At 41.9% G+C, this 142780-nt stretch overlaps 7 protein-coding genes and 1 non-coding gene across 15 annotated transcripts; 4 read left to right on the top strand and 4 right to left on the bottom strand.

Annotated features, from left to right (window-relative positions):
• Positions 1-24361: 24361 nt before the first annotated feature.
• On the top strand, positions 24362-31871 carry LOC146607646 (elongation factor 2b-like). The gene is made up of 13 exons (XM_085347101.1): positions 24362-24441; positions 25610-25824; positions 26051-26232; positions 26614-26825; positions 26923-27101; positions 27383-27488; positions 27756-28008; positions 28152-28347; positions 28440-28806; positions 28932-29285; positions 29393-29575; positions 30129-30261; positions 31488-31871. Exons 1-13 carry the CDS (start codon positions 24439-24441, stop codon positions 31679-31681), a joined length of 2577 nt encoding a protein of 858 aa, XP_085203227.1. The 5' UTR covers positions 24362-24438; the 3' UTR covers positions 31682-31871.
• On the top strand, positions 27619-27686 carry LOC146607647 (small nucleolar RNA SNORD37). Its single transcript, XR_014905225.1, has one exon. It is a non-coding gene; the product is annotated as a small nucleolar RNA SNORD37 (small nucleolar RNA).
• A 2522-nt stretch (positions 31872-34393) lies between the features above and the next one.
• hmg20b (high mobility group 20B) lies at positions 34394-39182 on the top strand. 2 transcript variants are annotated; one of them, XM_085348024.1, is made up of 9 exons: positions 34394-34437; positions 34775-34930; positions 35662-35862; positions 35993-36113; positions 36196-36248; positions 36335-36401; positions 36537-36752; positions 36962-37094; positions 38717-39182. In XM_085348024.1, exons 2-9 carry the CDS (start codon positions 34850-34852, stop codon positions 38727-38729), a joined length of 885 nt encoding a protein of 294 aa, XP_085204150.1. In that variant the 5' UTR covers positions 34394-34437; positions 34775-34849; the 3' UTR covers positions 38730-39182. The 2 variants fall into 2 exon arrangements, with proteins under 2 accessions (XP_085204150.1, XP_085204151.1); XM_085348025.1 differs by lacking the exon at positions 38717-39182 and having other exon boundaries at positions 36962-37098.
• Positions 39183-42331: 3149 nt separating this feature from the next.
• unc13a (unc-13 homolog A (C. elegans)) lies at positions 42332-85567 on the top strand. 2 transcript variants are annotated; one of them, XM_085347090.1, is made up of 45 exons: positions 42332-42353; positions 48217-48246; positions 48339-48438; positions 49860-49977; positions 50210-50333; positions 50685-50755; positions 50861-50915; positions 51683-51712; positions 53291-53486; positions 54666-54785; positions 56198-57016; positions 57530-57623; positions 58524-58570; positions 58739-58817; positions 62224-62229; positions 62408-62482; positions 62582-62801; positions 63832-64059; positions 64574-64715; positions 65195-65364; positions 65496-65611; positions 67594-67757; positions 67884-68037; positions 68229-68297; positions 68608-68697; positions 69093-69227; positions 71242-71375; positions 71569-71654; positions 72504-72630; positions 72746-72842; positions 73550-73693; positions 73902-73979; positions 74113-74190; positions 74361-74449; positions 74534-74680; positions 75407-75530; positions 76668-76673; positions 78366-78395; positions 79436-79492; positions 79641-79721; positions 80208-80355; positions 81119-81175; positions 84539-84631; positions 85038-85197; positions 85279-85567. In XM_085347090.1, the coding sequence occupies exons 1-45, from the start codon at positions 42332-42334 to the stop codon at positions 85565-85567; spliced, it is 5499 nt and encodes a 1832-aa protein (XP_085203216.1). The 2 variants fall into 2 exon arrangements, with proteins under 2 accessions (XP_085203216.1, XP_085203215.1); XM_085347089.1 differs by lacking the exons at positions 62224-62229; positions 76668-76673.
• Positions 85568-89099: 3532 nt separating this feature from the next.
• On the bottom strand, positions 89100-102532 carry LOC146607643 (unconventional myosin-Va). The gene is made up of 35 exons (XM_085348616.1): positions 102506-102532; positions 101783-101893; positions 101481-101649; positions 99868-100012; positions 99602-99758; positions 99218-99361; positions 99022-99103; positions 98816-98923; positions 98614-98726; positions 98267-98535; positions 98095-98176; positions 97737-97877; positions 97462-97593; positions 97255-97338; positions 97052-97168; positions 96846-96943; positions 96672-96758; positions 96067-96387; positions 95074-95230; positions 94631-94870; positions 94295-94504; positions 94110-94203; positions 93871-94019; positions 93563-93769; positions 93345-93445; positions 93081-93195; positions 92106-92211; positions 91646-91768; positions 91169-91320; positions 90791-90880; positions 90557-90689; positions 90182-90479; positions 89519-89693; positions 89349-89429; positions 89100-89261 (listed from the first exon to the last, which is right to left on the bottom strand). The coding sequence occupies exons 1-35, from the start codon at positions 102530-102532 to the stop codon at positions 89100-89102; spliced, it is 4980 nt and encodes a 1659-aa protein (XP_085204742.1).
• A 288-nt stretch (positions 102533-102820) lies between these two features.
• On the bottom strand, positions 102821-112708 carry mbd3b (methyl-CpG binding domain protein 3b). 2 transcript variants are annotated; one of them, XM_085347140.1, is made up of 7 exons: positions 112654-112708; positions 108215-108374; positions 107063-107200; positions 106735-106825; positions 106379-106556; positions 105190-105342; positions 102821-103935 (listed from the first exon to the last, which is right to left on the bottom strand). In XM_085347140.1, the coding sequence occupies exons 1-6, from the start codon at positions 112665-112667 to the stop codon at positions 105195-105197; spliced, it is 729 nt and encodes a 242-aa protein (XP_085203266.1). In that variant the 5' UTR covers positions 112668-112708; the 3' UTR covers positions 102821-103935; positions 105190-105194. The 2 variants fall into 2 exon arrangements, with proteins under 2 accessions (XP_085203266.1, XP_085203265.1); XM_085347139.1 differs by lacking the exon at positions 112654-112708 and adding an exon at positions 109354-109653.
• A 327-nt stretch (positions 112709-113035) lies between these two features.
• LOC146607641 (cytochrome b-c1 complex subunit 10-like) lies at positions 113036-115864 on the bottom strand. The gene is made up of 3 exons (XM_085348044.1): positions 115722-115864; positions 113671-113802; positions 113036-113242 (listed from the first exon to the last, which is right to left on the bottom strand). Exons 1-2 carry the CDS (start codon positions 115862-115864, stop codon positions 113682-113684), a joined length of 264 nt encoding a protein of 87 aa, XP_085204170.1. The 3' UTR covers positions 113036-113242; positions 113671-113681.
• Positions 115865-117195: 1331 nt separating this feature from the next.
• On the bottom strand, positions 117196-141209 carry tcf3b (transcription factor 3b). 5 transcript variants are annotated; one of them, XM_085347266.1, is made up of 21 exons: positions 141181-141209; positions 137726-137822; positions 135795-135867; positions 131034-131107; positions 130338-130410; positions 129774-129814; positions 129442-129574; positions 128908-128954; positions 125016-125112; positions 124832-124932; positions 124479-124572; positions 124294-124352; positions 123647-123722; positions 123134-123195; positions 122776-122973; positions 121940-122051; positions 121647-121794; positions 121323-121379; positions 120023-120252; positions 119777-119928; positions 117196-119645 (listed from the first exon to the last, which is right to left on the bottom strand). In XM_085347266.1, the coding sequence occupies exons 2-20, from the start codon at positions 137798-137800 to the stop codon at positions 119783-119785; spliced, it is 1896 nt and encodes a 631-aa protein (XP_085203392.1). In that variant the 5' UTR covers positions 137801-137822; positions 141181-141209; the 3' UTR covers positions 117196-119645; positions 119777-119782. The 5 variants fall into 5 exon arrangements, with proteins under 5 accessions (XP_085203392.1, XP_085203391.1, XP_085203393.1 ...); XM_085347265.1 differs by lacking the exon at positions 141181-141209 and adding an exon at positions 140621-141157; XM_085347267.1 differs by lacking the exon at positions 141181-141209 and adding an exon at positions 140621-141157 and having other exon boundaries at positions 121940-122048.
• Positions 141210-142780: the final 1571 nt, after the last annotated feature.

The raw sequence follows: 142780 nt of genomic DNA, 5'->3' as shown, positions 1-142780 counted from the left end.
ACTTCTAAAGGTCTATAAGCACATGTTGGCTTATCTCTGCATGGCCACAGTGTGTCTTTTGAGGAAACAGGACAAGTGGAGGAAAAATTAATGATGAACAGCATCTCAAAGTCATCTCGTGAAACAGGAAAAAGAAAATCCAGCAAAGACCTGACACAGGACCTTAGAGATGCATGAACTTCCATCTATTATTCACCAAAGCCTTATCACAAGTGGTTTCACTGCAGGAGTGTCTGGAAGGAAATTATTTTTAAGGAAGGTTAATGATGCAAAAAGCCTGAGGTATAGCAAATTATGTAAGAAGTGGACTGAAAATCAGTGACAACAAACCTGATGCAGTGATGAATCCAAATGTGAACATTTTTGTTCAAATTGTCATGAATATGCACAGAAGAGGTCGGGAGAGAGGTACAGCAGTAATTGTCTACAGCCATCTGTCACACAAGGTAAAGGCTCTGTCATGGTTTGGGGATGCATAACAGCCAGTGCACTTGGGGATCTTATCAAAACTGATGAAATTATGAGCACATAAAAGCACTGCCCTCTATGCAATAATCTAGACAAAAGCATCTGACTGGTAACTGTTTCATTTTTCTGCATGGCAATGATCCCAAACACACTGTCCTTTGCAAAGAAAATACAGTCATGGATCGGCCTCCTCAGAGCTCGGACCTCAACATTACTGAAGCAGTGTGGGATCATCCTGACAGAGAACAGGACAAACGGCAGAAACACCCAAAGAAGAGTTTTGAAGTTCCTTTGAAGCCCGGAGAACTATTCCTGTAGATCCTCACAGAGATGACAGAGAGCTGCTCAGAGTTCAGACTGTGCTGAAGGTAAAGGTGTTCACACCAAACCTGGTGGAAGTGTCCAAGTCTCCTGACTTATTTTCCACTTTCCCACCAAAACATAAAGCAACGAGCGATGGCTTAAGGCTATCGCACAGTGCTTTAGGTTTGCCTTTACAACATGGTTAGCAAAGGATGAAACACTAAAAATGTGAAGGTTATTTTCAGTCCTTCCTGTTTGCCGTCATTATGTTTCAGTCATGTTGACATATTTTGTACTGGGATTTGTGAATTTTAATGTTCAATAAATTAAAAATGCTCAGAAACAGGCAGTGACTGAGACAGTAAAGGTAAAGGAAAAAAAAGAGCAACATGTTTTTACTGTTTTTAGCCCACAGCATATTAATTACTTAATATTGAGGGAAGCAGCGATGAGCAGAGAAGCAATTCAGCAGGGCAGAGTCGCCATGGAAACTTAATTTGGTCATGTTACTTTTTTAAATGAATAAAACAGTTTTGTCATATCAATTTTTACACTTGCACTTACTCGATGTGATAAAACATTTCAGAGAGCACAGGTAACAGGGAGAGCTGAGCTGATGCAAAGAGATGGTTACCAAGGAGAAGCCAAGCCATGCTCCATAATTTTAGATTAAATCTGAGTAGTTGTTGTTTTTTAAATACTTGATCCATCTCCACAGAATAATAATACATGAAAAAGGACAAAGAATGCATCACCACTATAACCAGGATCTTCATAGAGTAGTTTTATTATTTTAATCTTTGAAGGTTTTCTGTACACGAGTGATTCGGTCCATCTCTTTGCATGTCACGATTTATAAAAGAAATGTGGATAAAACGTCAGTTACTTAACCAAAGTCAAACCTTTATTATGATGAGCAAAAGTCCAAAAGGCAGCTGGAAACAAAGTCTATCCAAAATATGAAAGGAGTCATGGTACAGTTAGTACAATGTACAAGACAAACTGAGAGATCAGGTACATACAATCACTCTGAGGGCAAATGGAGAATGAGACACAGCTGCAGAACAAATGCACCTAAACCAACCTAAACTCGGGATAATAAAGCAAGGGAAATAAACTGAAACATAAGAGCCAAAGACCTACTAAAATAAAACAGGAAATAAGTAAACACATGGCATCAAACACAGAAACGCTGACTTGACACGCAGGACACAAGGCAGGAAAATAAACAAAATATTTGACCCTGAATTGGATAAGCAGAATAGAATGATGAATGAATGGATAAAAAAAATTACTTTTCATGACAAATAAAAATACAGTAGAGATAAAGATCATTACCTGTTTTCACAGCCGGGATTGCAAACTTATACCTGAATTTTCACAATGTTTTCCTTTTCTGAAGTACCACGCATGCAAATAAGTGTATATGTAATATTACTTTACAGAGCTTTAAAAGGTATTGATTCTGCAGCTGCAAGTATTTTTACTCGCACTGAACCATCTAGGTCACCATTAATAATCTAATGACATCATTAAAAGCTGCATGAAGCTGTCCTAAAGTTGCTTGTCTCATTTGTTCACAAGCATGCAATATTCAAAGGTGTACCGCATGCTCTGAATAGTAACATCTACATTTGCACAAGATCCCACAGACGCTAAGATTATCCACCACTTCTCTTAGCTGCTTGTACAATTCCTGGTCATGGGGGCTGGAACCCATCATCTGTCAGTGGGCGACAGGTCGACAGCATATCGCGGTTTAACACAGAGTGACAGATCATCATTCACACTCACATTCACTCCTACTATCACCAATTAACTTAAGACGCATGTCTGTGAGAGGAAGCCCAGAGAAAGAGGTACAGGGAGAACAGCCAGCCAGTGGATTCAAACCCAGAACCTTTTTTGCCTTGAGGCGACAGTGCTAAACGCTTCACTAATGTGCAAAATACTTCACTAAAGTGCCACCCACAGTGGCATATTTTATTTTATTTCATTTATAGAAGATAGGAGGTCAAAATAAGACTAGTTTAGCAACAATACATCAAGGAGTTGGTGAGATCTGACTGCAATTAGTATTTAGCAGCTTTTATTCTGATTTGAACCCTCATTGCTTAATGCAGTGGTTCCCAAACTTTTTTTGCTGGGCCCCCCTTTGTTTTTCAAGAAAAATGTTCGCGCGCCCCGCGTGCGCACGCACACGCACGCACACATCCTCCAACCACACACACACATATTTTGCTCCATTGCGGTTTATTTCACACCTCAAACATTTAGTAAACAATTAAGCAAATACAAGTAAACTGCAATAAATTACAGGTAGTAAGAAAATAAAGTACTAACTCTTTTACGCTACGTCCACACCTACACGGGTATATTTGAAAAAGGAGCTGTTTCGTCCACACGTAAACGGCGTTTCGAATCACCGAAAACTGAGATTTTTTTAAACTCCTTTTTTGCGTTTACGTGTGGATGAGGAATAGAGAGTTCGTCGTGCAACGTCAAAGGTATGTGCCTCTTTTCACGTCATGCTGTGCGTCACGTTATTGTTTACATGAGATGAATTAGAATAGCAGATAGAGACAAAATACTGTTAATCTGACTATCTGCAGGTTTTACACGCTTACATATACACACGCAGTTACTGTCCCTCTATTTACAAAGACAGAGGCATCATGATGTGATTATTTTACGTGTAGTTGTTTTTTCCTGTGTAATAATATTCAACATTGCTATCAATACATTTTTCAAAAAATGCCTCTCTGTGCAAAATGGGTTTAAAAACATGAACAACTGTGGGATACTGTTTGTCCGTGATTTGAATCGGGGAACAAATTGTGGCAGGATGAGCCTGATATTATTTGTATCCCGCTGTAACTTTACTGTATAAAGAGCTGACATCTCCAAAATGTCAGGAGTAGTTAGTGAGTAGAATGTGTATGGAAGCCCGTTTCCGCCACAAAAAAAAAAAAAAGGATCCATAACTCAAAATTTTGAGTTATTTTCTCGAAATTTCGACATATTAACTCAAAATTTTGAGAAAAGCAACTCGAAATTTCGAGTTAGCGCTGCCAATCAGTAATCTACGTGAATGACGTCATTTCCATGTTACCCGGAAGCTGAAGCCCTCAGCTACAAATGCTACAGCTAAGCTACCGGTATTACATCCAGTCGTGAATGCACAGATTGCTGAGTGTTTTCAGCCTGGCTTCACAAATGATGAAATCCCTGTGTTATTAGCTGAATCACATGGTGTTACTATCAGCAAACATACTTTAATTTGTTGGGATCCGTTTTTGAGTGCGCGGTCCTGCGCCATATGCTTCCGGGTAACAAGAAAGCGACCTCATTCACGTATATTTTTGATTGGCAGAGCTAACTCGAAATTTTGAGAAAAGTAACTCGAAATTTCGAGTTATATTTCTCGAAATTTCGAGATAATAACTCGAAATTTCGAGAAAATAACTCGAAATTTCGAGTTATGGATACTAGCTTTTTTTTTTTTTTTAGTGGCGGAAACGGGCTTCCATAAATGTGGGATACTGTTTGTCCGTGATTTAAACAGCCCAGCGCTGCTCCCGACAAAGGGAAAAGCAATTCTGCAGGGGAGACCTACCTTGGCACTTGTGCAGGTGAAACCAAAGGGCAGATATGCTTCACCATATTTTCTAGTCTTTGGCTTACAGTGAAATTGGTTTGGAAACATATTTAGCAATGCTTCATCTCCTGCTTTGCGTTTCTAACGCCCCGTGCTAGCAGTGTCCAAGCGTTTTCTTTTTTTTCCCCCCTTTTCATCCCCCGCCCCCCCTGCCATGGCTCTGCGCCCCCCCCAGGGGGCGGGCCCCACACTTTGGGAAGGTCTGGCTTAACATCTGGGACCGTTGGTTTCCTTGGTCAACAGAGAACACATGGATATCATGATGACAGATTTTCTGCCAAATTAGATTTTATGTTCCTTTCAAAAATGTTTTACAGGCCACAATTTTCTAATAATCATTAGAAATTAGCCATTACCAGATGAGGACTTAAGTTGTTGATTAGCCTTAAAAAGAAATGAAGGCTGAAGAAAGGTACTGAGCTGCATAACCTTTGGCCTAACTATTTTTTTCAGCCACTCAGATGAGCTTTGAGAGTCTTTGAGTTTCTACCTCGGTCTTCTCAAATAAAAATTATAAGTGAAATTCCTCCAGAGACTGAAAGCTGTGAAATAGACCAACCATATTACTGCAGTGAATCAAATTTCATTTCTTGCTATTCTCATGGGATTGAGTGCTATCTATCTAAAACATTATCTATGGATAGACAATATTTTCCTGCATTCTATGTCACAGGGCCACAGACCCTCATCCATATCACCATATCTTCCGTGCAATGGTGCAGGACAATAATCTTTTGAAATGTTTTATTCAGCCTCTGCTGCCTGCGGTAGTAAAATAACACGATCTGTCAACATCAAAACTAATAGAGGTGTAAATCCTTGCACCCAATCAAGGACAAATGTGAAACATTTAAATGAATACATGCCGTACACAGAAAGTACAGCCTTGTCCGTTTTCAGTCACTGTAAAAAGTAGATATTTTTAGAGTACAGTCGACTGTTATGTTGGTAAAGAAGCAGGACTTAGCTGCCTAACCTTTGCCCTAACAAGGATATATCACTCTGTGTTTATTCACATACAGATTTACAAGCCTTCTAACATAATGCTGTGTGGTGCAATGGATCACAGATTCTTCTCACTTATTGTTTTGTAAATGTTAACATTGACTTGAGAAATTGGACTTAATCTCTTTTATTGCATGAGCAGCATTCACTGAAAAGACAGAAAATAATTTCCAAATAGGATTCAAGGATGGAGAGCGTGGTGAGGTGAAAGTACCACAATCATAATTTCTGAACGAGCCCCAAGGTGACATCTGAGACAAGGACAAAAAAATAGCTTGCAGCTTCTCACCAAACATATTGTCATTCGGTGAGTGCGAGATCCATGTAGAATGTGCACAGAAAAGTCAGCAGGTGTTGTATGGCCAGATGTTGGGAGTATATATATATATTCTGACACCATTTTGAAAAAGTGCAGCACGCATCATTATGTACCCAGTACGCTGCTGTAGCTCGTTGGCCTATGATGTTTCATCTTTCTCTTTTGTTTTTTTGCCCTTTTGAAACCTTATTGCCACATTCATGCGTGTGACATGATTCATTTCCTTTTCATTTCTTATTCTTTACAATAAACAGAAATAACACTACCAACAAAATGACTATTGACCACAATATAGGACTTTATAATACAAACAAAACACCTGTGTTTTTATGCTCTTTATGTTTCTTCAAGGAAAATCCATGATCCATTGCTATCACGGTGGGTAATGTTTGCAGAGCGTGTCAACACTTATAGAAATATTGCTTCACTTTGACTGATCCACTAAATGATACTTTGCAAAATTGCATCCTGGTTACCTGATGTCTTTATACCATGCTGTCATAGAGAGGCTGACAGAGTCTATTGGCATTATTTTCATTGACCACGTTGCAGATCTCCTGTTCATGCTAAGGTGTAAAGAAGACTCTTCTGGCATCACAATAAGGTTGCAATGCAGACCTATACTGATGCATAGTCCGGGATAATAAATTTAGCTTGAAGGATGCAATATAATGCACTGTGATAATTTACATGGGTCATACAAACACAAGAGGAACACATAGTCCCATATAGTCCACAGATTTAATTTTAAAATGCACGTCTTATGTAATCTAGTGTACAGTTTGGTAATGCCATAGAATCCATGTAGACTGTTTCACAGTGCACGACAATATGACAGCTTGGTGCCTCTTACTGTATTTTTTTAAATATCAGCTTTTCTGCACCTTATAACCTTTTTGCATGAAACTTGCTGCAAATGAAAAACCTAAAATTTGCAAATAAACTTTACAGTTTCTCCAGAAATCCCTACCTCTGCTGTTTCCCACCCTTGCTTTTATCACACAATCGTTTTGAGATTTGGCTCAAAGACGTTTTTTGAACATTTTGCTGGGGCTGCATGCAGCTTTCAGCTCAGCTTCTTTATGCATTTATTCCCCATCCATGACTCCATATTTCTCCTGGTGTCTGAATTCAAAATCAAAACACATAATGTATTCTTTAAAAACAGGGATATTCTCATGACGAATGGGTACAAAGGGCTTTCTTTGCACTCTGTAAAGAAGTTTCCCCACCTCTCTTGAGACTCTCTGCCTTCAGCGTCAACCTTCCTTTGTTGTGCCATTCTGGATTAGCTGGCTTGTGAGCTTGCAGATTCGTTTGATGTGTTCAGTGAGTGCACATCACAACCGCCACTAAGGTTAAAAGTTCTACCTTTTTGAAGACCAATAAAAGGTGAAAAGCTCAAATATTTTTCTCGTCTGATTTCTTTTAGTAGTAGTATTTTCACCGGTGATATATGAAACTAAGAAGTAGTGTTTTGTTTTATATAGAGATCAAACTCTTTTGATGTGATTGTGTAACTTTCCCAGAAGAATCAGAGATTTTGTGAAGGAGTGAAATGTTTCATTTGTTGAAAAACTTTAACAAATCATACAACATTAAAATAAGCTTCAACCAGCTTTGGTTGAAGATTGCTTTCCTCAACCCACCAAAAGAATTTCCACAGAGAGAGGAATTTTAAAAAAAAATAACTCATGGAAAGTTGCAAAAAGATAGATATAGACTGTATTACTAAGATTTTCATTGACAAAAATCCACCCATCAGTTTCTTCAGCCTCTTTTCCAATTAGGCTAACGAGTTTGTCCCAGCTGACTTGTGTGGGAGGTGGAACATAACCCGCTGACACCGACAGCACAGCTGATTTATTTTTCTGCCAAAATAACACATTTTATATTTTCTCATTGTCACTGCAACGATAAAGTTTACTGTGTGGAGGAATTTGGAGTAGGTTAGGGAAAGATCATGCTGTTACGTGTATACAAAGATGCTGCATACTGAGACGTTGGATTATAAGGATCCTTCTGATTGTCTGCCAACCCATTCAGGGAGTATTCTGCCACTTCCTCTAGGTCACCTTGGATAGATTCGAGCCCCGGTGTGCCTCTGAATTTGATATGCAGTTGAGGAAAACGGATGAATGTGTAGCCATTATGATTATATGCTAAACCATCATTTATTCTGAAAGAAATTCCTTTATTAGGTTAAACCATCGAGTCCACAGGGGGTATGAAGCCAGTCTATGGAATCTAGAGATCTGCGATGACTGAATGACCAAAAACTGAATGTGAGCTGGTTCATAACATTGTCTGTGAACATATTGCAGGCGGTAAGCTGTAACTATGTGCCAGCAGCAGAATGTTTCGGTGTGAATTACCTAAAACATGGCAGATAATAACAGTGAATCAAGGCAAACAGACTGACTTTGCGGGGTGTAACATAGTGGTCACATTTAAACGTCTTCTGTATTTGTTGAGGATTTTTGTTGGTTTTGCTCAGGCATGTTTTGAGAATAGAAATCGATTAAAAATCCAAAGAAAAAACAGATGTATTGTTTGAGCCTTTGACTGTGGTCAGCACCTGATTTTATCAGTAAGATTTTGAAAAAGATATGATTCAAAAACCTGAGGACAACCTTGCACAGCAGTTACATCTTTGATGGCACATACCGTACGCTATGATCCTTTTCCAAATGAACGCATCTGTGACGAGCAGAAGCAGCATCTAACTTTTCCTAGATGAGTGCTAATTAGCAGACAAATTTACTCAGTTGCAATTATAGATAAAAGCTTTATCACTGTCATGTTTGAGCAATTTCCTTTTAGTGTAGATACATAGTGAATGACTGTGAGAGTGTCCATGGATGAACTTCCCTTTCACGGTAGGATTGCTGTCCATCCTGAACAGAACACGTGTCGTGTTGTCGCTTAGTATTTTATTTTCCCCCTTTAGCACCTGGAATAAGAAAATCAAAATTTCAGTGCAAACACTGGATATAGTGGATGTTATTTGCTAGTCAAAGAAATCCTTGTGAGTCTTATTCTCTTTTTTTCTCCAGCTTGTCATGCTTGTACTGATGCTGGCTGGTGAAAATTGGACCCTCTGGCTGTAATGATGCTTGAGACCTTTCGCTGTCTCATCAATGCAAGAGATGTTTGACCTTAAAATATGGTATGCACGTGTAAAACAGCAGTGCTGAAAGAAAAAAAATACCTGAACTCATAAGGAAAATAAAAAATTATTTTCTAGATCCATTCAACCATGCAGCTCATCGTAAAGTTACGACAAGGAGAGACATGACAGAAATATAGACATCCACGAGTGGGTGACTCATTATGAAGAGAAAGGAAATGATCAGATTTTTATGTCACTGATTGGTGAATGGAGGAGTGTAGTGATACCAATTTACAAAAGCAAGGCTGATATGCAGAGCTGTAATTACAGAGAGCTAACATTAATGAGCTATCATGAAGCTACGGGAACAGGTTTTTGAAGCTAGGTTAAAACGAGAGGTGATATAATAATAATAATAAACTTTATTTATAAAGCACACTTAAAAACCAAGGGTATGCCAAGGTGCTTAACAAGTAAAATAGAGTATAGGAGGAGGATAATAGAAATAGGACCAAAGCAAGTACTAAATATGCAAACAGATAACTGTCACTAATACATAGGAAAGCAACAGGTACAGAGCAAACAAGAATTTAAATGAGCATAGAAGTGCATGATATAAAATCATAAAAGAAATATTAACTAGAGGGAAAGGCAAGATTGAATAAGTGGGTTTTTAATCGTGATTTGAACAGTGCAATGGAGTCAGATGCGCGGAGGTCGAGAGGAAGGGTATTCCACAGTACCGGGGCAGCCAGAGCAAACGCACGGTCACCCCGGGACTTCAGTCGAGATCTGGGTTGGGTCAGAAGTAGTTGAGTGGCAGATCTGAGTGTTCTAGCAGGAGTATGTGGTTTGAGAAGTTCACTAAGATAACTTGGCGCTAATTTATTAATAGTTTTGAAAGTAAGGAGTAATATTTTAAATTGAATACGGTACTTTATGGGCAGCCAATGCAGGCTAGCTAGGACAGGGGTAATATGGCAAAATTTCCTGGTACCAGTCAAAAGGCGGGCTGCTGCATTTTGGACTGTTTGCAGTTTAAGAAGAAGAGAAGAGGGAAGACCATAGTACAAGGAGTTACAATAATCCAACCTGGAGGTCACAAAAGCGTGAATAAGCTTCTCCAGGTCCTCATGCGGAATATAATGCCTAGCCTTAGAGATAAGGCGCAGTTGGTGGAAGCTAGATCTCACTACAGCAGACACTTGCTTATCGAGTTTGAGCGAGCTATCCAGCAGTACACCCAAGTTACTGACATAGTCACAAGAAAAACTAGCAAAGGAACCCAGGGCAGCACAGAGTTGGGCACGAGGGATTTTACTGTTGAACACCACAATCTCAGTCTTCTTATCATTTAAAACGAGGGAATTACTCAGGAACCATTCTTTGACCTCCCGCATGCATTCTTGAAAGTAGTGCAGGGACACAGCAAGGTCGTCAGTAAGTTCAAAATAGATCTGTATGTCATCGGCATAACAGTGGAAGGCGATATGATGATCAGTGAGCAGCACTATGGCTTCTTTCTGAGACAGAGCACTACGAATGTGACGTTTGCCTTGAGAGTTAATGGGGAAGCACAGAGAAAGTCAGGACAAGCTTCACTGTGTCTTTGTGGATCAGAGAAAGCAAATGATTGGCTGCTGAGACAGGGACTGTTGTACTATGAGGAAGTCAGGAACGGCGGAGAAGTATTGGAGGGTGGTCCAGGAAATGTATGAGGGCGGTGACAGTGGTGTGGTACGAGTGACAGATGGGTGTAATGTGGGAGTGGGATTACATCAGGATCTTTTCTGAGCCTTTTTTCATTTGCATTGTTGACAGGTTGAGAGATGAGGTCAGGGAGGAGTCTTCTGGTATACAGAGTAGGTAGCAGGTGGAAGAGCGCCTGCTGACGTGGAGGTATGCACTGGGGACGAGAAGAATGAAAGCCAGGAGAGACATGTGCAACAGTAAAAAGTACACAGAGTGTCAGGATCTGGCTTTGTGGCAAGCAGAGGTTGGACCCAAATGCAGGACTCCAGAGACAAAACATGAACTTAAACAGCTTTACAGATGAGAACTAAAGCTCAAAGTACAAAAGAATAAACTCCTGCTTGTCACAGTGTGCCAAAGCAGACTGTATGAATTGTGAAGAGTGGACCCAAAATGCAAACACGAAGGAACATGGAACAAAACTTGATATTAACAAAAGGCTTATTTGATAAGCCTGATGAAAATAGTAAGTGAAGTTGGACCCTTTACACATGTACAAGACACTGACGTGGTGACAGCACTCCTTCATTAAACACTCTTTAACTGTGGTTTGTAATGGGACACAGACACTCCCGCTCCGCTGTCACGTCCGCTCCCTCCCTCCTCTTACTGTTACTGTGAACATATAAAGAGTCACAATCACAGTCACATCCCAGCACACCTGTTCACCCTGCCTCTGCGCCACCCCGGGAGCTTGCTGCGCCACCCCTCCTCTGCAGCCGGCCAGAGACCACAGATACACACTGGGGAGAAAGTAACTAGAACTAAACTGGGAAAACTAAATGCTAAACACAAAAGACAAAGAACAAAACCTTGAATGTGATTTTTTTTTTTTTTTAAACGAACAAGCGAAATCCTAGCGACCCAGAGGCATGGAAACATGACGAGGAACAACAGATGACCTGACGATGAATGAATGAAAACACACAGACTAAATACTTGCAGGAGGTGATCAGAGGAAGTGGAAACATGGGGAAACATCTGAGGCTAATATGACTTAACGAGACAAAGGAAGCACAGCCAACTACAGTTTTAGATTTTAGGTTGTGAAGTATAGGGTTGGATGGAGGCAGATGATTCACTGTGGTGACACCTAAAGAAGACAAAAATGTCCAACTTTGCCTAAATTTGTGTTTAGCAAAAATTATATTAAATATTTGAGATCAAGAATCTGATTTTCAGGCACATCCTGGATCGTTATATGCAGCATTATCCTAGTATTTTTATTTTTCCCTTCATTTGTTTACGCAGGACAGATTTCATATCCTTGACTACACCTTGTGATGGAAAGCAGGCTAACTCGAGCACAGGACTCCCTGAGACAATTTATTCACAGGAAACAATTGTGCAACAATTTCTTGCAGCAAGAATCTTTGTTTAGATGCAGATTCGGGTCCACAAATCATAAACCAATCGACAGAGTTCTGAAGCCGAACTGCACTAACACTGCTAGTTCAGCAATCAGGAGGTGAATGAAGTTTTTCCCTTAGCTTAAGAAGAGACAGAGGAAATCAGCAGATGAGCCACAGGTGTGATGGTCAATGTCGGGTGTACTGGCACGACACGGAGGCGTGGTTAATTCAAGCACAACCAAAACACACAGGAGAGTGAGAGAGCACAGAGCAGAGACAGACAGAAGAAGGGCTGGAGGACCACGACACGCCAAAATCGTTGCAACTGTGCACTTCTGATTACATGCCAGGAACAGTAATACGTTTATCCCTCTGGAAACAAACATCATTCTCTGTTTGCACAGCACTGCTCCTGTAGATGGCTTAGGCTTTTCCGTGCTAGATAACCAGCCCACGTTATGAAAAATTGGAAATTCAACATTATGAGAAAAAACCATTATGTCACACAATTGTGTTAGCATCTGCTGAAATTTGAAAAGTAAAATCACTGGCATGAAGTCATCCCAGTGATTTAGCATTTCAATCAGAATGCCTCAATCATTTGAATAAAGTCAAGTACAATGGAATTATACTGAATAGGTCTTTTACATCAAAGCCTTTGCTGTAAAAGCTCAGCTGCCAAAGACAGCAGACTGCATTCAACATGTAGGCTTTAAAATACAGTTTATTACATAATCATGATATTTTAGGGTTAGACGATACATTAGCCGTGTAGAAAGCTGCTGCACATTTTTATGTACTCAGTTATAAATCATATGGTTATAACATTCAGTCTGTTGCCGCGTTCACTGCACTTGATCTCAAAATTGTCATGGTCCTGGGTCATTTTGGCCCAGCGTTTTGTGTTTCCTTGAAGTTCATTTTTGTGCTTTGTGTTTATTCTGATTTTGTATTGGTTTAGGGTTGAACCTGTAGTTTGGTGTGTGTATTCAGCCCTACCTGTGTCTGTCCTTGGTGCTCTGTTCATGTCCCCGTGTTGTGTTGTAAATCAGTCTGTGTGTTCCTGCTTTACTTTGAAGGCTCATGTTCTGGATTTCCTATTCTATTTTGAAGGTCTGTGTCTGTTGTCATTGTGTTCAGCTTGTGTCCTCCGGTCCTCATGTGTATTAGGTTCAGCTGTTCTTCCCTCCTGTGTGTGATTACCTGATTACCTTGTGTGTGTGTATATTTAGTGGGTGTCGGTCTGTGTTCATTGTCGGCTCGTCTGCGTTCTATGGTGTTCCTGTCTCTGCGTCTCTCTGCCCCGCACCCCTTTTGTATGGTCTCAGGTTTGTCATTTAGTTCTCCCAGTTTAGGTTTCTTCAGTTGTTTTGTCATGCCTCACTGCCTGTTTCTGCCATTGTCACTTTGTAAATAAACATCACTCGTATCATCAGTCACTGCTGCATTTTGGGTCCTCCCTTTCCTCCACACCACACGGCTCACTCCGCCAGCCGTGACAAAAATAACTCTTGTTGTTTTTGATTTCCTTCAGCTTGCCTTGGTCTATTGAGACTAGTGTCAGTAAAGACGCTGGGATCCCAGCTACTTAAATGGATTTCTGCTTTGATGAATGTGTATGCTCGAGCAGAATGCTGAGTCTTTCAATCTCGGAGACCATGTCTCGATGTTTTAAACCCTGCAGTTTCAAATAGTCTGAAACTTCTCTGTAGTTGAGTCTACAGAGTAGTAGCACTGGATAGCTCTCAAAGTTTAGCGTTGTCACAACTAGACTTTTCATTCAAGGAAGAAAACAACAAAATTCTCCACCCTTTATAAACAGCAGTGATAAAAAAGGGTGCCAGATTAAACTTGCACCTTGACTAAACAGCAGTTTCTTTGGCAATTCAAAGACATCATTTGCTAATTGGACATAAGGAAAAGAGTGAGTGTGACGTGTAGTTATATAATCTGGAGTTTCTTAAGTACATTATTGAATGTTAGAGCATAAATTAAAGATTTCTATTCTGCTAAGAAATGCTAATAGGTAGACTGAAAGCATTACCAAGAAACCCATTTGTGGCAGTGCTTGCTCAAGAGGTGTAACTGACATTTTGCTAAAGGGAGTTTGCATGCACAGTATATGTGTCTAATGCCGCGTTTCAGTAAAGCCTCTTTGCTGGCATCGCTCTGAAAGAGAGAAAAAGTGTCCTGCCAGAATTAGATCATGAGTCACTTTTAAATCACAGTGCTTTTTTTCATGTAAGTGCCTTTTTAAGGCTGTTTGCATTCAGTCACTTAATGCCCACAAATGCAAAATGTGAGATGAGTTAAAATGCAAACTGTCAGCTATTGTTAACTACTGCCATTACTTTTGTAATCAGTGCCTGCTGCATGATATAATGTTGGTATATCCTCCCATCACTCTCCGCTGCCTACTCTTCTCTATTGTTTCTCTGTCATCTTTTCCCTCTGCTTCCCGCCCATTCTGTCTTCACTGATCCTGTCCTCTGCTTTTGTCCCAATCTCATTTCTCATTCCCCATTTCCCTGCCAAGTGTAGGTTTTGACAAACCTAACTGTGAACTAGTGGATTTTCTTCTAGTCCCAAAACAAAAAAGTTTGTCATTAAAACATTTGCCACCGGAAAGCAAATACAGCCATTTATATACATAAGGGAAAACTATAGAGATATTATATCAGACTCTAACTAACACACACCTTTCTATTGATTTCTCTGGTCTCTGGACACCCTTTAAACATCAGCACGTAAGCAAAATAATTAAACATCAGCATGTAAGCATTGTGATTAAATATCAGCATATTACCACTGTGATTAAACATCAGTCTATAAGCTCTGTGATTAAATACCAGCACATATGCATCGTAATTAGAAATGTTAAATTGTCCCAGACAAGAGTCAGACTCCAGTTTCCTAATCAAAAGTATGGCGTGCTGTTGTTGCTGAGACTCTACCTGCCTTCTAATGCAGACTGGTTAGAGTTTTTAAAAAATTGTCACCTCAAGGGGCTTTACACTACAAGGTAAAGACCCAACATTAATTCAGAGAAAACCCCAACAATCAGATGACCACCTGTGAGCAAGCACTTGGTGACGGTGGAGAGTAAAAACTCCTTTTTAGTAGGAAGAAACCTCAGAAGAGCCAGGCTCAGGGAGGGGTGGCAATCTGCTGTGACTGATCTGGGTTCAGGGGAGGAAGACAGGACAAAAGACATTGTTGTCTTACCAACTTAAACACATTAATAAATATGAACATCTGTTTAAAATGTCAACAGAGTGCATTGCTCAACACATGTTACATTCTTTATGCTACCTGGAGAAAGGTTTCACCGACAGAGAGTGATTTCAATCCATGTAAGTGAGTTGTGCAAAGTATCTGCTTGGAAATCTGGTAACACTAAACTGCAGTGCTCTAACAGCTGTTTCAGTCCTACAAGCACAACCTGAACATCCTGTTGACTCAAACTGCAGAACGAGTTGGCATCGGGGACAAAAATGCAACTTAAACAGTGACATGAAATGACTGAAGTGCTTTTTGAAGGGGACACATACACAGAGCGTTAAATACAAACTTCACAGCGGAGCGGGCATTGTAGTAGAGCGATTATCACAGCAGTGTTGTTCAAACAGCTCAAAACAGCCTCTGTTTACATTTTACTGACCAGGATCCTCTTGGGTGCCGTGCACGTAATGATTTTTTTTCTGCCCAGAGAGAAAGGACAACATCGGTTCTTTATTCAAGCAACTTAAAGAGACACAAATAAATCTGTCATTTTGGTTGTTTGTTTTGTTGGGTAGAGAAGGTTGACATGGTTTGGGCATGTGCAAAGGAGGGACAGTGGATATATTGAAGATGGAGCTGCCAAGCAGGAGGAAGAGGAAAAACCACAGAGAAGAGTCAAAGACATGTTGAAGGAGGACATGCGGGTATTGATATCAGCATGGGTTTTTTTTGTTGTTTGTTTTTTGGGGGGAGGGAAGGGGGGGTCAATATGTAGAATAGAATAGAATGGAATTAGAATAGAATTCAACTTTATTGTCTTTGCACATGTCACAAGTACAAGGCAACGAAATGCAGTTTGCATCCATCCAGAAGTGCTTTTGCCATAATATAGATATATTAATCAGAATCAGAATACTTTATTGATCCCTAAGGGAAAATATTTTTCATTACAGTGCTCCATTATAAACAAACATTAACAGAGACAGACAATACACTAAGAATTACAAAATATATATTAGCAATAATATAGATATATAGATATATTACAGAAATGGGTCTGTTATAGGTATGAGGGTACAAAATGTGGGTCTATTATGGATATGTTACAATGTACATGGTATAGGTATGTTATGAATATGCTATAACTATAAATATGGATGGATGTGTCCTCTCACCACTACTGTTCTCCCTCTACACTAATCACTGTACCTCCAAGAACTCGGCTGTTAAACACCTAAAGTTTGCAGATGACACCACCGTCATTGGCCTCATTCAGGAAGGTGACCTGCATACCGGCAGGAAGTTGAGCGGCTGGTACTCTGGTGCAGTTAGCACAATCTGGAGCTGAACACTCTTAAAACTGTAGAGATGACAGTGGACTTCAGGAGACATCCCTCAACTCTGCCTCCCCCTCGCCATATCAGACAGCCCTGTGTCGACTGTGAAGATCTTCAAGTTCCTGGGTACCACCATCTCCCATGACCTGAAGTGGGAGACCAACATCAACTCCATCCTCAAAAAGACCCAGCAGAGGATGTACTTCCTGAGACAACTGGGGAAGTACAGTCTTCCACAGGAGCTGCTGATCCAGTTCTACACTGCGGTCATTGAGTCTGTCCTGTGCTCCTCCATCACAGTCTGGTATGGTGCAGCCACTAAACAGGACAGGAGCAAAAACGAGCAAAAAGTTGTTGAGCTCATTGAGAAAGGAGACATCAGAGGATGCAGGGGAGGGTTTGGTGGTCCTGTAGTCTGTAATGGTCTGGAGTCCTTGCCACATGTGTCGGGGGTTGGAGTTGGAGAAGTGTTCTTCTACCTTCTTTTTGTAATGGTGTTTGGCTTTTTTGATACCCCTCTTTAGCTTAGCCCTGGCTGTAGGCGTGTGCATCTCCTGACCTGAAGGCGGTGTTGCGGGCCTTCAGGAGGCGACGAACATCCCGCTTCATCCAAGGCTTCTGGTTGGGGTACATGGTGACCCATTTCTGGGTGGTGACACTGTCTGTAGTTTTGGAGATGTAATCCAGTACAGATGAGGCCCAAAGACTTTCCCTCTGCTTATTCTCTCTTCTTGTTAAGTAAAGAACATTATTCCAAATAACACACTTTACTAAAATTGTCAAAATGATGAGCATCATACCTGCTAAACATTAGCATAAAATAGCACATGTAGCAAAGTGAAGCATTACAGCTGTTAGCATCTTTGCTTCACAATACTACGACAAGCTCAAAGTACCTTGTTTTTCTTACCTTTACAGAGCCACCAGCAGACTATAAGTCACATGGGCTAACGACATTTGAAATTGGTAAAACTGAACTGAATTAATTATTGTTATTGTATTGCTATTCATCCATTGGTATATTTAATATTTCTTAAAAATCTATTGATATATTTCTCTAACATTATCTACACATACATCTTTTACAGCATTACAGAGAGCCTTCAGGCTACCTCAGCTGACACTAGAGGCTGGAGACTTACAGTGAGATCACTTGGATGGTTTTGCTTACCCACTAAAATAATGTAGATTACATGCTCGAGGAAGCAGCACCCAAAGGACACTGGGATTACCAAAGATGACCTTAAGCGGCCTATGAACTTTTATTTTTCAGGTGTGATGGCAGAAATGAAAATGTTCTGGTCAGTGAACATTTCTGGCTTTTTGAATTTTGCTTTGGGTTTGTTCACCTTGTGGCTCAAGCCACTTTATGTTTCATGTCTTTCTTGTCAGTACTTTAGTTACTCTAGCATTGAAGTGTCCACATACATGTTAAGATCACCTGATTTCATCGTTTTGGACGGAAACTGGCATGCAAGATTTTATGACATCCACATTTCCCCCGTTCTATGAATTCATCATATCAGACAAAAACAGGCATTTTTTTTACAATCAATGTTTAGATATCTTGAAAATGTGTCCACTGCAACGAATAGATTTCAAATAATTGTGTAATTTTCTTATTTTGGAGTGATTAAATGTTAATTTTCTCTTTAAAAAAAAAAAGCAGTAGTCGCCCTCGGTAACTCAATCAGTTTCAAAGACATTGTTCTTGGATTGCCTTATAATGGATGTATTATTCAGCTATAGCTGACGAGAAGTCTAACTAATGGATTTCACCTTGCATGTAAAGTTCAGTGCTTCCAATCAAGACCATCTACCTTGAAACAAGCTTCAACATCAACTTCAAGTGCATTTTGTTTTTTTATAAGATTGCTTATCTGTAATCATAAATAAGATTTAATCACCCTGAAATGAAAATGAAAGAAAAGGTTAAGGCTTAAGAGAGCAAAGTGAGGCTGATTATTCTGAGGTCAAACTAAAGGAAATATCTGGATTTGGCATCTCAGACTAGTGTCACAGAAAGTATTAGCGGAATAATATTCCTTAAAAAAAATTTGAATTTTAACAAAAACCATTGCCAGGTATGCCTGATGTGATAGGAAACCATACACCTGTAAAAATCTGGGGTCATTTCAATGCATGTCCAGTTACTCAAGCTCAACTGCCTGTCGTCTCTCCCTGCCAGTCATTCAGCTGAGTGTTGTTTACAGATATGACAGCCCAATGGGAGCAGCAGCACGAGGCTTGAGAAGCAGCACAGGTATGTTAAATTAGAAAATTTTACACAGCCTACTTGTTGTCCTCAGAGGTAATTAATGCTGTCAGACTGGTACAGCGTGTGTGTGTGTGAGTGAGTGTGTGTGTTTTTATATGTGTATGCACGTGTCTCTGTGTGCTTTTGTTTGTCCCTGTGTGTCCATGTCCATGTTAGGCGTAACTGTTTTCTAATTCCGTTATTAAAACAGTCATCCCCCCAGCGCTCATCTCCTTCCACTATAGTGGAATTTTTAAGCCCTTTAAACAATGCTTTTTAGGGCTATAGCATGTCTGTACAATTCATGCAGAGCTCAATCTATCGATGGGTATCATGTAATTCTTCATGAATTATTTCCTCACACATTATCATTGTAAAAAGGTGTCAATTTTAAACGTGCACACTATGACGTGAATGCAATAAATGCATAAGCTTACATAAGCTTCTGAGTTCAGGCAGAACTGCAGGCATAACCTGGAAAATGGATGAATTATAAATAAGATTTGTGGATTGTGGATTTCGACAAAGATAACATTCATCATTCAAGTTTATTGCCATGGGAGATTAAACAAACATATCCTTTGAATATAAACAGGATAGCAGCCACAGCTTCTCTGGCTGTTTTCCCCTCAAAGTTATTTGCAGCTCTCTGTACGCACATGAAAGCCACAAAGATTGAAAAGAGCTCTGCAATTATGACGAACAAAATAAGAATAATACTTTGTTTTCTGGGGACTGGTTGGAGCAATCAGTCAAGTATAATCCAACACAACACCAGGGTCTTTATTTGCCCATGATTATAAGTAAAAACTGAGCTGAAACAGAGAGAGGTAACCATTCACACTCACATTCGTACCTATGGCCAATTTAGAGTCACAGTTATCCTAACTGTACTAATTGCATGTCTTTGAGTGGTTCATCTCCAGGTACCCTGCTTCATCCCACAGTCAAACACGGGGAGAGCATGCAAACTCCACATACAAAGGCCCCGGGTAGATGGCGAAGTTGGACCTTCTTGCTGTCAGGCAACCACTGTTCCACTTATTTTATATTTTAAAAAATACCCTTTCGAAGAGTAGTTTCATACCTTTTTTAATGCTTGTTTTGATTTTTAGAGGATAATTCTGTTAACGCTGCTTCAATGTATTTATTATTTTATGCATTTACATTAACTAAACCTTGAGTATATCCTTACTGCATCCATACAAAGTGGTTGGTTAGTAGTCAGGTGCTACTGAACAAAATCACCCAAGATCACCCCATAATCAGACCATGCAATGCAAAATCCCAAGAGCTGTATCCCACATTCTACAACCGTCAGTTAACACGCTAAATGTTAAAATTCATTAGAATAAGACTAAACAAGCAGGCTTCATTTGAAAGGGTTGCCCAGAAGAAGTTTCTGGCCTCTGGCTCTGGCAAAAAAAATACAACACCAAGTGGAGATGTTTGGTCATATTGCATAGCAACAGATTTGGTGAAAACTAAACACAGCATATCAGGACAAGCACCTCATATAAACTGCTAAGATGTAATTGTCATACAAGAGGACAATTATCTCATGCAACGCACCAAATTTACAATTTACAATACAAAACAAGGACTGAAAAAAACAAAAGAATCGAGGTGTCACAATGATCTCAGTGAGACTACCTGTTTAAAAAACAGATTCAATAATAACAATATAGGCAGAATGTATGCCAGTGAGAAATGTGTGGTACAACTAGTGATGAAGATCATCATTAGGGGTTAAGGATTCACAATTCCATCATTTATTTATTAATTAGAACAAAGCTATTGTTGCTCTATCTTCGGGTTGCCTGTATAACAGGTGAGTGGCACATACAAAAACAATAGAAATGACAATCATGATAATGGATATGAGTAAATCTGAGTAGGCTTCTGTGTTAAAACCTGGAACTGATGTGCCATCTACTGGATAAAAAAAAAAAAACAACAACATCACATTAACGATACTCCCTCTTGTGGTGTAACGGAGGAATAACTACCCTTCCTGCACTATGTTATTTTTGGAGACTGGGGCACACATTATTTTACAACAATCAAAGAAAATACATATTTGAACAATCATACCATTTAACTAACTATAATATTGTAACTAAAGATTATTGGGGGGTGTCCTGTTTTGTCCACAATGTCTTTCTTGTCCTTACACAAGTCCACTCTTTTACAGTAACAAGGTCAAAATAACAGTCAAAGTAACAATTAAATTATGTTACATGATACAGGTAACATAATTTCATAACTCAGAAATGTATAAAATGCTTGGTACAACATAGACCTATTTACATGTTCAAACTCAGCACCGGATGTGCTTGGAAACTGTTCAGCTGTTCACAGTCACACCTATTCGTAATTTTCATGTTGTTTTAGAACTTGAACACTCAAAAACTGTAGAGAAAGACAACAGGTTAGTTACCAATAATACTCTTTCTATTTCCTCTTGTTTGAGATTGTCCTCTCTATATTTAGGGGTTTGTCTTAATTCTGTTATTAATTACTATTTTTTTTTCCCTACTTTCCTATTTTTTCTCACTAAAACTCTAACACTTTGCTCAGGGATAGTTTTAGGTTCAGGGCTAGTTTGCAGTGGTCACAGGGGGCATCCAGCTGGTACTTTAGGGTGAGCCGCCCCATAACCTGTCCACTGCCACTTTTCTAAGCCCAAGGTTTGTACACATTCTGTGTGAAAATACCATTCAAATGTAATCAAGATTCTTATATTCAATGAAAACAAACTTATGACAATAGTAATACTGTATGTGTATCCTTAGACATACAGCTGCTCCACTGTGCTTACACTGAAACCTGACACTGGCTTCGATAAAACACATAAAGGTAGCATAAAGGTAGCAGGTAGTTGTTTAACACCTTCCCAAAACAGCTGTGACTCTGAGTAAATGCAATGATTTATATTGTATTCATAACAGAAATATTAAAACAACATAACAAGTGAGAAAATGTACCATTTTAAGAACAACCGTAATATTTGACAGACTGAGACACCTCAGTGACCCACTTCACATTTATCATTTTTATATGTTTGCATCAAAAAAATGTTTAAAACAAAAACTGGTTTAATGAATCCCCAAAACAAACTACTCAGTCTCTAACTGACATTGGGTAACATTTTGCTGCATTCGAAGACAGCTGGAAAGTCGGATTTCATAATTTCGAATGAAGTTCTTAAGAAGGTTCTTACAGTTTTTGCTCGTTGCTTGAACACTATAAACCCATGCTTAGACTAAAGTAACACAACTTGAAGCTTTTGTTACCATACCTCAAACACATGTACCCATACCTTAAACAAAAGTGCTGCTTTGCACTCTGGTTGCAATTATGCAACACACTTACTCCTTTATGCAACACACATGGTCCTGCATGCTACACTCTATTTCATACATAAGACACTTCGTTCAAAAATGAAATTTCAGGGTGCCATTTGGAAAACACATGTATCCAAAATACAAAACACATCAGGTAATTGCAACCACTCAAATATACACCTGAAGGCACTTACTTGCAAAACTGAACACCAATTAGCCAACCACAAAAAGCCCTCAGTTTAGCCATTTCAAGAACTTTGCAAGCATGGATGGAGGGAGAGCAAGAGGAAGAGGAGGAGGAGGTCAAAGAGGCCATGCACGGACCCATATTTCTGATGATATAAGAGCAACTTTGGTGGACCATGTCATCAACCACGGCCTGACTATGAGGGAAGCTGGGCAGAGAGTCCACCCACATCTAAGCCGCTTCACAGTGGCATCTGTAATAAGAAAATTCCGACTAGAAAACAGGTCTGTCTTCATCTCACTGCCTTCTACTCCACTCAGATGGTTTTATAGTACTGTTCTACAGTATATCACCATATCAAGTGTACAGCGTACTGCAGGGTGCTAATGCTCCTTTTGCAGCCAAAGTGGTAGTTTCTGTGAAACATACCATGATTACTTATATTGAAGTACAGTGTTGTACAGTGGATGATACAGTATATACAGTAAAGTACTGTAAGAAAAATAAGCAAACCGATGACAATATGTGGTTGTATTTCTCTAGAATGACTCGAAGACCTTCTGGGGGAGGACGCCAACGCCTGTTCACACAACGGCAGGAACTTGCCGTTGTTGACCTAGTGAGGGCAGACAATGCCATCCGTCTCCACCAGCTACGAAAGCAAATACTTGCAGACAGGCAAGTGTTCAACAACATAAACCATGTGAGCATCACCACCATCAGACGCATCTTGGGAAAACACAGCATCACCATGAAGCAGCTCTACAGAGTCCCATTTGAGAGGAACAGTGACAGGGTCAAAGGACTTCGAGCTGAATATGTACCAATATGCCTTCTGAATGAACAATGGAAATGAAAGACTGCAGTGTTTTATATAAAGTAGACTAGTGTGTTCCCCCTGCTCTGTAAGTGTTTGCATATGATGCAAGTATGTGTCATTTTGTCAACAGAGTTACATTTTGACAAAGGAATGTTAGGTTTTGATAGCAGAGTTTAGGTTTTGAGAGTAGAGTTTCAATTTGGTGCAGATGTGAATGGTATATTTCCCAGTGTTGTGTCATGTTTACTTGTGTTTAGGGTTTTGGCACAATGAGCAAAGTTTTGCAAAATGTGTTCAGGCAACGGGCAAAAACTGTAAGTTTTAACTCGGGAAACTGGGGGGATCTCGGTGGCAGCCAAGAAAATAATGCTGATCTAATGGACCATCTTTTTTTAGAGGAAAAGAAATAATTAACCATCCAGCCATTCACAAAGGCAATCAACCATAATTGACAAAAGATTATAAATCATCATTTAAATTAGTTTACCGAGAGTATGTTCTATATTAAAATGATAAAGACAGGACATCGTATTAACTGTCTCCTTTCTGGGAAATGTTGTTCTGCCTTTAAGAGGATTATCTTCAGCTATAATTTCTAAAAACTCTGTCTTTAGTGTATACTCTTTACCAGTGCCATTTGGGATGCTGTTTTGCACAATAGCTGCCCTTTTTTTATTTCTTTAATCTAACTTCATGTTTTATTTCTTTATTTTTATCACTGTTGTATTTCATATTGTAAGGACTACACTGGAGACCTGTGGACTTTTACTTTTAACAGTGTTGTTTTTATTGTTGATTATCCTAATTTGTTTACATATCCTAACCTGTTAACATATCTAAATTTAGTATTTGTATGACTGGTACTCACTTTATTTTCCTGCTGACCTTGTTAGTGAAAGAGGCAAATATTTTACCGTTATCGAGCTACACTACAAGACGAAATCTCTGGATGTGTTTTTGTTTGTGTTTAGAGCATGGTTACTCTGGACAGTCCTGTGTTTCCTTTGTCGCCAAGTGTAAACTATCGTGATAACATATAAATCGCATGAAAGCACCCGGAAGCAGCTGGAAATTGAGCCACGTTTTCCTTTATTTTGTGCATGGAACGAAAGTTCGAGTGCCCGATTTCAACTTATCGAATGCACCATTACGTGATGACGCATGTGGCTGACGCAAGCAGTATAAAGCGCTATTTTCTGACGTCAGCGCCCTCTTCCCTGCCTATGCCCTCGTGAGGTGGGCAGTGTAAAATTCCTTGTCTCTTTTCTCCACCAAGAGAATCCAAAACCATCTGTCAAAATGGTGAGTTGATGTTATTTTTTAAACTGAGTAATGAATTGTTGGGCACATAAGCTTTCCTCGCTGTCAATATTAAGTTGAGTATGTGAATATTGTAAGGATGTATTGTTACTTGCATAATAGTGTGTGTGGTCTGTGCTCTGATCAAAATGGCAACCATTTTGTTATCTGCCGGTGGCCTGCAAGGCCCGCGAAGGCTGACTAAAGGCAGTTTGAAAATGTTGCTAAATCATACATATCTATTTGCCTACGTTAGTGCCTCCGTGGAAGGATTAACGTTTCTCCCGACTCTTTTAAAGGTTAAAATGATAAATTGTAACCGCTAATGTAGCTAACTTTACAACGACTGCGTTTTGCGGCATCGTTAGCCGTCGTTCCAGTAAATTGTCACTTATGGCCATACAAATGTCACAGAACCAAGATATGAGTAGGCTTTTGAAAATTGAAAACGTAATGGGTCAAGCCAAATGGTTAAAAAGTGAGCTTGACCTCGTTCTGATCTGTAGGAATAATTTGCCGGTACGTCGGCGCTGTCAGTGTTAGCATTTAGCATGGATTCAAAGTCTGTACACGTGGCCTGCTCACGCCGACGTTATGCCGGGTGTTTGTGTTTTAACAGCCTTTTGCCAACGTATTTTTAAGTAAGGTGATACTTTTTTAAATATGATGGTTTCAAATCGATATTTGGATAAAACCCGGGGCAGACGACTTGGATACTTTTTTAAGCCAAACGTAGACAACAGTAACGTCATCTTTGATGATGGCGGACACCCAACGCCCAGGGTGGAAGTGCAGCACAGCTGAGTTTACCTTATGTAAGCAACATTTTTACAGGGCTGAGGGCGCAGTTATTGTTAGATGTAGCAAATGAACGATCCATGTATACTAAGCAGAATTACACAAAGCGTGAGCCACAGAGCCTGTTGTTTAAAATAACGGACATAAAGGGGGTGCACTTTTACCGTTATTCCGTCTTTAGTATCTTGTCCCACATTAGTTGGTGTCACAAATGATGCCTTTAACCTCATCTGCACTTAACAGGAGAATCAAAATAAAATAATCACAACATTGTATTTTCAACTCACTTTCTTAAATTATTTTTATTTTAAAGCTTAGGGCCAAGAAAATCAGACATGTGTTAAATGGTCTAATCTTGACTCTGTCCCTTCAGGTGAACTTCACCGTAGACCAGATCCGTACCATCATGGACAAGAAGGCCAACATCCGTAACATGTCCGTGATTGCGCACGTGGACCATGGAAAGTCAACTTTGACAGATTCCCTGGTGTCAAAGGCTGGCATCATTGCCTCAGCTCGTGCTGGAGAGACCCGTTTCACAGACACCCGCAAAGATGAGCAGGAGCGCTGCATTACCATCAAGTCAACGTAAGGATTTTTTTTTTTTTTTTTTTTGCATTTTAATTGATGTGAGGTTTTTAAATTTAAGACAACAAATGTGCTGGGATTAAAGAATCTCATATCAGTTTCATATAGAGCTCAATTTTCTTAATACCTGTACAGTGTATCGTAGTATTTGGTCATTATGTGGTATGTTGGGCTATGTTGAGCACAGAATTTGTGGTAAAATTAAATGTTTTGTCTTAACTTGCAGAGCTATCTCCCTGTACTACGAGCTGAGTGAAAATGACACCGCCTTCATTAAGCAGTCCAAGGATGGCTCTGGTTTCTTGATCAACTTGATCGATTCCCCAGGGCACGTTGACTTCTCCTCTGAAGTGACTGCTGCTCTCCGTGTCACTGATGGAGCCCTGGTTGTGGTGGACTGCGTGTCTGGTAAGAGCCAAACCAAATATTTGTGGGCTTTTAACATTTTCACCTGCCAGTTCCAAGACCACAAAAAATAAGATACTAGGTGTAGTAGAACTGCAAGATATTTTTTTAGCTGTAGCCCAGCTATTTAATAGTGACCTGCTTTAGTGTTTGTGTTTAGATTGGTTAGGAGAGATGAGTATTGGCATTGGGTTTCAGGACAAGTTTACAGTCAACATGACTAAAGAACTGAGAGTAAATTGTTTCCATGCATTAAGAATATGCTCACACACCAAAGGAAGACTTGTGCCAGCACAGTCCTTGATACTTTTTTTGCTTATCTGGAATAAGATTTATAACTTTACATGCTCTTCAATTAGTTGTCGTATTATGTGTCCCTACTAGGCGTCTGTGTGCAGACTGAGACTGTGCTCCGTCAGGCTATTGGCGAGCGTATTAAGCCAGTCCTGATGATGAACAAGATGGACCGTGCCTTGCTGGAGCTGCAGCTTGAACCTGAAGACCTTTACCAGACCTTCCAGCGTATTGTTGAGACTGTCAACGTAATCATTTCCACCTATGGCGAGGATGAAAATGGACCTATGGGTAACATCATGGTGCGTAGCAGTCTGAACGTTTTAATTGGAACAAAGATTTGTCCGTTTGTCTGAGTACTCAGCACAGTTGCTGATATACTGTTGTCTCACTTTCAAGGTTGATCCAGTCCTCGGCACCGTTGGCTTTGGCTCCGGCCTCCATGGCTGGGCTTTCACCCTCAAGCAGTTTGCTGAGATGTATGCAGCCAAGTTTGCTGCCAAGGGCAACGCCCAGATGACACCCGTTGAGCGCTGCAAGAAGGTGGAAGACATGATGAAGAAGCTGTGGGGTGATAGGTGCGTTTCTAATACATAGAACCTCAGCTGTAGTGTTGAGGGCTGTCGAGATGTCAGATTGAGTGCATGGGGGCTCTCTTAAAGAGACCATTTCAGAGGGAATTGTGCAGAGTTTAAAGTGTGATTCTGAGCATAAGGTTATGATGGGAAATTGCACAGGGTGGGGTTTTTTTTTTTTGCTTTTATACATTCTAATTTAATAAAGTAAATTAACAGTGGCTTCTGTTATATAAATGTTTTTAGTGTATCTGTAATGATTAATTACACTTTTTCTTTTCTAGGTACTATGACACAGCAAATGGAAAGTTCGTCAAGTCTGCAATTGGAGCCGATGGCAAAAAGTACCCCCGCACCTTCTGTGCTCTTGTTCTGGATCCCATCTTTAAGGTATGAAACCTTTGATAATGTTTAAATATTTAAAAAGGGTTAACTGGAAGAAGAAATGGCAACACTGGCGGTCCGACCTTATGTACTTGTTAGTCTGCCTTAGTCAGAATAAAAGTTGCCTTGTATGCCTGCATGTGATGACTCAAACATTCTTCACTTTGACCTGACTAATCAGTGATGACAACCTTAAGCCTGAGCAGGCGCAGATGCTTTATTAGCATGTTCATAATAAATTGCACTGAACTAATATAAATGGTTTCCCTCTAGGTGTTTGATGCCATCATGAACTTCAGAAAGGATGAAGCTGCCAAACTGATCCAGAAGATGGACATCAAGTTGGATAATGAGGACAAGGATAAGGAGGGCAAGCCTCTCCTGAAGGCTGTCATGCGCCGCTGGCTGCCTGCTGGAGAAGCCCTTCTGCAAATGATCACCATTCACCTGCCTTCACCTGTCACTGCCCAGAAGTACCGTTGTGAGCTCCTCTATGAAGGACCTGGAGATGACGAGGCTGCCATGGGTATGCAGCTGATGTATTTCAAATTTGCTCATGCACCAAGCAGTTGACATTGTTTGAAACACCTGCTTAAAATAACCCAGAATTTTAGTCGTTGGATTATTATTTTTAAGCTTGACATTGCTTTGCGTGTTAATGGTCATTAGGTATCAAGAACTGCGACTCCAAGGCTCCCCTGATGATGTACATCTCAAAGATGGTCCCCACCAGTGACAAGGGTCGCTTCTATGCATTTGGTCGTGTGTTCTCTGGGTCTGTGTCCACTGGCCTGAAGGTACGCATCATGGGACCAAACTTCGTCCCTGGCAAGAAGGACGACCTCTACTTGAAGCCAATTCAGAGGTTGGTTTCAGCAGCATCTTAATTAATTATTGGCAATAAATTTGTGAGGTAGGTAGGCCAGAACTGATTTGTCCTGCTCTGATCTCTACCAGGACCATTCTGATGATGGGCCGTTACGTTGAGCCCATTGAAGATGTGCCTTGTGGTAACATTGTGGGTCTGGTTGGAGTGGACCAATTCCTCGTCAAGACAGGCACCATCACCACCTACGACCAGGCACACAACATGAGAGTGATGAAGTTCAGCGTCAGCCCCGTTGTCAGAGTTGCTGTGGAGGCCAAAAATCCCGCTGACCTGCCTAAGCTGGTGGAGGGTTTGAAGCGTCTGTCCAAGTCTGATCCTATGGTGCAGTGCATCATTGAGGAGTCTGGAGAGCACATTGTTGCTGGAGCTGGAGAGCTGCACCTGGAGATCTGTCTGAAGGATCTGGAGGAGGATCATGCCTGCATTCCAATCAAGGTAATATATTGAATTTAAGTAAAAGAGCACTGCACTTAATCTTAAGGTTTATACGACAGATGAGATATTTAGGCGTTATTTTGATATGTCCCTCTAAACATTTGTGCATTAACACTTTTTTCCAGAAATCTGATCCTGTGGTGTCCTACAGAGAGACAGTCAGTGCAGAGTCAGATATCATGTGTCTGTCAAAGTCACCCAACAAGCACAACCGTCTGTTCATGAAAGCCCGTCCCTTCGAGGAAGGCCTGGCAGAAGACATTGAGAAGGGTGACGTTACCTCTCGTCAGGAGCTCAAGGGCCGTGCCCGTTACCTTGCTGACAAGTACGAATGGGACGTCGGCGAGGCCAGAAAAATCTGGTGCTTCGGTCCTGATGGAACTGGCCCCAACCTGCTGGTGGATGTTACCAAGGGAGTGCAGTACCTCAATGAGATCAAGGACAGTGTTGTCGCTGGTTTCCAGTGGGCCGCCAAGGAGGTAAGAGCCTTGAGAGTATACTCGTGAGTGTAATATAAGCATTTTAAAAACGTTCTATCCAGTGATTCATGGATATTTGTTTAAAAGTGGTGTTTGAATGTTTTCAGGGTGTCCTCTGTGAAGAGAACATGCGTGCCATTCGCTTCGACATCCATGATGTGACCCTGCATACAGATGCTATTCACCGTGGTGGTGGCCAGATTATCCCCACAGCCCGCAGAGCTCTGTATGCTTGTGAGCTCACAGCTGAGCCCAGAATTATGGAGCCCGTCTACCTTGTCGAGATCCAGGTCAGTGTTTTTCCCCTGTGATGTTTTAGTTTCCAATTCGTAGCTCGTGGAAAATGGCACAGGGAAAGTTATATCCAAAGCTTGTGTCAATAGGTGGATTGTACGGGACAGAAAAATAAAAAAATACTACAGTTATTAAAGTCATTAAAAGTGAAGTACGGAATACTTGGATTTCGGTGTTGGTGCAGTTAACACTTTGATAGACTGCTACGTTTAAAAGGGAGCCAGAAGGTTTAAAAAAAAAGTTCGGTATTCTGGTTCAGTGAATCAAATTAGCTGAGATGAAGTATTTCATTGCTTAATAAGTACCCAACGTTGACTAAAGCAGAGTCTCTAATAATACAGTTTAAATGGTTGAGTTGCAGGGCTGACGGTTGCTGCCAGCTAAACCTTGTAAATCTCTTTAATTCTAAATCTTGTTGAACGAGTTTACCACACCTTTCAATGCACTACAGAGTTTAGTAATGCTGATTTTAGTCTTTTTATCACAGCTCACTTTAATAGCATTAAACAAACTGAAGTCGGTACCACTCACCATCTGTTTGCTCCACAGTGCCCTGAAGGTGCAATGGGTGGGATTTACGGTGTGCTGACCAGGAGGCGTGGTCATGTGTTCGAGGAGTCCAGGGTCATGGGAACACCTATGTATGTCATCAAGGCCTACCTGCCTGTCAACGAGTCATTTGGTAAGTCCTCTTTTGTTCTGAAGAGTCAAACGGCATCATCATCTAAGCTTAATTTATGTTCAGGTTTCAATCCCAAGTTCAAAAATTACCAACAGGTGAAAGTTTGCTTGTTTTCTGTATTTTAAAATGAATATGAAGCTGTGTTATATTTAGTAGGGGTGCAACAATACTCGTATCGATATTGAACCGTTCGATACAGTACTTTCGGTTCGGTACGCATATGTATCGAACAACACAAAATTTTTAATTTATTTTATCAACTTTCCTTCTGACAATGCTGTCTGTGTTGAGCGCTCAGTGGATCTGCGCTCGACAGTGCAGCCTAGGCGGAATAGTCGAACGCAGATTCACTGAGCGCAGGGCAAGCTAGCGAGACAGAAGTTAAGCTCTCCTTGCAACATGGCAAATTGAACCTCCCCCACCCTCATTCAGATCTGGCGTTTGGAACTATTTTGGTTTTCATGTGACGTATGACCCTGAAGGTAAGCGCGTCATGGACAAAAGTAAAACAGTATGTTGGATGTGCCAATGTTCAATTACATTGGTGGGAACTAGTGCGTTAGCGCAGTTAGCTCCTTAATGTGTTGACGCCGTCCAGCCCCACACACGGGGCGATCTGCGGTAGCTCGTTAACAGAGACTTGCCGTGTTGTGGCGTTAACATCATTTCAACTAGATTAACGCTGACAGCACTAGTGGGAACACAACGAATATGACAGCACATTTACGCCGACATCATCCTAGTGCAAAGACAAGTGGAAGCAGACAAAAACAACAAGCATGCATGCTACAAACTTTACCAGAGTAATTTAGACAGCCGTTAGCACATGATTCTCCTTATGGGGACCTGATATGTTTAATATGCTGCTGAGAATATAGCCCAGAGGAAGCGTATAGTATAGCTTTTATTTTGGAAAGAGACATTTCTCTGTAATAAACTCTCTTTTCCAAAGATGAGTGATTTCTCGATCAGAGATTTAAAATATATATTTATAATTTTAATAAATGACAAATTAAAAAAGCATGAACTTTTTTTTCTTTTTCTTTTTTTTTTTTGTATCGAAAAAATATTGAACCGTGACATCAAAGTATCGAACCGGACCGTGAATTTTGTGTATCGTTGCACCCCTAATATTTAGATGTGACCAACAGGGGGGAAAAATGTGTTTTTCAAGTCATGTGATACTCTGAGTATACGAGGTATTAAATAATACTTTCTGTCACCAGGTTTCACAGCTGACCTGCGTTCCAACACTGGTGGCCAGGCCTTCCCACAGTGCGTGTTTGACCATTGGCAGATCCTCCCTGGAAACCCACTGGATGCCACATCCAAGCCTGGTGTAGTTGTCCTTGAGACACGTAAACGTAAAGGTCTCAAAGAAGGTGTCCCAGCCTTGGACAACTACCTGGACAAATTGTAAAAGCTTGGACACCCCTCTTGGCACTTGTCTCATTCCTCCATGCCCAACACATTTAAGTCTACGTTGTGGGACCGGACTGTACAGAACAAAGTGAGCACTAATGTTTGCCAAAAGGATTGACAATAATTAAGAAATGACTACAAAAATTGTAAACGATAAATAAAAGAAAATAAAAACTTTTATGTATCAAGCTGCTTTCTTTATTGGGGATGATTGTGTGGGTAGTTTTCTTTTTTGTTTTGCCCACTCGTAAATCTGGTGAAAATGTTGAATTTGGAATGATTATTCTTTATTTGCTTTTAGCCTGGCCTGTACTTCTTTCTTTTCTATATACCCCTGCTGCCAGCAACACCTGTGGCTAAAGACAGTGTTCTGGTTGTTGGTCCATCCCATTCCCATAAATGTGATTACTCAGTGCCTCAAAGCAATTTCATTTGGCACAAATATTTACTTTTGACTACCATCTAAAAATCAAACTGGGGAGCTGAAACAAACTTATTGGCCAGAGACAACATTCTTTAATGTGCAGCACTCCACATGTCTAATAGGATAAAGTGATGGCAGTTTATACTCTGAAGATTAAAAAGACTGGTGGGTGGGTGTGTACATCCATGAGCATTTTGTTAACTGTTTGATTTTATTGTACTGCAGTTTAGAACTTTGAAATCTAGTTAATGTCTCTTCAAGCCTATGGGGAAAATACACATATTTATTGGCATACAGTTAATAGTATATAACCGATATGGTTTTGTACAGAGATTTGCCTGCTCTGCTTATTGTCTGGTGGACATGAGTTCTCCAACTCAGATGTCACATGGATGTATTCATCTGTTGCAGCATGAGCAAAGTGGCTTTCCTGCATTTCCAGCGCTGCATAACAGCCACACCCAGAGCGTTCGGTGGGGCGGGGCTTAGTTGTCACAACGAAAACTTGTTGTTAGTAAGACTTCCTGCCTTAAACTACTCTGTGAGGCTTGATGCAACACTGGACATTATCTGTTTTCTAAGTCCTGTGACTTGTGTTTTTGAAGGAGTATTAGAAAAGTATGAATGGGTCTGTCATTCAAATACCGCAGGCTGACTGACCTAAAGCCTTATTTGGCTGCAAATCTCCTGGTTAAGACTTTAGAAATTAAAATAAAATCTAATACGGATGCACAAGAAGGAGCTTTGCCAGTTAAGTGTCAGGATGTTTGATATTTAAAGAGCACAAGTGTAAAAAAAAACAAAAATTGCATCATTGACTGATTTTGGTGAATTTAATGGTACACAGTTTTAGTAATCTTCCATTGAATCTCTGTTCAGTCAGTGAGTAAAAAAGAGAGAAAGGAAAAACAATGTTAAAAATCTGTTATGTTTTTTATAAACTGTCAAAAAAGTAGTTTGATATGTTTTGAACCGAAGTAAGGAATATCTGACGTAAGCACTCCTCTAATGCCAGCTGGTGACCGTTTGCGAGTTCTGCTTGGAACATAGTTGCTATTAAATAAATTTGTGTCCCACATCATCTTTGAATTAGTGATGATCCTCAACAAAGATAAATCACGAATGACTGAAGAGGGTCCTGCACTTCACATGCACGGCTTCACAGCATTTTAATAAATAAAAAATCTGACCTATTTCCTTGACCAACACCACAAAAAGTAGAAAGAGTGCTTTTCACGTTGATTAATCCAATTCGAGTACATTTCCCTGCTTTTTCTTAAGGGATATGGGGCAGGTTGTTATGATTATATGCCAAAGTATTATTTCTATTAAGAAGTAAACTTAATATTTCAACAAGCGAGAGAAATTTTTTAGAAAAGAGATTTGGGAGAGAATTGCACAACAGCAAAGATGCCAAGCAAAAAAAAAGATCTTTAAAGCATCAAAGTTCGAGTTAGGTTTTCTTCATCAGATGCTGCAGCGTATTTTCTGTAAGTAGTTTTCAAGCAGTGGTATCCACGAGAATGCTTAAAAAACGTAAAACTTTAAAATAACTGCCTAAACAGGTCCCCGGAGGCTTGTCAAGATGGCTGTCGAGTTGCCAGACTTGCTTCAAGCAGGATTTTATAACAGAGGTTGAAAACCACCTTTCCTGTATGTGCACACACCAGCAGTTACATAATATGACCACCAGAGGACACCAAAGTACGTAATGGATTTTACAGCAGACGTGGAAAGCACGACCAACAGCTGACAAGAAGCCCAAGCGAATAGCAAACGAACTTCCGGTGAAGACTTAAAATAAAAAAGTACGAAAAGGTCCTATGGCCACGTTGTGCGCATGTTTCACTGATATGTGTCACATAGTGGTGAATGCTTCGGTTTAGGCGACCCTGAACTAAGAGCCACAGTGGAAAACATTTTTACTGTCAGCCTTACAGCAATAGAGAAGGAATCATGTAGGAGATCTGTAGAGTAGAAAATAAAGATAAACACTGCTTGTGTTAAGCTGTTTTGTAAAAAAAAAAAGTACGTAACTTACACAACTCCAACCATATCTACACGACGACAAAGCGTCTTACGTCACTACTTCTATTTTCGTCCTGCCCTTACAGCTCTTTAAAAATTCATAACATGTTTAAAACCCTGCCTTTGTATTTATTCCATCTGATCTGAGTGCGGCGCATACTGGTTCTGGGTGGAAACGGGGGGGGGGGGGGGGGGGGGTGAGAGGGGGTCTTCGACCAGCCAACCAATCACGAGTCTCCCTATCGACCAATCAGGAGACAGGCAGGCTGTTCTTCCTGTTTGGCTGAGGGATTCATTATCGGGTGAGTAATAAAATCCAAAAAGTAGAAATATATTTGTAAAAATCTATAATTTTCCGTGGTGAAGAAACACTTCTACTTTTAGGAGTGTCTGATTTTAATTTTTACCACCAGAAGGGTGGGCGGTGTGGCGGTGTGGATTATCTTTTATTGTGTAGAGAAATGCCCGTTGTTTGTGTATGTGCGTGTGTGAGAGCTGCGACTAGTTAACGTTAGCCACACTGAACTGCTAGCAGTCAGGTTAGCTTGAAAATCGGCGTTATTGTGGGGAAATAGCTAATTATAATCGATGCTAGTAAATATATTTTGTACACTACTTAAACCTTCTAATTCTGCACAGATTTCTCCCCACGGAATTACTCTCTAACGGATAAACACGTTTTTATTCTGAGAGTCAGCTGCACGGACACAGATCATGGGAGGGATCAAACAAGAGCAGAGTGATGCATCACATCAGCCCAAAGCTTCACAGACAGCGGATCAACCCCCAGAAGAGGTGAGCACCGCTGCAGCTGACTAAAGTGGACTGGATTTGATGCAGTCAATTTCATTTAAATCTTTTAATTGGGAAAATAAGGGTGTTCATATTTGGTTAAATACTTTGCTTCAGCAGGTACACTCAGGTTTTTAAAAAAAAGTTTTTGGACTCCATGGAGGGTCCTGAAACTAAGGACACACTGTGACTCATTAGTCTGCCAGCAGGGTCTTGATGGAGTGCTTTTCTGTGTCTCTTCCATCACTGTTTTTGCATGCTCTTTAGATGTGGGCTTTAACTGGGCCATTGCAGCACCATGCTTTTTTTTTTTCAGCCATTCTGTTGAAGGTTTGCTGCTGTGCTTGGGATCATTGACCTTTTGCATGACCCAGTTTAATATACAGAGGAGTCAATGGTTGACTCATTGACTGCAAAACAAACCCAAATCATTACCCTTCTTCTGCCATGCTTTACAGATGTTTTGAGGTGTTTGTGCTGATATGCACCAAATGTGTTGTTGTGTTTTATGGACAAACATCTCTGCCTGGGTCTCATCGGTCCAAATGGCATAGTTCCAGAAGCCTCGTGGTTTGTTCAGATCTATATTTGCAATCCTGAGCCCTGCTGCCATGTTCTTTTTTTTTAGAGCCAGTGGATCTTAGCTGATTATTAAGGCAGTCACTAGCTGCATCAGGAGGAGTTAGATTAGACTGTCCTTGCCTTTCTGAGACTGTTGTTTCATCCATCTGCAGCCCAAGAAAAGAGGCTGGCCGAAGGGAAAGAAAAGGAAGAAGGTGCTGCCAAATGGTCCCAAGGCACCTGTTACAGGATATGTGCGCTTTCTGAATGAACGGCGAGAACATATGCGGGCCAGATACCCTGATTTACCTTTCCCAGAAATCACCAAGAGACTCGGAGCAGAGTGGACACGATTAGCTCCGATGGACAAACAGGTAGCTTTTAAAAGTGTCCCATGCACATGCAGATTGTTCAATATAACACAAAATAACGTCATCAGCTGGATATTTAGTGATGTTTTGCACAGGGTGTTGTTGTATTTGAACATATTTCGTATACCAATAGCGTTATCTGGATGAAGCGGAACGAGAGAAGATGCAGTATGCCCAGGAACTGAAGGAATATCAGCAGACTGAGGCCTATCAGATCACCAGTGCTAAAATACAAGACAAGAGGATCAAAAAAGGTAACAACTACCCTCTGCTTACTGCTTTAGAGTTGCTCTGTCTTATGTGAGCTGTATGTAATGCACATACAATTTTTTTTAGAAGACACACCATCTGCAGTTATCGGCACTAGTTCAGGATCCTCCTTAACAAAGGTAGGTGACGCTCTAATCAGTTATTACTGTTTTCTTCGGTGTCACTTTCCCGTCAGTTGTCCATTTGCTGACTCTTTCTGTTTTAGGCTTCTGACCTCTCAAACAGATTTGACATTCCTATTTTCACCGAAGAGTTCCTCGATCAGAACAAAGGTAACAGAGGAACTGACAGCGCCTGACTAGTAGTGTTAAGACAGAACTGTGCCGTTGCTCTGTTAGGTAATCGGACATTCTCGATTAAACTTCCAAGCCCGTCAAACTCTTTTTATTTTTATTCTCTGCGTTCAGCTCGAGAGGCAGAGTTGCGACGCCTCCGTAAGGCCAACATTGAGTTTGAGGAGCAGAATGCAGTGCTGCAGCGGCACATTAAGGACATGTACAATGCTAAAGAGCGCCTGGAGGCTGAATTGGGGCAAGATGAGAAACGTACCCAGGCTCTCCAGCAACACTTGATGGCCATTAAGCACACACTGGTCAACAGTCTCTCATCGGTGCCCTTGCCAGGTCAGCATTGCTTGGGTCAGACTCATGAAGGGAAATGCAGTAGGAGGGCAAAACATTAGATAATGCTGCTGTTATTGAATCTCTCTTTTTTCCTGACTTTTAAACATGTGGCTATAGCAACAGCAAGGTTTAGTTTATACATATTAGAGTCTCGTCTGAAATGATCAAAATTAAACATTTGCAGTCAGTTCTGTATTTATCCTGAACAGGTACTGGGGAGACAGCATCTCTTGGAAATCTGGATTCATACCTGAGTCGTCTCAGCGGAGTGCTCGAGGGCAACCCTCATAAACACCGTGCCCTGCTTACCCAGCTTTGTGAGGTCCTATCTCACCTGGACAGGTAATCTAATTATTATATACAGTACTCAGACTGATAGGGTGGATAATTTAAAATAGAATACTGGGAGCTGTAATGGAGCGAACGGATACTCTGTGTCGTCTTCCAAGAGATATATCGATTTGCTTGCCAAACACTGGCTCTCTGCGAAAGCAAAAGGTTATACCTGAGTTTGAATAAGTCTTTACACTTGAAATGCAATGTGATGGACTCAGACTGGGTGTAAACACCATCAGTTTTTTTTCCCAGTTAGTGGTCTGGTCTTTGTTAATGTCAGCTCAGATGCAGCGTTTAGTGTTTAATGCTGCCAAACACATTTGACAACAGCTCAACACTTTGGCTTATCACATCCTGTTTTTGTCACAGATGTCCCACCAGAGCTTTTTCTCACACTCCCTCCTGTGGCGACACAGGTGTTCGTGTCAAAAATATGAAGCTACGTCCAAAAGCTGGTTAGCTGCTTTGGGTTTTATACATATAAACAAACAAAATGTTGTTTGTTACTTGGTCAGCCTTATTGCTCAGTTATAGAAGAGCAAACATAAGACAGCCTCCTTTGCAACTAGGAAAAGCTGGTGGTTGCCTGGTGATTGCGTTGAACTTTTTCACATTTGACCAACTGTTGACCCAGATGTTGAGCATTCCCCACCATAAAACATCTGGGTGACCACTTTCGATCTCGAGGTGGCAGAACAGGTCACCTGGTGGGAGGCAACCTGTCTTCAAATCATCTGAGTCGGTGCTACTCAGCCAGTCTGCAACAGCAACAGATTCGCGATTTTTGATTTAGTAGTGTATTATTATCACAGATCGGATCGAATTGCTAACCCGGTCTCAAAAGTTTTATCCCTGACCGTGTCTGCAAACGTTTGCAGTCTGTTGCCATCTTCAAAGCAACTTTTCTAGGTGCTCCAAAGTTGCTTTGAGGGGAAAAACTGATTGCAAGTGATGCAGACCTGATCCCTGACTTCGAACCAACAAGATTACAAGTTCATTGGACACGGTTGCACTAATTGTAGTCATTCGGCTGTCTCCAACCACTGTTTTCCTGGTGTAACTGTAGCATTCGCTTTTACACTTTGTTAGTTGTTAGCAAACATTTTAGGCTCTGGTTGCCTGTCGTATGTTTACCTTTAGTTTATTCATTTCGGGTCACACCCTTTATCTCTTGAAGTGAAGTTGACTTTCCCTGCTTCACTAAATTGCCGCTTCTATAGTCGCTTCTTGCATGGATGCTTCTTTAAAGGCTGCATTTACTGCACAGGCATGAATGGTGTCAGTTTTCTCATCAAGAAAGTGAACAAACCAGTTATTAAAATTTCAAACCATTACTTAGACACTCATGCGCTGTTATTAAACATATTTGTCTACATTATAAATATAACTTTTACCTTCAGAGGTGGTTGTGTTTGAAATGCCTCCAGAACTACTGTGTAGGGCTCCACATTTACTGATTACTATATTATTTTCCTTCAAAATGAAGCACGCTTTATATGTGCATTACTATTTGTTAACAAATGCAACACACTGTAATATTGGTGCAAAAATTGCACGTGTCCAGGGTCTCCATTTTATTGTTTTGCTTTATATCTTGTCTCTAACAACATGTTTTCATTCCTTGCCAGTGAGAAGTTATGAGGAGGCTGCAGACAGAGACACACCCAGTCTTGGATCACGGACACGCGAGAGGCTTGGTGCTTTTAGGTCAAATCATTGCCAATCAGCAGAGCATGTAGATAGGAACAGGTACTTCAGAACAACACACATAATCCATGTCTGCATGCCTATAGTTTATGAATATGTGTGGACGTGTGTATTCCCACACATACATTTTGTGAATGTAAGTCTGTGCGGCGGGGTTGAGGGGGCTTTACAATTCATAAATGTCATCAAATAAAATGTCATTTTACTTTCTGCTGCCTTAATTAAGTCTTTTGGGAGTCACCTTTCCCTTATCGTGTAGTCGTCTACAGGTACATGGCATGTACAGCAAGCCGAATGATCAGTTTACTGTAAATGATTTGTGGCGTGTGTTTGGCGGAGGGATGCATAAGTAGTTATTTTTAAAAACTGGAAAGGGGTGAGTATGCATGGTGGAATTTCTATTGATAATGTCAGGTTCTGAAATGGACAGTTTGTTTGCCATGTTGTCAGAAAACTGAATATTTGTATTTTTCCAGATGTTCATTAAACCATTCTGAAAATGGAGAATTTATGCACATTTATTGCTGACATAATTGTTTAAAGTGCACAGCCTCGTGTTTAAAACAAATAACAAAACAGCACGTCACACCTGCAGAGGTAGACCCCACAGCAGGTAACTAATTAGACGTGGTTTTGTTACATTCACTGACTGTAAAACGAGGAACTGTAATGATGCAGGGGAAGCTCCGTCCCAGCAGAGGGAGATGTGGGCCCACACACGGTTACAGCAACAGCAGCTGAATCCTGGACTAGCTTCACTGAGGCGTGCTTCATATTTTGCGAGTGTCATGCCAAGGTTTAAAAACGTCATCATTTCTGGTATTTAGATTTTTAAGTTGGTCACAAACAGCTGATGTGCTTCCAGTCGGGCACACTAAATCAACTTACCTAATAACTACCTTCTTAAACTGGATGTTTTTTTTTTTTGCACCTCTGAAATTTTTAAATCTCAAACTATTAATGGTAGAGGAACGGGGAAAATCAAGCACCGTAAAAACCATCTCCCAGCCCATCTTGAAGTATTTGATGAATTTTCTTTACTGTTCCCATCTTAAGATAGGAACAGTAAAGAAACACGGAGGCACTGGAGACAGTTTTGATGGACAGGAGAGACACCTGTGCTGTCATCGTGGCCAAATGCTGCCTAACTACACTTTGGCTGAACGTTAAATTTGTGATGTTAGGAAGACCAGGCCTTCCTCCCGCATTTCATCTGACACTGAAATGCCCAGTTCTTCCTGAAACGATCAATATTTACTAACGTCATAGATGTCATGACAAAGGGGTGAGTGTGTGTGTCACATATCTGTCAATTTTTCATTTGAGTAATTCATAAAAACGCTGCTTCGATTGTGAACTCTTAGATACATTCATCTGTACAAATCACAAAATTGAACATGGATTTAAAAAAAAGATGAGGATGGGTATATTTACTGTGGAGCTGGAAGTATAAAGCATATTTATCTTTTCTATGTTAAGCTCACCAGCACAACAAAGTCTCTTCTGCTTCCAGTCCAGAAATACACAATCCGTCTGTGCTGGTTTGAACAAGTGATTGTATGCTCTCGGGCTGTGTAGCAAGACATTTGGCAGTCCATAAAAGTTTTATTTGATTTGAAATCTGCAGGGAGTTTCTGAGAATGGAGTTATAACCACGTAATTTGTAGGAAGGCTGTACTCTGGAAAAGAACAGCACTCAGAGAGGTCTTTGAAAGTGACGTGGATTTGATTTTTAACCAGAGTGCAGAGACGGCAGACCGGTCGGCAGCAGGGGAGTCCCATTACCAGAAAGGGAGAGCACAGTAATGATACCTAAATACAGGAAGGCCAAAGCCAACCTGTGTTTACATTCTTCTACAAGCCGACTTTAACAATGCAAGGCTTTTCATGTGCCCAGACAAATCAAAGGATTACTGAATCCATTTGTGTGCACATAAAGGGGAAGGTTTTAGAAAACCTATAAGCATCTGCAGCTGATTGTATAATGCAGGCGATTGTGGAAAGGGCACCGATTTCCATTTTCTGCTGTGAGCCTTGACTTTGTCAAAGAAATTCAACTTTATGAAAAATCTGGTCAGATGAATGTGTTACTGTTTACACCTTTTCTTCACTATTTGCCATTAGTAATAGTATAGGTGATGCTAATTAATATAAACCAATATATTTGGGAATGTTTTGAGTCACCCTTCATTTCTTTATGTTTTGCTTCATAGGCAACAAATGTTTTTGACATTTTTAAAAGTGCTTTGAGCAATGCAACGCCAGCCTTTCTGGAGGGAAAGTTTTAAAGTTTTGGGGCATTGGCTGCTTTTTCACTCACTCTCAGTCCAGTCCTTGTCTTTCTTAGTCCGTCTGCCTGCTGCAAACGCAACAAGTCTTCATTTCTTCAGCTGAATCTATGAAAAATATTTTTAAAAGTGTTTTTTCATCAACTAGGTGATTCACAAACTCCTATTAGCCAAAAACTTGGCACATCTCAGCATGATGTGCAGTGTCTCCTTAAAAATCGTTGTAGTATATACATGGAAAAAGTGCCAGGTTTAAATCTACATCGGATCAACAGAATCTAAAAGTCCTTAAGAAAACTTCCAGCAAAAACCTGACACAAGATCTGAGATGTGCATCTGGACCTTTAGCCGATCCAGCTACTGTTCATTGAAGCCTCATCTGAAACGGTCTCAGTGGAAGGAAGAAGTCATTCTTAAGGAAAGGAAACAGGGAGGGAAGGCTGAGGTGCGCCACAATATACAAGAACTGGACTGAAAATAAATTTGTGCCAACAGGTGTGATGGAGTGATGAATCCAAATTGTCATAGTTTGATTCACCATGCAATACCATCTGGAAAACATGTGATTGGCTTCATTTTTCAGCATGACAGGGATCCCAAACACACTCCCAGTGCAATTTTAATCCACGCCTAGATTAAAATCCACAGTGGAACACTATCAGTCATGGATTCCCCCCCAGAGCCTCAGCATTATTGAAGTAGTGTGGGAACCAAAAGCAGCCAACATCCAAATATTGACTTCCCTCCCCCCCAAGCCCAATATAAAGAAATGAAGGGAGACTCGAGTAGTCTGCACATTACTGTATTTTTCCAAAAATGTCCAAAGTGTAAAGTTAGAAGTTAATAATCGGGGATTTCACTCCCCCTCCCCCACCTTTACACACCACCACCACGCGCTCTTACGTCACTGCCAGGAGCTGTCCACGCAGCGGTGGTGCTGAAGCTGAACAAGATGGCTGTGTGTTGGGGACCGGAGAGCTGAGAGCGAAGGGGTGAAAGAGTCTCAGATATAAGCAGTCAGCTCATTCAAACCAGAGCGACAGGACGGCGGAGCTGGCGTTCACCCTGCAACTGTGAAAACTTTCATTTTGATCAGCTGTAGCGAATCCCGTCGGGCTCTGGTCCTGCTCGCTGGCGACGGCAAGCTTCTCCATCTCCCGCCCAGCCATTCATCCCCGGACTGTATACTGCAAAGATTAGCTCTGCCAGTTAGGAAGCTGGATCCTGTACTAAAGGCGCAAATAAGAGATGTCATTGCTGTGTGTTGGAGGTAAGAGGAAAAACTAACAGTCTGTGCGCTGGCTTGACTTGCTGTCCGTTTCCTTGACCTGCTGATGTGAGCAGTTTCCATAGCTCCAGTAGTATCTTTACAGCTTTTGGAGGGTTGCTGGTGATACTTTTACAATAGCCACCTCCTGCAGATAACATTACGGAAAAAATCTGGGGCTGTTAAATGATCATTCGATGCAAATAGCAATCTATGAGGCAATATTTCCCATCACCTGCATGTTAGTTTGAATTTTTTCGCTAAAATATATACAGAAATCTTGCACTCCTCTTGCTGTCCATGCTAACGGTCCAGCCTCTTTTTTTCCTTTGATTTTCTTTTTCTTTCTTTTTTCTTTCTTTCTTTCTTTCTTTCTTTCTTTCTTTCCTTTCTTTCTTTTATTTATTTATTTATTTATTTATTTATTTATTTATTTTTTACAAAAGCTGGCATTGCTACAACCGGATCGATTTATGTAGTAGGCGTATGCTTCTGGCAGCTACTGTCAGACATAGTAAAGCAAGATGATATCCACTCTGCTCGTCCCTGTGAGGAGTGTTTTATTCTTTATTTTATAAAAGGTGATAGCATTTTGATTAAATATGTCGAATGGATCCCTCTCTCAGTTTCCACACATAAGCTCTGCAAAAAGGCGTGTTCCTTTAGGCTGCTGGGTTTCTTTACATTACATTTCCCCTAACCACGTGACTCATTGCAATGCTATAAAATTTCCATTTCTCCCAATCCATCCTTAAACATTGCGAGATTTTCCAATTGTTTCCTGTTATTTAAAGACCCAAAGGGTTATTAAATATTGTCTATGATGTTTGTAAAAATAGAAATCTGGTGTCTAGCTGTAAAGGCTGTCAGTGAGGTGTCGATAAAACCTCAGCTGTCACGCTTTTGCTGTAAAACCTTTGCAGCATTTACAGGAAGTCACATGTGGCTGGTTTGGGGCTTCATTTCAGGCATTTTGTATGAGGAAAGGACTTCAGATCTTCATTTATTAATACATTATTTATTTTTTAACTGATGAAATGTGAATCCCTTGTTCGTAAATACAAATTTACCCACGTAGCTTTCCAGTTTTCCAAGTCTGCTTGTGCTAAAATTTGGAGAGTGAATTTGGGGGTGAGCACTTCCTTTTCCCCCTACATAAGGAACTCAAAGTTTGTCTTGTGTGAGGAGATTTGTGCTTAAAATGACATTTTTCCTAAGAGTTTTTAAAAGTTTTCTGCTCTCCCTCCCAACAACAAAAACTTTCTCATGTTTTTTACAACAATGTCTTTACAACATATCCAAAGAACTGGCTTCTTTAGAGATGGCATTATAATTGCAGCTACAGCTGTGGGAGAACCACAAGTTTATGTAATCTAATATCTATCTATTTGAATGCATGCTGAAACTGTGCACATCTCTGCCTGTCGTGAGCCACTTCCTGGATACTGCTGCTCCTTTTACTTCTCGCTGAATTGATATGAGTTTTCCTGTTATTACAAATATTTTTTTATAACTATTTAATACTTCTAATGCTTAGGATCAAATATGTGCTATGCAGAGAATCTCTCCAGAGTTTTGGTGCATTTCCAATTCTGAAAGGCTTGATAAGTTTTGTGTTTTAAGGCTTGGTGAAGAAAAGATGAAAAACGGGAATTCCTCGAGCGTCTTCCTGAGATTTAACAAGAGGTTAGAACAGGCTCTTAGTGTTTGCAAAGAGGCTGCTTTGCTGCTGACACCAGTGCTGGAGCTGATTGCACAGATGTCAGGATTGAGATTCAGGCTCGTTGGTGGTCCCTTTATGTCCTGAAGCTTTGTTGGCATAGCAACCCCATTGGTATTTTAGGTCTCTGCTGGCATTTTCTCATTAGCTTCTAAACACACTGTAATAGGCCTGCAGCTAGGTTAATATTGATACTATGTTCTTCCTTTCATGGTGGATGGGAGAAGAATAGGGAATTATGGGATGAACAGTATGGGCTGTCATGCTGGACTGCAGCAGTCACACAGTTTGCCTGCTGAGATGTGTGTGTGTGTCTCATGATGTTAGATCTGGTCTGTGAAATGATGGATTGTGCTACAAAAGCTGAGTAAGTAGATGGCAGCCATCCTTACTGTCACGCTATGTAGCAAGATGCAAATTCAGGCATTATAGCTTTATAAATGAGTGAGCCATGGCACATGCGCTCATTAGCATTATTGTATAATTTAGCACCATACAAACCTTGACTACATTTGTCTTTTAATGTCTCGAAAACACTGCTATGTTACTGTACTGTAAATAAAGATCAGGAGCAATCATAGCAAAAAAAGATGACAGCAAAGGGCAAATTTTTTATTAATTGAAGTATGTGCAACAGTTACAATGAAGCATTCACATTCTGTTGATAACAATGCTTAGGCTGTAGATACTCTTTCCTGTATATGCTATATATAATCTTTAAACGGCTGACTGGCAGTTGTGCTCTCTCAACGCATTTAGCATAATGGCACTCTAATTCTTGTTGCAGGTATTATACTGTAAGGTTTACTGTAAGATAAAGACCCTATAGTATTCTGGAGAAAACCCCAGCAATCAAACAACCTATGCGCTAGCACTTTGCAGCGGTGGGAAGACAAAAGCATGACTGGGTGGGGGGTGGGGGGGGGGGGGGTGTGAGGAGGAAGAGAAAAGAAAAAGAGAGCAGAGGGAGACAGGTGAAAAACCATGGGCTAAAGGAGAGAAGACACAAATTTAATGACATGCTGCAGGCATATATAAACGCGCGGGGAGTAAAAGAGAGGTCAGTGGAGAAGAAGTGCTCGGTGTATCACATGAAGTGCTGCAGCTGTCTAAACTTATAACAGCATAACTACAGGTTGGTTAATTCACCTGATCCAGCTTAAACATTAAGGCAAGGTTTTATTCTAACCTTTAAAGCAGAGAGGGTGTCTCTGCTGAATCCAAACTGGGAGCTGGTTCCACAGAAGACAGAAAAAAGCTGAAGGTTCAGCCTCCCATTCTACTTTTAGAAACTTTAGGAACCACAAGTTCTGCAGTCTGAGAGTGAATCACTCTAAAAGGATAATATTGTGCTATGAAGTCTTCAAGATACTATAAAAACTGCTAAATTCAATTCTAAAAGAAAATAGAAATAAGCCCTCTCTCACTCTCTCCCTCACTCATCAGTCTCACTGCAGCATTTTTGATGATCACATTGTTACTTACTAATACCTTCGCCTAAAACATTGTGTCTGACCAGATACTGACAGATACTGGTTTCTGGTTTCTAAGGCTATCAGGACCAAATGTAGCAGCCTCAGTTTTTTGGGTTTGGGAGAAGAAAATTGCAGAGCAACCACCCCTTTATGTAGTTTAATGTCATCTGGCTTCATAGATAAATAAAGCTGAAGATCATCTGCATAGCAATGAATATGTATTCTGTGTTTTCTGTTAGCATTGCTTAAGGGAGGCAGGTATAATGTAAATAGAATTGGTCCCAGCACAGAACCCTGTGGAACTCCAAGACTCCCCATTTACATATACATTTCTTAAAATCTTACACTCAACTGTATCAAATGAGGGCTAACAGCAGAAACACAAAAATTAGTCCACTATCAGCCATCGGCCCTAAGAAGGTCATTCGTAACCGTCACCAGTGCTTCTTCAGTGCTAAGATCAATTCTGCAAACTGATTGAAACTCTTCAGTTATCCTATTATACTGCACATGATCGCCCCGCTGTTTTACAGCCACTCTTTTGTAGGTCTAAAGGCTAAGACGTCTGGCTCAAGTAAAAGCTTTTAAGTACTGGTTCAATTATAGCCACCTTGAAAGCCTGTGGTAGACATTAGTGACTACTTAGACCTTATTTACTAGTTAACATTATTAATAGACCATCAACTTCTAGTTGCACTGAGGTCACTGTGACTGAATATTATTTAGAAAACAGGGATGAGCTTTAATCACCAATTATTTTAGACTTGCAAGCTGTTTGTTTTTTTTAATGAATGACCATTCAATCAGTGTTCTTTTCTTTTTTAATTATAATATTTGTAATTTCCTTCTGTGCGCTCCCTCTTCAGTACTACAGGTTGATATTGCTGTTGCTGGTCTCAGTATAATGGCTCTGATGAAATAAAAAGAAATAAAAAGCCCCTTTAGCTCCTCTGAACCAGGGCACGAGTAAAAGTATTTGTCCAATTTCCCCGAGTGAAGAAAGAGAAAATGAAATCCTGTAATCACCGTGGCACCGACTCAACATTTTCTGTGGAGGTTTTGCACAAAATATGTAACTCTCTTTATTTTTCACCCACACCGCAGCAGTAACTAGCTACAGCAGTGTTGGTTTAGTCTCATGCCTGTGAGCAAGTAACCCCTCCACCACCCCACCCCTCTTCCCCCAGCTCTTACACACACACACACACACACACACCTCTCCACTTTCCAGCACCCCCCCACCCCTGTCACACTGAAGTGGTTATTTTTAGTGTTGGGGATGCAGCTCACTCTGCCTGCATCCGGCTCCACAGAGAGATTAATGGAGCACAAGAGAAAGAGATAGAAAGGGAACACACGTGCACACTCACCACATGGCAGGGGAAGCTTGTAGGGGCGAGTGATTGACTGAGAGAGAGGGAGAGAGGACCGATGGCTGGTGAGGAGAGGACTGTATATGTGAGAGAGAGAGAGAGAGAGAGTGCTGGCAAGGGTGCAGCCGAAGGTGCATCTGTCAATTACTGCCTACTTAAAAGCAAAGTACCCATTTGAGCTCGTCTTTGTCGAATGCATGTTCAGTGCAGTGAACCTTCCTCACCCCTTTGGCACGACTGCCTTGTCAGCAGCTAAAATATCAGGAAGGAGACTTTACTTTGATGTTGGCTAAGAACACACATGCTTCACGACACTTCCTACTCTGGCACTGGTTTCTTGAATCTGAATAATATTTAAGTGATAAGAGTGATCCCAGGGGTTTCCTGGGGTGATGCTATTTTTAGAAGCCAATTTTTCCACAATGATTATCGCGCCTGCTCTCTGTCACTGACTAAGTAAATGACTCAGTGTCTTTCTTTGTCATCATCATATTTGAAACTGTATTTTTTGCCTTTTTTTTCTATTTACTTTCCTCCTCTATATTAGTGAGTCGGGCTGTAGGCTGTGCAATATAAAGAAATTCTTCTTTACATCCGTTCATGCGTGCATGTTGCTGAATTTCCATTAGATAGATTTTAAGTAGCCTGTATTTTTTTCTTTAAACCTAACGTCAGTGAAATGAAGCAATCATCAGGGATTAAATACCAGTCCGCTGAATATTAATACTTCACTCTTGAACATGGGGATGATGGGAATCGGCAGGGTGCAAGACTAAATGAATAATGAATAAGTTTTTGACGTCACTGTGGTTTTAAAAGTCATTTGGGTACCTCCAGTAGACCCTGCGTGGAGAAAATGGCTGTGGCACCTCAGCAGAGATTCGTCTGTTGTGTACAATAAACCGCAGAACTGTTCAGTGTTTTATCCATCAGCCTGTGTTGACAGGCATGATGGAAAACACACGGGTATCGTTCAGGCCATCTGTCCATCCAACAAGTCACTCAGAGACCCTGACGTCTCCTGCTGAACGGATGTAGTCTTTCATATTGAGAGCCTGGCATCTGCTCAAAGAGCAAAGTTTAGTTGTAGACCTCACACTTTCTCTGTAAAATGCCAGACTACTGTCAGTCACCAAGCAACCATACTTTGATGCACATGAGCTACAGGCAGAGGCTCGCACTGCAAGCACAGGATGAAGCCTTTGAGATCCGATGATGGAATATGATCTCTTAAAAAATACACACAAAAAAAACCCTGACAGGCTAATTTCCTTTTTCTTTTCTCAATTTGTTCACAGTGAAAAAAGGCAAGCTTGATGGACCACAAGGTGAGTTGTGTCACGGATGTACTGCATGAAGCTGTTGATTGTAAAACACTGGGGTCATCGAGACCGATGTTTGAATCTGTTCATTTTCGCAGAGAAATTCAACACATACGTGACCCTGAAGGTGCAGAATGTTAAGAGCACAACCATCGCTGTCCGTGGCAGTCAGCCATGTTGGGAGCAGGACTTCATGTTGTGAGTGCTTCTCGTCCTGACAATGAAAAAAAAAAAAATCCAGGGAATGAAGTTGGAATAAGGCAAACTTTCCACACCTCTCCGGCATGTGGTTACTTTAGCAGCTACCAATATAGCACAGCCAAGTCTCCAACCAAGATTGTCATAAAACGAGTTTCAGCTTTAAGAAAAGAGAAGAATGCATGAAACGAGGACAGTATTGTGGCGTTGATGTTTTTAACTGCCGGTTGGAATTGAGACAACCTTTTAAGAGTCAAAGCTGCATTACCTTATTAAACTATCAGCTCTATTGTTTTATTTCCATAAGACATTTATAATGTGAACATATTCTTAATTAGTGAAACTAAACCCGTTTTCTCTGCAGCCCTGAACTGTCCTAGACATTACCTGGTGCACGTGCATGTGAGAATTCAGACATCTAATATGAAGCTGTCTTTAACCTGTGTGATGTCCAGTTTCACCCACGTGAGGAGTGAAATTGATGTTATCAGGGTGCTGTGGGAGTCAGCTGTAACATTTGTGTCGCAGTTTTTTTTTGTTTCTGTTTTTTGCTGCCATTCTGCCTCCCTTCCACTCATTTAAACCTTAGGAGCATCACTGTTCAGTAACGGGAGATGCATAGTGAGCTGATAACCTGCAAGCCAGATACGTAGTTGCATTACAAATCCATCCATCCATTCGCTTCCGCTTATCCTTTTCAGGGTCGCGGGGGGCGCTGGAGCCTATCCCAGCTGTCATAGGGCGAAAGGCGGGGTACACCCTGGACAGGTCGCCAGTCTGTCGCAGGGCCAACACACAGGGACAGACAACCATTCACACTCATATTCACTCGCACATTCACACCTAGTGACAATTTGGATTAATCAATTAACCTATCCCCACAAGCTGCATGTCTTTGGACGGTGGGAGGAAGCCGGAGTACCCGGAGAGAACCCACGCAAACACGGGGAGAACATGCAAACTCCACACAGAAAGACCCCGGCCTGATGGTGGAATTGAACTCAGGACCTTCTTGCTGTGCGGCAACAGTGCTAACCACCGTGCCACCGTGCTGCATTACAAATGTTAGCTGTATATGAGCTTTTGAGTTCACTGTTGTTTATCACACATAAATATAGATAGTTTCTGTCTGTGCAGTCACTTATATGTTGTCGGGAGCCTGGCTGACTGTCACCTGTGCTTTTCCATCTTCATGCTGAATGACTCATTTCCCTGAGCAGATTGAATCATGGTGCATATCCATCACCAGATTAAATTCAGCTCCTCGAGGAATAAACTGTATTTTTGCTAAAAGTCTTGTGTAAACAGCTCAAGCCTCCACTCAGCTCATGACAGTATTCTGTATTTAACTTCTTTTTTTTATTCCTCCTCATTTTTCTGTTTGCTTGTCCTTTTCTTATTCCGCCATCTCTACTGAGCAGTGAAATAAACCGCCTTGATCTGGGCCTCACAGTGGAGGTGTGGAACAAGGGGCTGATCTGGGACACCATGGTGGGCACCTTATGGATCCCCCTGCGCAGCATACGGCAGTCCAATGAGGTTCACCACATTCATCTTTCTGACTCAGACCTTTGGTTTTATTGGCAATGCTTACTAGCATTTCTGAATTTAGCATACTCAAACTCACATATTAAGCCGTAGATGAGAAGATTGATGGCACTGGTCATTTGTACGAAGACAGCAAATTAGATCCAGGGCAGAGATGCCAAAATACGTATTGATCACACAGTAAGTGTTGCTGCAGTCATGTTTGTTCTTCTGTCTTTTCCAGGAGGGACCAGGTCAGTGGCTGACCCTCGACTCCAATGCGATCATGGCTGAGAACGAGATCTGTGGAACCAAAGACCCGACCTTTCATAGGCTGCTGCTCGACACACGCTTTGAGCTGCCACTAGGTTTGACATTTATCAGTGTTGTGTCAATAATAACGCTTAATTTATTTTGTATTAATTTGAATTCCTTTTTTTTTTTAAATGTTACTAGTATTAGTACTGCTGCTACTTTAGAACTCTAAAGACTGTCTCATGATTCCTATTAGTACTTTTTCTAGTAGTTGCCTGATACAGTTTTATTACTACTTCTACTACTAATACAACTAGCGCTCTAATGCCAGCCCTACTCTTTGATATAACTTGAGAAAATTCACTTTAAACTTTGGCAAAACAGTATCAGCACAAAATCTTACAGCGTAGCGCCCAATATTTCACGTGCCAAGTGGAGAATCTCAAGTGTTTCTGTTTCTGCAGACATCCCAGAGGAAGAGGCCAGATACTGGGCGAAGAAACTTGAACAACTTAATGCCATGAGAGATCAAGATGTAAGAATTTTATTCTGCTGAATACTCTTTACTGTATTACCACAACTTTTTCTGCATTGTATTGTTTCCTTATTCGTCTGTTGTTGCCGCTTTTCTTTGCCTCAGTACGCCTATCAGGAAGAGCAGGAGCGACCACTACATGCACCATCCACACAGTGCTGTGAGTGCCGCCAGCCTCCTCTTCTGCATTTACCTCCTCCTGCGCCCGATCCTGCTGTGCCCTTTTTATGCCTCCTGTGTTTCCTCTCCCCACTCCCTCTCCTCTGGCTCCTCAGCTTACTGAGAAGAGGCGTAGACAGGAGGTTGAAATGAAGCTAATAGATGAAGGAAAGGTTAGCTGGCGAGAGGAAGGAGAGCCGATGAGATTAATCACAAATGCATGCCTGCCTGAACACTAGAATGACTTACAGGTGATAGATCCGTGATGAATGTGAGATGACATACGGGGGGTGTCAGACACACTCCCACGCCTGTCCGCCTGTCTGGCAGTGGTGACACTGGGAGCAGGTGCATAACTGTGTGGATACTATGGACCCGTGGAGAGAGGGGTTTGGTTTGCATCACGGTGCTTGTGTTTGTGCAAAGAAGATGTGTGTGTTACCTAACTGCATCGAGGCCAGCTGCCTTAAAAACAGCTTTTTCTAAAGACCTTGTGTTTTTCTCTGCTCAAACACACACACACACACACACACACACACACACACACACACACACACACACACACACACACACACACACACATAGACAGCCACTTATAAACTCTCTCCACACATATTTACATCATAAAACAATTATTTCTGAGGGCTAACGATCCTCCTCGTTTGTTTACCCTGGTTTTGTTGACTGCTTGTGTGTTTAATTTGTTTGTGTGTTTAATTTGTGGCCCAAACCTAATTTGGTTTTTCCAACTCCTTTATCTCTTCGCAGGTAATTGGAGTCTGTGGGGAGATCAACAAAGTAAGTTTCTTTCATGCAGTTCTGCTAACAACTTGGAGTAATTCTGTATTTATTGTCCATGTCTCACTTAATGTAATGATCTCCTTGCATAGTATTCCTCAGAGACCATTAACTGCCAAAAAAGTATTTCTTCTCCACACATCCTCCCTGAACTTCCTCTCACCTCATACCCTTGCTTTTGCAATAATACCTCAAACTGTTAAAATGAAATTGAATGCAGCTCTAGCCAAACTCAGGATGCATACATATTTGATGAGATAAAGATGAGTTATTTTCGAGTGATTCATTATGAGACAGGAAGCACATAACCGAATAACTCCCACTTGCATCTCAGGCACTGAACTGTCTAAAACTCTGTTTCCACAAAATCGGAATCTTTTGCAAATCGTTTCAACCCGCTGGTCGACCTGATCAAACATCTCACAGCTGTATGGGTTTATTAGCAGCAGGTCAGTCTTTCATGAAGACATACTGTGGATAGGATGAATCATTTAATAAAAGACTGAGTGGGGGGAAAGTTTCACAATTTAAAAATAATTATACAGAATCTACAAATCAAGATCCAAAACTACGGTGGCCCTGAGAGGCCAAACGGACGGCAACTTAAGAAAACACCAGCAATAAGAAAGACGCAGCAAAAGCGCCCAAACACAATGGAAATAGAAAAACGACAATGTAAATAGGAAAAAAGAAAACATAAATAGGAAAAACAAAAACAAAAATAGGAAAAAACAGATTTCCAAAAGCACAAGGGAAGTGTTTCTGGGGAGACAATAACCCGACGGACCAGTTGTAGGAACCAAAACATGCTAAGAATTGCGCTGGGAGACAATTAAAAGAAGTGGAGGATCTATTGGTTTTGTGAGGAACGAAGAGATGAGAGGTAAGTGTGCTAGCCTAACTATTAGCCTAAAAATCCGTCATCAGTATTATATGAATCATGATAAAACTACCATGTTTTGGGTTCCTGCAACTGGTCCGTCCGTTTATTGTCTCCCCAGACACACTTCTCTTGTGCTTTTAAAAATCTGTTTTTTCCTATTTATGTTTTCGCTTTTCCTATTTCTGTTTTGTTTTTTCCTATTTCTGTTGTCGATTTTCCTATTTCCATTGTGTTTTGTGTGCTTTTGCAGCGTTTTTCTTATTGCTGGTGTTTTCTTAAGTTGCAGTCCGTTTGACCTCTCAGGGCCACCGTAAAAAACAGTTTTCTCTGTTTCCTGTAAAAACGTGTCTTGTTATTCTTTTATTCTAGCCTAACAATCTAAGTATTTGTAGGTCAATACAGTTACATTGTAATTTAAATTAAAATAGATTAAAATTCCATTTAATTATAGGGGAATTACATAGTCACAGGCCTACAGATGTTTCCCCCCTGATTTTTAGGCTCTCATTTAGGATTGAATGAGAAGGAAAAAAACTGGATTCTGAGCAGAGACTTCAACTATCTGAAAAGAAACAAGACCACCCCCCTTCTCTACGCCCCAGCTCTTTCATTACACACTCAATGTACTCAATGGTCGTCATCTTTTTGTCTCGCCAACCTCACTTCGTTCTGTCTCCCGCTGTTTTGGTGAACAGACGAGGACCCAGACAGCGCAGTGGATGACAGGGACAGCGACTACCGCAGTGAGACCAGTAACAGCATCCCACCTCCTTACTACACCACCTCCCAGCCCAATGCTTCCATGCACCAGTATCCCATGAGGCACCAGCACCACAGACATTCCTACACTGACGACATCAATGAGCTGGACTATGATCACAGAGCTATGAGGTAACAGGCGTACTACTACTGAGACTGAAAAACAGGGTTTTATTTTGCCTATGTGCACCATAAAGTTTAAATGCAACATAGAGAGAGGAGTTTTTGGTCACACAGAAGATCTAAATGTTTTAACGTTGTGAATTTAACATCACGCTGCTCGTAAACGGAGCACTCCTCCCCGTCTAGCTCATAGCCATGAGACAAGTGAGCCCCTGCGGCCTTGTTTTGTTGCACTGTGTTGTACATAGTAACATGTCCCACTGTGCTCTCCTTCTCTAGAGAATAACCCTGGCCTCAGTGTATACAAGCATGCTGGGGTGCAGAGTTCTTGTATACAGGTTTTGTATGAAGCGGGCCTTTGTGGTTATCTTTCACGTGCGAATGCGTGTGCGCGTGCTTGCATCTGTGTGTGCACGTCGAGTGTGTGAGCATCAGAAACCCCTTGTGATTTCTGAACATAATGGTCGTCACTTTAGACATGTATATATGAAAGGAGGAGAGGCTCTAAACTCATGCATTTCTCAGAAAAGCTTAAATTGAAAGTTTGACCATTTGCTTTGTCAAGGCTGAGATGGATATAATAAATCTCAGCGTCAGTGAGACGTCTTTGTGCAGAAGCTTAATGGACAGGTTCATATTTTCAGCAGGTTGTACTTGCTGTTATTGTTTCTCCTTTTTATACTCTCTGTAAAGAGAGCCCTTCCCCATCCACTTCCAGTGTAAATGATGAGTGAAATCCATATTCCTTGTCCCGTGCAAATGTATTCATCTGAAGTTAATATGAGTTTTCGGTAATCTGATTTAGACGAGCAAAGAGGCCGTGTTCAAAAGATATTCGCTTATTAGTGCAAAATTCCCTAGAAGATGAAATTTCCCACTGAAATGACGGGAATATCTGCATTTGGTTGAAATAACCTCAGCCTCATATTAACTCCAAATTAAGATTGAGCCAGGACTGCTGTGGATCATTAAACGCTGGCGGGAAGAATAACAGCAAGTGATATTTTCATGTTCATGTGGACGCCTGACTGATGTTTTAAGACAACTTTGTGAAGTTGTCGTTAAGCAGGCGGCACAGAGGCTCAGTTTGAGTTATAGCTGTCTTTCCAATATTTGCACTGAGCTCTACTGATGCTCCTCTCCCACCTCTCCCCTCCTCCCCACCTCCTCCCCTGCTCCTCTTACCAGACGCTATGATAGTTTAGACTCGGCCACCAACGGGCGCAGTGATATCGACTCAGGCTCAGGGTCGAGCCGGCGCACCAGTCGTCAGTATTCTCTAGACAGTAGGCACTCGCTGTCCGATAGGTGGGTCTCTGTACCTCGTCTCTAACTTCTCCTCCTCTTCCTCTTCTTCTTCCTTCTGCTCCAGCCTGTGACTCCGTCTCGCTGTGACGTCAGTGGTGGACTTGTCCCGTCCTCCTCGCTCGCTGTGCTTGCATGCATGCGCTCTTACCCTATCTTTGTATATGTATATTCTGTATATTTTAGAGGAAACTACCGAACCTGCATCTATCCTTACTGTGTTCCTGTGAAGAATCACAAACGATCACGCTTGTCCCCTCAATCTTTAGAAGTTCTGTGCTGTGTCGTCTTTACATGTGTGGGTGAGCGATCGGTGGGATGCGTGTGTGTGGTGTTTCGTAACAGTCGGAGACAGAGAGGTTAATTGTCGGTTGGAGTTTGTAGAACTGCCCGTGTGAGTCTGTGTGAGCGTGCCCATCTGTTTTCATGACAGCTTGTTATTACAGCTTCACTCTGTATGTGAGACTTTAAGAAGGGCCCTGTCTTATTGTGGGTGTCCCATACTTGGTAATTATACACATTTAATTTCCACTTGTGAGACAGCAGGAGCCCGTCAGCCCAATAATGTGGCCGAGCAGAGAGGCCGAGACAGATTGCGTTCTTTTTCATCTTCATTTCATCATGTTTTGTTTTACATTCTTTGTGAAGAAAGAGGGCAGACATGTGTTTAGACTCACAAATTATGCAAGCATTTGTCACTGTCTGTGTTAGTCTTTGAGACGGAAGAGAGAGAGAGATTGCAGGATAGGTTATGAATAGGAAAACTGGGGGTTGGTGTGATTGAGTATTTATTTGTCCATTCAGCCATACTTTTGTGTCCTTTACTGTTCGTGCACTATGCATTATTAAACCAGCAGGACTGTAATCAATAGAGCCGAAAACAACAAAGCCGGTGTTTGTGTGCGTCTGTCAGAGTGTGTTTAAGGAAATAATCTTTCTATGTGTCTCATATCTCTCGCTGATTCAGTCTAATGGCTTCATTTATCATTGTGAATTTATCTGCCTTTTTCCACCAGTCTGCTAAATTATCCTGAACCTCGTCAGGTTAACTTCTTTTGTTTTAAATTAAACAATTTAAATGTTTACTTTATGAAAAATGCATCGTTGTGTTTCTGCAATCTAGTGTGCTTTTGTATGCGTGTGATTCTGTACAAATTTGTGTTTGAACTAACAATCATAGTAAGCATTCCTGTTACTAAACAGATGAGTCCCCTTGCAGTTGCATCACTAGTCCAAAGCCCATTCTGGGTGTGATTTAAAGTCACTCCTCTTCTCCTGGTGGTTAGCTCTCTCCCTTTCCGGTCCCAACACAAGCTCCTTTAGTATCTCTGTGACACCCAAACGTGGAAATAGATATAGTTTACTTAATAACCAAAGGCTTATCTAACACGTGTTTTCGTTTCCCCTGCCTTCAGTCCCACAGACAGTCGTTACGCTTCGTCGGGAGAGCTGAGTCGAGGCAGCTCGCAGCTCAGCGAGGAGTTCGTTCCCGAGGACGGTGAAAGCTTGAGAGGTTCGGAATTCTACGATGAGAACGACTCCTATCATTCCTGCCACTCTTCGGTCAGCTACGGCAAGGAAGATTCCCCAGGTTGGGATGGTGAGGATCACCAAGGCATCTACAGCGATGAGGGAGGCTACCTCAAAGATGGAGGGGAGGAGGGGGCTCTGTATGACGAAGAAGAGGGAGACATGTATGGGGAGGAGGGAGATTACAACTATGAGGAGGAGGAGGAGATGTCATATAAGGAAGATGAAGAAATGTATCCACTGGATGGCACACTGAGTGAAGACCAGGAGCCTCCCTATACCCCCACACCCACAAGCACTGTCCCCACCTTGATGCCCCCTTCTGATGGTCTCTCCTCCACCAGGCCGCCGTTGGAGAAGCAGACGTCGCTGCATCAGCAGCGACTTGCCCAGGATCGGCCTCAGTCTCCCAGCACGGCTGCTGGCCTACCTCCGGTCTCACAGGACAGCACAATGGCCCCTTCTCTTGCAGATTCCACCAAGCCTCCCTTTGCACCCACACAGCAGGATCTCTTTGGCACAACTACAACTACACCCACCCCCACAACTACATCACAGGTTCCAGCTCCAGACAGCAAGCCTCTGGAGCCTGAGCCCAAATCTGAAGTGCCAAAGGAGGAACCTCAGCCCCCCGAGCTTCCTCCGGCAACAGAGAGTGTCCCTCTGGCTCTTGAACAGAAGAAAGAGGAGCCTCCTGTTGCAAGGTGAAGTTGCATATTGTTATAAAGGGAAAATTTCAAAATTACTTATGTAGTTATGTATAGATGTACTTCAAGTTGCTATGACCTACACATGAAAACACCAGTAAAGGGACAAGGACGGGTCACTACTCTTTACTGACACCAACTCAGTATGTGTGGTCTCAGCTCCAAAGACACTTCCCTTTACATCCAATTTCACTAAAATTACCTACCAGCAAGTATTAGCCTAAACAACACCTGCACAAAATAATTAATTTTAAAGTTAACACTAACCAACCACTTACTGTATGGAGATAAAATCACTTAAAATAATGTATTCACATACCAGGAAAAGCGTATTTTTAGACAGACACACTTTTTTATTATTTCAGACAAAATAATAATAATAATAATTTTGTATTAAAGCCTATATACCAATCAACATGCTTGTGGTTAACAGATGTTGCTCACCTCTTCATTTCACTGACTTAGCGTGCGGCAATTGTGAGCTGACTTCTTTCTCAAACCATATTTCAGCTTCCCAAAAAGGGAAATCATGGAGCCCGGTCCTGCCAGAGCTAAAGCCAACTGGCTTCGACTTTTCAGCAGAGTACGACTACAACTACAAGAGGTACTGCCAGGATGTGTCTGTGTGTGTTCAGTTTATTTGTATGGTCCTCTTGCTTGCAGTCACTGTCAGGTGAATCCCTTCATTGGCAGGAACGGATCTTAGAGTGCGGTTCTGTTGCTGCTCTGCTGATTGCCTTGTTGCATCAATCCCTGCATGTCCTGTTCTTACTCTGTATTTTTCCAGCTTTCGTTGACTAGTCTGTCATTTTTCCCAGTTTTTGGTCGCAGCTGTGGATTATATTGTCTTGTGTTTGATAGTTTCTGTTTACCCCCTGTATTGTTTTTGCCATTTCATTATTTTCTTTTCAGTTGTTTGCCATCCTCGTAGCGAATGCATGTAGTCCATTCTGATTACCCATGGCAGGAGCTGGCTCTCAGGTGGGTGTGCCCTGTAGTGTGTTAATAAATCTAATTTGTATCGTATGTATCTGTATGGCTCACAGATATTTATGATGAGCGCAAGACGCACATAGGAAGCTGTTGCAAGTCTGTTAAGCGTCCTTTCCAAAGCCTGGTGTTTGTATCAATCAGGGCTATTTCTGTGTATAGTGTGACGTTAGTATCAGTGCCGCATGTCATTGTTTGAAGAGCCAAGCGGACAAAGAACATGTCTTTCAATAATGGAGCAGATAGAATTAGAGAAATGATTACACGGATAGCCATCCCGCTGTAATCTTCTTCCACAAACACAGAACTCACTGCTGATGTCAATAATCCCCACACTCACTAAGAAATACACACAGTGTAGTTTTTTTCACTCTGTTGTAAATCATGACTTTGAGAACACCTGCAGTCATTGAGCGAACTACAAACTACAATTGGAACTACAGCGTTGTAGTTTTCTGGAAGGCTGCCTTTTCCCGGTTTTTCCATCTCATCTTTTCCTTCTCTTTCTCCACAGGCCCGAGGAGAAAGTGTTGGCATTGCCTCTCTGCTTTTGTCAGCAGGGTAAGTAACCATGAGGCTGACACCGCTGCAGCTATTGAAAATCTATAACTTATCGACCAAAAAGAAAGACCAGTGTCTCAGTGCATTTATTTTGTAACTTATTCACAGTGAAGGTTCTAGCTGTTAGCTGAAAATATAGCCGATGTTTAAAGTATGTTTTCTCTCCAGGATGGGTGGTGCTCTGTATAGTATTGACAGCATGCCAGACCTCAGGAAGAGAAAAGCAATGCCTCTGGTCAGCGATCTGGTGAGTTTCTGCACTAATCTCTTTATGTTCCCGTGACTAAGTGTCTCACATTTCCCAGATCCATCTCACTTGGCTCAGCAGTCCGTGCTCTCATCCTTAAATGTTACTCCTGTTTTCTGTCTGATTCTCTACTATGTTTATTTTCACGATCTTTTCTAATATTCTACTATTTTTACTCCTGTTGTTCTCTGTCCTTTACTCCACTGCATCCATGCTGTTAAAGAAAATGCATTGCCCTGCTGTTAAAGTCTGACAGGGCATGAAGCAAGGCAGAGAGGCCAGCGGCAGAGGCCAGAGGTTTTCTCTGACTGACGCTGATGTCTGCTACATGCTGTCATATAACAGACCTTTATTACCCCACCATGCCATGATCCCTATGCCTTTTTGACACTATCTCATTACCAACACATCTTTTGCAGACGTCTATTGTCACTTTTCTTAGAATGTAGACAGACGCACTCTGTATCTCCGTGTCATTCTAAGGAATGTGCGAATAAAAGAAAACCACAAGCGTATTCAGGTTTTGAGAGCACATTGGTTGTCACAGTTTGGGGTTTTTTATCATTTAATTATTATCACTCGCTTAATCCTAATTCACACAGAGGTAAAGACCAATCGGTGACTATCTGGCAGTGTTGGGAAGGTTACTTTTAAATCCACTACAGGTTACAGAATACATTCCCCAAAATGTATTTTGTAACATATTCCATTACGTTACTCAATGAGAATAATGTAATGGAATACTTTGGATTACTTGATATATTATCATGCTTTTTACAACTACATGAATGACTATTGCTCTGTGATTTATTACTTTTACTGAAGGTTACTCGCCATAGCAATGCCAACTAGATTTTTAAATCTTAATATAAAATGAGTAACAGTAAGGTGGATATTAGGTAAAGCTGCACTTTTTGCAGCGATCTCATATAGAAAACTATTCCGCGCGTATATAAAACAGGTCCGCAGCTCCGAACCGTAGTAAAGGTTCCTCTGGCTAATACGCCGGGTTCGTGTCGGGCTCATAGCCGAAAACAAGCTTTACTTTGTTGTCTGGGTCAACTTTGCTAAAAACACGAACACAGTGTAGAGTCGAGTCTTAATAGCTTACTTACAACTGGGCTACGCTGCCCATGAGGCTACATTCGTTAGGGCTATGCCTGTAACACTCTACCTGTTGCCTTCATATTAAATCATTTTTTGAACAATAATTTTTAAAAATATTTCGTCACGTCATTATGTGGGCCGCAAGTAGAGGTGAAATGGGCCGCGAGATTGAGACCCAGGAATTAGAGCCTCTTAATGCGTGTTTTGTTGGAGTTTTCGCCGGCGTGGAATTACCAAAAATAGAGAGGGGACAGCCTAACACAGGGGTAGGGAACGTTAGTCCTCGAGAGCCAGTGTCCTGCAGGTTTTAGATGTGTCCTTGATCCAACACAGCTGATTTAAATGGCTAAATTAGCTCCTCAACATGTCTTGATTTTCTCCAGAGGCCTGGTAACGAACTAATCATTTGATTCAGGTGTGGTGATCCAGGGTGAGATCTAAAACCTGCAGGACACCGGCCTAACATATGAAACAGGAAAAGACCGCCGTGAAATCCCTTTATTTCAACAAAGTAACTGTATTCTGAATACCATCTTTTTAAACGGTAACAGTAACAGAATACAGTTACTCGTATTTTGTATTTTAAATACGTAACGCCGGTACACTCCCCAACACTGCTATCTGGTAACCACGTGTAACCAAGTGTTTGCTGGAGGTTGCTTCCTGGCACTGGAGGAAAATGGTTAAAATTTCTGCCTCAGTGCTGCAGTCACATTTCAAAAGGCACAACTTTCACGTTAAAAGTAAGCGGGTGACCGCAGTAATCTGTTAGCAATCATAAGCATGGTCAGAGACTGTCACAACGGGACTGAACGGACTCACGCGCAGGCTCTAGGTCTTGAAAGCACAAGAGTCTTTATTATGATGCACCAGGTGATTATTTACAAAAGTGAGGGGAAAGCCGGGCTCCGGGGGTCCACACACGAACGGGGAAGACACGCACACTCTCCGTCCACTCCTCTTCACACTCGCACACTCTCCGTCCACTCCTCCTCACACTCCACTCACTCGGGTAACACAGGGGTAGGTCCAGGGAATCTGTACACAGAGACACGAAGGGGTAGTTAGGTAAATCGCTATGAAACACTTCTGAAGTCATTGAGCTGGGGTTACACTGACAAGGGTCGGCAACGGTCCAGCGACGAGAAACACAGGGCTGCCGTCTTATAAAGGGGCTGGATCACTCGTGATGAGCCACAGGTGCGTGGGCCAAGGGCAGGAGCCCGCAGGTGAGCTCCGCCCAGGCAGAGGGAGGAGGGAAAGAGGGGAAAGGAGAGAGCAGGAAAAAAATAAAAAAAGGAATACAAAACATATGTAGCCGTACTGAGCCGACCGGGTAGGCACAGGGACCCTGACAGAGACATTGGGATCAGTTTAAGCGATTCAGCATCGATAAACAAAATAAGTTACATAATGCACATGATACATGCACCGCTATAGTTACAACTTAATACCATATTACCAAATAAAAGCATCATAAAGCAACGTTGAAATGTGTCTGAAAAACTGATCCTGCTGTTCTTAAATAAACCAGCTTAACTTTGCTTGTCATAAAGACTAAAAGTTAAGGCCTGACTAACCCTGTTAGGAGTTTCAACTGGTGGTTTCACACTTTGGTTTGACATCCTAAGCATAGCATGCTATTGATAGCTGTAGATATGCTGGTTTGTCACCTCTTGACAGATCCATGCTAGCTGCTGTCTATAGCTTTTGTTTTCACAGCACAAGAGTGGTTACGTCTTCTCATCTAACTCACAGCAGGAAAGCCAATAAGCATATTTAGCATATGATATGTCAAATTGTTGCTTTGATGCCAAATCACATTGTGCACTGGGAGCTGAAATAATGCCGACTCTTAAATCAGCTGCCAGTCAAAGCTGAGTGCCACGCTCATAAACACCCACCATGCACTGACAGGCAGGTGCACCTCTTTCATCACTCTCATTTACACACACACATGCACACACACATGCACACACACAAACAACTTGTCAGACTGTCTGCTATTGATTTATCAGAGTGGAACACTGCCTGAATGAGCAGCAACTAGTATTTCATTCAGAAATCTAATATTCAGGTGGAAATGCAGCAGAGATTTTCTGAAAAATCCCAGTCTCCCTTGATTCCCTAATCGCTTCATTGTTGCTTTTTCACAAAACTACCACATATGCATAAAAAGTGCATCCATTTCTCAGCCATTCTTGCAATTTTAATTCTCTGTGTAAACCTCTTTCTCCTCTGTTGCCTTTTTCTAATACATTTCTACCTTTTTTCTCCCAACTTCACTTCACTGCTACAGGCTATGGTGAGTAACGCACCTTTTGTTTATGAAATATCTGCAGTTGGTTATGAAGATATACTCGTTTTCTGGTACCGACCAAAGTGGTCACTCCAAACAAAAATATGCAGCTGTAATCTCCTACTCTGAGATTTATCACGATTAAAGAAGATATTATACTGACCACCCTTCTTCCATCACACAGTCCTTGGTCCAGAACTCCAGGAAGGCGGGCATCACCTCAGCCCTGACATCAAGTACCCTACATAATGAAGAACTGGTCAGTCCACATTTATATTCTTTAATTAAATTATTTCAAATACTGCTCATAAGCTTTAACTCTGCTGACCTTGGGCTTATCTTTCTTACAACCTTGTAGAAGAGTCATGTCTATAAGAAGACCCTCCAGGCCCTCATATATCCTATTTCCTGCACCACCCCACACAACTTTGAGGTGTGGACAGCCACCACACCCACGTACTGCTATGAATGTGAGGGACTCCTCTGGGGTATTGCTCGCCAGGGCATGCGCTGTACTGAGTGTGGGGTGAAATGCCACGAGAAGTGCCAGGATCTACTCAACGCCGACTGTCTGCAAAGTAAGATGAACGCCGGGAGGCATCACTCCATTTCAGCCCCCAAAGCATTAATGAAGTGAAGTGACTAGTTTACAAACGTGACAATGAAATCTAAATTTAGCAGCTCATATGTGCAGCGGGTAAACACTCCCAGTCACTGCTGGCGCAAAAAGACGGTGTAAATTCAGATAAATACAACCAGTATCTCCGGCTGGCTTTTATAAATTATCATTTTTAATCGTTTCACTTTTTTTAAAAACATTATATTTTTAAGTTTTTTAATACTGGCAGGTTATCTTTTTTTCACTGGCCTTCCATCAGAGACCCGATGCCAACTTCAGCTATCAGTGAACAGAAAGGCTCAGATCAGTTAGATATTCAGCTAAATTTAGAAGAGGTAGAGTGGGTAATCCACTGTCTGGGAGGGCCACTGTTTGATTCCTTGGCTCTGAAGCGTCTTAACTAATTGCCCATATTGTCATAAATGCATCTGTCAGTGATATATGAAGTGTGTGAATGTGGTTTTAATGATTACAGACATGAGAGTGAGAAAGGATCGCAGAAAATACCCTTTTGCTGAGTTTCCGTTTTAGACTTTTTGCGGTGTCAGTTCTTTTTATTTATATTTATTAATAATAGAAAACAATGTAGTCCATTTATTTCCTCTCCTGTCTATTTGTCAGTTCCAAGCACAGAGCCTTCCTCCCTCCTCCTTCTCTTCTTACTCCTACATTCCTATTTTCGTTGTTTTCATGAGAGGATATTACAAACCATTTGTCTTTTCTTGTGATCCGCCTCGCTCTCTTTCCATCTTTTTCACTCAGCATTTTATAGCCCTGCAAAAGCATCCTCTTATATTTCATGAAATACACCAAAGTTGTTATTATAGTGTTATGATATTCGTTTGAAATCATCTGAAAAATTGTAGAAATTTATCCACCATGATTTCAGGATCAGTAAGCGTGAGCTCACTTCTCATCTCACATGGCACCTTTTTCCGTTTTTGTTTACAAATCTGATTCTTTTACTTCTCAATTTTCTTGCCAACCAGGAGCGGCAGAGAAGAGCTCCAAGCACGGCGCCGAGGACCGAACTCAAAATATCATCATGGTTCTTAAGGATCGCATGAAGATCCGTGAGAGGAACAAACCAGAGATCTTTGAACTCATTCAGGAAGTGTTCACCGTCCTCAAGTCCACACATGTCACCCAGATGAAGCAGATCAAACAGAGCGTGCTCGATGGCACCTCTAAATGGTCGGCCAAGATCAGCATCACAGGTTTGTGTCTATAAAAAGAGACAAGCTGCTGTTTATATGCAGTGAACACAGGTGGCGTCTGTGGGGCAGTAGCTCAGAAGGTCAGTTGAATTAAGAGGCATCTGTTTCCATCCAAACACACACACGCACGCACACACGCACACGTATACATAAACCCAGCGGTCCCCAACCTTTTTTGCACCACGGACCGGTTTATGCCCGACAATATTTTCACGGACCTTTAAGGTGTCACGGATAAATACAACAAAATAAAACTAGTACCGGTACCGGAAAAAAGAAGATTTATTCATAACACACGTGAAAAGACCCAGGAAAACAGAGTTAACGATAAAAATGATAACAAAATAACGCTGAAAACCGATTAAAAAACAATACATTTCACACCTGAGCCTCAACTCTCGCGGCCCGGTACCAAACGACTCACGGACCGGTACCGGTCCGAGGCCCGGGGGTTGGGGACCGCTGCATAAACCCACTGGCCTTACCAGCTTGGCTTTTTTTTCCTTCTTCCTAGTGTTGTGTGCCCAGGGTCTACAAGCCAAGGATAAAACTGGTTCCAGTGATCCGTATGTAACCGTCCAGGTTGGAAAGACGAAAAAGAGGACCAAGACCATCTATGGCAACCTCAACCCCGTCTGGGAGGAGACATTTAATTTGTGAGTCATTGGCTTTTTTGTATGGTTACTGTTAATTAACCTCCTAAGACCCAAACTCTTTTAATTTCTCTTTGCTGTTTGGGCTGATTGGGACCTGATAACTGCAAAAACAAAGAATTCTGTGATTTTTTTTTTTTTTTACTTGATTTTTGGTTCTGAGAAAAATGAGATCCACATATGAAGACATTAGTTTTAAATTTCGATAGAGCAGTGGCAGTATAATGTCCTCGTAAGTGAATATCAGGCTCTTGTAGAGCAAAATTTAGTATTTTGGTCTGGACAACCCAAAATGTGATGTCCACATATGTGGATGCCAGATCCTAGGAGGTTAAATAAACAAGGTCTATTTTTAAGGCTGGTGATTTCTGTTTACGCTTGAAGAATATGATACGTACGAGTCACCCTAGTAATCTGCCCTTCTTGTCTAACTGCCAGTTTACCTAGTATATTTGGCTCACTCTCCGGTTTGGTCTTTGCAGTGAATGTCACAACTCTTCAGACCGCATCAAGGTGCGAGTGTGGGATGAAGATGATGACATTAAGTCTCGTGTGAAGCAGAAGTTCAAACGAGAGTCCGACGACTTCCTCGGTCAAACCATCATCGAGGTCCGCACTCTGAGCGGAGAGATGGACGTCTGGTATAATCTGGGTCAGTTGAATTGGCACGACTCCTTTTTCTCTGTACACTGCCCCGTTTAATATACTGGATCTCATCACCCATCATTTCTTTCCAACGCAGACCTGGTGACTGTGTTTCTGTGTGTTTTGCGCTCTTCACAGACAAACGTACTGACAAATCCGCTGTGTCTGGGGCCATCCGCATGCACATAAGTGTAGAGATCAAAGGCGAGGAAACGGTTGCTCCGTATCATGTTCAGTACACCTGTCTGCACGAGGTAAACTCGCTTTTTATCTGTGAGTGAACATGCATTTAAAGAGGGTGAATGCTTCTCAACCGCTTTGTTTTTAGAAGGGCGCATTTTGTCAGATTATCCTCCGTTTGTGCATCATAGACAAATATCGTTTTTTTTCACATAACGGGCTGCCTAAAAATGTCAACTAATTTTAGCAGGTAAGGCATGACGTTCACACTGAAAAAGACTGTTTTCTGCACATAGTCGTGTCTGCGGTGTAAAGAGACAGCAGTCGTTTAAATGCGAGTCAAAATGAACCGCTTCTCTTTATTTGCTATGTGCTGACTGAAACCGTTACGCTAGGTTTACAGGAATCTTTGACAAACAAAATTAGCTTTTGTTATAAGTAGGGCTGCCACGATTTGTCGACTAGTCACGATTACGTCGACTATCAAAATCGTCGACGACTGATTTAATAGTCGACGTGTCGTTTGAAGCTTTGTAAGATCGCAAAAGACGCAGGAATAATAGCAGGATTTAAGAGTGTAATAACGGACTGAAACAGAAGATGGCAGCACTGCATGTACAAGGATGCCAGCTGCCGTTAAACCCCGAAGAAGAAGAAGCAGCTGTGTCCCAGAATTCATAGCGCGGCCCAGCTTAGTTTCCAACAATGGCGGTAGCTAGTTAGTTTTAATATTACTCTTATTATTCTTTCTGGGTCACAAAATAAACGTTTAACATATTTTCAGGCGAGAATGTAGCTGTGTAAACCTCAAATATCGGCTCAGTTTATCAGGACACCACATATTTTCAAAAGCGCTCCGACGTTTTCGGAGACGTCTGTTACCCACTAGCTCGATAGCTAGCCGGAGGCTAGGTCACTAGCGCCGTGAGAACACCGGACTCCCGGCAAATTGTTTTCAAACCCACCGCCGTCTTTCGCGACTCAGGTTAAATATATATGAGTCACTTAGATAAATTAAAAATGTTGTTGTTTGGCTTTTTTTTTTTTTTTAGTATTTTATTTGTTCCTGAGTAAATCGGTTTGGCTGAGATTAAAGTTATAGTTTTTACACAGCTGAATAAACGTCAAGCAGACAGCTGATTATCAGAAGTGTGAGATGCTGGAGAATATACTCCGGTGTCCTGTTATATTTCAGATAGCAAGGAGTTTATTAAACTTTACCAAAACAATCTGCAAATTTCATTAAAATTGAATAAACTATCATCTTGTCTTTATTTTTAGTTAGCACCTTAAAAGCTTAAAGCTTTTAAGGTGCTTTAAGCTTTTAAGGGTTAGGGTAGTTATATAAGAGCAGATGCTGCTGGTGCAATAAGCTGTAGTTTTACGTCCAGTGGATGATGATCTGATTAGTCGACTAATTGCATAAATAATCGGTGACTAGTCGACTATCAAAATAATCGTTTGTGGCAGCCCTAGTTATAAGTGTGTAATGTTGTTTTCGCGGCCTGCGTTTATGAATATGTGTGTGTGAAGCTGTCTTAAATGAGCCAAGCTAAACTAGTTAATTTGCTTGACTGATGTTCACTTTCATAACTGACCCATTAAACTTGAGTTAGTACTCTGGATAAAGGCAAAGATAGAGGCATCACACACACACGTTTCTGCTCTGGGTTCGTGCAGAAAATTCTGCTGATTGATTGTAGACCAGTCCCAACTTTGTATGGAGTCATTACTCAGTCCATTACTCACAACACATTAGCTGACCTTAACTGACAAATGGGCACTGTTATTGCCTCTCAAGTGCCTATAAACCCACTCAGAATATTTTACAGTGGTGTAAGGTTTTATGGATGAGACAGCACCTTGTGTTGGCCTCATAATGTGGGTTTATGGCTCTTTATGCAGCAGAGCCAACAGACACAACAGCTTGTGAGGTTATAGCGCGCTCTGTCTTAATGGCTGAACTGTTTACAAACGAGTGATAACTGTTTGAATTTTTTCAAGCCTTTTTTCTCTTTTATTTCACTCACGCCACCTTCTGCTTTCTTTTCCTTAGAATCTCTTCCATTATGTGACGGACATCCAGAATAATGGTGTGGTGAAGATTCCTGACGCCAAAGGGGATGATGCATGGAAAGTGTACTTTGAGGAAACTCCCCAGGAAATCGTAGATGAGTTTGCCATGCGTTATGGAGTCGAGTCCATCTACCAGGCTATGACGTAGGTTCCCGGCTGACTGCCCGACTCCAGAACGTCACCGTTAATAAGAAAGACCCATGTGTTCAGGCGCATCGTAGATTGTTTAGATAAAAATCTAACATTTGCCTGTCCTCCTCTCATTTCCAGCCATTTTGCCTGCTTGTCATCTAAGTACATGTGCCCAGGTGTGCCTGCAGTGATGAGTACCCTGCTGGCAAACATCAATGCCTACTACGCCCACACCACCCAGGCAACCAACAATGTCTCTGCCTCTGACCGCTTTGCTGCTTCTAATTTTGGGGTGAGTCAACATTTAGCTGGATCGATAAAGTTAGATGTCATACTTTTATTAATTAAATAGTTTTATATACTAATTTTCCCCTAACTATCGCAATGGCATAGTTTCTCTGTTATTTCCCTTTGTCGTGTCCTCTTTATCTTCATTATGTTTAATCACAGAATCTATTAGCACATTTCTTTTATTACCCACAGAAAGAGCGATTTGTCAAGCTCCTCGATCAGCTTCATAACTCTCTGAGGATCGACCTGTCCATGTACCGGGTAAGTTACTCTTTTATAATTTCTTCTGGCTTATAACTAATGATTCTCTGCGTCCTTGCACGTCTCTCTTTATCAGAAGCAATTTGAGGAGGCAAATGTGTTAATTAGATTGACAGTTCATCGAAAACGTGCACAGACACGTTGGGGAAACCATGTACGCCCACACAGTCAGAACAGGGCTTGCTGCCAGTGAAGATTGACCATGCTGGATCGTGCCCACAGATGCAAAAAACTGGACAAGCACAGATGTGAATTCATGTACTGTGGCTCGCCGTTTCTGATTTCTTTCCTTTTTTTGGCCCGATTGCAGAACAACTTCCCGGCCAGCAGTCCTGAGAGACTGCAGGACCTCAAGTCCACAGTGGATCTGCTCACCAGTATAACCTTCTTCAGAATGAAGGTATAGTCTCTTTCTCTTCCATTTTTATCCTAAAGCTTGGTGCTGAGTTGGATTTAAGGGTTTTCTTCAGAAGCAGAAATGGAGAGAATTCTGCAAACCAACTCTGCTTTCTTCACATTGTCTATTTAAGCTGCAGAATATCCCATTTTTCCCCCTGACGTGTCAGTGCTGCTGCCCTGCATCACTGCCTGATCTTTCAACTCTCCCACCTCCCACATGAAGGCTCCAGGGAGATTTTTATTTTCACTACTCCAGTCTTCTATGTTGCATATTTGGGAGAGCACTGTTGCCAAACTTTAACTATATTCTGCAGCTGTAATAAATTCATCATTTCAAATGTGAGCTCAAATGAATGATCCAGTCACTGCATGTCTGATTTTTGTGCCTGCGTTTAGGTCCAAGAGCTCCAGTCGCCACCCAGAGCCAGTCAGGTAGTGAAGGACTGTGTCAAAGCCTGTCTCAACTCCACCTATGAATACATCTTTAATAACTGCCATGAGCTCTACAGTCGCGAGTATCAGGCAGACCCGGTAAGAAGCAGCAGTGATGGGCTGAATGTCTGCGTGTGTGTGTCAGTGAATGTTTTTCTTTTTCCATCTTTGTCAAAAAAATCAACTTTGAATTGATATTTTTTGGCATAAACATAATAAAGTACAAAAAAGTAAAGCCTTGTTAGCACACCATGCATGCGTACATGTACTGGACTTCAGAACATACAGAATCAAACAGTTAGAAAAGTGCAGATGTTCAGGTGTGATGGTGATGGTATCTGCATTTGTTCATTTTTTATTTACTTAAAGGTACATCAACAGTCTTCTATAATTTGCTTACGGCAAATTATAGAAAAAAAAGTGCTGAATTATGATTTGTTTATTTAGTTTATTTGTTTAGTCCATTTTTTCCTTGGTTCATGTTTGGTTTTGGACAAACTAGATCTGTTTTTAGTTGATAACGTTCTGAGCTTCTGGTCGTTACCAAGCAAAACACATAAACTTGGTATATTTCATTCAGTGGCAAAAGGCATTGAGGTTTCCTTTGGAATTTTTGCTGTAGATTTCCAGTGACTGATGATCGTTTTGCTTACATTTAACTTCTGTCCGGTTCAGTTTCCCTTAAGCAAAATGCCGGGAATAATGACAGCCCAACCACAATCTCAGCGCCTTCACACCTGCACCATTAAGTCTGCTTAAATTGAATTCTGGTTCATTTTCCGTCTTGGTGCGGTTCGCTTCTGCAGACACGAGCAGGGTAATTGCACTTGCAGTGAATCTACCACAGACGCATTCGGGGAGGCGGTCTCGATCCAGTTCCAAATGAACTTCAGACTGATTCGTTTATGGTGGGAATATGATCTGACCCAACCACTGAATATATGCTGGGCGTTTGCCTTCTGATAGCCAGGCATGCTTTGCTTCCTGGGATGTAGCAGAGTACCATAAGCCTGCAGAGTACACAAACTTTAAAGAATTGGAAGAAGTGACATTGCAAAGTTATCCTGTAGCTCAGAATACTGTGTCTTCTACCTGCTTTTGCTATTGTTCCTCTTGCACATCTGGCCAACAAGCAGACTGAACTTTCTCATGCAGTTTGTATAAAAAAGACACATTTTGCTTCGTTTGGAGTTTTCTTTATGTGAAAACAAAGTAAAGTCAAACCAGGGGAAAAAGCTTAAAGTTTTAGAAACTCATCAGCTGATTGAATTACAGGTGGAAGTACAACTTTAGTGATCAAAATCAGCGGTTTTACCCAGAAGTCATCACTACAAAGAGAATAATATTTACATTTTTACATTTCTAATACAGAAAGGATTTCAGTTTTGTCCTCATTCCATATGTAGACACTTGTGTGTTGTTGGTTTGTATGTGTGTGTGTGTGTGTGTGTGTGTGTGTGTGTGTGTGTGCGCGGTAAGTCCGTGTCTTAGTCTGGTGAAGCCAGGCTCTTCCATCCGTCACTCCTGTAGCCGATTCCAACAGCGATTTCTAGAACTTGCTTTGAGCCCTCATTAAAGCACCAAGCCCAATTCTGACTTCCCCGTGAATTTCAAATAAGCATTTTTTTCTCTTTGAATAAAACATTTCGTCCTGAGGGACTTTGCTATATTTTGTTGAAATCTCTGCAAGATCATTCTTCACTCTTCAAACCCTGCAGCAGCCAGCTCAGTGTTTTGTTTTGTTTTTTCTCAGCACATCTTCAGCTGTTTCAAAGAAGTCGACCAGACAGTTGACATTCGCAGTCTGTTTAAAGCTGTTTGAGCAGCAAGTGTTTAATATGTATGAGTTGTTGAGTTAACAACGCAGTCGAGATTTCCCTCCAAAAACGTCTCCCCGTTGCAGACGACAGAAATATTATTGGTAAAATTCACATTAAGATTACACAATTGCACGACTCTGGACATCCTGTTGTACGGCTTTAAAAACCGTTTCACTGATCAAAATTCACTTATGTGCAGATTTTTCAGCCAAAAGGGGCAATAATAGCAGGTAAACCTCAGAAAGCCATTGTCATGAGTCATTATAACGCCACTCATGTTGTTGCTTTCCCAGGCCAAGCAGGGTGCTGTGCCCCCAGAGGAGCAAGGACCCAGCATCAAAAACCTCGACTTCTGGTCCAAGTTTATCACACTTATCGTCTCAATCATTGAGGAAGACAAGAACTCTTACACTCCTTGCCTAAATCAGTATGTCTCTAAGTTTTCTACACGGCCGTTCTACCTTTGTGTTTGCTTTGTTTCCTTGTACAAATTTAAACAGAATGGGTTTAATGACATTTTAATGTTATGTAGTTATCCACAGTTTCTCATAGTGCCATTAAAACTGCACTCTGAGGCTCTCGTCAGCTTTCCCGGTTACATGTTCTCCTTCTGCATCCAGATTCCCTCAGGAGCTCAATGTGGGTAAAATCAGCGCGGAAGTTATGTGGAACTTATTTGCTCAGGATATGAAGTATGCAATGGAAGGTGAGTAAAAACCGATAATACAGTTAGTATTGTGCTGTAGTCTTAAAAGTAGCGAGCATACAAAAACACAGAAAAGAAAAGAATTCAGTTAATATTCAGAGAATTTAATTAAACGTCTGTGCTTTTGTTTAACTATCGGCTGCTGGTAGTTCAGCACACTGGTTATTGGCCATAGCTGGACTCCCACTCAGTATATACAAATGGATATTAAAAAGCCACCTATTATATTAAACTCTCTTGAATGTTACAGTCATACAAACATTATACGCAAGTTTTGTTTTTGTATTAGCAATAAAATGATCCAGTTATTCTACTCGTGGCTATCTACATCCTCCAAAAACAAAAAACCATTTTAATCATTAAAACACATACGCACGCACACACACACACGCACACACACACACACACACACACACACACACACACACACTCACACTGAATGTGTGCTCCATGACAAGCAGCTGTTCTTGCTGACTAACTGCCTGCCTGATTTAAATCTTCCAGTACCGCTGCTGAGAGCAAAGATCTCATTTTTTTCAAACAATGAAGCAAAATATATTAATTTTGGTAGATCTTGTGATATGCATATTCTGATTTCTAGCATGCATATTTTTTATCTGATATTTTAAAAAAGTATTTATGCATAAAAATAAAGTTTCTGATAAGACAAAAAGAGGATTTGGCTCTATCCAAGCATGACTGGAATCATGTTTGTGTATTTTAAAACTATTTATTCTATAAAATGATCTGTAAAGTGTCAGTTTTTCAGTTTCTCTGTGCATAACAGACCTGCAGGAAATGCTGGCCGCCTAAACAGTCCTGGAAATACGTGTTTTCTCCTTTTCACAGAGCATGAAAAAAACCGCCTGTGCAAGAGTGCAGATTACATGAACCTGCACTTCAAGGTCAAGTGGCTGTACAACGAGTACTGCAAGGACCTGCCCTTCTTCAAGAGCAGAGTGCCTGAATATCCTGCGTGAGTAGCATCTTGTTTTGTAGAAACAGACGCATCCGGTGAAAAAGAATTATAGAATATATTTTTGAAATGCTCGAATTTAGTTTGCAAATATCTAAATTGTTGCTCCCCGTAGGTGGTTTGAGCCATTTGTCATCCAGTGGCTGGATGAAAACGAAGAAGTGTCTCGTGACTTTCTGCACGGTGCTTTGGAAAGAGACAAAAAAGATGGGGTAAACGTTTCCAGCTCCCTTCCTCCTTATCTCTCCTTCAGCCCTCTTGAAGCGCTGAGTCGCTGTTGTTATTCAAGCAGAATTATTGTAATCCATCCTTTGTACTTCCTCTGCCACACTCAGAGTTATCATCCAAAGTTTCTTCCCCACTCCCGCCCCGCCTCCCACACGTTCTCCTGTCTCCCCAGCATTCTTCAAAGACTGAAATAGAAAGCATGGACTCAGCAGTGCAGATTCTTGGGAAGTTTTCAAAAAGAGTGCCCGTGACTTGCATATGCTTAAAGCCAAAGATGATTCTGTTACAGCAGGACATTGTAAATTAATGGCCTTATTCCAAAGGTTTGACTGCAGAAAAGCTGTCCTCAACTCATTACCCTGACTCCCTGGAGTAGCACCTACTCACCTCTAGCCAATTAAGGACCAGGCGGTAACCAGCAGCCAATTACAAGGAGACAGACAGGAGCTCCCACCTGTCACTGGATGGCTGTCTAACTGTCTGTACGGCTGGCTCTGAGAGGTCAGAGTCTCTGTACAGGCAGTGAAATATATCAAAGGTCCAGTTTAATAACGCATCTAATGGTCTGTCTGTATGGTCTTAGACGGGCACACAATCTCACCTGCAACCTTACTCATCCCCTTCTTGTGACTTTTTCTCCTTTAATTTTCCCCAGTTTTTAATCTTCCCGCGTATCTTTTCTGCCCTGCAGTTCCAGGTCACATCGGAGCATGCTCTGTTCTCCTGTTCAGTTGTGGATGTCTTTTCCCAGCTCAACCAGAGCTTTGAGATCATCAGGAAGTTAGAGTGCCCAGATCCGCAGATTGTAGGACACTACATGAAGCGCTTCGCCAAGGTAGGTGCAGTGAAAATGTCATTTGCAGGTTACAAAATAAAAATGCAAGACCGAGGTCTTCAATTTTTTTTCTGTACATGTTAAAACATTTTTTATAATAACAGTAATAATAATAAGAACTTTGATTTGTATAGCGCCCTTTAAGAAACCCAAGGACACTTTACACAAGAGCAGAAAAAAATATTTCCTTTGTTGTTTTCTTCTCCAGACCATCAGCAATGTGCTTCTGTCCTATGCTGACATCATATCAAAGCTGTTTGCCAACTATGTCACCATGGAGAAAGTGGTGAGTGGCCAAAGACATAATGACCCAATGTGGTTTTTCCACAGATGGTCTCATTTTATTCTGTTTGCCAAAAACCGAAAGCCAACTTTTGGAATAAACATAAAAACATGCGCATGTGTCCGCTTCTTTCTAGCCCTGCATCCTGATCAACAACATCCAGCAGCTGAGGGTGCAGCTGGAGAAGATGTTTGAAGCCATGGGTGGAAAAGATGTGAGCGACTCTTCTCCACTCGCAAACAGCCAAAACTTAGACTGTTTAATTATTCAGACATAGTTCCTAATGCTAGTATATCAGCCATGTGTTATTATTATCCTATCACACAGCCGCCAGTCAACCCAAACAGCTGAGTGAGTTTGTGTGTTTTTATTGTGGCATTTTAGCTGTGTGTTGAAGCTAGTGATATCCTGAAAGACCTGCAAGTCAAACTCAACAATGTCATGGATGATCTCAGCAGGGTCTTTGCTGTCAGGTGGGAACACGCTCACACATATTCATATCCAAATGAACGCTACAGATGCAGTCTCTTAAACCTTCTCCCTTTCATCCTCTGTAGTTTCCAGCCTCATATTGAGGAAAATGTTAAGCAGATGGGAGACATCTTGGCTCAGGTTAAGGGAACCTCAAATGTGGGAAATGCCAGCAGCGTGGCCCAGGATGCTGACAATGTCCTGCAGCCAATCATGGAGTTCCTGGACAGCAAGTGAGCCAATCTTTAGCTTAAAATGATTCCCTATTTGGAAGCAAGTTTCTTCTGACTGACTGCCTGATTGACTTGTAGATAGAAGATTTGAACAGTAGGTGGGTAGGGTAACGATGCTCGTGGCTAGAGCTGGAGAAATTCCTGCACAATAACATAATCAAGATGAAAGAGTAGAAAAAAACTGACCTTTAAAACACTCTGGAGACTGAGCTTTCATCTTTCAGGGATTACCAGTGAATACACTGATGTGATGGTTTGAATCTTTGGCTTTGTTGGTTGTGGTTATACGATATATGGATAAAAGTATTAGTCCGTATCTTTTAATCTTTGAATTTGGGTGTTTTCAGTCCCATTCCCACAGGTGTACAGTGTACAATCCATCACCTAGCCGTGCACGCTGTCTTTACAAACATTTATGAATTAACGGTTTCTTAAGAGTTCACTGAATTTAACTGTGGTGCAATAATAGGATGCCACAACCACCCTTGTTTTTGTAGGAATGACTTGGAAACATTATTTGCCTGTGAATGAATGAAAAATATTGAAATTTCCCCAAATTTTCTGCTTTTCTGAGCGTTTTTTCCCTGATGAAGGTATTTCTCTTTTTCATATTACCTCTTTTTCTTTTGATGATCCGATTTTTCTTCAGGTAGACTGTGTCTTTTCCCCTCTGCTGCTTAATACTTACGTCTCTTTCTTACTTGTGTCTCTCCCTCCTCCTGCCAGCCTGACTTTGTTTGCTAAGATCTGTGAAAAGACTGTGCTGAAACGTGTGTTGAAGGAGCTGTGGAAGCTGGTGATGAACACCATGGAGAAGACCATCGTTCTGCCACCGCTCACAGACCAAACGGTAAGAGCGCATAGAAGTATAAATGCACAAAAGAACATACAAACACACAAAATAGACATATTTAGAGATGTTTTCTTGGCTAATTTGTGTAGACGAAAGAGACATGTACACATATCCATCGCTATCATCTCTTTACAAAATGTTTAATGATTATTTGAAGTCCTTGCGGATGTTTATAGCAACATAAATGAAGATATTACATGTTCATATGGTGACCCCCGCAGTATATAAGGCCTACACGTGCACAAGTATGTTCTACTTACACCTGTTACTGCCAAGGCAACATCAAAGGACAGAAAGAAAGAAGAAGGAGGTGGAGAACGAGAGAAGGGAAAACAAATGCAGACATTTTGTGTGGCCCATGCCTAAGCAAAAGATCAAACAGTTTTTGCATCACATCTACATCCTACCCTCTGCTCACCCCCCCTACACGCAGTATATGCAGCATTGCCCTGCAGGTGCCTTCGTTCATCCAAACAATCCAGACGAAACCCTTAAAAAGCAAAAGAAAAAAAAGGACTGCACCATATCATTCCTGCACCAGCTCATGGCTGCTCTCCAGTATGTCAGTTGTTTGGAGAGATTCCTGATTTATGAGTAACTCACATCAGAGTTGCATAAAAATGTTAGCCTAAAGGATCCGACCCACTTCTGAAAAGAATGATACATTTTGGAAAGCAGCCGCTCTTCTTTTGTTTGTTTTTGGTATATGTGTTATTTCTGTTTGGTTATTAACTAAAGAGCCTCATATCACTGATAATAAAGTGATAATCTGTGGCTACTGTGACCTTCAGTCACAGGACGCAGAGTTTAATGTGCGCCAAAGCTGCACGATCACACCCACAGCGACACTCTTCATGTGAAGCTGCTGAAAGTTAAACCTCGTATTTGCTTTATGAGCAAAGAGATGATGCTGTAACGAGTTAGCTTAGGTGTTATGGCTACCTGCTCAGTTCTCTACCTGTGCTTAGTCCAGGCTCTAAACAGGTGTCAGTTGCTCCACGTCCCTCCAGGCCTGGGGCCCAAACTTGTGATTTTGATTGATGTGGGGCTCTTTGCAGCTTGACTGACCCTTCTCTCTGGTTGTTGTTGTTGTGATTACTATTACATCCTGCTCCCACCGCTCTCCCTCCACAGATGATTGTAAGTACAGCACTCCTGTGTGTTTGTCTGTCTGTCAGTCCACGGTGGTCAATTTCTCTGCTATATGTGGCTGCGATCTTCCCCTGTTTTTACCCCACATCACACCGTCTGCCTTCTCACGACCTCACCTCTTTGATCTGTCTCATGTCTCCTCTTTTCTCTTCTCTCCTCCAAGTCTGTCTCTCGTTTGAGAAGACAGGAGCATGGTGCATTCCTAACTAGTTCTAATAGGTCCCACCCCACCCCTCAGCAATCTTCACCGATTAGCCCCCTCTCCCTTTTCTGCTGTCTCTTCTTCATGAACGCTCTCCTCAAACAGGAAATGGTACTCCTCTCCTCTGTTGTGCCTGGGTTTGGCTTGTTTCTTCTCATGCATTGCGCCCTTTTATGGGGACCCCGGTGAGGTGACTGATCTCTCGGTAGCTTGGTATCTACTGTCCCGACCAAACTCCAGCACCCCTTTTCCGCCCTTTCCAATCCTCTCACCCCACTGTCCCCACCTTTCCTACCTGTTTGAACTGTGTCCTGCCTTCCTACCCCCTACTGTGGGTTTGTTGCTTGCATCTGATCTATTTCAACACTGCAGTCTTCTCTCAGTATCCTGTACGACACTGTAGTGCACTGTATGTCTCTGCGGACCTGTCCTGTTGGTCTCTTCTGGTTTGGTTTCGTGTTCTGTTGTTGCTATAATTACTGTCATTGTGTTTTTATAAATAGTCTCGATGCTATTTCTTGGGTTTAGGTTGTGCAAACGAGGTACACGGTTTGTTTTCTTAATGTCTTAGGACCAAATATTTCACTTTCTGATGCTGACAACCTAAAGATGTATGAAAACATTTATTTTAATGTCAAGTTATTCATTCTGATCTCTGGTAACTTCCAATAAATTATTTAAGAGAAGCTGGTTTAACATCATAAAGATGCAGACTCTAAAATTGTTCTTTGGATGGAAGTTACTGCACAGAGCTTTAATGCTGCATAATTATTGAAAATATTATCTTTCAGTGATTCCACTAAGAAACTGGTAAAACTATCGGCCTGCCATCACACCTAAAACTCACTAGCACCATCCTGTTTAATTTGTGCATAAATCTAAATATTGTAAAACGATTTCTTTCATGATAAGCCCAATTTTAGTCTTGTTCACGTGACTGAGCGCCCTGTATTTTTCATGCAGGTAAAATGTTCGTGTGCTGTGATTGATAGCCAGAAAATGAATTTCTTATTGAGCAGTAAAGAGAGTATGCATATGTTTCCCCTAGGTAAAATTTTTATTTTAACTTTGACCAAGATGTTATATTACATTTCTTTAATGGAAACTATTACGTGCTAAGATACATTTAGATTTTTCCTTTTTTCATGCTTCCTGGCACTGTTTTTGCTTTGGATTGCATGCAAACAGGTTACGAGTGGCCTGGCTGAAATATCAGACCACATGCAAACAATATCTCTGCAATGATCATAAGTGAACAGAGTGCAGTCAAAGCATTTACTCTCATAATGTTGGATTGGCAATCGATCAAAAAAAGAAATAAACTGAAAAAACTGACGAGGGTTTTTCCAACATTCGTTAACATTTTTAAAGCAACGTCTGAGCTTTTGATTGCACGCTCTTATGCAGCCAGTGAGCGTGAAGTCAGACAGCAGGGACTGGCCACTGCTTGAAGTATTAACCACATGCTCTCTTTCCAGGGGAGGCTGAAGAGTGCTTCTCACAGCGATGTAAGGACTAAACCCCTTTAGATCAATGTGTCTTGTCTCTCTCCTCCACGTCTTCTCTCCATGTCTATGTCTCTCTCCCTCAGCTCCCAGTCAAACAAAGCAGTGGAAATATTGTTTTTTTCACTATCTACATAGTGCTTTTTATAGTGTGCTGTAAACATACCTCTATTGGATGTAGACATTTGTGACTTAAACACAGAAAGTCAGTGTGTTCAGCAGTCACTTAATTTGACTCAGACCTGGCTGGCTATGTGCAAAAAAACAAAAAGACAACAGAGTGTGGTTTAGCTTCACAGCCAAATCAAAGGGAAGCCAAGCTTGCAGGGTAAAAAAGTATATTCATCACAGCAGCCCCTGCAACCAAAGGCACATCTATCTGCACGACTGACAGTTTAGCTTAGAGTAGCAGTGGAGGGATGCTGGATTATTCTTCCCTGTTGCTTCCCCACAGTTTCAGAAATGCACTCTGTTATTTGCTAATAAAGCTCTTCCTGAAACTTTTCTGCTATTCTTTTTTTATTGCATTATTTGAAAGAATACAAAACTACAGTTGGTTTTGGTAAACTTTCAAAACCGTATTTGTAACCACAGTCAGCAGTACTTAGGATATATCTTCTTACAAGAGTACTGCATTAGGCTGGACCAATAAATACCAGCACACACCACGGTGCTAGATATGTGTGTGTGTGTGAGAGAGGGAGAGTGAGTGTATCTGTGTGCATTTGAGTGCACAAATATGTCTATTTTCCTGCCCTTACTACGAGCTGAACCACTTTCCCTTCTCCTTGTAGTGTTTGTGTGTAATGTTTTGGAATGATTAAAAGACAGATAAGTGTGATAACAGCACTTGAAGGAAAATGTACCGTGACACCTGTAAAGCGGTTCAGAGTGACTGTTTATGAATGTGTGTGTCAGAAACGTCGCTGTCCTCTGTGTGACACTAAGCCATTTACCGCCGCCGTTGTTTTGTCACGATAATAACAGCGCTCCTCTCTCTCTCTCTTTCTCTCTGCTTGTCTACCTTTCTTGTTCCTTTCCAGGGCACTCAGCTCATCTTTAACGCTGCCAAGGAGCTCGGACAGCTGTCCAAGCTGAAGGTACAATATGTTTCTGCTACACTTACGCTCTGGGCCCGGCACCAGTGCTTCGGACTGAGTCTCTAATTGCTTAGAAAATATGCGGAAGAGCATATGAGGGGGACATATTGGTCATTTTGCTTTATGCCTCTCCCGCTGGCATCTTTAGGAGCACATGGTTCGTGAGGAGGCCAAAGCGCTAACACCCAAGCAATGTGCTGTGATAGAGTTGGCTCTCGACACCATCAAGGTAGAGATTCACTTTCATTTTCAGTGATTAAACATTGAATATTCTCTTTATTATCAGTGCAAGCGTTTCAGGAAACAAGAAGTCATAAATGTACAGTCTTAAAACCCAGAGTTTGGGACCAGGAAATGAGGGTTTTTTTTATCCCTTTAGGATGAATTAATAAAAGAAAAATAACACATAATTTCACTCCCAAAGCATTTTCCCAAGATAACACAGGCACCCACATAGCACCAAATGTTAAAACGATTGTTTAAAGCTCTACGGGGGCTCTAATTTGCACATCATAGAAGCGTTTTGAATTGTTATCTGCAGTTGTCAGTATTGACTGGTTTAGTGTTGGATTCATGTGTGACTGTGGGAATGTCAGGATTCGCTGATGATCACTCTGCTGTGTTTATAATTATTTGTGCCCTTTTATTTCTTCAGTCAGCTGCTGGTCGGAAGATGTTGGTAAAATGTTTTTTTCCCCGCCCTTTTATGTGACAGCAATATTTCCATGCTGGTGGTGTGGGTCTGAAGAAGACATTCCTGGAGAAGAGTCCTGACCTTCAGTCTCTCCACTACGCCCTGTCCCTTTACACGCAGGCCACAGACAAACTCATAAAGACCTTTGTCCAATCGCAGAACGCTCAAGGTAACGTACAAATCTGTCTGTGTCTGAGGGGCTTTGAATTTGCTTTACCTTCCAGTATCTTCAGTTGTTAAGTATGAGCTTAACTACCTACAGCATCTTACATAATTCTCTGAGGAAGGGAAATGTATTCCTTCTTCGCTCACACTCTCAGAGGAGCCCCTCTCGCTGCCCCCTCTGTTGATGTTAGGGTTTTCCCAAATGCCAAGTTTCTATACGCTCAAAGTATCTCACGTGCCTCGTAGAGCGTAAAATTGAAACTGCAACAGCACAATATTTCTCACTGTCCTGAAATGCTGAGTCTCCTGATAGCGAGCTTCTGGAACTGCAGCCACTATTCTGTAGATGATCTGACAGCTATTTGCAATGAAAAAATAAATACCTACCCACTCTGTTTTCCTTCTCTTTGATGCTGCTGCTCAGCCTCCGTCCTCCTGTCACATAGCTGTGTAACAGCCATCCCGTTTCTGCCATCAGACGCTCACACATAGTCCCCAAGCACTGGTAGAAATGCCTTTTGAGTGGATAATCATTTAAAATTGAATTTTTTAACTAATGCCATGTGGCTTTTGATGTTGCAAGACACAGTTTTTTCACTGCTTATTTGGTAGAAGTAGCTCAATTTCCCCAACAAATCAGGGAAAATGCTTTTTACATGTTGGTCTGTTTTCTACTCTGTAATTGTGAAACTCTCTGCAAACCTCATATTTCTTCGTGTGTCTCCTTTCTCTGTCTACTCCCACCTCCTGCCCCGTCTGTGGGACAGTGTTCGGCGGGAAGGGGGTGAGATTCACCACTAGTGAGGATGTTTACCCAGAAAAGGGTATGTGGCACTCAGGCTGAGGCTCTGAGACACCAAGGACCACCAGAGAGCCTCCAGAACAAAGCCCAGCAACCTCCACCTTTTCACCCACCCCCACCCCCACCCCCCCATGTGCATCCTGAAACTGTCCTGCCTGCTCAGATTCATCCCAACAGACAAATGCAATGCACAGACTGAACACACTCTCTGCCTTTTTTGAACACACATACATGCCCACCACCACAGCAAGAATGGTAACTTTATGCATTCATGCATGAAACGTACACACTGATGTCTGTATGTACAGAACTGCGCTGAATACATACGCCGTGGACAGTATGTATGAGCAGACACGACGCATGATGCGCGGACATCAGACAAATATAATAGAAATGCATTAAAGCGTGGAGGAATTCTGATGCAGCATGATGTCACCCAGAGAAGCCAGGGGGGTGGGTGTGTGTGTGTGTGTGTGTGTGTGTGTGTGTGTGTGTGTGTGTGTGTGTGTGTGTGCAATCTGATGAGTCTGTCCTCAGGTTGTAGAAGCAATTATTTATTTCCAGAAACACTGGGAGGAAATCTTTTTTTTACAGTGTCACTGTCCCTCCCACTGTGTTTGAAATGGCAGATGCTTGAAGAGGAAGAGTAGGATTATTATGAAGATGATGATGGCTGTTGGCTTAGTTTGTCTGGGAGGGCTCTCTGTCCTTCCCTACCCTGCGATCGCATCCAAAAGCAGGCAGAGATGGAAACACCCAGTCAGCTTCCACACGCAGCGCCACCCTCCCCAAAGCGGTGATGGGAAAGGGTTCTCAGCTCGTCTCCCCTTAACAGATCTAGCCAATCACAAACAGTCCATCGGGTCAGGTGGTCTGATTTCCGTCTCTTTAGATCAGAATAAAAGAGTCTGACTTGCTCTCAGATGCGGTATGTTCATACACGCTCACACAGAGACATATGCATTCTGCTGTTTGTGTGTGCACTTGGCTTCGCCGTTTAATTTGATGCTACGATGATGATCTGGTGCTGCGCAAGCCCTAGCACCCCGACAGTCATCTCAGATGAGCGGCTCAATATGACATTGTTAACACTGCAGTCTGTTACACGTCAAGTTGTGTCACTTTCCTCTGGAAAGAGACCAAAGATGGAAATGTGTAAGGAAAGAAAAGCATTCAAAGTAGATTTTTATGCAGATTAATGCCTAACTGTGAAAGGTATCCACTACCAACAAACACTAGCAAATGAATTTTGTTGGAATAGTTGAGATTTTGAAGTGTTGCTCTGAACTGGTGTGTTCTCAAGTTTGATTGTCTGACTGAGCTGAATCCCACTTTCTCATCCTTTACCTGTTCAAAATGGTGACACCAGCTTTTTAGTTCTGATGAAGTATGACTGGAAATAATTCAAATGCTCCTTTTTGCAAGTTTTATGGAAAATCATCTATTTGAGATTGAATAAACAAGCAGCAAAGAAGCGTATCTTTCGCCTTCCTGCCAGCTGGTGGATGTCCCTGACTGTAACAAGGAAGCAAATTAACTCCCTGTCAAACAGATTTCACTGAGTAGTTTCTCTAACCATATTAGAGTGGATGATTAGAGCAGGATGAATGACCAAAGCTCAGTGGAATTTACTCGCAGCTGAAAGAGTCTTTGATCAGCGCTGACGGTCGGTCTCGCGTGCTGCTGGCTGTGAGCGCCGATATTTGCGGTTAAAATAATCAACTCATTTGTGAATAAGTGGCAAACTCAGGCGATGCTTTGGCACATTTAAAGTACAATTCTGAGATTTAATATCTATTTTGGTGACGTTTTGCAATATGGTGCAAAATGTGCCTCTGATTGCCGTGTTTGTTAACGAAGAAAGGGGCTGCTTTTTCCTGGCAACATCTTCCTGCCTCCCAGCCAGAAAAGTTTCTTTCTCATCTCTCATGGATGTCCTCTACTGAGTAGACAAGGCCAGATGGATGACTGCTGCTCTCTTTGGTCCTGTTGGCAGTGAAACCAGCAATCCCTGAGAGATGCAGAGAGCCGCGTGCCAGGAACACTCTGCCGTCTAACTCCCACAGACACCTTGTTTAGTGGGCGGCTGGTTAAAAACACAAACACACAGGCTGCTGGTCGTCGCCACAAAGATACCGTTGACAGAGCGAAGACGCTAATTAAAACACTGAAAATTAATGTCCATCTGTCACTGTATCCTTCTGGAGTTGTACGTGGATATAAACCGCTTGTTCACATGCGGCACAAGGAAAGATCATCATCCTCCCTCCCAGACAAAGGTGTTAGAGCCTGGTGAAAGCCATCTAGACTTGTCATCTTCTTCCTCAGGCAAAAAGTAGAACTCCAAGGACCCCAAACAAGCCCAGGTCTGGCGTAGCGTAGAGATGAAACAGTTAAATGACTTTGATGTTTGATTGAAATGCAATGAAATGACTGATTTTAACCAGGAAACATCTGAGCGGTCAGTTATGAGGGTGTGTGTCGCTCTCGATCCATAAACTTACATTAAATGATGAAAAAACTAAACAAGGAGGAATAAGAGCAATCTCTCTTCAAGAATGGAAATATAGACATTAAAAGGACAAAAGAGCAGAAAATATGAAAAATCTTCTATTCGCTCTTCTTGCAGAAAGCTTTATTAAAGCAGTCAGGCATCAGTACTGTCATCCTATACCGACGGGCCGGGGAGGCCGAGCTGCTTCTCCCTCCACGTGGTCCCTCCCTCTCTTGGCCCTCCTCTTGACCATGCTTGGGTAAAAGACTTTACCAAGGAATGGGTGTATCCATCTGAGCATGCCCAGACATGATCTGTGTCGGTGGGGGGGGGATCCACACCGTTAGCTGACCTTCTCCAGCTTCTCTCCTGTCTTCTTCTCTGCCTCTTACTAACCACCCCGCATCCTAACAGACACTTTGCATCTATGAGTGGGCAACAGTTACCACAGTGATTGCCTCTCAGTCGCTCAGGTTTAATCATAACGTAGAATGCATTACCAAAGGAGATAATACAGCTATTGCAGGCTTATTGTTATTATTATACACTACCGGTATTAAACACATATGCCCACTCATAGCTGCTTTGTCTGAATGTCCACTTCCAGACCACAACATATGCACAAGCAGAACTCTGTGCTTTATTTTAAACGCTATTATTTTATAAAGAAACATTTGAATAGTCAGTACTCTGCTTTATATTCACCAGGTTATAACTGAGTCCATTTCGTTGTTTCTTTTGTGAAACTGAAATGGAAGTGTAACTTTTTTTAAATTTAATTATGGAGGAGAATTCGAAATAGAGGGCACAGCGGCTGCGACATTAGCACAGTGGAGATTGGGAGACTCGAGGGTATTAATGGCACTTTTACTCTTTGTCCTGTCCCGTCAGGCTCTGGGGTGGACGATGCTGTAGGAGAAGTGTCCATCCATGTGGAGATTTTCACTCACCCGAACACCGGAGAGCACAAAGTCACAGTGAAAGGTGAGCAAAAATATTTTGTATCTTTGTTGTTTTCACATTTATTGGGACTGAATCTGAGGGTATTTCTGGAAATAACATTCAAGTCATAGTTTAACATTTAAACATTGCTAGACCCCGCGGGCAGGACTGTATGGCCATAACAGGGCACCAGAATATAGCTCTAGCTTTCATCTGCCATAGAAAAATATGATTTTGTAATGAATACTCTTCCAATTCTATTTTCATTATCTTGACCATAAACTGAATGTGAGGCCTGAGGGAGAGCCAGTATTGTCTGAGTTTCCTGTTCACTCGCCCTCGCTTACCGCTCCACTTTTTCACACATTTTCTCCACACGAATCTCACAGTCACCCACACCTTCCCGCTCTCTTTCCTTCCTTTAGCTCTGTCTTTCTGTCTGTTTCAGTGGTCGCTGCAAATGACCTGAGGTGGCAGACGCAGGGAATATTCCGGCCTTTTGTGGAGGTCTATATCATCGGCCCTCACCTCAGTGACAAAAAGAGGAAGTACGCCACGAAGTCAAAGAACAACAGCTGGGCTCCCAAATACAACGAGACCTTCACTTTGTAAGTGGTTGATGTGCATCGATGATTTGAGGGATTGTTTCGAGAGATTTTTGTAATATTCTCCATCGCCCCACTCTGCAGCACCCTGAGTAATGAGGTGGGTCCTGAGTGCTACGAGCTGCAGGTGTGCGTGAAGGACTACTGCTTTGCTCGAGAGGACCGCACCGTGGGCATGGCTGTCCTTCAGCTGAAGGACGTGGCCCCTAAGGGCAGCGCCGCCTGCTGGCTGCCGCTGGGTAAACGCATCCACATGGATGAGACAGGACTGACCGTCCTGCGCATCCTCTCCCAGCGCAACAACGACGACGTGGCCAAGGAGTTCGTCAAGCTCAAGTCCGACCAGCGCTCTGCTGAGGAGGGCCGTAGCTAGGGGGCCAAATCGCAGTTTAAAATGCCACGTCAGGAACTCGAATCTGCCCAGGAGCTCTCCTGAGCCACTGCAAGCCACTGCCCCGATTATCCAGTGTTGTAAAAGCACACATAAGACAAGAGTCGCCACACATACTGTAAATACATTTATTTCAGTGGAAATGACAGAGTGCGAAGCAAAGCATCACTCGTTTTCTGAAAACGCACCAGTGTCTTTATTGTTACTGACTTCATCAAACATGTTTTTGATTCAGTTATACATAGAGTTTAATCTTAGAGCATATAACTACTTTCCTCTAATCCCAGAGGAGAGCCATGTCATCCCACACACACACGCACACCTCACTTGACTGGTCAGAGTGAGAAATATCTTGTAGCCTTTAATATTTTGGCGTTCTTTCTCACTCTTTCTCTGCCTTTTTAACCTTACCCTCAACTTTACCGACCCCCAGCTCCTCTCGTCCCTTCCCTAGTTTGCAACCACTTAGAGAAGGGACCGCAAGTGCCAACAAGGAATTGCTCAAATATGCCAAGACCAGCCCTAAGCACAACCGGACCAACTGTCCACCTGACCCGTAAACAACTACAACGGCTGCAGCCTCAAACATTCCAGATATTGGGTGGGGAAGACATACAGGGAACAAAGCACTATTTAGTTATGATGAGTTTAATATTTATTTACTTTTTTCTTCCAGATTATATCTATATTTTAATAATTCTATATATCATCACATATATATATATAAACTATTAAGGACATATGTAAAGATAAATACAGGATTGTTCGATGGAACTGTGGTCGGCTAAAGATTGTCCTCGTCCGTCTCTCTGTCCGTCTACCCTGTAACAGAGCACACTGCCTGACACCCTTAATGCCTTCCGTCTTGTTAACCCTTGCACATTATGTATGTCCTGTTTCCTATATGATAGAGAGCGGAGCCTGATGATCAAGCGCTGTAAATCATCGGACTGTATGTGTGTGAAAATGAGTGTGAATGTGCGATCCAGTGTTTGTAATACGTTCTAATGTCAACCTCGTGTGACCGCCCGTGTTGTCTGTCACCTGCAGATGTAATCACTGAAAGCCATCACAAGTGAAGGACGTCACAACGGGTGTAGCGGGGGTGCGATAAGATTCGGGGGATTTTTATTGTTTCGTTCAGTTTGTTTAATTTATCACAGACCAAGGTTATATTGTGCGGTGGATATTTCCACCTGGTTTACTGCAAACATTCCTCAGCCAGGCAGCTCTGTAAGGACAGTCAACTGCCTTTAAAAAGTGCGTGCTAATTAAAGTCCTACATGTATAATTAGATGATTAAAAACACAGTCCCTGAGAAGCTAAAATAACCACGTGGGTTACACAACAGCACATTCCCCAACACGGGGAGAGCACATACCGCTAATGATCCAGCGCTTATCGCGTCTAATGATCCACCTGCAGATGCCGTAACCCTTAATCGTGAGTGAGAAACGAGACCTCTGCTAAAGGGCTGCAGATCCAGACCGAGCCAGGTCTGGATGTGACATTTAAAAGAGGGCCTACTGTCCACAGTACAGAGATGTAGTGTGAAAATAGAAGAAGCACAGGGGCTTTGCTACACATAAAAACACATTTATACTCTGAGCTTGTTTTACAGCAGTTCACCTGAAGCTACGGTCACTTTCATGTGAAACTAAATGTTTTAAAACGACTGCTCGCTGTCTAACATGTCTCTCAATGCGACATCTATTTTTAAGAAAATACCCTTTAAAAAAAATAATATATTTGTTGTTTTCTCGTGAACAAAAAAATCATGGGGGTGATGATAATAACAGGATGATCGGTTGGTTGGATGTTTTTCTGCCTCATTACTAAGATGCCCCCTCCCAAACCTGAATAATATCAAAGTCCCCATTATTAGAACAAGGCCTACAAACTGAACTCTATGCATCTGATCTATAAAGTCTCTGTAGATGAGTGATTTGGAATCAGTCTTATAATGTTTACATTGTGGATTATTATTCTAATTATATCAGCACAAGCGTTTGTCTGATATGTTGTAAATGCCGTCTCTGTTTCGATGGGCCAAACATCACAACTGCGGTAGAGCTGACCAGAGACGGGAAGTTTGGTCAGCTCAGAGGAAACCGATCGGGAGGGAGATCGATCGCTGCGGTCGGGTAGTTGTAAATAGCTCGGATGTAACAAACACACGTCATACTATGTGAAGTGAAGTTTCGCTGCTCTTTTGTAGACTTGAATTTTGCTGCGAGTGACTGCACAGCTGGTGTTTATGTGCGACTGGGTGCCCAATCTGGAAATGTAGCTACTATTGAAGGGTATAGAAAGACCGCGTGCACTCTAGAGATCAATAACAGAGCGTCTGTATTACTTTAATGGGGCCTGATCAGGAGCCATTCAAAGTAATGCATCGTATATCATTATATATAACATGCTGCCTGCTAGTGAAAACTACTCACAGCTAAAAGTTAAGCAATCCCTTAATATGATCTTGTGTGTGTACAAGGTCTTTTATTAAGAGGGCACATCTACTTTTAATAGCAAAATCAATAACAGGTACGCAGCTGGAAATGCCACGAAAAAAAAACAAAAACTTTATTGCTGTTGACAATGATACTTTAGGAGAGGAAATTCTTCCCCTTCCTCCACCTTCAGAGGCCCGGACTGCGTGTTGGATTATCAGGTTGGCACGTTGAACAGGAACGCACACACAGAGGTGGATGAAGCACAACGAAAAGCACACAGACACAAGTGGACACACATGCATGATCCGTCCTGAAGTGTCTCGCTGAGCAGGCCACACAGACAGATACCTGCACAGCGCTGCTGGTCCGGTACTTCCAGATACGGTGCATGATAGGAACAATAAACAAAAAGTAAAAAAACGTGTATTGTGCCAGCACGCATAATTATTTGATGTTTAACTGCCAATTGTTGTCTTCTTTATTTTGATATTTAATTATCGTTTTCTATTTTTCAAATGTTTGTGAATATATAAATATGTATTACTGATGCTGTGTAGTGGTACAAAGTACTCGCATGAGAATTTTTTTATACACGAGATGTTTCTAAAGATTCTTTCTTTTGGGCTTGTTTTTTATTATTATTATTATTATTATTATGGTTGTTCTTATTGGGGGTTGAGGTTGCTGGGACTGCAGTCTCGTTGTGTTTCTGCTTCCAATAAAATATGAAATAAAAGCTCGTGGTCATTCTTTGTCAAACTGTTCAAAGGAATAGCCACATTTAGTTTTATTTAGTTATATTGATTTAATTTTATCCAGGTCTTTAACACGTGCTCTCTTTCATGCCATTTTAGCTATTTTTCCGAGATGTACCTTTCTGAAATAACTCGCAACCTTCTATAAGATACAGACTACACCGATGACAGCCTAATTAAACAAGTTAATGCACATTTTAAAAGTCTGAAAGGAGAAATTCTCAGTAAGTCATTTCAATTTCCAAGGAATAACTTCAGCAAGTTAGGAGTTAAATTCACTGGAGCATTAATAAATTTGCATCCTGCTTCTTATGCTTTGCGCAGAAAGGAGATCTTGAGGGAGTCTGGGATGACTAACTGCTCCGCGCTGAGGACGGGGGGAGGCGAGTAGAGGAATATGACAGGAAACACTCTCCTCACATCCATTAGGAGCTGTGAAGGCTGACTGTTAGAGCGGCCTTTGAGAAGCCCCTAGGACAGCAAAGACAGAGAGGAACATGGGATGCAGTGTATTTTCCACATGAGGAACATGTTTAACCTTACATCTGCAGACTGTACCTGAACAGAACGTATGAAATTCAGAGTGACTCTTTCATCCAGATCGCTGTGGGGGGTGTAGAGAGTCAGAATCTTCACGATCTGTCAAACAAAATAAGAGACCAGCAGCCAATGAAATCATGCACACACGTTCGTCTCCCAGCAGAATCCAAGTAGACAAACAGACCCACCTGCTGGCTGGACAAGGCACTGCAAGTCCGGACGATCCCCTGAGCATCCGCCTCGGTCTTTTTCCCCACCTGCAGCAGCTGCACTGCCTGGATGAGGGGCTCTAGTGTGGCCACAGCGCCCCCTGCCTGTAAACCGCGGCCCCGCAGCCACTCCTCCAGGACGCTCACATTGTAGCTGTGACAAGAAAAGGATTTGAGATAAATCCGTGTTTATTTCTATAAGACCACACAAAGCAGGTGGAAAGAACAACATGCAGACTGTTGTGCAGCACGTGATCTAGCTCTGGAATACAACAAAGGCGAAATTAATGTTGACACTCTTTCAGGGTGCTGATTATTAAAGTTGAAGCTGTGTTTGTGGGGATGCTGTATTATACATATGACATTCATCTCTGCAGTAGGTCTAGGCTGCTGTGGGCTAATCTCCTTTCAAATTTCCTTTATTTGGCCTTTACATGCTAAATGCTAATCTGAAAACAACTAAACCTCATTTTAGATCACACAACTGAGATACAAACAAATTGAGGTCATTTAATTTTTAAAATTTATGGACTTCAAAATCAAGATATACTAGTTAATGTGGAATATGTTTATGGTCTGCGTCTTTATTTGCATCTCATGTCAGACTGTAAATCTAAGTGCAGGGTTAAAGTGTGTTTCTACCGTATTTGCAGGCCACGACTCCAGCTGCACATGTCCTTCCTCAGCAGCAGGCTGTTAAAAGCAGAGGCACAGATGAGGTAGGTGAGCTGGTGAAAGGCTTGCTCCATCAGGGTCTTGGGCAGAGCTTGTTGAGTCAGAGCGGTGTGAAGGGCTCCGAGCTCCCTCAGCACAGACGCCATCGTGGGAGCCTCGCCTCCTACAGTCCTGGGGTCTGAGCCGGCCCGCTTCCTGCTCACTGCCAGCTTCACCGCTGAGCCTGATAGACCTTGGATGGTTTCGCTCTCCAACAGGGCAGGGACTGAGGGAGGGGAGGGTTAGAAAATAGATAAGAGGAGCAGAGAAGGGGAGAGCGTCAATCATCACTTTTTGCAGTACCTATGATGTTTTGTAGACGGGTCTCGGTGATGGAAAGGAGCTGCTGATAGGCCTGGATAGAGAGGTCGCTCAGGGTGCGGATCAAGTCATTCATATCAGCAGACAGGGGAACCAGTGTGTCTGAGTCGAGGGTCTGAAAAGCAATCAGTCCAGTCACGTGTGAAAGTAATCAGTGAATCCTAAACTTTTATAATCTAGTCAGTGACGTAGAAAGTAAATGAAAGCTGAGCCTGCCTGCTTTGGAGAGTGCTGGGTCAACAAGTCGTGGAACAGACAGATGTTCTTCAACCACAGAGCAGCCATGTCTATGTCACTGACATGTTTCTGCAGAAAAACGATGAAAGGGAAAATGGTTACATTTTAATTAGAAATCATTGCTAACAATGAAAAATGAAACTGTGATTGTTTGAACAGATGTGTTTAAAACAGACTTTGCTATGGTTATGTTGGCATGAGATGCTCATGTGGGCCAAATTAATCACAAGGACAAGTTTCAAAGTCAGCTGTCAGTGTCATTTTGTAAATGGCTGCCTGCCTGACTCGACGTGAACCGTCCTCAAACATTAAACTTCAACCATACGGCACACCGAGAAGGCTCAGAGATCAGGTCACCTTCAGAGCTGCCTTCATAGCGGTGACAGCAGCGCTACAAAGAGAGCGAGCGCGAGCTTGGTCCCCGCTGCAGTCGGCCTGGCGGACACACAGGAAGAGCACGCTGGCAGGCAGACCGGGAGCCAAAGACAGGGCGCTGTCAACACGGATGTCTGAAGCACAAACAGAAAGGGAAGCAGTGGCAGAGAGAGGACAAGGCCAGGCCAATGCTGTCAGCTTCAAGAGCTGGCTACACTTATTTCTACAGTGACATCATACTTACCGCTGAATTATTACACATTCAAACCCTGCCCTCCAAATTACATTTTGACACATTTTACCATCATTGTAAAAGTGCTTGATTATTGCCTTTCAAAACATGTTTTCAATCTCATCCCTCATCTTAAACGCCTGCTTCACAGCTCCTCAAAACCTTCAAGAAAGAAGAGAAAAAGAGGTGGGTGAAGATGATTGAGGCAGACGGGGGGTTGATCTCACCTGTGACGAGATTCTTGATCAGTTTGGTTTCGTCTCTTTTTCTACATTCCAGTAAACCAGTAACTGCTGCTGGCTTCGACTGGGCAGGAGAGGAAGTCTCTGTGGCCAAAGCTGATGGGAAAACTGAAGAGGAAACACGCCGTGGCAGTGAAACAGAGAACAGCACATTGAAAACTATAAATGTAGAAGATTGTTAAACTGAGAGGCAGATTATTGTAATTATATTACTCTAATAATAAGTGTTCATTTACCATTGGTAATAAAGTCTCATGATCAAAATGTACACAAATCAAATCAGTGATAGAGCCGCCAGTCATAGGCCCAGTGAGGGAGCCTATGTTAGGCTATTGTTGCATTGATGTTTTTTGTTTTAAAATTCCACAGGAGACTCAGCGGCTGCAGATTTTTTTCCAGCCTGCAGTGACTTTCAGCTTCCGGGCTCATTCAGGTAAAGTCTCACCTTGTGTCAGGAGTCGCCTCAGTGAGACTGTGTTTCTCAGTTCCTTCAGCTCTCTCCTCAGCCTCACACATTCACGCTCTCGGGCTTCCAGCAGCTCCTGAACATCCTTTAAAAAACACATTTAAATTTGTGACTTCAGCCTCAATGTGAATATATAAAAATTATAAACGATGATCTGAAACAAAGTGACACGCAAACAGAATAAATGAATAGACGAATGAATAAATGATAAACGTTACAGATGGACAGCTTTAATAAGTGACAACCATCAGATCCAGAGAACTCTTACAGTTTTATTATGACCTGAGTAATGATACCAGTGAAATGTCCTGCCGTGACTATTTAGATTAGATTAGATTAGATAGAACTTTATTAATCCCTCGGGTGGGTTCCTCTGGGAAATTCGATTTCCAAAAAAGCACAGCACCGACAGAAGTTACAGAGTTACAGAATATTATATATATATACACACACACACACACACACACACACACACACACACACACACACACACACACACACACACCACACACACACACACATATATATATAAATACAGAGACAATATAAATAAAATATACGAAGGGGACCGGGGCTGGGAAACTCCAGGCCTGAAGGCCCGGTGTCCTGCAGGTTTTAGATCTCACCCTGGGTCAACACACCTGAATCAAATGATTAGTTCATTACCAGGCCTCTGGAGAACTTCAAGACATGTTAAGGAGGTCATTTAGGCATTTCAATCAGCTGTGTTGGATTAAGGACTCATGTAAAACCTGCAGGACACTGGCCCTTGAGACCTGGAGTTCCCCCACCCCTGCTTTAGGCAATGTTTTCTGTTTTAACTTCTTCTCTTTTTTTACCTCTCCTTTTATTGATTTTTCCAGCCCTTCTCCTAGTGTTAGGCTTTCATTAAAGATCATTAAAGTACTTTTTTTTTTAAAAACCCTCTCATGTGGGGCTTTAATAAATTTATACCTGTCTCTGTGCAGCAGAGGAAGAAACAGACACCGCTTGGGCAAGCTGACTCCTCAGAGTTTCCAGTTCCTTCTCCCACTGACTGCACTGGTTACGTAGCTGGCTCTCCAGAAACCTGAAACACACACACACACACACACAGACATGTAGATTAAGGACAGAATAACTAATAATGAGCTCATCCACCAAATATAAATCACTGCACAAAACTGAAAGCTAGTGCTCTGCCAAAATGAAGGAATGAGTTGGTGTTGAGAGACTGACTTGTTTGCCACTCGTACAGCATCATAAGCATGAGCCAGATCTTCTCCCTTCATCTTCACCGATGGGTCTTTGGCCACGTCCATCTTCTCCATCAGCTGCTCCTGTCATTACAAACATGAACACAGTGAGATAGTAAAGGACACTGCCTGTGCTGGTGATGCTGCAGTGACGATGTGAAAGTTAGGACTTCAGTCGTGTGGTCCTCTTTATTTCATTACCATTGAGGCTTCAGAGCTCCACATTGAGACTCTCTTCTCTGCAGAGGGGGACGTCACGCTGATCCTTCGGACCTCCTCTGGGGATGGAACAGCAGATGGGAATGGTGATATGGAGAGTGGGGTGAGAGACTGGGGGGACAGCGGCGTCGAGGGAGAGAGAGGTTCCAGACTCTGGGTGGAGTCGGTTCTTCTGTGGCCTTTGGTGCGCTGCGACATGAGGAGGAAGAAATTACAGGAAGCACTCAAGATTAATTTTCAAACGAACAAATTGCATTTAAGGCTGTCTCCCTTTGCAGCTAGCTAATGACCTCTGTGAGCAGACTCATCTCCCTGAGGTTGTCATATCTCTGCTCCAGTCTGGTGAACTCTCTCAGAAGACCCTGATACTTTCTCCTCTCCTCGTCCACCTCTGCCCGAAGAGCCGAGGTCACCTGAGACACAGCCTGATGCACACACTCTGCACATAGAGCGAGAAGGAAATGTTTGACAGACACAGACAGAAGAAAAACAGCTGTGACTGTACAATGCTAGTAAAGGGAAGGCCCACCTTCTTGTTTTTCTTCTTGTTCCAGCAGGGAAGCCGAGAGATCGTCTCTCTCTTTGCAAAAACTATCCCTTTCTTTCTGTAGTGCTTGCAGCTCCTTAAAGAATCAAAGTCAATAAACAGACCAAATCAGAAGCATTCCCTACTAGATAAAAGGAGGAAAGTGTGTTTATTGTTTGGAGACCTACTTCTTTAAGCTGGAGGATCTCCTGGGCAGCTTTCTCTTCAGCTCTTCTTCTCTCCTCTGCCTCCTTTTCGCTGATAACAGGCCCAGGCGGAGGCTTCTCCTGTAACTGGCTCTCTAGTTTTTGTATCGTTGCCCTCAGAGCCGCCAGCTCGGTGCTGGAAGCCTCTCGCTCTGCCATTAGGGTTTCTCTCAAAGCAGCGCTCTCCCTGGCCTGGATGCACACAAAAGCAACTTTGCCATGTGAATGTAAAGTGAAACGACCTCTTGACTCATACAATTAATTAATGCTTATCAAAATCACATGAGATGGTCAAATCCCTGCACAACTCTCACCCACCTCCTGGTCTGCTTTCAACTGCAGCTGCATCAGTTTGACCTCCATGCCTTTGTTGAGCTCTCTGTATCTCTCCACAGAGCGGGCCTCAGACTTCAGTTTCAGCAGCTGTCTCCTGGCAGCCTTGCGGCGAATGCAGCACTGCATGAACACGACCGCCGCACGTACGCGCCTGTACGCCTGCCTCGCCAACCACCCACGCACCGTGGCCTGGAGCAGCACGGCCGCCCTCTCTGCCACCAGCTGAGGAACCAACAGGTTTTTAAATGCATTCAGGTCAAGTGTTTATAACTTGTAATTGCGTGTAAATAGCCTCTTTTAAGATTAGAGCAAACATGGATAAAACATATTTACACAGGAAAATAAATCAAACCCGAGTATAAAGGTTGATGCCATTTTTTAAACATCTGCTGTGCCCTGTAATGAGGGAGACACTAAATGCTGACCAGTCTGTATCTGCGGCGCTCCAGCATCCCCCTGGTGAATGCCTGGATTGTGACAGTGGCGTGTCGGATCATGAAAAATAGCTGCCTGACCACCATCATACGATAAGTCTTCTGGATCACCAAGGCAGCCCTGGTGTAGCGCAGGATCAAAGCCAGTCTGCAGCCATGCAACAAAGAAGAGTTTCATATATGGAATATTTTATTAAGTTTAGACTTTTGTCATTTTGTCTTCTTTCAGCTGCTCCCTTTAAGAATCTCCACCGTGGTTCATCTGCCTCCATCTCAACCTATCCCAGCATCCTCCTCTGTCACACCAGCCCTCTGCATGTCCTCCTTCACTACATCCCTGCACCTTCTCTTTTCCTCCTTCACGGCGGCTCCATCTTCAACATCCTCTCGCCCTCCTCTGCACATGTGCAAACCATCTCAGCTGTCTGACTCTGAGTTGTCCCTGCGATGGACTCATTCTTAATCATGTCCAGTGAGGAGCTTTACGCCTCAATCTCAGCTCTCTGTCTTTTCGTCAGTGCCACCGTCTCCAAGCCAGACATCATAACAGGTCACGCTGCCATTTTTTAAACCTTTACTCCCATTCTTGCTGCTATATTTCTGTCACAAATCACCGCTGACACTCATCTCCACCCACTCCACCCACTGCTTCACCTCTCTCTCTGCTTTTGATAGCTGACTCCAGGTATTTTCACTCATCCACCTTCATTTCCTCTGCTCCCTGCAGCTTCATTGTTACACCCATCTCCCTCTCTTGCTTTTACTTTCATTCTTTTCTCAGAGCATACCTCCAAAAGCTTTCCTTCACCTGCTACCCACTCTCACTACAATCATCTTCTAAATCTGGGTCATCATATCTAGTGTTTCAAACATTAACAAGAATTCTAGAACATTCCAATTGTTCTTTTAAAAGAAATGAAGTGGCTTAGCCTGACATAGCCATACATCATAGTAAAGAGACACAAACACTCTTGCTGTCCTCACCGTCTGGCCAGCGCCCCTCTGCTGTATCTCTGTATGGTGAGAGTAGCCCAGAGGATCCTGGTGTATCTGATCCGTGCCAGCCATCCTCTAACCTGACTCTGGATGATCACAGCAGCCACTCTCAGTCTCTCAGCTCTCAACCTCTCCAAAAGAGCCACCTGACCAGCCCGGAAAAATACTTTTGTCTTTCCAAAGCAGTACTGGTCCGGATCTGGGATGAGCTGAGGCAGGGCCTGTCTGCACGAGGCCTGGGCCTGGTCCTGGCTCTGAGGCCCCCGAAGAAGAATTCGATACCTGCTGAAGAACTCCTCATACGTCCATCTGGATTCACAGATCAAATAGAGTAAATCTCAGAGAAAAACAGTTGATATTTCTGTTTTTATAACATAAAAATCGATCAATCAACCATTTACAATAAGATAATTATTTAATCTCAATGAACAGTTATACAAATTGATTCTTTTGCTACTTCGTGATAGCATTTAAGTCACTGTTTTGATTAAGTTTTCTGATTTATGTGACAATCTTCGCACATGTCTCAGAGCCACACTGTCACGACACTGTGCTCGTATTATAAAGACTAAAGTCTTAGAATTACTCAGTACCTGGACGGATAACCTGCTGCACTGATGCGGATGGTCTCCAGCACCCCACAAGCTCTTAGCTGCTGGACTGTCCTCTTAGGGTCAAACCTAACATGTATATAATGTTATAAAAGCAGTACCCATTAAATCACACCAAAAACCTTAGCTGTGGAAGTAAGCAAAATAAGGACTCACAGAAAAGGCTCTTTGAGGTCATTGGGTTTAATACAGCGGACGTAGTGAGGGGTGGTGCTGTTGAGAGTTTCCATTAACATCTGTAAGGACTGACGGAACTGAGAGGCCCAAAAAAAAGAACAATGAGCAGGAAAATTATGTTTAGGATGAATGGATGTGCAAAAAAAATGAAAAGATAAATGAAAAAAGAAAGAAAAACATCTAACCTGAAAGCCTACTGTCAGCTTGTGTTCTCTGGTGGCTCGTTTACCTGAGCGAATGCTTCCATTGGCCACAGGAGACGCATTTCTCTGCTGCTGGAACAACTCAGCGACCAGCTCAGACTGAAGCGCGCACACACACATACAGCGCTGGTGAAACTAATGTTGCTTAGAAATTATAAATTCATATATATTTAGAACATATCTACCTGACTTGCTTTCAAAATGTTAATGAGCTCTTCAAAGACCGTGTCTCGATTTTTATCTAAAAAGCCATCGCATTCATATTGGACCTGACGAAAAGAAAAGAAACCATCACTGCAAACACAGACACACTGAAGAGAATTACAAAAGGCCCTCAGAGAGAGCTCAGATATTCACCTGAGACCTGACGAATCCAGCATTATGTCACTTACTGTGTCAGCAAAGTGCAGGACGATGAAGGCGCTGTTTGACATGCGAGGCTTCCTGAAGTGAGGGTGAGGCTTGCTGTTCAGGTGCTGGTCGTACAGCTTGCGCACCCAGCTTTCATCAGAACCTTTAGGCATCTGGATAATGCACAGATGGACAGTTATTACACATACTAACACAGTTGTCACAAATGTCTAAATTAGTTAACATGCAAATGCTTTTATCCACACAGGAAAAAAAGATACGAGAACGAACAGAACTAGAGGATTGGATGACCGACCCTGCACTCCTCATCCAAGAGATCAAACATGCCCAGCTGTCCCTCTATTAGATCGATGCACTGCTGATTGTCACTGAACTCAATCCGGCTCCATGCCAGCTCCTCACGGACGTACTCCTCCTGCTCCAAGTGGAACACATGCTGCAAACACCACCAAACAAGTAATAATGAGACAGAATTAGAGAAAGACCATACCCATGATGGAAACCAACAAAAGACTGAAAAGACAGTGATGTGAGCGCAGGTGAAAGGACTGATTTCTTTGATATAACAGTTCAAAAGCAGCATAAACTAACTCTGACAAACACGACACAAACAGGAAGGGCACAAATCACAGAGGGAAAGGACGACAGCTTACTCTGTTGAACTGTTGCTGCAGTTTTTCATTTGCATAATTTATGCAGAACTGCTCAAAACTGTTCCTTTCAAAGGTCTCAAACCTGCTCCAAGGGAGACACCTGTCAGTCCACGTCAAAGGCATACAAAAACTTTAATCACACACTGCACAGTCACAGAGTTCATTCACTCACCCATAGATATCTAAAACCCCTACAAAGGATTTGGTCCGTCCTTGCTGGGCCCGCAGAGCTGAGTTGAGCCTCTGGACAGTCCACGCGAACAGCTGACCATAGATGTGTTTAGCAAGTGCGTCTCTGGCTTCTACGGCCTGCTGGCCAGTCATAGGTTTAACCAGCATCTCTCCTCCTACAGCAAATCTGCGATGGCACAGCCAGTGAGCCATCTGAGATCCCTCAACTCCAAGCAGCTTGGAGAAGACAGCCAGAGAGCGGTCCTCTGCCTGAGAAGCAAAGCAACTATTATGAAGGAACATGAACAAAAGACGAGTGAATGCAAAAGTATTCATGTAGATCATTACATCAATGTAACCCCGGTCAGAGCTTCGCCCACTGGCTTGAATGTTGACATTTCCCAGGTGGAGCACAGCTGACAGGATCCTGAAGAGTTCCATCTGTTGGTCAGGCTGCACACCTGCAATTTCAACATATATAACGTGAAGGATTTCCTGTTTTATCGTCAAAGATATATCGTACGTGCATGATTTGATGTAAACATTCTACCCAGAATGGTGAAAGCATTGCGAGTGCGCTCCAGGTCTGACAAATCATCAGTACCAGGTATCTGCATCTCTCCTCCCTGGTTAGTGTAGCGGAAATTCTCAGGAGCATCTGGACTCAATAAAACACACTCACACTCAGTGCACTGTGAACCTATTAACGTGGACACGGTATTCTTCTGAGAACAAACTGAGGGGGTTGCCTCTCACCCAGTTTGAGGGACCTCATTTCAGGCAGCTCTCTGGATGCACACAGCTGATAGAAGATATGGTAATTCCTCTCTGTTGATGCCTTAAAACAAACAAATAGGAAGAAAGCACGGATGATGCATCATTTCTACAAGACATTTGTGGTTTTGTGTGGCTTTTTGCTCTGGCCTAACTATATTGTAGCAAGTTAGTTTACCTGGAAGACCACCCGTGACTTCTCCAGCAGATAGGTCCTCATATTGGCCCCAATGATGTCCCCCTTTCTGCCAAAGCCAATCTCGATGTACTTCCCAAAACGACTGCTGTTGTCATTTCGGGTAGTTTTAGCATTACCAATGGACTGAAGACCAAAATATAGAAGTTTTTATATTAGTAGAATTTTTTATACTCTGTACCTTACAAAGTTGCACAGACCGAAATGTTGCATACTAATAAAAATAATGGTGAGCAGAGGTTATTCTTTGTCTCTTTACTAAGATTTTTTGTCACTGATTCAGGTGTGCAGCGCTTCCTAAATTTGATATTAAAACTTTTAACCATAACGAACATACAAAAAGAGGGAAATATTTGGGTCCTTTACCTCCATGATTGGGTTGGAAGCCAAAACTCTCTCCTCCACACTGGTCTGCTGTGCTGCTCCTCCAACCACAGCGAAATATCTCATGGTGAACTTTGCAGAGACAGTTTTCCCTGAGCCAGATTCCCCACTGATGATGATAGACTGGTTCTTCTCCTCCCTTTGCACAAAGACACAGTGACCATGACATCCCACACAGTGTAGTTAATGCTCAGAATATTCAAAAAGTTAATTAAGCATAAGACCACCAAACACCCAGGACCCCTGACCTGATCATAGTGCGGTAGGCCTCCTCAGCCACAGAAAAGATGTGTGGTTCCATGTCAGCCATGTCCTGACCGCTGTAAGCGTCTATCACCTCCTCTCCGTATATTGGAAGTTGGTCATATGGATTTATGGCCACTAACACAATACCTGGAGACACGGGAAGGAAATGCAATCTCACCACGAGAACCTGAATATTAATATATACCTGAATATATAAACATGGCTGTTATTTAAAAACAGATTTTAGAATAAAACTTGAAATTCTAATATAATGAGGACATGAATAAATGCTTTTATTTACTATATAATAATGTGACACTGCTACGTTTCATTAACTTTTGTTCACTCTTTCTGGAGCAGGTCATTTCCTGCTTGTTGTTGGTTGCTTCTCTCAATCATAGCAGATACAATCATGTGAAGAAGAAGGACTTTATATAATCCTGCAAAAAACTAAGTAAACACCATGATTCAGTAGGTTGTAGAACCACTTTTAGTGGGCAATAACTTGAAGTAATTGTTTTCTGCATGACTTTATCAGGCTCTCACATTGCTGTGGAGGAATTTTGCTTGAAAGTATTGCTTCAGTTCACTGAGGTTTGCAAGGTGCGCTGGCCCTGTGGCTGCAGAACAAGCCCGAAACAATGCTGGACAGCTGGTGTGAGGTGTTTGTCCTGATATGCCGTTTTTGGTTTCCTCCCAAACACTGAGGCTGTGCTTTATGATCACACATCTCCATTTTGGTCTCATCTGTTTGTTCGGACGCAACGTTGCAAATCTAAGCTGTGCTGCCATGGTCTATTCAGAGAGCAGAGGCTTTTTCCTGGAACCTTTCAGACTTTTTCTAACTTTACCATCATAAACCTTTACATTTAATGTGCTAACTGAGGCCTGTAGACTCTCAGGGGACTTTGGAGGGAATTTGCTGGAAGATTTTGTTAAGCACCAGATTGCCAGAGACCAGCAAATTACCAAAACCTTAAACCGTATAAACTAAAGTTAATCAAGTGCATTCGATTAGCAGCACCTCGCTCGTACTTCTCCTTTTAATTGGAAGCAGTAAAGGTGGGCTTAATTTTCACGGGGCTGAACAGAGTCCTGCAAGCTTTCTTTTTCACATGGCTGTAGCTGCCCCTCCCTGAGCCTGGATCTGTCAGAGGTCTTTGCCCTTCAAAGTGAGTTCTTCTTTCACACCATGGCCAAATGCTGCTCATGTGGGATCATTGGATTATTGGATATAGGATCTTTGCCATCTCAGTGTAATATATATTGAGATGTCTGGTCATGAAAAAGGTCAAACATTTATATATAAAAATGAAGATTTAGTAAGATGAGTCATCTAATTCAAAGATAATGTGCAACTACATACATAAGAGTTTTTTTCTTTCCTTTTACAGTGTAGCAGTGAGGGTGTAGTTTGAGCCTTTGACCTCCTATATTATAGACAGCATTATGAGCTGCAGTATAATCATGCAGACAGAAGCACACAGGAGCTGTTTCTGGCTTTTTTCCAGCAGGAATTTAAAGATCCTCTCTCACTCTCGCCAGTCTATTGTTGGCTGAGTAATCATCCCTGTTTTTCTAAAGTTCCCTGCCATCTCTCCAGTGCAGTGCTCACCACAGTATGTGTAGATGCTGCTATAGTCCAGGAATCGAACCCGGAGGTTATGCAGCACAGCGGGCTCGTGGAGAAAGCTGAGAGCTGTTAGATCATTCTCGCCCTCCAGTATGTCGGGATTCCCCAAAGGTGGGAGATCAGAGGGAGAGCCCACTGGGTAATGGACCTCCTGTCATTGAAAGCGGAAGTTAGAAGTCTCGGATGTAAGACATCGCTGAGAAAGGGGTTTTAGACAGATGCAATTATATCAAAATTGAGCATTTGGTTTAATCTATAGAGCGTAAAACAGTACTGCATCTCACATTTCCATTTGAGAGCTGTAGCAGCAGGTGCTTCTCTCCAGACCTGTAGTCCTGGAGAAGCTGGGCTGAAACCCAGACAGCATCTGGATCAGGAACCCACACATTTGCCCCCTAAAAAAGGAACAGACTGTCACTGGTGTGCAAAACACTGAGTGAAAAAAGAAGAAAAGTGCAGGATTAATCTGGATGTGCTGAAAAATCTGAAAGCTGATTTTATTTGCCATTTTACTTTTGTTGAACACTGTTAAGGTAGATGTCACACTTCCTGGACTCACCCAGTGAAGCTATTTGGTACCCATCAGCATAAAAAGCTCCTAAACTGTGTTAAAAATTAACCGCAGTCATCCTCCCTCCAAACTACCCGCGAGGATTAGGCATTGTTTAAAGCTGAGAAATCTAATTCGCTAATTCACTTATTAATGCACAGATTTTAAAAATAAGCTTCCAGTCTCACACATTTTTCATATATTCAGTAAACACTTTAATACCTCAGACTAACACACTGCTACCAGATCAAAGATCAGGAATAGTCCTAACTAGGACAATGAAACAGACTTGCTTACCTGACAAACTCATAGGATGCATCTACTTAGTGCTCAAACATAAGTAGCAAAGCTGTTTTTATACACTAAAGGATGTTTCTTATTCCAAGCACCTCGAAATTGCAGATTCCATAAATAATAATAAATCATTGCAAAGCCCTCAAGTTAATCCTAATCTTACCTTGCTGTACAATTCCAGTGTTGCCATCTTTAATGATTCAAAGCACGAGGACAAACATCACTTAACACAAGAGACAAGGTAACATCTGCAGGTCCCTCTGAGCAAACAGCCGGTATCCTCCCTCTCCTTGCAAAGCCGCGTCACATCCAGCTGACAGTAGCTTGCACTTTGTCCACATAAAGACACGAGGACTGGCAAGTTAACTGTTAATCTGCGAGGAGATGCAGTGATTGGATGTGCCGAGTGTGAAACATTTGTCCAGAGGTGATCATTGAAGGCATAAAAAAAACAAAACACTCAGCACATTTTGTGACATACTGACTCATTTTAATAAGCAATACAATCAAATTCATCTCAGCAAACAGCCTGCTGATGTTTTATAGGGAATTTCATGATTTCAGCGGGACGCATTATTCACTGGGGATTAAAAAATACAAAATATTACCGCTCGCGTGATACAATGAAAAGACAGTGAGTCTAAAATTCAGCTAATTTGCTTTCTACCCAATTCTGTGCGTGTGTTTCAGAGGAGGCAGCGTATTGTGTGGTAACACTGACACATTAGAATTATTTTTAAAAAGAAAATACACGAACTGAAGCCGTGATCGTAACAAAGCTTTGAATAAGCAGCGTCTCACAACATCAGTAAGCACCTATAACGATGATGAGAGTTAAAACAGTAATAAGTGTACAACGGAAAGAGGTCTCGCGTCATTTCTCGCCCACAGTCCCGTCGTGCGCTCTTTTCACCTCAAAGCCAAAAACCTAAAACGCCTTTCAGAACGACTGCCTCCTCTTTGGTCAATACTGAACGGGACTCAGCACAATGCAGCTGGCGCAGATGTTTTCTCAAAATGACAACAAAAACTGGACTCTGCCCGTTCCAACGGACACAAACTAAACCGTAAGGACGAGCTGTGCGTGTGCTGCGTCAGGAGTGTATCGTACAAATTCAAGAAAGAGAGATGGCAAACGTACAAAAACATTCACTTCCAATCTGCCCGGAACAAATCGAGTTTTGTTCAGATTTGACGTGATTGTCACAAAAAATACATACTCATTCAAAGCTTTTTAGTAGAAAACACACTTATCACCGAACACTGAATTTGCCACGATTTAGATAAGTTATTATTTTAGTATTCGAAAGTTCATTTGATTTCATTTATTTATTTATTTATTTTCATTTCCTCAATAACAATCACGTGGGCTCTAAAATACGGCCGAGGAGTCCATCCAGTGGAGTTATTGATGAACGGATGCATTTGAGACTTGTTTCTGGGGTCAGGCGAAGGGAAAAGGGCTCTTTAGGTCGTACTGGAATAAGTCGGGCTTAGGTTTAGGTTCTTCAGAGCTGGACTGGAATGGGGAATCCTACTGTTCATGGTCGTAGATGTAGGCGTGGAGCGACTCCATCTGGACTTTGCAAAAACCTACAAAAGAAAAAAATATTAGCAAATCGATTTACTGCACAGGTGATATTTTATACAGTGTAGTGTAATGACTGCACTAAGTTACAGAACAGGAATGATTTGGATCATCACTGAGAAACGGTTCTGGGTTTGCAACAAAAAAAACAAACTGCAGAACGCGTCAAAGCTTTTGTTCCAGTCGTTTTTTGTGGATTTTCTCCCCCACATTTATCTTACAGGCCTATAAAAGAGACAGGTAACCCCAGTATATTACATTTATACACGTTTTTCCCACCTCTGGCTTTAATGCTGCTCATCCACCTAGAACAGCGGTGAGTAATTAATTTTCCCAATGGGCTAAAATAGAAACTGGGACTGTTGCGGCGAGCCCCCCCGATAACCTTAAAAAGACATAAAATTAATATTAAGCAGACGTGATTTCAACTTATTGCTGACACACCGTGAGCTAGAATGTCCTGTTGCAAGCTGCCCTGTTCTGGAGATGCTGGCGCTAACACATTTCCACACTTGTGTCCGTTTAAATCAAACCTCTTTTATTTTTTTGTAAAGATGCAAACACTCCGGTGAGAACCGAAGCAACCAGGCATGGACCCTTTGGAGGGTCTCTGATCCAAATGAATTCCAGAATGGTTTGTTTATGGTGACAGCATGATCTGACCGTTATCTGCTTAACTACCAGGTGTGTGCAGCAGATTTGAGCTCAACACTTTACTGTGGTCAGCCATGACAGACACAGACATGCAGAGTACACAAACTGTAGGAACTAATCCAATAATGAATACAAATTCCTCACATTATCCACTAAATCAACTAAGACTGGTAACTGAATTCAAGCTTTTTTCCAGGCGCTCACTTATTCATCCAGGGGTCACCCCCATTAATGCGTATATTTGATATATTTGATTGATTTTTTACACGGGTAACCTGCCCTGATGTGACCCTCCCGGGGATCCGTCTCTCTTCCCCATCTTGAACAGTGTTGTGTCTACTTAGCACTAAATGTCTGGTGCACAAAGTACACCGCATATGTCACGACTCAAAAAAGTTGTTGTGACCGGATTCATCCAGGAACTATTTTCATTCTGCAGATTAGTGTTATCTACCTTTATTATAAAAGAGAAGTGTGATGTATCTATCTACAACCAATATTCACACAATTGGACAAAATAAGCCTGGACAGATAAACAGTGATACAGAGTTTAAACACATAAATCTAATCTTTGAGTAAACTGTCATTTCAGTGTTTCCACCAACCTGTGCTATACACTCTCCATGTCTTCACTGCCATTGCCCTCTTCCTTTAAAGCCTCTCCTTCATTGGCAGCCTCCTCGACGTGGGCCAACATATCGGCCATGAGTGCCTCTTCCAGCCGCTTCCTCACGCTGTACACCAGCTCCTCCTGCTTCCTACACGTAAACACAACAGGAAGCTGTTACAGTTGGCAGTTACATCTGGCCATAACAGCCATTAAACCAACAAAGAGCAGATGGTGTCTTTACAGAGATCACTGGTCACTTGCTATGGGTTGAGGAACACTGACCAGAAGAATACTGGAATTGGGCTAATCAGAGATAACAGAAAAAAGGCAAGCTTACTTTGCATTTGGCAAATAGCCCCATTTTTCTAATGCATTTAAATTTGGGATAGAAAGAATCGATACCTGTTGCATCTCTCTTTAGCTTAATGACCTTATAGTACCATATCACAGCATTAGAGCACTTCGCTCTCGCACTGCAGGCTTACTTGTTGTTCCTAGAGTATTTAAAAGTACAATGGGAAACAGCCTTCAGTTTTCAGTTCCCTCTTCTATGGAACCAGCTTCCAGTTTGGATTCAGGAAACAGACAGGCTTCAAACTTTCCTTTTTGCTAAAGCATATAGTTAGGGCTGGATCAGGTGACGCTGAATCCTCCCTTAGTTATGTTGCTGTAGGCATAGGCTGCTGGGGGATTCCCATGATGCATTGAGTGTTTCTTCTTCACTCACTATGTGTTAATAGACCTCTCTGCACTGAATCATACTTTTTATTAATCTCTGTCTCTCTTCCACAGCATGTTTTTTAATCCCGTCTTCCTTCTCTCACCCCAACTGGTCGCAGCAGATGGCTCCGCCCCTCCCTGAGCCTTTTTCTGCCGGAGGTTTCTTCCTGTTAAAAGGGAGTTTTTCCTTCCCACTGTTACCAAAGTGCTTGCTCATAGGGGGTCATATGATTATTGGGTTTTCTCTGTATATATTATTGTAGGGTCTACCTTACAATACAAAGTGCTTTGAGGCGACAGTTGTTGCCATTTGGTGCTGTATAAATAAAATTGAATTCAGTTCAATTTTACTCCACTACTGGAGGTCTTACTTCCTGGAACTGAAAATCACAGGCTCAGGTAAACATGAGTAGATTTTTTTTCTGAAAACCCAAAACACGTGTAGACTGTTTTAAGAAACCCACCGGATGTCTTCATCAGTGACTATGAAGGCCTTGCACAGTGGCTGCGCAGTGTTGAGCCAGACTCCCGGGTTCTTCTCCACAGCGGCGGACAGCTGCCCGGTGATTGGAGCAGCGCTCGTGTGCAGAGCGCTGGCAATCGCCGACAGGAGAGTTTTATCTGTGCAACCTGGACCGACACCTGTGGGACCAGCATGTGGTTACCAAACACTTTCCAGAAACTGTTAACTACACCCATGTTTATTTATATTTTATCAAAGTTTAGCAGTTACTGAGCTCAGTCGAAAACTGCTCTTAGAGGAAATACCAAAATGTCATTTTAGGACATAAAGTGCTTGGTGAGGCTGATGAAGTTTTACCTTGCAGGCCTTTAGGCAGTTCCATTGTTTTCACCAGCTCCTCTGCAATGTCATAAGCATTCAGACCACTGAGTTTCTTCTCCCAGAATAACTGTGAACAAAATAAGGAAGAATGTTTCAGCTGCAGGCAGTTCTCAACAGAAATACATTGTTCCTACGAATGCAGTAACCCCCCCCCCCCCCCCCAATCCACCAGTATTCAAGCAATACTGGTCTGTCCAGTTTCCTAGCTACACACACTCTTCATTATCTGATCCTTTAAATTACAGTATCAGATTACAGGCCTCCTGATTTCTCTGGCTTATTGTCACAGTAACAGTTTATTCACCTGTCTGGGCTGGTCAACGGCTTTCTGAGGGTCCGTCTTCACTTTGTTGTTGGGATGGTTGGTAACCTTGGTAACGGGCTGCTTAAAGATGGAGGCCGTCTGTCTGACTGGGAGTGATGTGTTCAGGTCAGGTTTACCCTTAACAAAAATATCAAGAGAGGATGAGAAGGACAAGAGAAACAGGATCCGTCTCATTCAACTAGAGAGCTAAAGCCTCTGCTTCATAGGCTCAGAGACCGGTCAGCCGCTGCTTGGTGATGGCAAACGGTCGCTGGGGGAAATCAGTCATGAAGAAGAGCGTGCTGAACCAAAAACCTCCAACTGATGGTTGTGATCGCATGTAGCTCGTCACGGTCGCCCATAGCTTGAATGACTTGCCTGCAAACACCATTTTACTCTCTGAGCTGTAATTAAATTTGAACTTGTACCACAAACTATGTTTCATCTCATTCTCTCCGATCTGTATCTGCACTCAGCACATCCCTCATTTCTGATTTAATCTTACATGTTGTATCCACCAAAGAAGCACTAATCAGTTTCCTGAGCTGTGTTGCGAGCAGTGGACGTCAGACTCTAGCTCAGATCATAAAAATGTAATCATGTAATCTCACCATCATTGAACAGTTTGTCCACTCTAACTGCACAGTTTTGTTGGGTACATTACTAAAATGTGACTTTTCCGCAGGTTTGATCATAATGCATTCGTTCTGCATCACTCCAGACCGAACTGTCAGGAGAATATTTCGAGAAACTCCTCGCCATCACCTTATCTGGAGCGGTTAGCTGTGCGACCCACAGAAAGTGTGGGCCGCACAGCTAACCTGTTACCACAGTGATCGATGCAGGTTAACAGAAACATCTCTGAGTCTTGCTTTAAGCTCAGTCTACACAGCTACACTGTTAATCTTGCTTGTACACTCCTTAGAGCTACTGATCCAATCTGTTTATCGAGACGAGCAACATATAATCCGCAAAAGAGATTAACTTTACAAAGCAGTGGCTGCATGCGTCCTTCCTCCACTTAGATCACAGACTTCACACTCGGGATTCTGGCATGCAGATAAAAGGGCAGACAGTAAATAGAACACAAATCTGGAGCCCGCTTTAGCACTGAGGTCAAGCGGCTGATTTTCACGAGGCCAACTGTGTCACCTTGTTCTGGCTGTTGTTATCGTATCGCAGTCTCTGGCGATTCTTGTTCAGCTTGCTCATCAGCATCTTCCCCGTGCGGAAATCAAAAGAGCTGAGGTCCATCTGGTTACCAAGGTAACGGGCCAGCTGAGGCTTGCTCCGAAACTTCTTCCCAGATGGACTAACGAGGAAGACGCAGAGATGAGGCGGGGGAAGAAAAAAAAAAAAAAAAGGTTAGCACTGCCTCTCAGCAAAAACAAAGGTCACACCGAGACTGAAAACACGAAAGACAAAAAACAAACAGAGACGACACAGAAAAGTGTAACACACAGACGACAACATGCAACAAGTCAACAGCAACAAAGAGAAGCAGGAGACATCCAAATGAGCGGATGAGCACTTTGTGAAATGGATGCAGACTCCACCTTGGCTCTGTCACCTACCAACAAGCTGCACACGTCTCAGGAAAAATGGGCACATATGAAAATATATACTGAACATGTGTAACTACACCCCACCCTCCTCCATCAGTGATCACAATGTGAACATGGCAAAACTAAAACTAGTCAAATGTTTCAGGGTGGAAACATTAGAGCTCTGCTGCTGGGAGCAGCAACAGCATCATCTTGAGCCTGAGAGATGACCAAACAAAGGAACAACTGTGGGTGGATACGTGCTAGAGTAACTCATGCAAATGCATCTAACATCACACACCACAGTGAACACCAGTAGGATTGTACATTTAGCCTACCACAAACTATACAACCGACCCGCCTCCCCCCTCTCTTGCCTCTGTTCCTCATCTTGCTCTTCTCCTCTGCTAAATGAGAACAAATCTGAGGTTTGTTGATTCACTTCACTGGGAAATAAAAGGTCATTAGCGGAGATTACACGGAGCTTTATTTATCTCAACACCTTGTCAGGTATGAGGAGCTGCTGCTAGCCTGCACACACTCCTTGCAGTCCCAACAGTTGTTGAGGACTTGGCCCGGCTGGCCTTGTTGTTGTCGTGCAGCAAACAGAGCCCCCCTCCTTCCCTCCCATTCCCAAACTTTACATCGACACCGAACACACTCCTGCCCCGCTTCCGTCCGCACACTCGGTGTCTCGTGCAACTTCTAAGTTTTGTTTTTGTTACAAGCCCTTAGCTCGTGCAGTACCTAAAATAATAGACATCGCTCTTTCCAGCTGACAAACCGGACTTTCTGGTCACTTCTTCCATTTTCCAGCCTTTGGGGAGAGCAGTGCAATCCCACCTTTTCTTCTCCATTTCCCACGCGAGTAATCTCTAAATCCACTCAAACTTACTCCAGATGACCACAGTGGCTTTTAGGAAATGTGCCGATGTATATTTGTATATAATGTTGTTGGGACGGCAGGCCTATGGCGTCTCACGCTTTTGTTTCGACCATGTTACTACGCGCGTCCTCTGGAGTAGATCTCTGCGCGAACATCTCGGCTCTTTGTCGTAGCGCAGATCGCTCCGCCGCGGACCTCAGCCACATCACTACCTGACTGTCTCTCCGGGGCACGAGGGCTACATCCGCAAGGAAAACAGGACAGATACGTCAAAGCGTCGCGACACAAACAGGAAGCTAGTGCGTTCGGATTTCGGTAGAAAAGCACGTCCTTATCGAAGCGTGAGCTGATTCTTGGGTAAAGTAGAGCAAGCGACCGGGGGAAAGGAAGATATTACTGATGTTTAAAAAGGGGAAAATAATCCTCCTAAACCTGGAGGGTCAAATGTAAGGCCCGGGGGCCAGATTCAGCCCAGCAAAGACTCCAATCCGGCCCACTTGACGGCTTTGGAAAATGTGCAGGAAGACATAAATCTTTGGACTTTTGAAAGTTTTTTTATGCAAGATTTGCAGTTTGGTTTTTTTTTGCTGATGAAGCACTCCTTGAGGCCATACATACTACAAGCAATTAAGTGATAGATAAATAATTCAAAACATAAAATTTCCTTTTTTTAACAATCAGTCCAAAAAAGGACATTTTCTGTGAATTATAGTAACTTTCTGTTTTGTTATTGCAGGACATTCTGGCTAATGAGCTGCCTGTAATTTTACACATTAATTTTACACAGTCACGCTAAAAGATTAACACGTTTAACAAAGTAACACGTGGATAAACTGAGACGTTTCTTTTTCTTACATTATCATATTTCTCCAATAAGTGGTTACATTTATTTACACTGACGAAAAGGGCAGTTTCACCGGTCCGGCCCACTTAAGATCAAAGTGAGATCCATGTGGTCCACAATGTTAAGTAACCGTGCTCTATACTGACCCCTGAAGAGGTCAGTGTTAAAACATGCATTGTAACGTAGTTACATGGCAGTACACGCAAGAGTTATTATACTCATTTTTTATTTGTATTTAGTTTTACACATTTATTTCTAGTAAAGTTAGCTGCCAGAGGGATTTTTTGTTATTTTAGTTAGATTTCATTAACTATAATAGCCTTATAGTAACCTTCCATCCAAAAAGGTAAAATTTTTACTGCTGTAAGTAAATTAAGTCTTATGATTTGGTAATGAAAATATTAAACAATTTCAATTTATTGTAGTAACAACCAGCCTGTGTTAAATACTTGTTCAATAATAACGTAGAGCATCTGCATCAAATGTGGCGGCATGACTGAGGAGGACACTGGATTACCACCATACTTGTTTCAATGGAAGTCATCATCAGCTCACCAGGCTGTCTTTAACTCACAGGCTTATTTACAAATGAGTGTTCTGTGTGTTTATGGTTATTATTCATAATGGTTCATGATATGGTTTCAGATAAGCTGTTTATGCTTGGATTTGTTGTGCAGGCTATAAAGCTGGCACCATTGATTTCATTTAAATAGCAAAGTGAGTTGCCTTCAGGTTGTATTTTGCCTGTCTGTAATATCTTAGCTGAACATATGAAGTTCAATTATCTGAACTGGTATTAAGTTTGGGCTCTCACATTCACATTAATTTTCCTAATGTTTTATACTCGGTTGTCTCTCAAAATTTTAATGTTAAAATCTGAAACTTGGGTGACAAACCACTTAATCTTAAAGATTTCCTTAAATATTTGAGTAACAGTTGAATAATGAGTCTTTTCAAACTATTTATTACATGAATATTTTCATATTCATATTTGAATATAAACAGAACAAACTTACACACGTTTAAACCCAAAACTTGTGTGTGATATCACCAAAGACCGTAAAACGGATACGTTCATGTGTTTTAATTTATTCTTGTTCTTTTTCCTCTAATTTAAATATTCACATTCATTTTTTTTAGTTTTATAAATCAAGACTTTATAGAAATTGATGTGTCTTAATTGCATGCATTACTCAGGGAGATGATCCAAACATTCTCGTACACCCGGACAATGACAAATAAAGATATTCTATTGATTCTATTAAAAACAGCTAATACTGAAAATTGTTATTTGAATGCATTTGAGTAGTTAAATTCTTGACTTTGAAATGTAAGGTTTAATAATAAATAAATAAATTGAGATCTACTTAGCGTTTTTCAGTTTTTGAGTGATTGTTCATGTTGAATTAAAACAATGTTTTATCAAATATGTGAATGCAGTTATGCGATTAAATATATAATTATAATATTATGATTGAGTATAGTATGACTGCCTCCCCCTTGCTGTGCTTAGTTATACCAGAGTTTGGGTTATGCAGCTAAATCCTACAAATTCTTGAACTGAAGCGACCCTGTATACGCTTTTATTTTGACAGATCTTACAGGAAGTTGTGCGTTCTACGTCCCCGTAGCTTGACGTCAGTGTCATAACACCAGAGCAACGTTAATCTATGGGAAACATAAATTAGGCTGCAGCTACAAATAGACCGTAAACAATAAGCACGAAGTGGCGCTGACAACAACCACGACCGGTGCTAAATAATTAAATCCAGCAAAATACGCAAAATAAACACATTTATTTGTGGTTTCTTCACCAAAATGCGCAGGTTTCTGTGTGAACTGCGTGAAAGTGGAGAGCCGTTTCACCACGACAATGCCGACCGTTGTCATTCAGGCTCGGAGCCGGCTTTTATCAATGAACAAAGTAGATGTCACCGATGTACCGCACAGCATTTCAACTACACGTCACGCTTAGTTTCTATAAGAACAATGCAGGAAAAAGAAACATTATTTCTACTTTGCACGGCTAAAAATCTGCGCCGAAACAGCACCGTGTCGACGCAGTCCTGCCTCCGTGCTTAAACCGTATTATCTGTGAATCTCAGAGATATTAAAGCATGCTGCGAGGCTCCAGGGACGCGGACAGCCTGGCTTCAAGCCGGTGCATGGATGTTTGCAGAATGCGAGGAGACTAGACGGTGGGATTTGCCTGATCGATGGCAAACATAGTTTCCGAACATATTCCGAATAACGCATCAAACGCTAGTCATAATTACACCCACAGCTCGCGGTTTTATTGTCCTTTACGTGTACTTACTCGTTTTTATCCATCTTGAAGACACTATCTGGTTTTCTCCCTCTCGCTATGTTAAATCCCTTCTCCCCTCTCTTCTTTCAGTCCCCTCCCCCTTCGATGTTAGAAATGAAAGACATTATCCACGCAAATTTCGCAGTCTGCCTGATAAAAAGAGCATAATGTCTGGCTCAAACTGGCCTCTTCTGGTTGAGCTGCTGGGCTCGTTAGGCTGAATTAATATGCAATTTTAAATTATTTTTACAGCACGAGAAAAGCATGCTGTGACAGCTACTAAATGAAATAAAATAAATAAATAAAAACATCCAGTTGATTTTAATGCAAGTAAATAAACGAAAATTTCTCACCATACAAGTTTGAACAAAGCATTTTAATAGTTGTACATTTAGAGAACAAGGAGACATACTGGGAGTAAATTACATTTATTCACATTTAATAACACTGAATCAAAAACAGCAGTTTATAAAGAGAGTGCATCTTGAAGTCCAAACTCCTAACAAGCCCTCAGTGACTGACTGTTGAGACAGGGCATCCCACAAAAGCTCAAGGTGTGAAAGGAATCCACCCAAGTGCCCATCCCAACGTTGTGGTCCTGCAGGCAGACACACGGCCCGTTTATTAGAAAAGTGTACATGAACACGTCAGGCTGAATGGCTAACTCCTGTTTTTCTCTTAGGAAACCTTCTGCCTGATGCAACAAGTGAAGGATTTCTGACATGATAAAGAGGTTGGGATAGGGCGAGGGTTCCAAAGGTCTGCAACTATTAAATAGGGTCTGTTTTAACCAGTAACACATGTACAAAAATGACAGAATGGATATCAAAGATATTATCTACAATATCTGTAGTACACCCAAACATTGCCACATAATTCATAATAATAAAAAAAGAAAAACTAAATCATTTTCAAAAATTAATCATACAGAAGCATGGAGCCTTTATTCTTGCATATTACTTCAGTGAACAGGAAAAGAAGAGCAGAATGATCTGCACAGCCTTTATACACCTGTAACACACTCACATGTTAAGAGTTTACTCGTCTGTCTTGAACTTCCCTCTAACGTACGGCACATAGTCTAGGATTAATCGCCAATCTGTGAAGTGAATGAGTGCCACGCCGCCCACTGTTCCCCAGGCAACCATGTTTGGGACCCTGGAAGGAAGAAAACAGGACTCCTGAATAAGACAGAAATGTAACCACACCCTCAATGCCAGCTTAGATTACACCCCTCAGTCACCATACGACATGGTAGTAATAGTCTGTTATTTATTTTGTACTGGATGCCGTTTTTATAGATACTATTATATATATATATCATTATTTATTTATTTTTTATTTGGATGACCATAAAAATAAATTTGCTTGCAAAAAGATATGCACAGTGTGACAAAGTGGATGAGCAATTGTCCCAGATGTGCTGACTTTTTTTGCACATTATTCTGTCTCTGTATTTATTTGCTATTTGTCAAAGTAACATTGCTGCACTAACTATCCCGGGTTTGTTTGTGTAAGCATTCTGTTGCTGGCAAAACACACATTCTGCAAATTAAGGCAAATACTCAGTTACATGTTTCTTTATGTTTTATTATGTTACAGGTTAAGTCATTTGTTCATACTTACTTTGTCCTTTCTTTTCAGTCTTCATGTAGGTCAGGTGTGGGGAAAGGCCCACCTAGCATTTCCTTATTTTAAAGTGCTGATGATGCCACTCATGACATCAGCAGGTTGAACCAAAAGGAGGGGTTTCTTTTACCATAGAAATGCTTCCTTTTGTTTGTTTCAAGGTCTGAAGGGATTTGCTGAATCTTTTTTTTTCCCTAAATAGAGCCGTTTAGTTGTGTAAAGGTGCTAATTAGAAGTGTGAGGAGTTTTTTTTGTCATTTTTAGTCAACTATGTAGAGTTTTAGATCACTCAGCTCAAGTGAGTGGTACTGGCTGGACTAAATGAAGGGAAATTGATGGCCCTATATATAGTCAGTCTCTGCCAGACTCAGATGATGAAGGAGAGGTGAGCTGTGTTACGAAATCCATGTACTTTTGAGTTTTGTTAATTGGGTTACTTTGGGGGGAAGTTTTGTTAAGTTTCACGTAGGATGGAGTTCACTATAAATAAATTGCTCACCTCTGGAAACTCGAAATGTCTGCTGAGTCTGCTTCTCTACCACCTTCCATGATGTTCGAGTCTGACTACCTCACACACTGACAAAGAAAGAGGAACTCCTGTCTGAATAAAAGGGAATGATTTACTAACAGAAAAAAAGAGGTGTTAATGATTTGGAGCGATACAGTTTGTTAGGGAGTAAAACATTCCCAAGTTTTATATATGAATAAAAATACAATATACTAAGATTATATCAAATAGGCAAAATGATGGGGGCTGGCAGCTTACTAATGCCATTCTGCTGCAGGTGCTGCAGGCAGCTCTAAGCACGCTGGAAACAACGGAGGCGGCGCCGCCCTGCTGGCCAAACCTTGTGTTACACCATTTCTAACAATATTTTGGAAAACACAATCTCTTAATGGCCTATAATCAGTCTTTTACCTCTAATACAGGTACACAAACATCAGTTTGACTCTAGTTTTACTAAACAATGAGTGAGGATTTCCTGTTATTAGTTATCCAAACTGGATAATATTAATGTTGTAAATGGTTAACGAGCAGTAACTGTAAACATTCCGGTTTAATTAAGAGTATGAAAAACTGGGAAATCCTTACATTTGATGCAAAAATAACAAAATATAATAATAATAATAATTCTCATGTACACTATTTTCCATCAGGCCAGTATGAGCGGTTCTGTTCTTACTGGGAGGATCTGGATGTATCATAGCATAACAGACATAAACCTTGACTCCCATATCACTAACTGAGCTGTAAACCAACCCAGCTGTAACACTCAGCCATTTAGTTCGCCATTAAAAAAAAAAAAAAAAAAAAAAAAAAAAAAGCATCTCTATGGTAACAAACAGCTAGCCAGCTAGGCTAAAAGGGGTGACGCAGGACACACAAAGGAAAAAGAAAAAAAAAGCAGGACCAACCCCCCGTAAACCCGCTCCACCTCTTAACTTACCACGTCCTCGCAATACCTATGTACTTGGCTCCGATGATTTTATTTAATATTTTCTGAACCATTGTGACCTTCTCGTAGTTGCTCTTGTCGCGAAGGACCCCGGGCTGTCTCTTCTTCTGCCTGTTTAAAAATAACCACCACATCCGCGGTTGCGTGCAGCAGTGCAGGGTCGTTTCAGGCCACCATTTTAAAGACCTGCGTTTACAAAAGAGGGCTGTTTAAACATGTTGGCTTCAGAGCTCCAGTAACGGCTCACATCTGCTCTTTAACGTGGCGCCTTTGTTGCATTCTGATGGCGCTCGAGTGAGTTTTTACCCTGTCCGAATATTGGCAATAGAAAATATGGACAAATTAATTTAACCCTTTATTACAATGGTTTCCTTTATTTTCCTTTTTTTTTTTTTTTAAATGTATACAATATTCAAAAGCCAGACATTGGAAAAGGTATAATCTGTTATTAAAATGGCACATTTATTGCTACATTACTGTTATTTACAGGACAGTTCTCAACTATATATATATTTATATATGTAAATATATATATGTAAGAGAGAGACAGGCTGAGTCAGGCGCTCTGAGGACCAGCAGTCAACAGTGTCCTCGCTCCAAGATGTCAAGCTCTGTGCCTGTGAATGTCGTTAACACTCAATGGTCCAACCCCCTTTTATTTCAACAAAGATGTGACAAAACTGTCGAAAGAAAGTTTTTAATTATGCTCTCGTGTGAACAAAACAAGTCCAAGCCCATCAGCTGAAACATTTACAAGCTCCTGCAGTGACTGGGGTGGCTGTTTGTTTGTCAGATTTCAAACTGTGTCTATATCAAGACTTCAAACAAGAAAGAAAAAGCTCCCCCCGCCACAGAAGTCCAGCCCAGGGAATACTAATTTACATCTAATCCGATTCTTCTCTTGGAATTGCCATCGCAGTATCCAGTACACAGATTGATCATGTGACAATAGACAAAACTTCAAAACACAACTTTTTGACTTAAGTGATCAAGGATGTCCCAAGAGTCTCCATCAACACCATCAAAGAGCTGGAAGAGTGAAAGGTTGGGGTTTAAAATTGTCACTAGTGACGACACATACTGAAAGTCACTGCAGCGAAGGGCTTGGACGCCACAATGCAGAAAGTCTTTACACCTGAAAATAAACTGTCCACGCCGACACCATGCAGCACATACCGAAACAGGTTTCTGTGCATCAAAGGCAGACAAGCAGAGTCAGAAGCAGCACCTCTTGAACCCTGCCACGCTTTAGCAATACAGGACAGACAGAAAACTCAGGACCTGGACCCGTGACCTTCACTAACACAGCAGATTGGACAATCCAGTTGAATATTTCAGGGGAAAAAAAGAGGAATAAAAACTAAACAAGATCTATGTAACATTTATTTATTTTAACTAGATACACTGAAAGAAAAATCTCTTTATACCATTTAAACTTCTTCCTGAAAACTGAAAAAAGCATTAGGAGAAGGGAGGGTGGGGGAATGAACAAGTACCTCTTTAATCTCCATGATAAATGAAATGATATGGTTCACAAAATAAAAACTGTCTTAAATGAAAAAAATAAAATAAAATACAAGTTCAGGCACTGATAAGGCATCACTCTCCCATCATGACATCTTAAGTCTTGAGAATGAAAAGGCCACACTATTGATTTGTATAGGTCTTTTTCTTCATCTCTTTTTGTAGAAATTAAACACACAAAATGCTCCACCTCCCATTTGTGATTACATGTTGGTAAAAAGAAGCCATTCACAACATGACATGACATGGGAATAACATCACAATAACACTGTTTTTGTTCTCCATATTGCCCTTAACCTTACACCCAAACACGGGCATCTGCCTCCAAAATAAACGAGCAGGAAGTTGAACAGCGAGCTGCACGCCAAGCGCCGCTCGATTGAGGACAGACATCAGAAACAAAGAAGAGTGAAGTGAAAACTATTACACGGTACTGACAAAACCCAGGAACACAACTTTGAAAATGAAGGCGATCCACATTTGTATGGTAGCTACATTCAAAAACCAGTTGCATAATTACTGTTAGAGACAAAAATCCCCTCCCCCATTTTTCTCCAGCGCCCCCTGCTGGGGTCAGAATGCCTCAGCAGGTCCGTGGCACCGATTCTGCCCACGCGCTCCCAAATGGACAGAAAGAATTCTCTTGGGTAGCTGATGAGACGCTTCACAACTAAAACTGGAATAAAAGGACACACCAAACGCTTTTAACATTTTCCATTTGTCATCCCGTCAACCCTTTTCCACCGCCATCCCAGTTCAATTTTGAATTAAATGTCAAATATCCCCTTATACAGCTCATCTACAATACACTCTAAACTTCAAACTAATATTGCCATTTATGTAAAAAATCTACAATGTATAGACTAACAAAAAATATATATTTTTATATATATTTAATTTTGAAAAATGAAACAGAATAATGTATGAAGTGAATTTACACATCACACTTCTCTCGGTAAGAAACGTGAAAACACACTTACTCAGGAGAAAGGTGAAGGGCTGCAGTTCAGTGGGAATGCTCATTTAGGAAACAAAGCTTCGGTTACACAGAAGCTCGTCTGCTTTAACGCCCGTGGACTGATGAGATCCCTCCGTTGTAGAAACCCAGATTTTCTTTTTAAATTTTTTTTTTTGTAATTTTTGTTTTTCTCCTTTTGCTGAACTTCAATTAAGGGGAAATATTCGAGCCGTTAAGTCTGTTGGCACCATCAAAACCACTTCAAAGATACAGCACTAAAGGGCGCTGTTCACTCAGCGAGTAATTCAAATGGCTTTCATACAGACTTTCACAGGGACTGAAACGTGAAACAGGTCAACACTCAAAGTCCAGCCTAAAACTACATGACTGTGCTTTCGTCTGTGGATGCTTTAGTACATAAAGCGGTACAAAAACCTGGATCGATAACAAGCAACTACTGGAGTAACACTTGAATTTGTGGTCAACAAACAGGAAGAACAGTTTTGTTTTGTTGACAGATTCTCCCACTTGGATAGATTATCGTCTTCAAGGGAGAAGTCTTCAATTCCAAGTCTCCAGATGCCTCGTGTGATGTGACCGGGCTCCGGCCAGAGACTGTCTCTAAGTCAGAGTTCCGTCTTTCATGCTTCAAGCTGCGTTTCAACTGTCAAAACTGTGACCTTTGCCTTGTGACCTTTTCCCCAACCTCCACCCACACACACACACACACACACACACACACACACACACACACACAGAAAATAATTTTGACAGTTCAACTTCAACTATGGGCTTGGTTACATAACATATGTAAGACTGTACCATCACGCTGGGAATGACATACATTAAAAATAATTGCTCATACACATAAGCAATCCCTCACAATAAATGTTCCTCACATGTAAAGCAATTTGCTTAAATGTCAAATAGAAAACATGTAACAATTAGGCACAAATCCTTGATTCAAATCATTTGTTTAGGTCTCTCTCTCTCTCTTCTCCCCCCCACTCCCACCAGAGCACCTCTCGGCAGTGTGTGAAGCCCCAATGTGTGGCAGGACAAAAAAATAAAAATAGTACTCCTGTGTTCCATCATCATCATCATCATGTGGAAACCAGGGAAAAAAGAAAAGAAAAAAAGTTTACATGTAATTAAAAAAAAAAAAAGAAAAGAAAAAAAAAAAGGCAGTTCTTCACATTTGAGCTTGTAGTCATGGTTGGGAGTGCGACAAACAGGCTGTGTCAGTTTTGGCAGTATGCATGTGTGTACGAGTGTGCATCTTGAAATTTGAACGGACAATACACAGACATGTCCACATACACACGCTCTCACACACACACACACACACACACACACATACACACTTGAGAATAACGGGTGGAAGAAATCTGTTAAGGCCACATCCTCTGACAGCCAGAAAAACACCACCAGATCTGGAAAAAGGAAGGAGCACAATGACATAATGCAACGACATTCCTGCAAAACACACAAATGATAGAATATGACTGCGGGTATTGTATACTTGCAAGTAGGTTAAATTCTAACACGAGTCTTTTGGGCCTACCTGGTGTTACATGTGGCCAACTGGATTGTGGCCATCTCCACCCATGCTAGGATGGCCTCCTGAGAGCTGCATGGGTGCTTCACCCACCACCCCAGACACCTTCTCTTCCTCGCGGCGTTTTAAACACGCTGCCTTTGGGTTTAGGTTACGCTCTGAGAAAGATGAACACAGAAATGAGCCTTCTTAGTCCTCGACAGAGGTCCACAAAGCTGGGATTTTCATCCATAAGAGTACATGCAAACTGACCTCTGACTTGTTGTTCTAAATTGAGGATGACATTAACAGCTTGGTGAAGGATGAGAAGTTTGGTCTGAGGTTTGTCGTGGCTGAGGTGCAGCTGGCACATCCTCCCAAGCTCCTTAAATGCCTCGTTGATGTCCCGTACCCTAAGGCGCTCACGGGCATTGTTAGCCACTCGTCGTTCCCTCTCGCGCTCCATCTTCACCTCGGGGGGAAGGTCCTCATCGTCTTCCTGACTGGTTTCAAGCAAAAATGAAAGGATGAAACTACAAAACAAAAGTGCTCATTCTACCAGTTCACAGTTTTAACCCTCTCAGGCTCAAATTAAACTTTCTGTTGCTAATGCACATCCAAGTCCTGCAGTGGTACTTCTGAGTAAAAAAAACTCATAAAATATGTATGTGGGGTAATCAGGTTGTTAGTTTTTAACTGTTGCAAATCGGCAACGCCTGCCTCCAGAGGGTTAAGCAGACTTGTTAAAGTGCTGGGAAAACATTACTGAAGAAAAGTGCTGGGGGCAACATGTGTCTTGTAATGCAACACTTGAGTTGCATTATAAGCCAGCAGTTTATATGTGAATGAGGAAGAACACTATTTACATTGTGGAATTATTTGCATCACTTTGAATTTGTGGAGGGAAAAAAAGGGGCAAAAAAACAAACAAATGCAAAATGCAAACTGTGTACAGACTAACGGCCTCTGGACAACATAACCAACAGGCGCAAAGAATCACAAGGCCTTTTTTCTTTTTGATCCTGCAAATGCACCTTAGTAAAGGGCTCTAACCTCATAATACAAAAGTTCATTTTAAAAGAAACAATTCCCAACACTGCTGAAGAAGCAGTTCATATGATCATTTAATTAAAATGCTTATCCCACACAAGTTCAATTAGAAAAACATTATCTGCTGTGTGTGAAGTGTTAGCAGATTTAAAATCTATGTCTTGTAAGAAGCTAAGCATGGTAAGCAGCTTTAGCCTTCACCTTTACAACCCCGAACTTCTTAGGATTTTGTGCAGCGTTGTTCATTACTGTGATGCTGGACTTGGGATAAATGTCTATTGTTTCATCCTTGCATTTGTTTGTAGTCTAAAAAGCATTTTGGGTTCAAATTTCAAAACTTCCAGGTGGTAACTGTGCAGAAATGGTGACTAATGAGTAGCAAAGTTCAGAATGAGAAATACTGTGACGACTCTGTCGAGCAGAGATCGTTTAGACATCAGCTCCAGCGGCATTTGTTTGCTCAGTGGTGCCTGGCAAGAGCCCACAAAGCATTAGAAATTGATTCTCTATTGGAGAAACTTACTCATCATCTTTCTGGTCTGAAAGGCCAGAGAGCATCTGGAGGGTCAACGCCTCCTTTCTGAAAATGTGACATGAAGGGCGAGGGGGGAGTTTGACATCGTTAAAAACCTAACAGAGCCTAGGCAATCACTGGGAAACACAGGAAAGAAGAAATGCCTGAGATGAATTAAACTTGTATAAAAGTGACAGCTGACTCCCTTTATATTCTCTTAGTGACAAAACGATCCTCACCTTTGTTTGACAAAGTAATAGTTTAATTCTGTAAAAATCAGGCTCAAAGTTTTTAAAGTTTGAGGTGAAAAGACTAAACGTGCAAGGACCTTACCTTGTTCGACTGCGTGCCGCTTTGGTGTCTTTCTTTTCCTCCTCTGACTTGTCTGCAACAGATGAATTTTCATCGTCCTCCTTGTCTTCTCTTTTGATATCTGAGCTGCTGGAGGAGTGTGAGGAACGAGCCAAACCACCCGGGAGACCTACGGACAAACACAGTGCGCGAAGCTTTAATATTTTCAGTTTCAGGAGTGCATACAGCACCGGGGAAGCTGATGAAGTCCAAAAGAAATCTGTGTACATGTAAAATAGACATTTTTATAATTAATAATCATTAATCAAACTTACTGGTAAAGCCTTCTGGCTGGCTTACTGCTGGTGTGGGTCCAGATGCGTGATGACCGTGCAGGAGAGTGCTGCTGGGAGGAAGACCTGTGGGCTCCTCATGTTTCCCACCCTGCTGGTAAAGGTGGAGAACGGTCACGATAGACTCACGAGGACAGATCGAGCAAAGCTGATACACAGACTACAAAGCCCCCCCCCCCCAACCGAAATCCAGGAAAAAAAAAACAAAAACAAAAAAACAACCCAAAACTGACATGACATATATTGAAAATAACTGAATACTTTTTGACATTAATAATAAAAAACAAACTTATTTGCTAATATTTTTTGGAACTGGTTTGACATAACTCAGAGACAAAGTATATAAAATGAACTCTTGCTGTACACCGTTTGGCCAGCAGATGGCACAAAGCATCACCACTGTGATGGTTTTTTGTTTCTGGTGGAGATAAAACCCAGACTAATTTTTCTGACTGATTTTTCCCCCCCATTTAATCCAAATCCTTTCTTGGAAAATAGAAAATATTTATCTGTTCAAAAGGACAATTTGTTGTGCATCATAAAATTAAACACACAACAAACTTTCCCCTAATTGTAAATCATTTCCCACGTCTCAGTTTTCTAACATGTTTTAAAAACCGGAGCATGTTCGTTTAAACCTCGACACTGACACAGCCTCTTCAGGAGCGTACCCAATTTGAATCTCTATGAATGAAAACGTAGACCGCGCCAATGCTTAGACGAGGACTTTTGTCTGCTTTGTGTTTAAAAGCAGCATCACGAGCCCACACCTCTCTTAAAAACAAAAGAAAACATGTTGAACAGAGCAGGTGACTCACCATTGCGGGATGTCTGTTGCTGAGGGCAAGACTTGCATTGGGGAAAGCCGGAGAGAGGCCTCCGAGGCCCCCGTTGTGTACTGAAGACAGCAGGCTGTGCATGTCAGAGTGGGCGCCCTCTAAGCCGGGGCCCTGGCCCACAGCGTGGCTACGGAGCACGTGGATGGCCTCTTCCAAGCGATCCTCCATTTTACTCTGCTGTATAAATACATGAAAGATGTGCTAAGCTGTCAAGATGAAGGTGGGACATCAACTATTAAAACAAGTAACGGCATACAAAGGCTAGAAGAACACACCCATACCGGCAACGTTAGGTTTTTAATTACGATTGATGAAGCAGAGAAATATTTTGGCATACCAGTGCATGTGGTGGCCCTTCATAGTTGGGTGTGGTTGGTCTTTGCCACTGAGACTGAGGTCCTGCAGGGAGAAATATTGGGTGTCGGTTAAGTAGCATTTCTCAACTTTTCACCAGGTGGCACTGCAGACACGTTTTTCTGCTGAATAACATTAAAAACGCACAAGAAAACATTCACTCAAGTTCAACACACTCATTCTTCGATGACAAAAATGCAATCGGGTCAGACTGAACAAGTGAAATGAACTGTACTCATTAAGGTACTGTCCAGTTCACGCTGATTCATTAACCAAATCTGTGGTTGCACGGCAGAGATAAAACCACCTTAACTCAGTTTACCAACCTTTTGATTTGCTAAATCTACACAGCCTTGAGGTTCATCAGCACAATGCGGAACTGATACAAATTTTCCACATATTTCAAAAAAGGATAAACTTAAACATCTGTCATTTTAATTAGATTATCTTTTATTGTGAGTTTTTTGAAGTACTAACACCGTATGAGAGAATGTACCTGCGATGGCCTGAGGAGATCCAGGAGTAGATGGAGCTGAGGAGAAATTATTACTGTTTTGGTCCGATGGGTAAATCTGAAAGTATGAGCAGATAAAAACTTCAAATTCAATCTCCTGGGTTCAAAAGGTAAAAATACTCATAGGTAAACATGTCCATACATCTTTTAATGTCTAAACCTTCTTCTAAAAAATAAAAGTAAACAAAAATAAATAACATTAAATATCTAATGGTTAGATATTTCTTATTGTCATGACCTTGGAAATGCTTAAGGACCCAGGTTATTGTAAGCAGAACAGCAAAACAACTGATTCAAGAAGGGTTTATAAAAATTTAACTATGCCACTTGAAGCCAAAAAACAGCTGTTTTGGTTTTTCACTCCCCCTTCAGGATATTTTTTTTTTAAAACAATCAATCTGTTTAGGATAAAACTCTTTATATCCAAAATAATCCTACACCATCTAACTAACATTTTTGCCATTTTCAGACACTCCCCGAGCTGAATTTCCACTCATGTCTCCAACAGAATTTACCATCACTGCTGATTTTCACTTCGTTAGAGGATATAAAACTCTCGGGAAAATTATTTAAAGTGTTTTATTGCCCAGCACTAATTTAAAGCAACAAACAGAGAGAAAAGAACTCACTGAGGCAAGAGCCTTTCCAATTTCATCTCCTGAACTGCCAGCTGTGGTGCCTCGGTTGGCTGCAGAGATAAAATAAATGCGAGTCAGATGACTTGTTAATCTGAAAAAACAACTCAGTCTGACCACGTAGCCGTCGAACCAGTGACGGAGAAGTTTGCGACGCGCTCTTTTCAAAGGTTCTTTACCCATTATGCCTTCTCCGTTGATGGTGGGCGTGTGGTTGTAGGTGGTCGGGGCCGAGTGGAAGCCGTTGACCTCGCTGCTGTGCAGAGGATAGTTCTGTGGGGACAGAGGCAGGGGTGATGTTTCTGGGATACAGGTAGCGTCATAAAGCACAAAAGCCGTTCACAGAAAAAAAATAACCCAATCTGCATCGTGTACTTGGCGACTTGAGAATGGATGTTCAACATGCCATACCCAAACAATTAACAGCACGTTTAAGATAAACCACGATGACTTATACTGTTGTTACATGTTGTTATGTGGATGTTACCACAACATCAACCATCAGCATGGGATTGAGGCCATTTCTACTCACCATCCTGTCCTGTGGATTGATTGCAGAAAAGGAGCCTGGTTGTCCAATGTGAGGGGAATTACCCAGCATGGCAGAGTAGCCAGCAGATGACCAGGGGTCATCTAAGAAAAAAAATGTTTGGAATTAATATGGAAAGAGTTCAAAGAAGATTACAGGGCAATAGTAATATTTTATGAAAGGTTACCTTGCAAGTAAAAAGAGGTAGGGTAGACTCCAGGCTTAGCACCAGGATATCCCCCATTTTCTCTGGTATACTCGTCACCAGATGTGGAAGCATACACCTAAACAAAGAGACGTGACAAACAGTTGGACTACGGTTATACAACACTACAATACACACCAGCGTTCATGTGTGTTAGGGGTTTACTATGAATCCTGAGCCATCACGAAAGATGAAGTACTGTGGCATTGATCCATCTCGTCTTTGCTATGGATAACCATTTAATTACACTAGCGCCAAGTGACCACAAGATGGCAAGAGGGAGTCTGCCAACGGTGGAGGAGGAAGGCCGGCTCCTCGCCCGTGGAGGAGAACACAGTGGCCATGGCATGCTGGGCACAGCGACGGCTTAGATCCCAGTGCACAGTGAGCACTTCCTCTCTAGCTCCTAGGACCCCAGTGACATCGCACTGCCTGGCCTGCAGCCCCTCCCTATAACACACTCGGTATCAGCTCGCACACATACCATGCATTCAGTGAGCCAACACACCCATCCATGCACAATCCAAAAGCTATGTCCTCAAACTCGCACTAGAGCGTCAGAGGATTGAAAATGACAAAGAACAGCTCTGGTTAATATTGTAGACATTTTAAATACTTGCACCTTAAAGAATTCAACTGCACATTGTTCCTAAATATTGCAAACGACCACTGATGCTAGGCCTCCGAACACAGCAACAGAAGACGGACATGAGACGCCTTCAGTTTCCAGACTATCAGCCACCACTGAGTCCTCCTTTTCCTCTCCTCCTCTGTACTACATGCAGACAGAGGGAGAGAGAAAGAGAATGGAGGCTATGCTGCAAAGAATGCTAATCCAGAGAAGGGATTTTTTCTGTAATTTGATTTAACAGGGAGAAGTGGAAAGGGAATGGAGAGATGCACTTCTAATTACAGAGCCATCTGCCTGTTCCTGGACCACATCCAACTCCACAGGCAGCTGGGCTGAGGAGAGGGAGAGAAGAGAGGGAGAGAGATGGGGGCTGGGATCCAGTCAGCAAGACAGAGAGAGAGGGAGAGAGAAAGAGGGAGAGATTGCAGTGGGTAGGGGGTGGTTAAGGGGCAAGGGGGAGGACTGAGGGGGGAAAAAAATGAAGGCCCTGATGATTTATGAAATGGGTAGAGAGATAAGGGGTGTTGAGGGGGACAGGAGAAGGTAATCTAAATGACTTAAACAAAGCTTGATATGGCCAGGGGAGTGTGAAGGAAACAGGGGATTTAAAATGATCACGGTTAATTCAGGGGAAAACATGATGGAGATGGCTTCATTTAACAATAGGCTTTGAGTTGTTCTTTCACGGGGAACAATGTCGAGTGAATCCTGCCGCTCTAGATGGGAACACAGGACTACACAATGACTAGTGCTGCTGGATAATTGTATTCTCAGGAAGAAAGGGATTGCTAGGGTAAAATCCTCAACTAATAGGGGTTTAATGTAATTCAGGTTATGACCGTGTAAAGGTCTCTACACCAGGAGGAGAGAGAGAAAAAAAAGCAAAAACAAAAAAAACACACACACAGAGATATATATATAAAAAAAAAAAGCGGCTTGTGGCAAGGGGTGGGGAGTAGATGAAGATTAACATCAAACTAACCTCAGAGCGCTTTATTCAACCACAGGGGTTTGTGGTTAGTATACTGGACAACTAGGGGGCAGAAGAGAGGCTCCTCCATGTTTTTTGTTTGTTGCACATGAAAAGAGGCGTACGATTTGCACGGTTAGAGGATCTTGTGCGCAGGTAACGCTGGGAAACTGAAGTCAGCTAGCTCGAGGGCAATTGAGATATGGCGTTTACAAAGCAAAACGATTTCTGAAACTCAAGTGGATAAAGAAAAGTAGAATATGCTGATGAGGTGGTTTAAAAACAAACAAATAAATAAATAAAACAGCGGCAAGAGAGGAGTGTGGGAAGAAGGAAAGACCACAGGATCATCACCAGCTATCATTAATCTGGGCTCAGACACGGGGCTAAGAGGCCTCACAAGCACTGCGCCTCACAACTGGGTCACTCACAGGGGGAGGCCCACCCAGGCCATCATGTGGTGAGGCGTAGGCAGAGGGCTGGGTGAGGTGGGGGAGGGGGGTTCACACACAGAAGTCTCATCATTCGCACTAAAACCACGCAGCCATCGTTCACGCTGCGGGGACTGACTGAGGTTCAGACAGTGAGAGAGTGGGAAGAGAGAGAGAGAGGGCCTCGACCAGACAGAGCGTTGACACTCCATCTCTGTGATGTAGTCGCTTTGGCGAAGCCTGTCTGCACGTAGAGGTTTCGGCAGCCACTTCAACGCGACAACACCCACAGGTGGGAGATGGCAGCAGAAGCAAATTTCATAAACAAACAAGAAATCAAAAAAAATCTGGCTAAGCACAGAGTTCGCCGAGTTCAACTTTGATCTGTTCCCATAGTTACACTCAGAGTCAATCTGATAAACACCAATCTAATCAATGCACAGACTGTAAGTCAACTTAAGAGTCAAAACGCAGCTCTGTTCAAGTCTCCCTGAATTTCCTGTCAGACTACACTTCAAGACGTCTTGTATGGACCCTGTCAGACATGCAAGCCTTTGAATGTGCCTTCTTTATGCGTGTAACGCTATCAGCCTTGGTCTGAGTGAACGCCTGAATAAAAATCTACGCAACATACAATAAGATTATTTTAAAAACAAACAAAATAGGGCAAAGATGGCTAAAAATGTTTGAGAAATTGATTTTAATCTTTTCTTCTGCTTGTGTTCATAGCATAGGATATGTTCATCTTCGAAGTCAGAAGACGCTTGTGCAGTGGCAACATTTTATATTGATGATCCACCAGCAGCTTAGACATCAAGACAGAGTCAACAGCAACACAGGCAAGCCACACACGACCAGGTTTCTGAGTTTAAATAACCTGCAATCACTGCACAAGACACATAATGAAAAAGATTCCTAGTCTGAGTAACAGCAGCACATGCTGAGAAAATTCTTTGTCAGCATTCACTGACTGTATATTCAAACATGTAACAATGACTAGTATCTCCAGCTATGGTTGGCTGCCATCATCCTCACATCAGCTGCATCAGCAGCTGCCAACTCTTATAATGTGACAGTACAGTCTGGGCCCTGCGAGACACTTCTTTACCTTCGAGCAACAATTTCTCAGTTTTAAATATGTTCAAACAAGAAATGTAAACACAACTTCATCCTTTTTGTTTTGTTTTCCCAGGCTCAAACGTTACAAGTAGCCCAGCATTGAGGAACTAAAACATAGACACTGTCATGTAAAGAATTCAAACTTTGGACAGAATTATTATAATTACATAATTAGCTATACATCTACCTGTTTGCACACTATAAAGGTGCAAAAAAAAAAAAAAAAAAAAAAAAAGACAAATTCACAATATTTTACGGATATTTGTTTGACTTTGAGCTCGATAAAACCAATGAAACCTTGAACTACATCAGAAAACAAGACTTGAGACCCAAACCTTGTGCAATTTGTGCGTCAGCAAACCGCGAACCACGTGTTCTATCAAAGTGTATCATTCAATCTAGGCTACAGAAAAAGGTGTGTAGACATCAACAAAGCACCTAAAAGCCTGCAAAATTACTTGACTACATGACAATCAACCCAGAAAACCACTTGAAACCACTTGACTATACAGACAACCACAGTGATGATGTTTACTGGGGCCTGAGTTGCCTAACTGTCAGCTCGCTAAGAGTCTGACTGAGCAGAGGGTCTTTACCCCTGTCTGTCACAGAACTGTTCAAGCAGAGCGAGGATAGCAGTGTGTGTGTGCAGAGAGAGAGAGAGAGACGGCGAGAGAAGGGACTGGCTGTGAGCGGTGTAGACGAGCAGAAATAAGCTCTTACCGAGGACGGCAGGCCAGGGGGTTTCCGAATCTTCTTTGGCTGGGTTTCTACATACAGGCAGCAGAGACATACAGAAAATGTTTAAGAGGCAGGAACACAAATACGGACTAAGTGAGGGTACATGTCATGTTAGCATGTTTGTATTTTTAAAGCTAGACCAGAAAATAAAAATAATTTAAAAAAAAACAAAAAAAACAAAAACAAGATGCAGCAAGTGCTTGCCGCTCTGTACGCGCATCAGTTTGAATGAAATGCCAAAGTGCATTCGTGTGCATACACTGTAGCTTTGTATTTAGATTTATGTTCAACAGAACGACAAAGAGAAAACCGTTTTGGTCCCAATGATCTGACGACACATTTTAAACGTCACTTTGGGCTACGGGTCATTGTAACGGACAGTTTTCACCATTTTTGGAGCTACCGAACATAACGCAGTTAAATGGTCAATAAATAATCAGCAAATGAATTAATCCTGAACGACACACATACAAAAAATAAGTACTTAGTAGCCACACTGCATGCCCCATGACGTACCTATGGCTCCTTCAGGCGGCCTTCTCCTGGGGTTGTTAGGATATGAAGGATAAAACTGAGAGCCAGACTTCAGACCAGAGGGTGACATGGCATCTGGGCTGGGCATCGCAATGTCGCTAGGAAGAAAACCAGGCTAGGGGAGGACAGAGAGATAAGATTTACTAATAAGACACACAGAAGCGTGGGAAAGCATGGTTTCTTTTCTAAGAAACCAAGACCGTTGTCAATTCAAAGTGCCCGACATGAAAAGAGAACTGAAAATACGGGGCGTCTTACACACAGGCAAACTACATGAAATTAGGTCACACATGTATCCTCGCAGTTAAACATACCTGGTTTCCAAACGAAGAATACGGTGGTCTCTCATTTTTACCTGTGAGGTGAACATGATGGACATTTAAACATTAATTCAAGTGAAACCCTGAGCTGTATACGCAGATTAAGACGCAATGGACTGTGCTAATACAAATGAAAAGTAGGTTTTTCTAAAGTACAAAAAGTCCAGAGATGCCCTCCCTTTTTTTCCCCTCAGTACGCTCAGCTGCATAAAGCCGCCCGCCAGACAAAACCCTAGGGAAGGTTTCTGCTTCAATACCCCAACATCCCCAACACTCAACGAATGAGCACACACACACACGCACTCACACACAGATATAAACATATGCATATACATACACATTCTGCCATCCAGAAGACAGCTCTATGGTCATAAATATATGCACGACTGTCCAATCGGTCTCCATCAGTTTCTTAAAGCTGGCGTTTGACAAGGCAACATTCATCTGGTACCAAGGATGACGTTTTTATATTTTGTAAACTGATACGACTCAAGTGCTAAAACTTAAACAGATAAAAGTCACATGTATCAAAGTTTACTTAAAGGAAGCAGAACATACCAGCAATCCCTGAACTGATGAATGGAGAGGACAAGGCTTCGTGCTCACTGTAGTGGGATCCTTCTCCATAACCCTGTGGGAACAATGGCACACATAAGACGACTAACCATAAAAGGCCAAGGATGGCAGACACTAACCTCAGGCATATAGACTAACACGCTTACATGGCCAGCTACATCTTTTTAGCACCCCTGCGTGGCTTAGCGCTTACCCTCCCTCTGCTTTTCTGTCTAACAGGATCCATGCCAAACAAATCTGCATCAGCTCGAGGGAATCAAACCAACTTTCTTAATTATCAACTTGTGGTAATCAAAGCTTGCTGCATCCATTTCACCCCCCTGTTCCTTGTATTTACACAGAGTTGTGCCAAGACAGTTATGGTAGATGTGAAGCTTGCAATTACCGGTGGGCTTCGACAGAGGTTTGGGCTACCAGAGAGCTTGCCAATGCAGGATCCTGGGCCAAAGTTATTAGGTAGAACGTAAAACTACAGCTTCAAATTGCATATGGCACACAGATGAGAAAAGTACTAAGCTGTAGTTGTGGTTGGGGGATAGGACGTTTGTGTTTTCATCTATGGCGCAGCGGTTAACTGAATGTGAGTGAGTGACAGTGTCGTGGCATCTGGTGTTAAAGCTTTGCAAACTTAAAGTCATGAGCGACTGAAGAGGCCGAGTGTATGCATTTGGAGCTTACCCGTCCTTGGCTGAACGAGGGGCTGTTCTGTTCCGCGGAGCCCCAAGACCCAGAGCCGCTACGCTCGTCTATTGCTGCAGAGACACACAATGAAAGGTAGGGAGGAACGGCATTAGTCCAAACAAACTAGATACTAGAAGAAGTGAGCAGTCCAAGGGAAGAACCTTAAACCACTTTAATGTGCATTATTACAGACATGAACGGTTTTGACTATGACTATAAGTGGCCACAATCGGCATTTCATAAGGAAGCCAAAGAATTCACACTGATCAAAGCAAATTCTCTGTTATGTTAAACGTTTTCCAAAGATACACGTAGGATACATGCTGTTTTTTTATGCTCACTAAATAACAGGACGTTTACCATTAGCATTCTAATGTAATCCAATTGTTGAGAGAGTAACATGTCATCTAAACCACATTTAAATTCCACCCAGTCAATTTGACAAACAATGTGTGGTGCCAAAAATTGAAATGCTATTTTTTAGGTAAAGAAAAAGCCGATGCGGAGCACAAAGAAAACACAGCCAAAAGACTGGTGGAGCAGAAAACTCCAAAATACCCCCATCATCCCCTTCTCCCTGTCTTATGCACTAATGCTATCCAGGCTCTCTGGAGACACAAGGCTTAATTGCATGCTGATTTGCATAATTGTGCATATTAATGCGGTTTCCTTATGAATATTCATATTTCGTCTTTGATTTTTTTTTTTTGCCTAATTAAAAAAATGTGTGTGAGAAAGCAAAAGAGAGCGAGCGAGTGGAAGGAGAAAGCAAGGGGACGAGGGGGGGGGGGGGGGGGGGGGAGACAAGAGTGAGAGGGGTCTGGGTGAGATCAGCAGCCCGGCTGACGAGCGAGAATGAGTGATGAGACTAACAGAGCGGTGCAAGCACCTACACACGCTGCGACAGCCGTGATCTATGGAGCTGATGCCAGTGGCATGGAGAATCAGGCGAGCCACTAGGAGAGGGCATCCGAAAAGATCGGCTGTGCCGAAAGGCCATGGCACTACTAAAGCGCAGCTCCACCGTCAACCATGTCCGATGGCACAGGACGTCAGCAATGAGCTCACCGCTAAATAAAGATGACAGACTTTGAATGGAGACACTTAAGCCAAAGCTCCATGCCAGCAGAAGTAGTACCAAATTAGTGAGACAAAAATCTAGTCTAGATGAGAGGACTCAACAATGTCTGCTTTTAGCCTTGCAAATTTTCATTCAAACAACTTCTCTTTTCCAGTTCAAGACACTCTAGCGTCATCCAAAACTGCTGTTAGACCATGAGTATTTTCACAAATACAGAAAAGTAACTGGTGACACACATTTACGCATCGCCGCTGTCGACAATAACCTGCACTCTGCACAGAGTTGAGAGAGTAACTTCATCTTCGCAGCTATTTTCAATACCCCACTCATCCGCCTGTGAAGCCTCCATTTGGACAACGGGGGTGCAGAGGATGAAGCGAAAGCACGGCTGTGCAGGAGAAGTCTGACAACGTTGTTTCACACTTAGTGGAGTAATTAACTCGGAGGCAATTAAACAAAGGTGGAGAGCTGCCGAGGTGACACTGACGCCTAGGAGAGCCCAGCAACGCCAGAAGAGAGATCTTCCTATTGTTGTTAATCTCCTGTCACGTTTCATGTCAAACAAAATTTCAGTGGTACTAAATTAGAATTAGAATAAACCGTGTATTACATTATAGGTGCTATTGTGCTGCTCCACATGCTGCCATAAATATTTTTACGTCCAGCACAAAAACAAACAGTGAACATAGTAGCTATCAACTGTTATCAGCTGTTGCTGTAATTGATCATCATGACATCACGTAGTCATGATAATGCTACTGGGTAGCAGTGCTCACACATTTCCTTACGTTCTTTGACAGCACGCCGTTTGTTTGTGCTGCATTTTATCATTTTGCCAGAAGAATACTTTTCAGTGTTTCTATAGTGGTATTTGTAATCACTAATAATGACAAAAAGTCCCACTGAAGTACATCAGTAATATATTATTTAATTATTCACCTTTTTAAAAACAAATAAAATTTCTAATTGAAAGAAAATGACGATGAAAACAGTTCTGACTAAACCCTTACATTGGCGTCTCCTCTCAGCGTTTACACTGACAAGGCCTTCCAACGTTACACAAGGACAGCAACAGAGTACTTAAGAAATGAAGCTCATGCCAATTAATGCATCTAATCTCTAATCAAACTTCAACCATTTTCAGTCTAGAAAGGCAATGTGACCATTACTACTTTACTTTTGAAAAAATAAGCCATCAAAATTATTTAAACTTGCACTTACTTACTTCAATTTCTTTCAGTAAGCAAATAATACTACCACTAAACACACAATTAGTCTGGATTATCATTAATAAGTCGAAGGTTTAGCATGAAAACGACAGGTTCTCTGGATTTCTATCACGTCCATCTAGATTTTGGCATGACCAGTGCAAATGTACTCAACATAGCAAGGCAAATACTGACTCACAAGCAGAGCCCAGAAAAATATTTATTCACTGAGCCACAAACTTTCTAAGAGCTGCGAGCTCTGAAAACATTTAATTTAGCTGAAGGAGGAAGCCACTCGCCTTTGAGATTTCCCCTTTCTGAGGGCTTCGATTTTCCTGCTGCGACAAAGTAAAGTACAGAAAACTACAGTACGCGACAGTCCTGCAGCTGTGTGCAGGCGGACAAGTTGAGGTGCAAAAGGTAAATGCAAAGCTAGCCAGTTAGCCGCCTAGAGAGGCTACATGTGACAATTGTTTGTTGTGATCTGAGGAAAGCGAGCTTGTCACGTCCCCTGTATTTGTGTTTGTGTGTGAAGGGGGTTGGAGACGTTGCCAGCAGCTGCAGAGGTGACAGAGGGGACGCCTGCCTGAAGGCTTGTGGGCTTGGCCAGCTCCCACCACACCATCACACTCTGCCTCCCCTACTTCTTAAACATCCCACACTTCTTGCCAATCCTCTCCTCTTTCCTCTAACATCCACTCTACTCTCCTGGACACACCCACACCCAGCCACCCACACACACACACAGGCCACTGAGGAAGGGAGGACGCCTAATGCAATTAGCACCCCTCTGAGCACTTTTGTGCTGATGAATAGAGGTGGTCTGGTGGGCCACTGGGCTACTTGCGGCCGTTCCCGCGCTGCTGGATCCCTGAATAGACAAGCCGCCGAGGTGACGTCATAGATAGGCGTTGTGGTTTAATGGACATCATTTAGAAAATAAGTCGGTTTCCTGGCCCACAGCCATGCAGTACTGTTTCCCTTACAGTGGCTAAGCTTCAAAAACAAAACAAAAAGAGACAACTAAACGCCACATGTACCCATTCCACCTACAAATAACGCACATTCATTTAATGCTGTAGTTTTAATAACATGTTTCCTCGTATAGTCGCGTTGTAGTCGGTGCACTGTGCGTGTTATAACACGACACAGATCTACGAGAACCTCTTAGGCTGGAATTTGCACATTAGCTTTTTGGCTTTCTAGTGCCATTAGAGGGTACCTGCCGATCTCCAAAATGTTAAAGGTGGCAGCTTTAAGTATCACATTAAAATGGGTTTCAATGACCGAGGGTCACACTTTGGGACGTGGGGAGGGGTGAGGAATTAACTCCTCACTGCTTAGTAATTGCCTGCTGTAATAGAAACAAACAGAATCCTGCCTTCCACAGGCTGATCCCTCTATTCAACAAGCTCTCTCTCCCACTCTGGCCACTCTCTGCATGCTGGGCCAGTTTAAGAGGCTGCAAGCTGGGGGTGAGGGACATTGTCTCAGATTCAAGCCATTTCCTGCAGATCAGTGGGGGTAAGAGCCCTGTGCTGTGTTGGGGGAGGAGTGTTTTACACTTCAGGGTGGGGGAGTCGTTTCAAGTCCATAAGCCCCCTTCTTTGCCTTTGTTCCTCAGTGGCCAAGTTCTCACTCTGGGGAACACTGGGGAGTGTGACTCGATTTCACACACCAGGTTGGCAGGGTGACAGAGGAATGAAAGTAACATGACTTACTAATAACCTTCAGGAAGAGAAAAAAGCTTACTCAAAGCCTTCAGGTGCTTGAGTGGTTTAATTGCGGATAGTTTCACCTTTAAAACTGAAACAAATACGAAAATGGATAAACAGACATAGAACAGGCTGCAGGGTTTCAGTGAGCATCTTTTTTTTTTTCCTGGGACTGCTTCCATTACATTACTCAGTGTAATACATGTAAACAGATATAACCACAAACACTTTGCTATACATTTTTCTTTGGCAGAAGGCTGATCCAATGAAAACTATTCAGTCTGTGGATTAGAGAGGGGGGGGGGACGTCAGTTCTGAAAATATAGCTACAGTCTCAAATGAAATTCTGTAGAGCAGCATGCACCACAAATAAAATTTACCTATACGAAGGAAGTGGAAAAGATCTCAAAACATCGGTAAATAAAACTGAAACTGTCTGCACGATAAATACCACAAAGGTTAGGTTAGAAATTTTCGTCACCTCAGAGGGTTGACCTTTAATGTGTGTGCTCCATTATGTCATCTGTAAATTACAAAGAAAAACTCTTTTTCCCGTTACTCCAGTTTTACATTTATAATACCGTTAAAGAGCACCGATTTAACAGCAAATTTGCTTAATGTTGCCGTGTCAAATCCCACATTCAGCCACCGTAATGTCAATTTAAAAAAACGAGTGGTAAGATTAAGAACGGTGCACGAATCAAAACTAATACAGTTTAAGAAAAATGCAGTGAGATCAAGCCGAAAAGCTTACCTGATCCACCAAACTGAGAGCTGGCGAGTGTCATCGTTCTGTTTTTCCCATTGGCTACTGGAGGCGCGAACATCTACAAGACAAAAGCAGTGAGATACCATAAGTAACAAGGAAAATGATGGCACACTTCACACATCCTATTTTCACTAATGGCTAACATCACATCACACACACAAACACATCGTTCAGTTGTGAGTACCCCTCCCCACCCCCTCCACCTTACAGGCATTTCAGATTTGGATGAGTCTAAAGTGAGATATAAAGGGGATTTTAAAAAACAAAACAAAAAACTCGATTTAACCATCTATAACTTTCAGCATCAACAGAAAAACCTAAAAATCTATCAAGTTATAAATATTGATTTTAAACATAAGTGAAGTTTTATTCTATGGCAAACAACGCATAAAACAGTCTAATTAAGTTAGACCCCAAACAATACAAAATACTGCCCTTTGAAATGAAACTATAATGACGTAACTGACGTGTGTTAATAATGTCAGCAAGCCACTCTGGGTTTTACCACAGGACCATCTTTCAGTGACACGGCCAAAGTCTGCTGTACAAACCAAACATGCCTGTAACTAGGACAGAATAACACAATCTTCCATTGCCGCACGTGATTTTTTTTCCTTTTTAAATGTATGACATAGCCAAAGATTCTGATTAAAAGACCATCTTTTCTTCCATTACGTTTAACTGCCTAATACACATTTAGTTTTCTTTATGACACGGCCAATCTCACTTGCTTTCCTATGAGCAGACAACAAATAAACAAAGAGGAGGAAATTCGTTTGTGTAACGTTCAACAGTTTCTCACCCAATTATCAATGTCATATTTAAACAAAACATCTGCTGATACAAATTGGCAGCTGATCAATCTGGGCTTTCCTAACAAACCCAAGTGACTAACAATGAAACCTGCGACAAAGCCCTGCTCAGAACATAGGCTAAGTTTCTTTGAACTCTAGCACAAACAAAGCAGCTAACTGCAACAAACAGCATTATAATGGTGCTTTACTAATAACATATGCACACAAAATACATTTCTGTTGTTCTCTGCCGTAGCAAAACAACATCAATTCAACTTTGGGGGAAAAAAAGAAAAAAGAAAAAAATCTCATAGGACATTACGTCTGCTAACGACAGCTCACTGAGAGTCGGAGTTTGGAATTACCGATTATTCTTTGCATATAATAATTATCCAGGGCTTGCAACTTAACCTCGCCAGCTATTTGGGTTATTGAGGAGAAAAGAAAAATCTAACACAGCTCCACCGGGGCTCCATGATGTTTATGTCAGCTGAAAAAAAGCTTCACAATAAACTGAAACGCGGGTAAATAAAGCTCAACAGAATTCCTCTATCCACTTTGTAGATAATGTCTGGAGCATAGCTCTCACAGCATCTTTGTGAAAATGTCATCTTAAAGACTAAAAATGTGACAATAAGAAAGGTGGAAGCTGTCTGCTCAGCCACGGTCTTCTATCACAATATTTCCCCCTAAGAACCTCCTCACAACACAAACAGCAGTGAGATTATTTGTACCGTTTCCTGTAGCTGCTCCTGACTCAATATTTACATTTTAAAGTGGATTCTGTTTGACGGCAGGACGATCAACTTCCTCGTAACCTATATCTCATCACCTCAGTAATTGGGTAGCCTAAAGTGTGACTTTATTCTCACCCATCACCTGGAGTACAGCATGACTTTTACCTGCACTACTCTGATGCCAAGAATGAAATATCTTGATCTGACAGAGAGGCCATTATACAGAGATTTTAACATTTCTATTTGTAACGTTAAGCTTTTTTTTCCCCCCCCTTGGTCTTTATCCCACATCCCTCTGACCTCCGCCTATGCCCAGACCTGTATCGCACTCTCCTCCTCCCATAGCCACCCACCTACCACTGCCACCCAGAGCCCGCTCTCTTACCGCGCTGAAATCCAGGAGGTCGCTGAGTTCCTTGTCAGTTTCCACTGCAGCCATTCTTTGCTGCTGTTCGTTCATACCCTTCAGTTTCTAATAAACCCTACGAGAGAAATTTGCAGATACAGGATTTTAATGGCGCTAGCAAACACAAAAAGAAGTTACATGTTCCTCTTAAACAGAGATGATGGCAAAGGATGAGTTAAACTATCCTACTTTGTCTAGCTCACACCCCCTTCGCTTACGCTTTTTTATTGGCGGGTTTTTTCTGTCTCATTAGACACCAGTGCAGGGGTGCAGTATGTCAGCAATTTGGCTAAAAGTAATTTTCTCATGACCTTTTTTTTTTTTAATTCAAAAAGTTCCCCAAATATGAAAATTATATGCAGGTCTTATTTAAATGTTGCATATTTGGGAAATAACTCAATGAAACATGGGCTAGCTACAGCAAAAAGGACAACACAAACCTACTGACCACTACACACCATAGGCAGGTCTACTTAAAAATGCAAATTTCCCCTCAGACATTGCCTTCCCATCCAGGCAGTGGAGGAGACACCGCCATGAAGTGATGAATACTCTGCCTTCAGTCAAATCACTTCTAAGTAATGACTTTAAAAAAAAAAAAAAAAAGTCTTTCATTTTACGCAACCCTGGCAAATAACACAGCCATATGTCGATCATTGCTACATAAAAGAATTTACAATTACAGACATAATTGGGACTATTGTTAGCCCAAGGAAATAGGGGTGAAAAGCAGAGCTAATGACTGTATGCAAACACGTCATTACCAAATTACCATATGTCAACTCAGAAAGGACCTTGTCAAATGACACAGTGAGCATGAAGACTGGATTTACCCAGTGTTTTGCATTCCAACGCAAGCCTGAGGGCCGCTCTCTGATGCCGAGCGGTGTTTCTCTACGCCTCACAGGGAAACTGGGGGTAAGGGAAGCAACTGGAAGAACAGAAGCACTCGGACACCAACAGGTGGTGTACTTTTACAGCCTCTTTTCCAATTCAGCACTAGCATAAACAGATGTTATAAATAATAACAAAAAAAACCCAAACAAAACAAACAAAACAAAAACAAGAAAGATGCACATCCTGGAGAAATGCAAGTGTGTGATGTAAACACGGGGCAAATTTGGAGTTTTCTTAAGAAATAAAAAGTCTAACTAAATCCTTTGTCTGCATACACGAGAAAAGTTATTTCAAAGGTAGCCAAACACTGCTGTCCCAGTACAGAGAAGGCAGAACAAGTGAGACTAATTTAACCTTGGGACGAGGAAAGGAAGTGAGCATACACAAAACACTGCCCCAAGTGTAAATAGGCTAGAAATATGGCTGTCATTGCCATCCCAAACTTTTAGAATAAGACGCCCTACAAAAGGAAAATCTGCCATGCACACACACACACACACACACACACACACACACACACACACACACACAGCTAAAAAAATGACTTTAGCACAGAGTTAAATGGAGCAGAGCACATGGAGGGGCTTAATGTTAACAAAATGGCATCGTCAGCTAGTGCTGGATCAATATTTGAAGAAAGCACATTGGGGGTCTTTGTCACCCACACAAGGCAGAGAAGGCAGGTCACTCTCCACAAAAGGACACTGCACTTCCAGTTATCACAAAACACTGAGCCAAACCGAAAACAAATCACCACTTAAACTTTATAATAAACCCTAACGAGTTGGGTTTAGATAGCTTCCCGAGTTTTTGGCTTTCAAACACAATGATAGGCCAAATTAGGTCCCTGTTACTTAGCCAAGAAACAAGCATTTGAGGTTGTGTCCAATCCAGCCTGCTGTTAAAAAACAAAAAAACAAAAATAAAGGGGGGAAGGCTATAACATGTTTATAACAATGCTATTACTACAAGAACACAATGAGCATGTTCTACTGTTGATTCAAACACTGCATGAAAGTAACGGATGTTGGGGCCTCACGCCATAAACACGTTAATAGGAATAGTTTTACAACAATGCCAGAGAACATGTGCACCACAGGATGCAGGCTGCACATTATTTGATCAGATCCGCTAGGCCATATCCAGGGACCAACCTCCCCCCCCCCCCCTCTTTTTTTCCTTTCTTTCTTTCTTTTTTTTTTTTTTTTTTTACTGTCAGCTAAACCCACTCACGGCTTATTCTGATCCGCGGTGACATCGTCCACAAGACCAACAAACTACACGTCTAATCAGTGTGTAAAACAAGTACCACGGCCCTGACCGCCCAGAACAGGAGCGAGGCTCCAAACTTCATGCAACAGATACTAAAGCTCTTTCTTTCGCATGTTATTAGGGTCCAATCGTGCATTATGAGGGAGCAGAGTGGAAGAGACGGTGGGGGTGGGAGCATGAGGAATTTCCTGCCAAATGTGCAATAAAATAAGTCTAGCTGGTGGCCAGACACTTCCATAAAGGAATGTTTAAAGGGCTACCAAAGGGATTTTATGGAAAGTTTTTCCCGGCCTGTTTGGAAAACACACGTCGGTACGCATCACAAAGTTCAGCCAAAATGCTGGACAACGTAAAGATTTTATATTTTCCCTCGGTGGCTCGGAGCTAAAGCGGCTAAGGCACACGGTGGAAAAAACAAAAAAAACAAACCGAGGCTCGTCGGGCAGCTCGAACATTTAACGTTAACGGGCTCTTTTTGCAGAACAAAGGAGTAATTTCCTTCTCTCTGTGGTCGATGCGGAGACCATCACACACTTGGCTCGCCACCTCAAACCAGACAAAAACTTACATCCCCCCGCTTTAACCACACATTCCCGAAAACTTTTCGACAATTTGCAGGCGTCAAAATACGCGTCAATGAAAGCCGTCGAATTCGTGCAACTTCCCCCGAAACACGAAGTGTACAGAGTGTGTTTTTTTTTTTACCTCTCCTCCCCGTGTGTCTGGTATCCAAGAGTAAAAAGAAAAGCGGAGACTCGCAAGGAGAAAAACATAAAACTTCAAGAGTATTTCGACCTCAGTGCATGAAACGCATTGGAGCACAGTAGATGTCTTCCTTTTGTCCCGGGAAGCCTGTTTTTTCCACACAACGCCCACGTGTTTGCCTCTCTGTAACAAGTCTGTGTGCAAACAAATCTATTATAGTAACTAATCTCACGTCTTCCTTTTTTGTTGTTACAACTGAGATGATTTCATTCTTCTCGTAGACATCTTCACCACCTCCGTCCACATTGTCAGACGCAACAACGTATCCCTCCGCACAAACGTGACGGCCTCAACGCCAGCGGTGTCCGATTTCAAACGCCTTTCGGAGATGGGCTGTTTTTCAGAGGGGGAAAATACACACTCAACGTTTTCCGGTACTCGAAACACGGGAAACCTGTACCCGCGACGCTTGGTTTGGGCTCCGGTATCTGTAAGCCTCAAAATACGGGAGCGCTACGAGCACTAGCGTACCCAGCGGAAGGCTATCGTAAGAAAGTTACCTGCGATTACACAGCAGCAGCTCGACGAGATGGCACGATAAATGCGAAAGAGCTCAGCCAATGGGAGCGCGTGTGTTCATGATTGACAGCAAGGGAATCGAGTGCGCGGCCGGAAAGGCCGTTAGGGGCCGCCTTCTTCTTGACGCTCACTTTCCCTGTGTGCTCAGGGAGGCTGGCTGAGGGGGCTCCGTGCCCGCTGACATCATTTTATTTATGCGGTTGGTGTGCACGCTTTTCCATTTATTTAAAAATCAACATTTCTAAACGGCGGCTTTGCATATATCGATTATTTCTGTAATTGTGTACTACTACTGCTACTTTAAGATTTCGCAATAGTTATACAATACTGTATATAAAACTAGCTTAATTTCTCTAGCTAGTTGTTACACTGACATATGCATGTTATCTTTTACATATAGGGTACATGTGTATAGATTATTTAGATTCGATTAGATTAGATAGAACTTTATTAATCCCTCGGGTGGGTTCCTCTGGGAAATTCGATTTATGTGGTGGTTGCTTACCTTCATTTGTATTAACCCAGCACATGTAAGCAGTATTTAATGTGGACATTTCCAGACAATGTCCACTTTCTCTAGAGTGTTTAAATATTAAAACATCAGCTCAGTTGCACTCATGGCATTAATAAATCTGATGCTTATATAATGTGTGGTGTACTTTCAAGACCCTTTCTAATAGCTGGGGGGTTTTCTAACCAAAAGTCTAAAACACCAAAACAATACTATATTCAAAAACTTAAATTAAAAACTTACACACATGTTATCAAAATAAATCTTCTGTCTCCACACACTCAGCCAAGTGTTTCTGCAGGCTACTAGTTTTTAGATCCGGTCCGCTTCTTGTGAATGAGCTGACAACCATAAGATCAACATGGCCCTAGTAACTGCCTGCTCCAGAGCAGAGCGGAGAGGAGGGAGAGCAGAGTATAGGATCACAGAGAAGTGGGGGTGAGAGGGAGAAATACTTCAGGAAAAAAAAACAGTTCAAACAAGGAGGGCACACGGAATGATCAACTGAAATTAAACAGTGACGCTAAAATGTCGCTTTTATAAGGTAACCACACCAAAATGTAGACGTAGACGCTAGATCAGCAAAATTGTCATGTTCATAATGAAATGCAATAAGTTTAGATAATGCCGTTACCGACTCTAATGCCACTGCCTTTATTCAATATGCACGCAACCTGCCAGTGTGATTGTGTTCAGATGAAAACACACAATAACCTCTCTTTTCAAAGGTGTATGTAGGTGTTAGACAGCTGTTGTTTTTAACCTGAGGGCATACCATGTCAAAGAAGAGGGAAGTTAAGAGGGCTGTCCTTTGTCTTCTGCCTATAAACTAGTTATTATTTTATATACATTTGGGACCGATAAAAGAGTGAAATCCACAGAAGCATCTCTTTGCTATCAGAGTTATCACTATCAGCTACTACAAGAAGGCTATCATTTGAGTTACTGTGTGGGCAGGATGCCCATTCTTTGGGTGTGAGCTATAACAACAAAAAGACATTGAAAATACAAATTCAGCATAGTGTTATTATCCACCCTGAGGCCCCAAACTGTCTGTTTACACAGAGGTT

The sequence above is a fragment of the Diplotaxodon limnothrissa genome, linkage group LG23, assembly GCF_057381915.1.
Source record: "Diplotaxodon limnothrissa isolate DT_005_m linkage group LG23, D_limnothrissa_male_GT1.1, whole genome shotgun sequence".
Lineage (NCBI taxonomy): Eukaryota > Metazoa > Chordata > Actinopteri > Cichliformes > Cichlidae > Diplotaxodon > Diplotaxodon limnothrissa.
Note: the sequence above shows the minus strand (reverse complement) of the source record. Positions and strands in the feature narration are given on the sequence as shown.

Coding starts and splice junctions, on each gene's coding strand:
- LOC146607646 (XM_085347101.1), top strand. Junction 28,348..28,439: donor TACTTGAAGCCAATTCAGAG/GTTGGTTTCAGC, acceptor GATCTCTACCAG/GACCATTCTGATGATGGGCC. Junction 30,262..31,487: donor GCCTGTCAACGAGTCATTTG/GTAAGTCCTCTT, acceptor TTCTGTCACCAG/GTTTCACAGCTGACCTGCGT.
- hmg20b (XM_085348024.1), top strand. CDS start 34,850: ATGGGAGGGATCAAACAAGAGCAGAGTGATGCATCACATCAGCCCAAA. Junction 36,249..36,334: donor CAGGATCCTCCTTAACAAAG/GTAGGTGACGCT, acceptor TTTCTGTTTTAG/GCTTCTGACCTCTCAAACAG. Junction 36,753..36,961: donor CTCATCGGTGCCCTTGCCAG/GTCAGCATTGCT, acceptor TATCCTGAACAG/GTACTGGGGAGACAGCATCT.
- unc13a (XM_085347090.1), top strand. CDS start 42,332: ATGTCATTGCTGTGTGTTGGAG. Junction 74,191..74,360: donor AAGCCATGGGTGGAAAAGAT/GTGAGCGACTCT, acceptor GTGGCATTTTAG/CTGTGTGTTGAAGCTAGTGA. Junction 80,356..81,118: donor CCAATCGCAGAACGCTCAAG/GTAACGTACAAA, acceptor TCTGTGGGACAG/TGTTCGGCGGGAAGGGGGTG.
- LOC146607643 (XM_085348616.1), bottom strand. CDS start 102,532: ATGGCAACACTGGAATTGTACAGCAAG. Junction 99,759..99,867: donor GCCTACCGCACTATGATCAG/GTCAGGGGTCCT, acceptor CTTTGTGCAAAG/GGAGGAGAAGAACCAGTCTA. Junction 91,769..92,105: donor GAGGCGACTCCTGACACAAG/GTGAGACTTTAC, acceptor TTTCCTCTTCAG/TTTTCCCATCAGCTTTGGCC.
- mbd3b (XM_085347139.1), bottom strand. CDS start 109,463: ATGGAGAAGAAAAGGTGGGATTGCACTGCTCTCCCCAAAGGCTGGAAA. Junction 108,375..109,353: donor AGCGATGTCTATTATTTTAG/GTACTGCACGAG, acceptor CTTCCTCGTTAG/TCCATCTGGGAAGAAGTTTC. Junction 105,343..106,378: donor GTCACTGATGAAGACATCCG/GTGGGTTTCTTA, acceptor GTTTACGTGTAG/GAAGCAGGAGGAGCTGGTGT.
- LOC146607641 (XM_085348044.1), bottom strand. CDS start 115,864: ATGTGGTGGTTATTTTTAAACAGGCAGAAGAAGAGACAGCCCGGGGTC. Junction 113,803..115,721: donor ATAGGTATTGCGAGGACGTG/GTAAGTTAAGAG, acceptor TCTTCCTTCCAG/GGTCCCAAACATGGTTGCCT.
- tcf3b (XM_085347266.1), bottom strand. CDS start 137,800: ATGAACGAACAGCAGCAAAGAATGGCTGCAGTGGAAACTGACAAGGAA. Junction 135,868..137,725: donor ACCTCCTGGATTTCAGCGCG/GTAAGAGAGCGG, acceptor TTTGTCTTGTAG/ATGTTCGCGCCTCCAGTAGC. Junction 123,723..124,293: donor TTGGAAAGGCTCTTGCCTCA/GTGAGTTCTTTT, acceptor TCATACTTTCAG/ATTTACCCATCGGACCAAAA.